Source organism: Balaenoptera acutorostrata, chromosome 15 (assembly GCF_949987535.1).
Source record: "Balaenoptera acutorostrata chromosome 15, mBalAcu1.1, whole genome shotgun sequence".
Lineage (NCBI taxonomy): Eukaryota > Metazoa > Chordata > Mammalia > Artiodactyla > Balaenopteridae > Balaenoptera > Balaenoptera acutorostrata.
The window spans coordinates 63,158,024-63,277,721 of NC_080078.1; the positions used below are offsets into that span (position 1 = coordinate 63,158,024).

Below are 119,698 nucleotides of genomic sequence, written 5' to 3' on the forward strand. Positions count from 1 at the left end.
ACCTAGAGCCCATGCTCTGCAACAAGCCATCGCGATGAGAAGTCCGCACACTGCAACAAAGAGTAGCCCCCACTTGCTGCAACTAGAGAAAGCCCACGTGCAACAGAGACCCAATGCAACCAAAAATAAATAAATAAATAAATTTATTTTTAAAAAAGAAAATACCCATTAATCCTAGTGAATGTGAAGTGGTATCTCGTGTTTTTGATTTGCATTTACCTAATAATTTGTGATGTTGAGCATCTTTTCAGTACTTATTGGCTATTTGTATGTCTTCTTTGGAGAAATGTCTATTTAGGTCCTTTACCCATTTTAAAAATTAAAAACATTTTTTTTTATTATTTTAAAATATTTATTTATTTTGGCTGCACTAGGTCTTAGTTGTGGCTTGTGTTAGGTTAGGGTTAACTCTGAACCCATGTCCCCTGTATTGGCAGGTGGATTCTTAACCACTGCTCCACGAGGGAAGCCTCTCTCTGCTCATTTTAACATCTATTTCAGTTGTGGGTTGGTTTTGATTGCTTATTTTCCTCATTGTGGATCATATTGCCTGCCACTTTATAGGCTTGATGGTCTTTGATTGAATGCCAGATGTTGTAAGTTTCACCTTGTTAAGGGCTGGATATTTTCGTAATCCTGTAAATCCTCCTGAGCTGTGTTCTGGGACAGTTAAGTTACTTGGAAACAGTTTAATCCTTTTGGGTCTTACTCATAGATTTTTTTAGGCAATTCCAGAGCAGTGCTTTTTCTAGGGCTAATTATTGGCCACTATCGAGGCAAGACCTTTCTGAGTATTCTCCCGTATATACCATGACATTCTCCCCAGTGCCATGGCTGGTGGGAATAGACACTATTCCCCACTCATGTGAGCACTAAGGACTATTCCCTTTCATTCTTCCTGTTGGTTCTTTACTTGGCCTCAGGTAGTTTCCTCGCACACTTGTGCTGATCAGTGTGCTAATGAATACCTCAGGGGACCCTATGCAGATCTCCAGGGGTTTCTCCTTGTGCAGCTCTCTCTGGCTCTCGGGTATTCTCTCTGACGAACTCTCTCTCTCTCTCGTCCCCCCTCCCCTTCTCTCCTCCTTTTTCTTTTTACCTTTTAATCACCTTTACCCATTTCTCCCACCCCCTGCACCTCTGGCAACCACCAATCTGTTCTCTGTATTTATGAGTTTGTTTTTCTTTTTTTAGATTCCACCTACAAGAGAGATCATATGGTATTTGTCTTTCTCTGACTTATTTCACTTAGCATAATGTCCTCAGTGTCCAACCATATTGTTGCAAATGGTGAGATTTCATTTTTTATGGCTGGATAATATTCCATTGTGTATATATACCACAATTTCTTCATCTCTTCATCCATCGATGGACATTTAGGTTGTTTCCATATCTTGGCTATTGTAAATAATGCTGCAGGGAACATAGGGGTGCATCTTTTTGAGTTAGTGTTTTCATTTTCTTTGGATAAATACCCAGAAGTAGAACTGCTGGATCATATGGTAGTTCTATTTTTCATTTTTTGAGGAAACCTCCATATTGTTTTCCATAGAGGCTGCACCAATTTACATTCCTACCAACAGTGCACACAGTTTCCCTCTTCTCCACATCCTCACCAATACTTCTTGTCTTTTTGATAATAGCCATTCTAACAGGTGTGAAGTGATATCTCATCGTGGTTTTTGACTTGCATTTTCCCGATGATTAATGATATTGAGCATCTTTTCATGTATCTGTTGGCCATCTGTTTGTCTTCTTTGGAAAAATGTCCATTCAGATCTTTTGGCCATTTCTGAACTCTTGTTACGTTGGTCTCCAGACTCTCAGCACCATCTCAGGGAGTGCACTCGGCTCTACTTCAGTCCCCCTCCTTATGCTGCAGCCTGAAAACTCTCTCAAGGCAGTGAGCTAGGCAGTCACAGGCCTTACCTCACTTGTTTCCCATCTGTCTGGGATTACTGTCCTTTATTGATCAATGTCCAAAGGCTTGTAAACCACTGTTTCATGTATTTTGTTTAGTTTTTCTGGTAGTTTCAGATGGGAGGATAAATCTTACCTGTTATTTCATCTTGGCTAAAAACAGAAGTCTCTGCTGCTCCCTTTTTTAACCTGTAAGATCACGGGGTCTCTGTGAAGGGCTGTGTGAGTCCTGTTACATGAATGGATCACTCACGGTAGCTGCTCAATCAGTTACTCCCTCCTCACCCACGAATGGTGAGTCTAAAGGGCCTAATTCCTAGCAATCTAAGTTTGGCAGTGACTTGGCTGCACCTTAGAACGCTCTAGGCCCAGAAACTGTGCAATTGAACCTGTGCTAGCCCAGAAGTCAGCCCCCTCTAACCCTGAGGGCCACTGCAGGGTGAAAGTGCCATCTAGGGGGTCCCACAGGAGAGCTGAATTATAACTGTAGCTCCTAGAGATGACAGTCTTAACCATCCCACTGGACATTGTGGATAGACATCCATTTTACCCCTGATGTTTGGTCCAAGCAAGTCACGGTACCATGCTCCCCCTCACCAATAACTTGATTCAAGAGCAGACATGTTACCCAGTTCTAGCCGATTAGATGCAGAACTCAGAAAGTCTAAAGTGGCTTCTGGGAAAGTTTTCTTCCATTTTAAGCAAGTCATGGGAAGACACAATCTGCCTTCTCTGGAGTTGCCATATTCCAAAGTTACCCTTGGAACTACTGCTACCATCTTGGTACCAACCCAAGAATGGAACCAACAGGAAGGATGGCAGATCAGAGAAGGAGGCCCAAGTCTTTGCAGACATCATTGAGCTGCTGAATCAAACAGCCCCAAAGCCCATCTGACCTCTGGATGTTCACGTAAGGGGAAAAAATCTCGTTTAAGTCAATTAGAGTTTCTGTTAGATGCAACCAAAAGCATTGTCACTGAGCTGGCCACCTGGAGGGCTGGAGGCTTATGGGGAGGGGGAGACACCTGAAGGGACTTTTTCCTCCTGCTAAAGAATTTCTAAGTTTTCCTTTAGGTGAGAAACTGGGGCTGAGAGCCATGAAAAGATGTGTCCAAGGCCACACAGCGGGGAATCAAGAGCATGCCGGCCTATCAGCCTTCTGGCTACTGCCTGCTCCACCCCAGCCCCTGCCCTTGAGGTCCTGAGTCAGCTCTGATGGTGGGAGCCTCAAAGTTCACTGTGAGGTGGGAGCCTCAAAGTTCACTGGCCCAAGTTAGCATTTAGTTCTCCTGCTAAGCAAGGGCAAGCGGATATCAGAGATACTTGAATTTCTGTGCTGAAATCGTGTCCTTGGAAGAAAATATCAAAGTCCCCTAAGCTGTAATCAGGGCGGTTATAGGTAACAACTAATTGCTATAGTTTCTAGACAGATTCTTTCTGATTGAAAAGAACTTGTCCAAAGTTCCTTCCCAGGACAACAGAACAGGGCAGACCTCTGAGAGCACAGGCTCGTGTCTGTCACACCAGAGCAGGAAGACCCTCCTCGCCCTGAACTCCTTCCTCCACCCTTGGAGCATGTGTAAGCCAGGCGGCCATATCTCTGTAGGAGGGACCAGGAATGGGCCCAGAGACATCACCTCAACTCCAGAGAGTGCCTGGAAAATGGCTGCCTCGGGCCATACAGAGTTCCTATCCTTAGAGATCGTCTTCCCCTTGCCCACCTGTGAGAGCCTCCTGAACCTCGAGGGTGTGAAGCTTTCATTCGTCAAAGAGTTCCTGAGCCCCCAACTGTGCCAGGTGCTATTCTAGGTGAGGGGTATTCAGCAGTGAATAAGACAAAGTCCCCATGAGTGCAGAGGAAACGGCAGATCAATAAATCAATATGCAATCTAACGTAAGGGGTTGTCAGTGCTATAACAAAATCCAAATCAGAGAACCGGGAGGAAGAGTGTCAGGGTGTTTTTCCGAAAGGGAGGTCACAGACGGCCTCCCTCAGGAGGTGAAACTGTAACAGATGAGCTGAGAAACCTTAATGAATCGAGGAGTCAGCCGTGCAGGTATCAGGAGAAGAAGGTTCCAGGTGAGGGAAGTGCACGCAAAGTTTTGAGCCAGGTTTGAAGACTAACAGGAGTTTGGTGTCACTGGAAAGCGATCTGGAGGGACAGGTGTAGGAGATGAAGTTGGAGAGGTGATAAGGTCAGATCTTGAGGGTCTTGCAGGCCACGAGGAGCACGGTGGCTTTCCCTCTTGTGTGCGACTGGAGCCGTTGGAGGGTTTGGAGCAGAGGAAAGACATGACCCGACAGAGGTTTAAAGAACCACTCTGGCTGCTGTATCCATGTGCGCTCCCTGCACACGGTAGGTGTTCACTAAATGTCAGGGGTTATTATCACTGTTTTCAGGCTCTTGAGCTCACTGAGGGCAGAAACCTGAATAGAGTCATCTTGCGCCCCCAATGCCCGGTACAGAGGACGCTAAGAGGTGTGGATAAACAAATGACTCAAGACCCGAATAAATGAGCAAGCAGGAGTGGGTTCTGAGGACGAGACTCAGGCCCCAGAAGAGCACCAAGACCCACAGTTGCCAAGGCCTCTCGCCGAGGCCAGTCACGTTATGAAGGAAGTGTGCTGTTGGCCATGCAGCAGAAAGATCAAGTGAGCACCTGTCTGGGTAAGCACCACTGTCGAAGGCCTAAGGACGTGTAGGATGCAGCTGGGCCCCAATTTGGGCTGCAGGAGCCAAAGTGCACCTGCCAAACACCAGGCGCAGGGCAGGCAAACCACATGGGGCACTGGCTTCCAGAATCGCCAGGCTGCCTCCACTTCAGGCTCACCCTGATGCCCCTGGGAGCATCTGGGACAGGTGTTTAGCACAAAAGAGAACCCCAGAGGGTGCAGCCCAGCCAGGCACTGGTGTGCCAATTTTGGGTTCTCAGTCTACTTGGGAGGTGGCAGAGATTGTTGTGGGCTAGGGCAATCATGGAGGGCTTCCTGGAAGAGCTGCAGCCTGGACAGATGGAAAAGGTTCAAACTGAAGGTACTGGAGAGCGGGAGTTGCAGACACTGACCCCTGCCTTGCCTCCAGCTGCCCCATGAGCTCTCCCACCTCTGAACCACATCTGATACCCCTCGCCACTATCCACAGGACAATGCTTTGGCTTTGCATTCAGAGGTCCTATTTCCAGAAAATGGCCTGAACCTACCCATCTAGCCTTGCCTCTTCCAAGCAGCCACACGCAGGGCACATGTTGTGCCCTAAACACATCATGCATTTTCTATCCCAGCGCCTCTGGTCACACTGTTTGCTCTGCCAGGAATTTCCTTTTTCAGGCCCACTTTCTAAACTACCGCCCATTTTTTCAAAGCCCAGCTCCAGTGTCCTGGCTTCAGAGAAGTCTCCACCCTCTGATCCCACATCATACACAGCTGGTAAGAGCTGTATGCCAAGCTGGACTTAGCTGGGTTCTGTCTCTTTGGGGTGACTGTTATGTACCAGTTAGGCCTCTTGTCCTGGTGTAATTATTAGTAGCTTCCCTTTCACTCCCAGATGTGTTCTAGCTAAAGACAAATTACATGGTCACCCTTCATTGTCCCCACACTTCTTTGCCCAACTGAAATCCTTTGGGCAGCAACCATGTTGGCAGGGCAGAGCACAATACTCTGACACATTTGGCTAAAGTCATTCATTTTACACAAGTAATTTTTGAGGTGCACGTGGGGCAAAGCAGCAGACTGAGAGGTGCCTGTCCTCCTGACACATGTTAGATGGGAGAGGAAAAGAAGAAAACGAAGATCACTTCAGAGTTACATGTGCCATGGAGGCAATCAGGAAGAGAAGGGGAGAAGCAATGCCGAGGGGCAGAGAATGACTTTAGACAGGCTGGCCAGGAAGGGCCTCGGGAGAAGCGTTTGGGGGCCAGAAAAGCAAGTGCGAAAGCCCCAAGGTCGGAATGTGCTTAGTGTGTTTAAGGAGCAGCTTAGAGGCGAGCATGGGGGAAGTGAAGGGAGATCGAGGGGAGATGTTGGCAGGGACCAGAAAATGCTGGAATCTGTCAGCCACAATAAGGAATTAGGATTTTTTTTCTGCCAATGGAGGGTTTTGGATGGGGGAGTAACATGATCTGAGGTGGGCTTTTTCCCCCCAGACTGAAAAGTTTTTATTTTTTCATCATGCAAGGGAAGACAAAGTGCCATGAATCCTCTTCTGACTGGACAAAGCCACCTCATGACTGTTTCTCTGTCTAGAAGCAGTGATGTCAGTTACAGCTATGTCATTACAACACCACCACTGGGACACAGGTCATCAAGACCATCAGAGTTACAGATTTCTTTTCAGAGGTTATCCTCACAGAATATGGTAACAATTTCTAGTCTTAAGTCCTACAAAACAACCTTATTCAAACTACTTCTAAGTTCAGGGTTATATTAACAGCCACAACAACTTAATAACAATCATGAATAGCCACATAAGTTTCCAAATGGTGTAGAAAAATTACACTGATATTCTTGGCAAATGTTCTCAGCTAAAAGCAACAAGCAGGCCTGGACAGCTCAATTTCCCCAGTGGATGGAAATGGAGAAGGGGATGCATCGGGGCTGACTTAAAAGCAGCGAAATGAGGGACTTCCCTGGTGGTCCAGTGGTTAGGACTCCACGCTTCCACGGCAGGGGGCATGGTTTCGATCCCTGGTTGGGGAACTAAGATCCTGCATCCCGCACGACCAAAACAAAACAAAACAAAACAAAAACAAACAAAGTAGCGAAATGAAAAACAGAGCATTAACTTTCTACATACCCAAAGTCACACCTGGATTGAGGGAACCTCTAAAATTGTAGTGTTCTGTTATGAGTTCTTCTAATTTAAAAAGATGTCACCAGAAAACTACTAGAGCTAATCAATGAATTTGGTAAAGTTGCAGGATACAAAATTAATACACAGAAATCTCTTGCATTCCTGTACACTAACAATGAAAGGGCAGAAAGAGAAATTAAGGAAACAATCCCATTTACCCCTGCAACAAAAAGAATAAAATACCTAGGAATAAACCTACCTAAGGAGGCAAAAGACCTGTATGCAGAAAACTATAAGACACTCTTGAAAGAAATCAAAGACAACACAAACAGATGGAAAGATATACCATATTCTTGGATTGGAAAAATCAATACTGTGAAAATGACTATACTACCCAAAGCAATCTACAGATTCATTGCAATCCCTATCAAATTACCAATGTCATCTTTCACAGAATTTGAACAAAGCCCAGAGATAGGGGCTTCCCTGGTGGCGCAGCGGTTAAGAATCTGCCTGCCGGGCTTCCCTGGTGGCGCAGTGGTTGAGAGTCTGCCTGCTAGTGCAGGGGACACGGGTTCGAGCCCTGGTCTGGGAAGATCCCACATGCCACGGAGCAGCTGGGCCCGTGAGCCACAACTACTGAGCCTGCGCGTCTGGAGCCTGTGCCCCGCAACGGGAGGGGCCGCGATAGTGAGAGGCCCGCGCACCGCGATGAAGAGCGGTCCCCGCACCGCGATGAAGAGTGGCCCCCACTTGCCGTAACCAGAGAAAGCCCTCGCACGAACCGAAGACCCAACACAGCCAAAAAATAAATAAATAAATAAAGTAGCTATAAAAGTGCCTTTGGCTAAAACAACTCAAAAAAAAAAAAAAAAAAAAAAAAAAAAAGAATCTGCCTGCCAATGCAGGGGACATGGGTTCAAGCCCTGGTCTGGGAAGATCCCACATGCCACGGAGCAACTAAGCCTGTGCGCCACAACTACTGAGCCTGTGCTCTAGAGCCCGTGTGCCACAACTACTGAGCCTGCACTCTAGAGCCCATATGCCACAACTACTGAAGCCCACGCACCTAGAGCCTGTGTTCCGCAACAAGAGAAGCCACCACAATGAGAAGCCCACGCACTGCAACAAAGAGTAGCCCCCACTAACTGCAACTAAAAGAAAGCCCGCATGCAGCAACAAGGACTGAATGCAGCCAAAAATAAAAATTAATTAATTTTTAAAAAAAAGAAAGCCCAGAGATAAACCCACACACCTATGGTCACCTAATCTATGACAAAGGAGGCAAAAATATACAATGGAAAAAAGACAGCCTCTTCAATAAGTGGTGCTGGGAAAACTGGAGAGCTACATGTAAAAAAAATGAAATTAGAACACTCCCTAACACCATACTCAAAAATAAACTCAAAATGGGTTAAAGACCTATATGTAAGACCAGACACTATAAAACTCTTAGAGGAAAACACAGGCAGAACACTCTTCAGCATAAATCACAGCAACATCTTTTTTGACCCACCTCCTAGAGTAATGAAAATTAAAACAAAAATAGGGCTTCCCTGGTGGCGCAGTGGTTGAGAATCTGCCTGCCAATGCAGGGGACACGGGTTCGAGCCCTGGTCTGGGAAGATCCCACATGCCACAGAGCAACTAGGCCTGTGAGCCACAACTACTGAGCCTGCACGACTGGAGCCTGTGCTCTGCAACAAGAGAGGCCGCAATAGTCAGAGGCCCGCACACCGCGATGAAGAGTGGCCCCCGCTTGCCACGACTAGAGAAAGCCCTCGCACAGAAACGAAGACCCAACACAGCCAAAAAATAAATAAATAAATAAATAATAAAATATGAAGAAAAAATAAAAAAAATAAACAAATGGGACCTAATGAAACTTAAAAGCTTTTGCACAGCAAAGGAAACCATAAACAAGATGAAAAGACAACCCTCAGAATAGGAGAAAATATTTGCAAACGAAGCAACTGACAAAGGATTAATCTCCAAAATATACAAGCAGCTCATGCAGCTCAACATCAAAAAAGCAAACAACCCAATCAAAAAATGGGCAGAAGACCTAACAAGAAACACATGAAAAGATGCTCAACATCACTAATTATTAGAGAAATGCAAATCAAAACTACAGTGAGGTATCACCTCACACCGGTCAGAACAGCCATCATCAAAAAATCTCCCAAAAAAAAAAAAAAAAAAATCTACAAACAGGGCTTCCCCAGTGGCGCAGTGGTAAAGAATCCACCTGCCAATGCAGGGCACACAGGTTCCAGCCCTGGTCCGGGAAGATCCCACATGCCACAGAGCAACTAAGCCCATGCTCTGCAACAAGAGAAGCCACCGCAATGAGAAGCCCGCACACCACAACGAAGAGTGGCCCCCGCTCGCTGCAACTAGAGAAAGCCTGCGCATAGCAACGAAGACCCAACACAGCCAAAAATTAATTAATTAATTAAAATTTATTTTAAAAAATCTACAAACAATAAATGCTGGAGAGGGTGTGGAGAAAAGGGAACCCTCATACACTGTTGGCAGGAATGTAAATTGATACAGCCACTATGGAAAACAGTATGGAGGTTCCTTAAAGAACTAAAAATAGAACTACCATGTGACCCAACAATCTTACTACTGGGCATATACCCAGAGAAAACCATAATTCAAAAAGACACTTGCATCCCAATGTTCACTGAAGCACTACTTACAATAGCCAGGACATGGAAGCAACCTAAATGCCAATCGACAGACGAATGGATAAAGAAGTTGTGGTACATATATACAATGGAATATTACTCAGCCATAAAAAGGAATAAAAATGGATCATTTGTAGAGTCATGGATGGACCTAGAGAGTGTCATACAAAGTAAAGTAAGTCAGAAAGGGAAAAGCAAATATCGTATAATAACACATATATGTGGAATCTAGAAAAATGGTATAGATGATCTTATCTGCAAAGCAGAAATAGACACAGACATAGAGAACAAATGTATGGATACCAAGGGGGAAAGGGGTGGGGTGGGAGGAATTGGGAGACTGAGATTGACACATATACATTATTGATACTATGTATAAAATAGACAACTGATGGGAACATACAGTATAGCACAGGGAACTCTACCTAATGCACCGTGGTAACCTAAATGGGAGGGAAGTCCAAAAGGGAGGGGATATCTGTATGTGTATGGCTGATTCATTTTGTTGTGCAGTGGAGGCTAACACAACATTGTAAAGCAACCATACTCCAATAAAAAATTAATTAAAAAAAAAATCTACACGCAGACGTAAAGAATGGACTTGAGGACATGGGGAGTGGGAATGGTAAGCTGGGACGAAGTGAGAGAGTGGCATGGACATATATATCCCACTAGATAGCCAGTGGGAAGCAGCTGCAGCACAGGGAGATCAGCTCGGTGCTTTGTGACCTCCTAGAGGGGTGGGATAGGGAGGGTGGGAGGGAGGCACAAGAGGGAGGAGATATGGGGATATATGTATATGTATAGCTGATCCACTTTGTTATAAAGCAGAAACTAACACACCATTGTAAAGCAATTATACTGCAATAAAGATGTTAAAAAAAAATCTACAAATTTCCTCAATAGGGTTGACCATCAAAATTTTTAGAAACTGGAATAATCAAATAAAAATAAATTTAAAAAAATAAAAGGAAAAAAATTTTAAAAACTTAAAAGATCAATTGGTGAATCAAAAAAGTTAGGAAGATTCGGGGGCTCCCCTCCCTGCACCTCGCAGGCCCTCCTCCATCCCTGTCTTCCCAGCTGGCTCCAACTTCTCTTGCACTCCCCTGCCGAGAGCAGCCCCCCCCCCCTTTATTTTGTGTCAAGGCCTCCCCAGGTCCTCGGGAGCAGAAGACAAGGCCTTCCATGGGAAGGGGCCTGGGTATGGTCACTCCCCCAAAATGAGATGGAGACAGCCCCAGAAAACTGTCTTAGGGGGTCTTAGGAGGGGGGCACAGCTAAGCTCCTGTACCAACAGGATCCCATGAGGGTTTGGATCCGGCGAAAGGAGAAGAAAGTAGAGTTGGAGCTAAAGTTAGTCTCCAAGAACACAGCACGAAACAAAACAGTGTGCTTTCCCTGCGGGCCCAGAGCTCCTGGTGTCTCTGCTCAGGGGCCCTGTGCTGTCCCCCCTTGCTGAGGGGAGCAGGGCACTGGAGCAGAGGGGGCAAAGAGAGCTCCGCCAAGCTACAGGACAACCCTCCCTCTCTGGAGACAATCAGAGAGGCAAATTCAACAAGAAAGCCTGTCTCCTCAGCTGTTTGTAAAAAACCCTGCTTCTTCAGTTATTTTGTTTCTGAGCTATCACTTTAGAGAAAATAAAAAGAAACGTGAGATCTCGGCAGGTGGAGAAAGGCCTCATGACCAGAAACACCCCCTCTCCAGCGCCCCCATGCTGGCAGCCTAAAAACAAGTGGAGACAGTGGAGTTGGGTTCTGTGTGAGTCCAGTGACTGGAGCTCAGGAAGGTAGGCTTCTGGAAGGGACCCCATTACTGCCCCTGCCTTAAGTGCATGCCCAGATATGCCAGTGTGGCAGAGTTCCTGGGGGTTTGGGAACTCTTGTGCATTGGCAGGTGGCCCACCTGGGTTCACAGGCAGTTCTTGAGGTCCTTATAGACCTGGGAGCAGGCAACAAGGTCGCTGGCAACGTGGGTGAAACTCACGAGAAGGGCGATGACCAGACACAGGTAGGACACAGACCGTCACAAGTCAGTAGCAGGTCGGGAGGTAGGACCAGCACAGGGGTAAGAAGAGCAGTGTGATCACAAAGAATGCATTGCCCACTGTTTCATGTCCTTGACCTCACCCCATGCCCATTCTGCTAGATGCCCAACAGTCCACTAGCCTGGCCTGTGGTCCTGAGGTCCTGGAATGTCCAAGTCTGGCTGACCAAGTGCACCCACTTCCTCTTGGGTGACAAGACTCACCATGCCACAGACAGGTGTGGGGTCAGCATAAATATGAAGCCCGGCATGCTGTGGCCTTGAAGGAGTAGGCCTCAAAGAGGCACTGGTCCTCCTAGTGATGACCTGTGGGTGCCCATGTAAAAAATGGGTGGAAGGCCATGATCAGACAGGTCCAGGCCATGAAGATGATGGTAGTACCTGTCCACAGCGCTGGGTGCTTGGGTAGACACTGTGGCATGTGACAGTCATGTGATGCATGGAGCCTACATGGAAACAGAAGAGCGTGGCCATGAAGGCCACAATCTCGGAGCTGAGTCCACTGAAGTCCAAGGGGCTCAGAGTACACGGAACAGAAAGCAGACAGCAGACTGCCATGGCTGGCCTAAGCACAGGTCCCCAGGAGGCAGAAAGGAGTCTTGCGTAGGGGCCAGGTCCCAGGGCAGGACTTAGCCAGACTGGAACCCATAGGGCCTAGGAGGGGCCTCTGTGGGCCACCTTGCTAAGCCTTGCCTGGCTCTGTGGGGCCTATCCCAGAGCAGGTAGTACTGCAGGGGGGGTTGGGCCACAGGTCCTCTTTAATAATCTGGGCAACCCTGTCGGCCTCCGCGAGGCTGTGCTGTTGAGAACCAGCTGAAGAAGCTGCGGACGGTGTCCCGGTTCCTGAGTACCAGAGTTGGAGGTTCCTGGCCCCAGTGCCAGCGAGTGCGACTTGCGATTGACACCACCCGGCCTGAGGATCTGCACTCATACTTCTTCACTATCACCTTGTTCCGGAAGTAGGGGCTGCTCCAAAAACTGAAGTTGAACTTGCAGCCCGTCCTGGCGTGCCTGTGCTCCCTCACCTCCAAATTCATCAGGTAGCAGAGCATGTCTTCGCCTCGGGGGCTGATCATGCCTGACAGCTGCGGGTGGTTCAGGAAGGCGGTGACCCAGAAGCCAGGAATATTCTGGAGGATGAAGCTCCTTCGGGCTAGGTGCAACCGGTGCATGCGCCCAAACCTGCGCTCCAGGCGCAGGTAGGCCCTGTCCGCCTGGGCACTCACGCCTCCAGCTCCCACTGGATGGCTTCCAGCGGGTCCACAACTGGGCCACCAAAGTTCAGGGGCCCCGTGCCTTGCTGCGCCTCCTCTCCCACCTCCAGCTTCTCCACCCGCACCAGCTTCTCGGCCACCTCCATCTCCTTTCCCACATGCTGCTTCCCCACCTCCCGCTCCGCCTCCTCCATGAAGATGGCGCCCTCCCCAGTCGTCACTTCCTCTGCCTTCCCGCCGGCTCCAGCCCGAGCCTCCCACCCTTCTGCGCCACAGGTTTCTGGGGCCCCGTCCCCGAAAAGACCGTTTTCTGGGCTCAGGCCAGTGGCCGCGGAGGCCGCTTCCCGGCCCTCCCGGGCAGGCAGGGCGGTCCCTGGGCGGGCTGCGGGGTCGGAATACCCGCGACCCCCAGCCTCTTGGGCCCCAGACGCGGTGACCGGGCGCGCGGCGGTTTCCAGGCCCCCCGCACCCTCGTCCGCCATCACCTGCGGGAGCCTCTGGCCTGGAGGGGCTCGGGGCGCGCGGGCGACACTGCGGGTTCAGCGAGAGGGGCGGCTGGGTGGCTGGCAGCGACCCCAGCGGGACCGCGGGTAGTAGGCAGGGAGGCCCGATTTTCTCCTACAGGGCTCGCCCCGCCCCTTGCGCCCCCACCCTTTTCCGGAGTGATTCGCAAGGGTTCCCCGGCTGTCTTGAGAATAGGCGACTGGTGGAGTGGCAGGGGGCTGCCGGTGGGGATGCGACTGCGGGCGCCCAGACAGAACTGGGAGTCGGCGGTGGAAATGGGGTGAAGTGCAGGGGTGTACCAAGCAGCGAACGGCTCTGAGCAGGCGCCCAGGATCAGGCCCAACCCCACAGCCACCACGCCAGGCAACTACTGTTCCCCCCATCTGCGGTGGACAGGTGGGAGTCGGCTGGTGCCCTCACTCGACTGTGGCTTTGGGGCAGCTTTCACAGGATAAATTACTCAGGCATATGCAGAGGACTCAAGAGGTATCCCTTGCAGAAGCTGACTAGACTGAAACTTGCATATTGTCAGGCACACGGAGGTGCTCAAAATATTTGTGGAAAAAGGAAGAAACAAGGTCTGAGTAGAAGGATGTAGGGGCAAGGGAAGGTCCCAAATGCTGCCAACCAGGAAGCAAGTGGGCCTCTGCCTGGTTTCCCTGAACGAGCTGGATCTTCCTGGGCTGACAGACTGAAGGGTGGACATGGCTTCACCTCATCCTAGGCCTAGGGGCTACCCCTTTCTCTGATCCAGACATTTCATAAATGTGAACTCTAGTCTGAAGTGCAGGGTCTGTGCACAGATAGTTAAGAGCCTGGATGGACCAGCCCCTGCAGCCCTGATCCTGCAAGTGCACCTGCACTCCTGTGATCTCAGCTCCCAAACTTGTGGCCCATGGAGGTCAATACACCCAATACCCCACCCGCTCACCTGCAAGTCCTTGCCACCTCCTCCAGAAGGCCTTCAGCTTCCTCCCATCCAATGGAAAAGATAGCTTTGAGCCCCCAGACCCACTCCTGGGTATGCATCCCCTAGAGGGCAAGGTGGATTCTCTTGGGGCCCTAGCAGGGATCCGACCCACTGGGGTGGACAGTCAAGTAAACAGAAGGCCAAAGAGATGAAGAGCCAGCCCACTGCCTTTGTACGTAAAGCACCTGTTACACACATTAACACTTAACGTCCCATAAACTCTTGGGCTGGTCTCTGGAGTGATTTGCACTGCTTGGCTATGAACACTGGCTCCAGACCACAGAAAAGCAAGCTCGGTCTGAGCCCTGGACAGGAGGATCTCAGTACAAGGGATGGGGCCCAGAATAGTGATGACTACCTTCACTGGAGACTGGCCAAGCAACATCAGGTGAAGCCATAATAGCCTTTCAAGAGTCTGTCTGAACCAAATGGGTAGGCACAAGTGTGGTCAAGGTTAGGTCCTAGCTCTGTCACTTACCAGCTGTGCACCTTGGGCAATGGATGACATTTTTTTCTTGGACAACCAGCATCCATTCCTCATCCTAACAGTACCCCAAATTTCCTTTGAGAAACTACTCCAACCCTTGTCTCAGCCTTGTCATCACTGGCCTATAGTGACTGGTTTTGGGGTGGCACAGAATGCCATCACGGCCAATGAGATAGGAGATGCTTACTGAGGCTTCCGTGAATAAAGGACTCCTCTCTCCTTTGAGAGCCCAGAAAGGGTCCCTCTCCATTTGTGGTCAGCACTGTGTGAAAATGATTGGAATTATGGCAGCATTCTTCTCCTACACAAAGGGACAAACCATTTTGAAGGGCTGGAGGATGAAGTCACAACTGCACAAGATAGGGCAAAAACAGGAATGCTAAGGCCAACCATGTTTGAGTTGCTGGATCAATATTAACCTCAAGACTGCACTCCATCCGGCATTTTCAGTGACATGAAATTTCACCATTTAAGCCAATTTGGTTTTTCTGACTCTTGCACCCAAGATTATTAAGTGGTGGCATGATGCCACTTACCTCAAAGATCTTTAATTTCAAAGTGCAAAGTTTGTAGGTGCTAATGTGAAGGGTTGTTACTGTCTGCCCTATACTCATCATCCCCTTGGATGCTAAAGATGTCTGGATTCCAATTCTTCTTCAGGCTCTCTCCTACCCCTTTCCAATCAAACAGGTTCACAACTTCCAAACACATCATTCAGAAGTTTTTAATAAACAACTTCATTATAAAAACTTTTTTTTGAAAATGTAATTCTGCAAAACATTGAAAAATCTACTTTAACAAAGATAGGCCCTGTGCATTTTCTAATGGCACTTATATTTTACAATTAAAAACCTTGTTTTATATAAAGCCAAAAATACTCCAAGAGGTTATTCACTGTGTGTACAAAGTGCTAGAAGGTTTTGTCTTGTATTTTTCTCTTTAAATAATCTGGCGTTACGAAAGAGTGGCTCCAAAGCCTTGACCACTGGGAAGGAGGGAGGGAGTTGTATGAGAAGTGGTGTTTCAGGAGTTCTAGTGCCGAATAGTAGGAGGTGGAGAGGTGCACTATGGGGAGAATCCGCTAAGGAAGTAAGCTTACATCCGAAGAAACTGAACTGGAACGCTTCTTCCAAACCCCTCCATAGAGGCACTAGATTATGATGGTGGATCCTTCTCCTGTCAGAACCAGTACACCCCTTTCCCTCGCCACAGACCCTACTCTCCAGTGGTGAGGTTACAGCCAATTCCTTCCACAGCAGGTTCAGAGTTCCAGGAGAGGCCAGGGTGGGGTCCTAGAGGAATCTGGACTTTTCTGGCCAACACCTGCCTAAGGCAAAGTTTCTTATTACATAAATATCCTTGTTAAAAAGCAAAATATTGATCCTGTACAATATAAACTGTTAAAAAAAAAATCGTGCTTAAAAACAGCTCCTAGATAAGAGAGGAGGTGGAGAGAGGGGTGGAGAAAACAGCTACCAAAAAGAAGGGGGGTAGGGACTTAAAGGGCTACTAGGGGAAAGTTTAGGGCAGTGAGAGAATTTCAACTTAGGACAATATCTACGAGCAAAAGAAGTAATCACACCTGCTTCCCAGATTTCCATTAACAAAATGCCATTGTAAAAGGGTGAGGGAAAAAAACTCAATTGTTATTCCTTTCCCTACCTCTCACCTCTCTAAGATGTGCACAGATCCTCTGAGCTGACACAACTGGGCACGCTATCCCCTGGCCCCCAGGACTGCACTCAACCCTGACCAGCTACTGTGCAGAGGGGGAGTTGCCTGCCACTGTTCAGGGCAGCTCATGCTGACAGAGGTTGGAGGTGGTGGGGGAAGGGAACATCACCCCTTTTCCTGGTCCCCGTTTGGTCTCTGCCAACATGCCATGGCTCCTGTCCTGGGCAGAAACCCCTAGGCTCTCATGGCCTCAGTAAGGGTACTGAAGTGGGTTTGGTACTGAGTAGGATAAAGCTATTCTTATCCTTTGAACAACCAGGCCAATATGGACTTTTTTTTTTCCTTTGTTTTAAATTTTGGGGAGGTTTAAGAAATGGCTGGGTGTCTATGGCCCAAAAAAAAAAAAAAAAAAGTGAAGGCAGATGTTCCTCTGCACCAGCAAAGTTCACAGTGATAGGAAAATTCCTTGTGGGTGGGAAGGGCATTGAAGGAAGAAGAAAAGAGGAACAGGACGGAAGGAAGAAGTGAGGGGAGGAGGGGCAAGGCCCCAGTTACAAGGTTTTAAATAGTTGCTTTGCCTGTCCTATGAGTTTCCCAGCATCACTAATGGGGGAGAGTATTCAAGGAAGGGACAGGAAAGAGCAGGCAAAGAGGAGGGGACTCTTCTAACAGCCCAAGACTTTATATTCTGTGGCCAGAGGCCCATTTGCCTCTGTAACCGAAAGGTGCAGGGAAGGTGGCAGGGAGGGGTGAGGGTTGCTGGGTCTAGTGATGAAGATCAGAGACGACAGGAGAATGGCAGCAGAGTCCTGTTTGGATCCTCACATACCATTTCCTGTATACGAGTCCCAATAACATGCACAGCATGCAGGAGGCGGCTGCGTACCAAGGGGACGCTTTTAAAAGTAAACCTTAATTAGTCCCTGGGACTCACTGAAACTAATTTTTAGAAGCAAATCACCTACTCTGATTCTAATCTTGCCAGACACCTTTATATCTGGTTTTGTCTTTTTTTTTAAAAAGGTATCCCAAACTAGCCTGCCTAAATTAAAACATGCTTATTCACTCCACATTGCTTCCAATCAAGGGCCAGGGAGCTACATTTTAAGGCTTTCACCTCAAAGGAAGAGTACTGGCCTGGGCTGAAGCAGAAGCCTGGGTCTTGGACCTGCTCAGTTCCTGATGATAAACCAAAGTGATTTCTAGACAGAAGGGGGCGGGGGAGGACTGGGAAGAGGCTGAGGCAGTTCCTTGGTAGTTTGTCCTGAAACCCTAGTGGAGAAGCCAGTATGAGGCACCTGCTGAGAGAAGCGCCCAGAAACTGCTGGCTGCATCTGTAGGAGTTAACAGTAAAGAGGTAGGAGTGTGTTTCTGAATCAGAGTGGAAGTGTCTCAAGAGGGCCCCACACTGGTGGTCCCTGAGCTGCCTCCCTTCCACGAGTGGGAAGAGCGAAGCCCATGCAGAACTGAGATGAAGCAGGGATGGGGTTCAGCTGGGCAAGAGCTGTGCTGTCTGTGGCAGGGAGCCCCACAAGTCAGAAGAGAAGAACTAATCATTTGTTGCAAGAAACTTGCTGAGTACTGGGGGCAAAAGTGAGAGGGGCCACAAAAGGAAGATGGAAGTTCTTTGACGGAGAGCAGAGAAGCCTAGGCACAGTGGGCCTGAGTCCACGGGACTGTAAAGTGGAAGAGAGAGGAGGAACACTGTGGAGAAGAAAAAAGTTTGGTATGGGAGGCAATGATGTACACCCAGAGATTAGGACTCAACTATCTGCCCCGTCCTAACTTTCTGAAAACTCTTCTTCCAACAATTCCACAACTTCCTGGAAAAGAGACAGGAGAGAGACAAATGAGGTCTCACCCTCTCCTTTGCTATCCACACCAGCCTAGAACCGGAGTCCCTCGTTCCAAGACTAATGATAAAAGCTCATGACATTCAGGGTGGGGATTAGAGAATTGGGGCAGGGGGTGATGGAAGTGGGCATGCCTTATCATTTCTTCCCCTCTCCAGTTCAAAAGGAGGATGAGGGGGTCATGATGTACTTGGAGAAAAACAGAATTGCAGACCTGTGAGAAAACTGCTCCAATCTTCTTGCCTGTCTCCTGTGGACTCTGCCGAGGAAGGCAGGAACAGACACAGTCATGGAAGATGGCAGAGACTGAAGCAGTCCAAAGTCAGTTTATTTCCCCACAGGGGAAAAATATGACCTCAAGTGAAGAGAAGTCAGTGAGACCCGACTCCGCCTTGTAAACAGGGCTCCAGTTAACACCAGGTACCAAATGGTTCCGAATGGTGCCAACTGGAATGGACTGGTGGGAATGGATTCACGGTGTGTAAACAATGTTCACTGCAATCATTCTAAGGCTATACAGCTCAGCAAGGGAGGTGAAATGGTGTGTCTGAGGCGACTGTGTAAACGGTACCGTTGCTGGAAAACATTGAAAATGGAGGTGCTAGGACAGGAGGGATGGAGGTGATGGGGAAGAACAGAGGCCCTCTCTCCTGCCTGTTGGTTGGAAGCAGGCGACGGACCCTCTGCAGCAGGGCCTAACCAACTGCTGGGGGGTCTGCAGGCTGGGACCAGAAGACGGGCTTCTTGGGCTATTTCTCTCGAGGTCATCCAAAGTAAAACCCTCTGTGTCTCCAAGAGACCTCTCCCTTCTCCAAAGAGAAGGAGGTTCTGATGCTTTGGAGAGGGAGAGGGCTAGGTGTGGCTCCCGATTCAGATTTAAAAAAAAAAAAAAAAAAAGTAAAAATACCTGAAGTCCTATTGTATGACATCTTTTCATGGGGTTGGGGCTCAAGGCTCCTCCTGGAACTGATCCTGGAGCCCAACCCCCAAACCAAGTGCTCCATACAGATACTGGAATTTTTTCTTTTTGAACTCAGCTCTGAAAGCTCAGCTGCCTTCATGGGGGATGCATATGGGGTAGATACTGAGACTCCCTGACAGAGCCAAGACTGAGCTGAGGTCCTCCTTGGGGCTACTGGAATGCCTGGTGGAAACGAGGCAGGGTGGTGGTGCTCAGGCCAGAGGTGAAGACAGGAGGCAAGGAGTGCAGAGGCCCAAAGTTCAGTGGTCCCCCAGCTCCCGGGGAATCTTGAGGCTGAGCTTGCAAAGTGGTGAGCAGGGGCTGCGCCTCGGCCTGGGAGTAGCCCATGACCAGGCCTCCTGTGGCCCCGGGTGGGTTACACGGGGGCAGGTTGAGAGGAAGAAAGCCCAGTAAGTGGGAGAAGTCCACATTAGCAGCGCAGAGGGCCTCAGAGAGGTTGGCGGGGCTCTTGGTGAGCAGTGCTTCATCTAGGAGGGCCGCAGCTGCCGCCGGCTGAGGTGAGGCGGGCTGGGGTTCAGCGGATGAGAGAGACAGGCTTCCAGGAAGCTCCGCCAGAAAACTATCCACCTCCACTTTGGGCAATTTGTCGGGCAAGTATGAGGTAGATCCAAGCTGGTATTTTGGAGGAAGCTGAGCTGGGGAAGAGATAGGTGAGGACTCCAGAGGGTAGCTCATACCCATGGGCAGCGTGTTGTGCACCAGGGAGTGTGGCACGCCCGCACTGGGCATGGTAGGGATGTGGGCACCATACATGCCCATGGGCAACATGCCAGGGAAGGCCTTGGCCCCCATCACGTCCCGAGAGGCCATGCACAGCACAGGGCTCAGCTCTTCCTTCACGTTGACTGTGGAGCTGCAGCTGAGTAGGCCTAACATGTCCACTGGCTCTGTCTTGATCTTGAGCAGCTCTTGCGAGTGACTCTTCTTGACATGACGTGTCAGGTGGTCTTTGCGGCCAAATCGCTGGGCACAGTACTGGCACAGGAAGTCTTTCCGGCCTGTGTGGACCACCAGGTGCCGCCGCACATCCTTACGAGTATAGAACCGCCGGTCACAGTGGTCACAGGGGTGCTTCTTCTCCTTGGCACCACCTGCTACCCGGCGTGAGTGGGCCTTCAGGTGCTCTAGCAGGGCCTGGGTACTCTCGAAGGTCTGCAGGCACACCTTGCAGCTGTGGTCACCACTGCTGGCGGCATGCATGGCCAGGTGGCGCCGGTAGCCCAGCTTCGTATTGTAATTCTTACCGCACTCAGAACAGTGGAGGGCCTCTTTGTTGGGGTCATGCGTCTGCAGATGGTTCCGCAGATGATCCTTGCGGTGAAACATCTTATCACAGTACATGCACTGGTGGGGTTTCTGGGCTGAGTGAGTGGCCATGTGCCTGGACACAGGGATGGAGGACAGGAGAAAGAAATGAGATCACAAGGGCTGGCTAGACAACTGAGTTGTCCACTAACAGGCAACTAGACACAAAAATTATGGTACAGCCATGCAATGGAATGGAATACCATGCCAACTGTATTCTATAGATATCCTTGACCACCTGCAAAATCACGTGTACTGCTATTCTTTGCAGCACTGATTTTAGTAGCAAAAAATCAGGAACAATCTAAATGTCCATCAATAGGGAACTGATTAAGTTATTCTAAGTCCATAAAATGACTCAACTTTTTTTTTTTCCGGCCATGAGGCTTGTGGGATCTTAGTTCCCTGATCAGGGATCGAACCTGGGCCCTCAGCAGTGAAAGCGCAGAGTCCTAACCACTGGACCACCAGAGAATTCCCAACTCAACTTTTTAAAATAATGGCAGCTTTATATGTACCACAGGTAACAAGCTCCTAGATACACTTAAGTCGAAAAAACCTATGAGACAGAATAGTCCCTATGAAATGGTACTATACATATGAAAAGAGGGAAGATATATGTATGTTTGCTTGTATAAGCTTAAAATATTTCTGGAAGGCTACACAAGAAACTGACAACATTGGCTACCTATAGGGAGAAGAAATGGGCAGCTTTTATGGGTGTGATGGAGAATTTTCATTATATACCTTTTGAATTTTGAATGCATTTCCTTTGCAAAAAAAAGTGTATTTACAAAAATTTAAATGACACAATAAAGGGAGAATGAAATATATCTAAACTTCCTGATCTGGAACAATATCCGAAGATATAGGGAGCCAAGTCAAAAAAGGAAGTTCAGTATAGTGTGTGTAATACAATCCCCTGTGAAAATAAAAAAGGAAGGGAATACACGTTTGAATGTCTCAACAAGGATACACAAGAAACTGCCTTTGGGGAGGAGAATAGTGGCTTCGAGTGAGACAATTCATTTTTCACTGCATGCCCACTGGTACCATTTAAACTGTTTGCCACACAAAGCAGCAACATTTAATTTTAGTATATGTACTGCCGAAGCGAGCACAGCAGCAACATTTAAAAAAATGTTTTTTTGTGATATGGCACCTCAGCGTCCCTTGGTTTGCTCCTGCTCCTTTCTGGCTGGAAAGCAGCTCAGAATCCAGGAACTGCAATCCAGAGCTCCATAGTACATTCAGAATCAACTCAGCAAGACTTGGGGGTCCCACGGTTTGCAAGCCCTGTGTGAGCTGTGTGATTAACCTTGTTCTCCCTAAGAGGCTGAAGCACAGGGCAGCCCCACCCACGAGTCAGTAAGTGGCAGCGGCTGAATTTAAACACAGACCTTCTTGAGACCCGGGTTCACTTAGGTATGCCACTGCTGTCTCTAGCACAGCACCCAGTGATTCGTATCAATCGTACCCATTACCCTCATGCTATGTGTGAGTGCTCACACCTATGAGGGTTACTATTAACCTCCTGTGACACAACTGCCATGGAAAACGTATGAGAGGGAGATGCTGAGTGATCCACAGTCTACTTCCCTCATTTTGAAGGTGAGGAAACTAAGGCCCAGAGAGGTTTAGTAATTCACCTAAAATACAGTGACTATGGGTGGAGTCAAGGCTCCTGTCTCCTGGCCCAGGACCTTTCCTGTAGCCTCCCACTGACACTCAGAATGTCACTAAGAAAGTCTAAGAGGACAGCCCCAACTGGAACCCACCTAAGAGAGAGGAGCACACAGAATCAAAGCATTCCTGAGGACCACAGAACTGTCATGAGGGCAATCCTGGCCACACGCTACCCTGTTACCTGTTTTAGTTCCTTCCTATCAACTGTTTTCCAGATAAGGAACTGAGGCTTTCTGTGGTCATCTTGTTCTTGTATTTACTCATTTACTGTCTGTCCCTGCTATTAGACAGTAAACTCAAGGAGGGCCAGCACCCCCATCTGTCTGGCTCACTATTCTGTCCGTATCACTGAACACTGTGCCTGGTATGTGGCAGGAGCTCAATAAATAATAGTCAAGAGATGAATGACTGTGCATAAGGAAGTCTACATTATTGGTAAAGGGCATGTTCATGGTCCTCTGATGGAAAGGCAAGGATAAAATCAAAATTACGTCTGAGCAGGGCCCCCTCCCTTCAAAGCTGCTCTGTCATTATCTGCTTTACACCAGGGCTTTCACATTCCATTTCACTTTAAGTAGGGGTTCTTGGGCTTAGAAGTTTCAGGCAATCTTCCAACCCAGAGGACACCAGGGACTCTACAGAGACATAAGTAATCATCTGAGTGGCATGCTAGTTCAGTAGAAGAGGCACTGCAGGACCTAAGAAGCTATAGACCTTGGGTAAGTTACTTCTCCACTCTGAGCCTGCACTTTAAAATTTACAGATTGGACCTGATGGTCTCCTTTTCCTTCTAAACTTCTAAAACTGATTCCTAATTTGGGGCTAATATTCTGACCATTACCTGACATAGGTGGGGAAAGTAGCACAGGCATACCTCGGAGATATTGCAGGTTTGGTTCCAGACCACTGCGATAAAGTGAACATCACAATAATAGGAGTCACATGAATTTTTTGGTCTCCTACTGCATATAAAAGTTATGTTTACACTATACTGTGGTCTATTAAGTGTGCAATAGCATTATGTCTAAAAAAGACAATGTATATACTTAATTAAAAAATACTTTATTGCTAAAAAATGCTAGGTATCATCTGAGCCTTCAGCAAGCTATAATCTTTTTTTGTGAGAATTACCAAAACATGACACAGAGACATGAAGTGAGCAAATGCTGTTGGAAAACTGGGCCAACTTTCTTGACTGGGAGTTGCCACAAACCTTCAATTTGTAAAAAACGCAGTATCTGAGAAGTACAATAAAGTGAAGTGCAATACAATGTGGTATACCTGTATTGAAAAAAAAAAATTCTATCTAGTTTGTTCATGGCTATCTGATATTGTACCCATCAGATTCTAGTGTTTGAATAAAAAATACCACCATTATTTTGCAGTGAGTGACCTCAAACGGTTGACGTTCAGGGTACACTTATGGGACAAATTAACCTCTACTCTTCTGCCACAGATAAAGTCCCACACTCAGTGGAGTCTCTCTGGCTTCATCCTCTGGAAACCTCAGGGCAGGAAGAGGTATGGGAGTATCACCTACCTATACAGCTTGTACTTGGAGGCAAACGCCTTGCCACAGTGCAGCTGAGGGCAGCTATACGGTTTCTGCTCTGGATGGGGGAGGCTCTGAGGCCTCAGCTTCTCCCCATTTGAGAAGGGTGTCCCCGAGATTTCACATTGGCACTTCACTTGACTCTCCGCCTCCCGGCCCCGAGGCCTGGGAACTAGTTTCCAGCCCACTTCCTCCTCCTGCTTTGCATCTTGAATCCAGGGGGGGACGCTGGTGAAAAATGTGGTCATGGCAAGGCTAATGGCGAAGGGCCATGTTATTGAGAAAGCCTCCCCATCAGCTCCACAGGGCTCTGTGCTCTGTCACAGCCTCCAACGCAGCCTTCAGAAAACAATCTCTTCACCTGAAACATCAGAACACCTGGTGTTAGGGAGCCCAATACCATGAAAACATGGGCTCTGGAGGCAGAGAGATCCCCATTCCATCCCAGCCCTTCCACTTAGAAGCCATGTGACTTTCAGCCAATTACGTACTTCCCTGATCTGTTCCCTCATTTACAAAATGGGCTTAATAATCTCCTACATCATAAGGATCTTTTGAGGATTAAATGAGATAATAAATATAAAGCATTCAGCAGAAGGCTGGGCACCTAGTAAGTGCTTAGTGATAACTATTATTACAAGTACCACCTAGGCTAATAGGAAAACAGGATAATCAGAGGAAGTAAAAGCCCTAAACTCCAGACTTTCCCTTCTAACTTCACTTTTACATCCTTTCCACTAAATTTAGGAATAGCAGCACCTCCTCCTCCTCTTCACCCTACCTCCTCCTCACTTTCTACAATTCTCCTCATAGAGGTGCTAAGGAGCAATAAAATGCCCAAAAGGCATCAGAGGAGAAAGAAGAAGCCATTACTTAGGAAATTTACACCCTGGAGAGTCAGCCCCTGCGCCAGATGTGTTTCTTAGCAGCATATCGACATCAAGAGGTTCTGTCTGAGGAAGGCAACAGCAGACTCAGCATTTCCACTAAACCAGTACTAGTCCTGTCCCGCCCTCAACCACCACTCTGGGTCTCTTGGTCTCAGGGCCCAAACCATACTTCTTTAGCAAAGCCCATCGAACACACAAGGTGTTGAGTGGTGTTGAGGGTCCCAAAGATCCTCATAGAACACGGGAATGTCTCCATTATGAGCAAGTAACACACCTGCATTAGAACTTAGACTCCATCACCAAACTCTGATTCTTTGAGAGTTCAGATCACATCTTTTTCATCTCCATACACCTAACATCTAGAAAAGGACTTTCAACTTTCTTTTAGATGAGTAAATCAGTCATTGAATGCAAGTGGATTCTTATTGGCTAACATGCTCAGGAAGTTCTGGTTTAAACTGAGTTCCAAAGTGGGGAGCCAATATCTTGAAGTCTGATGCTTTCTACTGGGTTGTGGAGTGGGGCGGGGGAGCAAAGGTGACACAACTTCTTTCCTGACTCAACTCAGAGGAAGAGAGAAAGGGCATTACCGTACTGATTCTCAAAAGGGGGACAACAGAGCCACATTCACACTCACAAGCTCATCACACAAGATTACCAACCCCAATGCAACTTGCTATAACAGGGGGATTTCCTTTGAAGAGGTCATGCCAAAATTTGGTCATGAGGCTTTTCCATGTGAAGGGAGCAAAAGGGGTATCTGGGGATTGTCCATGAGAATCTGGGGAGGGCTCCAATTGCACAAACTAGCTGTGGGCCAAAGAATGCTTGCTCAGCTCATTAGCACCTGCTGCTTACAGTGACCATTCAACCAACAGGCTGGCCGTGAACGAGATGATGGGATCAGCGGGTTTATGCCCGAGAGAGCTTTGCTCATCATTAACATAAGCTACGTCCTGTTCAGGAACCATTCCTCTTGTTGAAGAAACACTGCAATGTAATATGATAAACATCTCCCAATCACGAGTGGAGATTTGCCTAGAAAGATCTGCACAAAGGTGGCTGCATTTTGCATGAGTCACGTGTTAGCACTAAAAACTAGTCCCGCTTGAGCCTTCGAGTCATCATGGCATATTTGCCTGCTTCACGATAAACCTCAAAGGCCTCTGATGTCTGGCTTTCATTGTTTAAGTCCCCTCCTTCTTCCAAAGGGTGGAATTACCTGTTTATAATACCAGCGATTACTAGGCAGCTTGGAATTGGGTAGAGAGCGAGCACGAATTTGAACATCTAGTTTGGAGGGAATTTCCCCCACCTTCAAAGTCAAATTCTGCACCCCCCCCCTCAATATGTGAAATCATGCACCTCAGCCTCTGGAAAGTTGGGAATGGCAGCCAGAGGGAAGCAAGTCACATCACTTTGGCTGATGTGAGAGAGGAGCCTAGCCTTGGAAATTCCACGCAAACTCAGAAAGAGAACAGTACGTCCCCCACCTCCCACACGTCCACCTCATCTGTTCTCCTGAACAAGCACAAACAAGACACAGCAGTTTAGTATGCTGCTGCTGGAAGAGTGAGTAATGGGCTTCTAGGAAAGAGGTTGATGGTGGCTAAGAAGAGCTCTCAAGGTTGTACTGACAGAACCAAAGGAGGAAGGCAGCAGCCATGTGCTTGCCTTGATTTACACTTAATGGGGCTATGGCTTTAGTGTTACCTTAGGAACCCTTCTGGAAATCTAGTTTTTCTCCCTCTGTCCCTTGTCTGCAAACTCCTTTCATCCAGGAAGATTCCTGGGCCTCTCCCACATTATCCGAAGGCCTATTCCTTCAGACATCTTCCTCTGCAAAACTGTGAAAAAATTCTGCTTCTCTTTCAAAGCTGCTCTTCAGGTCTCATACTCTAACCTTAACAACTACAGAAGCTGACAGAACCTGTTCCCATAAAACAAACACAATCAATCCCTCCCAGTTACTGGTATAACTCGGTATATTTTCATCCTAAGATTCCTTCTGGCGCCTGATCTGAAGAGGGAGGTATTGTGGAAAGAACCTTGGACTTGCTATCAGAAGACTGCCACTTACTGGCTGTGAAACCATGGGCAGGTTACGTAATTTCTCTGAACCTCAGTTTCCTCAATTTCTAAAACAGACATTTGTTCTCCTTACCTATAAAATTCTCATGGAAGATTCAGTGAAACACTCTTGAAATGTCTGACATAAAACGTGTAAATACAAACAGTGCTGTCTCTGAGGTCTAAATTGTGTCTCCCTCTTTTCCGCACGGGGCCTGAATAGTACTACTTTTTTTTTTTTCTCCCTAGATGAGTCTTCTCAGGCCTCAGAGTGAGTTTCCTTCCCTTCCCAACATCTCCCCAGAATGCAGCCTTCCCCTTTTCCCTCACAATTAACCCTCAGCACATCCCCTGGAGCCAGTCCCCCTTACTTTATCTTCCTCCAGCACCATATCCTGGGCCAGAGTTCCCTCACTGTAGGAATCTCCTTTATTATTAAGGCCCCATACCCCAAATACAAATGCTTGCTAAAAACTCTGTATGGCCCTCTTTGGAAGCCTTTAAAGGAGACAAATCGCTTCCTCGTCTGTCTGTCCTCTGTTGTGTGCCATGATGCCTACTGCCCTCTGATGAAACTATAGTTTTTATGGTGTTACATCATCTCTATAGAAACTGCGTTCTTTCTCCATTATTAGCCTGTTTCCTCATCTGTAAAACTAAAAATACTTACCTCACAGGCTTGTTGTAAGGATTATTTTAGTCAGGTATGCAAAGGGCTCAGCACAGGGCTTGGCTTGCTCTAAGTACCCAACAAAAGGCAGCTATTATCTTTGCCTTTGTATTGAGTTGCATGTTCCCACCTTCTGCTGCCACAGTTGGATTCTCTCAAACCTCCCCCCAAAACTGTTGAGAAATAGCGCCCCTGCACCAAGGAAAGGGTTAATCTGTAAGTGTTCTTAACTAGAGAGACCCACAGAGGATTAACAGCTCCACTTCAGTGACTACCCTAAAATAGCTTTTATCCCTGCTGCCCAAGAGCTACTTGGGGATCTGAAGAACTCAATTCAACACCTGCCGAGGAGGAAACACACCCAGGAACTTTCCTTGCGGTGGACACAATCTTCCCTTAAGCAGAACCCAAAATAGCAACTGGGAAATTATAAATAGACTTAGAGATAAAAAACAGGTCCTGACCTGGGCATCAGAAACAAATCCAAAAGACACACTGACTGACTGGAGAACGGTGAGAAGGAAAGGGGGAAATGGGTATAGCTGCCCCCCCCAAAACACACACACAAACACACATACACTCTAGAGTGGGGGGAGAATTAAATTACAGGGAGGCTGGAGCGTCTCAATGACTTGCATCATTCCAGGAGACATCAAACAGGATTAACAGGGGCTGCTAGTTCTTCTATCGGTGTAGATGGACCCTTTTTGGAGTCCTTTTGATTCATGATTTCCTCTGATTCCCGCTGCCTCCCCCTCCTAAGGAGGCCTTGAGCAAATGGCTGCAACTCACAACAGCCCCATTTTCACAAAGAGGAAACCTGATTAGACACCCCCCCCCCAATCCCGTGGCCTCACATTGGGCGGTAGGGTTAGCAACCCCAGGCCAGACTCTTTCAGAGTCCCAGGCAGACAGGTGGGAAAACACACACGCCAGGACACAGGAACACTTGCCGGTGAAAGTACCAACTCCCCACACCCGATGTCCCCTTATCTTGCACCTTACAAGCCCCTTTCCCCCACCGAGATGGGGCCAGGACAGGATTTGCAGGGGACAGCCTGTCTCCTGGTTCGTTTGTAGACCACCATACTGCATGGGGGGAAAGGTTAAACGCCCCTGGGCTGGGAGGGCTGGGGGTAGACGGCTGCCAGACCAGGGACAGAAATTCAGGAAGAAGTCTGGAGGAGGTCTCAGGAATGGAAGGGAGGGAGGAGCAAGTTATCTCGCTCCCTAAGAGACCCCCACCCCACCCTCCGCAAAGAAAGAGAGACGGTGGGGGGTGGGGGATGGATTACACGGGCTGGAGGGTTAAAGGGGCTGAAGATAAAAGCGAATTCCCTGAATTTCAAGAGTCTCAAAATGGTACCGGGTGGAAGCTGTCTAGAGTTTGGGAGTACGATCGCCGAGGAGGGAACTATGGGTAGAAATTATTTGGGTTCCCCAGAACCAAATAATTGGGGGAAGCTTCAAAAGGGGTTATGTGGTTCTGGGAAATGAAACAGAGGAGAAAGAGCGAACTATTTGGAGCAGGAAAGAGGGTTATATGGGTCCGGGTAGGCGTGTCTGAGAGGAGAGAGCAGGTGCAGCTTATCTGCGTCCCCCAGACCCGGGTCCCTGGTAAGGTCAGCAGCGCGTTATCTGGGTCTCCAGGGAGCCTGGGGGGTCGGGAGTGGGGGACCCCCCCCCCAGAGCTGAGGCTCCACGTCTCGGAAGGGAGGGGGCCAGCGGGGTTTCTTCAGGTCCCCCAGACCCAGGTATCGGGTCCGGGGAAAGTTTTCGTCACCCTGGGGCCTCTCTGGGCCGGAATGGCGCAGAGGGGCCCTCGGGTCGGGGGTGTGGGCGACCGCGCTGAGGGGCCAGAGATGAGGGGCGCTGCCGCTCCGGGTGCCGGGCGCGCGGGCGCAGCGAGACTGCCTCCCGCCCCGCTCCCCGCCGTCCCCCGGGGCCCTCGCCCACACTCACCACGCTCCGGGCCCCGCGCTGCGGCCCGGGCCGCGCTCGGGCTCCGCCAGGCCCGCTCAGGCCCCGGTAGTGGCGGCGGTCGGGCCATTGTGCGGTGCATTGTGGGAGCCGCGCGAGCGGGCGCTCGGCCCGTGGAGGGGGCGGTGCCGCGGGCTCTCTATGGTCCCGCCTGCCCGCCGGCTAGAGCGGCCGGGGCGGCGCGCGGGCGGCGCGCGGGGGCTGACGGGAGCGGGGCGGATGCTCGCGCCCTTCCTTCCCTCCCCGCCTCCGAGCCGCGGAGCGCCCTGGCTCTGGGGCCGATATGGGAGCCGCCGCCTGGGCATCGTCGCCCCTGCCGCCGCGTGTGTCTCTCCTGCTGCTGCTTCTGCCGTTCCCGGGGCTGCCTGTGGGCTCCTGGGACCCGGCGGGTTACCTGCTCTACTGCCCATGCATGGGTAAGGCCTCCCGAGCCTTCTGTCCAAATGGGGAAACTGAGGCCCAGAGAGGAGAAGCCATTTCTCTGAGGCGCCCAGAGACGCTTTGACAGGTCCAGGAAAGGACCCCAGCGCGGGGCAGGGCCTGCTCCTTGCCTTTCTGCCCCAGTTGCAAGGGCACTGAGGGGACCTCTGTGTCCAACCTTCCGTTTGGCAGATGAGAAAACTGAGGCCGGGAGAGGTTACGATGTGTCTTGCACAAGGCCTAAGCCAGCCCCGAGTCCAGTAAATGGAGTTAGTGGGGCAGGACTTGATGTCACTGACCCAACGCTGGCTCTGGGCGATTCTTTCATTCATTCAACACATATTTATAGGGCACCTACTATGTGCCCAGCCCTGTTCTCTGCTCCAGGGATACGGTGGTGATAAGACAGAAAGCCCCATGCCCTTGTAGAGCCTTCATTTTAGTTGGTAAAGACAGCCCATAAAAGATAAATATAAAAAATAAGTAACCGCATAGTATTTATGGATGAGTGCTATGGGAAAATAAAATAGAGCAGGGTAAGGGAGAATCTAAAAGCTGGCTGAGGGGTGCAATTTAAATGGGAGTGGTGGATCGTCACTGTTAAAGTTATTTCTTCCTAAAATCCTTCACACTCCTAACCATGATGATGTGGCCCTCTGCGCATCATCTCCACCACACCCTTCTCCCCAGACCCTGCAGCTGCAGGCACAGTTATCCTTTTCCGTTCCTTACACGTATGCAGGTCCTGCAGCCTGTGCTCTTCCCTCTGCCGGGAACACCCTCCTCTTGCCTTGTGCCAGACCAACTCCTTCCCATCCTCAGGCCACAGCTTAAATGTCACCAGAAAAGACTTCACTGACCTCAACCCAAATAATCTCCTTCTCATTGTTCTCCATCACCAAACTTTTTTCACTTCTTTTTTGAACTTATCAAAATTTATCACTGTATATTTGTTTATATGTTTACTGTCCCCCTACCTGGACTGTGAATGCCTTGAAGGCAGAGACCTTGTCCTTCTTGCTCACTCCTGTGTCCTAGCACCTAGCAGAGAGCCTGACACATTGTGGCCTCTCAACAATCTTTGTGGAATGAAGGAATGGATGCCATGCTGGGGATAACAGAAAGAGTCAGACAGGGACCTTGCACCTGAGGCATTCACAGGCTGAGGAAACAGCCAAAGGCCGGGAAATGGGAAAGGACATTCTAGGAAGAGTGAAGAACCACAAGTAACTCATATCCAAGGTGGGAGGCAGAGGAGGGGAACTGAATATGGCAGAGAGGTAGTGAAAGGATCCCGGTGAGTGAGGCATTGGAGTTACCCCTTCACATGCAGATGGGAGGAAATAGAAGTAGAAGGTCACTCCTGGCTGATGGAACAGCAAGAGCAAAGGCATGGGGTGGGGATGGGAAGTGTAGGGCATGTTTGGGAAACAGCAAAGAACCTGGAGTGGCTGAGGCAGAAGAGGCAGGGCCTGAAGGGCCTTGACCGTCAGACCCAGGAGTCCAGACTTGATCCCATGCTGCCAGGTCCCCTGGCTCTCCTTGGTGTCCTGGCCCTCCACACTCCTGGCTCTGCATCCTTTCTGAGCCTTGCATGCCCCAAGCCCTCGACGCCCTAGTCCTCACTTCACCTGCAATATACCATCCAGGGCGCTTTGGGAACCAGGCTGATCATTTCTTGGGCTCCCTGGCATTTGCAAAGCTGTTGAACCGCACCCTGGCTGTACCTCCTTGGATTGAGTACCAGCATCACAAGCCTCCTTTCACCAATGTGAGTACCTCCTGCTGTTGACCCTTGTCCACCTTTCCCCAATCCTGCTCACCTCTGCTTGACCCCAAGTCTTTCTGTAGGCTTCACCTCCCACCCCTCTGAGTTTGCCCTACCCTCCCACCCAGAACTGTCTTCCCTGGCTAACTGGCTAACATTTATCCAGCACCTGTTGTCTGCCAGGCACTCTTTCTGAGCATTGCATCAGGATTAGCTCTTTTCCTTCCCATCACATCCCTATGAGGAAATGGGTTTAGAGAGGTTAGGTGACTTACCCACGCTCACACAGCTTGTGAGTAGTAGATTGGAATTCAAGCCCATGTCTCTCTGACTCCAGAGCCTGTGACCTGAACCTCCAGACTCCGTTTCCAGCCTTGTTTGGTCCCACCCATTGGTCAGAGGTGATGGTTGCTATTATCAGTTCTGAAGGAGAAACAGAGGCACAAGCTGGTTAATAACATGTCCAGGGCCACAAACTGGAGCAGTCTGGCTCCAGCACTGCCTCTCACCTCATCAAGGGGTCCCTTAGCATGGGAAGCCCAGCATCATCTAATTTCTTGCATGTTCTTTATGTTTTCCACCAGTCCTGTGTCTGTCATTGTTCACAGTGTAACTCCAGGGGCCTGGCAGTAGGAATTGAATTAATATTTAGTGAATTGACTTTGAAAGTTTTTAATAAACTTCAAAAAATTATGTTTAGTATGTACAAAACACTGTATTTCATTCTTACAGCCTAAAACGTAGGTTTTATTTTTTCCTGCACATGCCTGTATTTAGAAAGGTTAAAAGCCAGAGTACCTGAGATCATAGCCTGGCTTGGCCACTTACTAGCTGTATAGCCTGGGCAGGGTACTTGACCTCTTTGTGCCTCTGTTTCCTCATCTTTAAAATAGGCTGGTAATAATTGTTGCTACCTCCCTCAGTGAGTTAGTGATTGTGGAATGCCTCCCTCTTAGAATCAGCTGAGGCCATCAATTGAAAGTGCTTAGGATGCAGGGAGTCCTTAGTAACCGGGAGCTGTTGATGCTCTGACTTTTTGTACTCACTGTTATAGTTTAGACCTGGCCATTGGTCTCCCTCTGGTTTGCTTGCCTTCTCTTACCTTGCCTTCTCAGCTAGGAGTCTTTCAGAGTCTCCACTTCTTGCTTTCTACGGGTTACTCAACCTACCCCAGTTGGGCTACCCTTCCCCACTGGGACTGTTCTCACAGAGGCCACGAAGGACCTCAGAATTGCCAAATCCAGGAGTCATTTCTCAGTCTTTATCTCAACTGACCTCCCGGTGGCACGTGGCCCCGTGTGCCTCTCTCCTTCTTGCACTTCCTACTCCCCTGGTTTCCAAGACACAGCCTGTTCCTGCTTCAGCCCAACCTATCCACAATTTCCTCTTTGCGCTGCATCAGGGGCTCCTCTCTCCCCACCCACTGTTTAAATGTTGATGTGTCTCCTCTTTCTGTTTGCTTATTAGCTGTGTGACTTCAGATGAGTTACCTAGATTCTGTCCACCTGGGTTTCTTCATAAATAAACTGGAGATGGTTGTATTCCTACCTCTTACAATTAGATGATCAAGTCTATGAAACATGTTGAGTACAGCACCTGGCGCTAACCCAGCACTCAGTAAATATTAGTTGCTTTTATTACCATTATTTGCTTTGCTATAAGTTTCTGTTGACTCTTGGGCTTTCACTCTTCTCCACATACCTCCCAAATTTATCTATGGCCCAGACTCTCCTCTGACCACAGGCCTCGTGTTTCTAACTCCTATGCCTTTGGGTCTACTTGGATGACCCACAGATAATCTGAAGTTCACAAAGCCAGAACTTTCCCCTCAAACCTGTGTAACCACCTATATTTCCAGCCTTAGTTTATGTCACCTCCATTCACCTGGGCCAGGAACCTAGAAGTCATCCTAAATGCTTCCCTTTACTCTGTACTTCACCTCCCTTTACATTTTTTAACCTGTCCATGCTTCCCCATCTCTCAGACTTTTGGAGATGCTCAAAAATATATGTTGAAGCAAAACAAAGCATACAAAACAAAACAAAAACACATGTTGAATGAATACTTGAACAAACTAAAGGACCATTGCAGTAGCCTCCTAATTCCTCTCCTTCCTCTAATCTTACCATTAGTACATTCTCTCTTCTGCCGCCAGAGTGATCTTTCAAGAAAGCAGATCTCATATTATTTCTACTTAAAATCCTTCAGCAAGACCTTGTTGCTAATAATTAAGGTTCTCGAAGTCTGTTCACTGGAACATCAACGGCTCGTGCAGGAATGGTGCAGTGGTTAAGTCAGTTTGGGAAATTGTGTTCTCAATTCCTCATTCCCCCCAAATTTGGAGATTCAAAATGCATGTTAGCATATTAAAGGCCCTGAGAAGTCCTGTCGTAAAGAAACCTGCTAACATAGCATTTTCCAGGCCTGTTTATTTCTGGAGCCTTTTTATTGCAGAACCCTTTACCCACCTGAACTAGTGGAACACGCTTCGGAACTCTGACCTATAGGATAAAGTCTAAATTTTATTTCATGGTGTTCTAAGAAATTTTCTTAAGTCCAGAAAAATGCAGAGATTACTATAATCACCATCCATGTATCTGCCACTAGAAATGATAATCATTAACACTTTCTCATCTTTGCTTCATGTTTTCTTTTTGTTAATAAAAGAAATAAAAGTTTATAGATAAAGTCGTTAAAAGATTGTGTGTCTTGGCTCGAGGCTACTTCTAGTCCCTCCCCCACCCCCAGAGGCAACCACTATCATGGATTTAGTGTCTTTTGGTATGACTCCTTCCAAGTTTTTTCCTGTACTACTTCCACTGTGGCACTGAGCATCCTTTTATCCATCTCTTGGTACAAAGGGCAGGATTCTCTAAGGCAAATACCTAGAGGTAGAGGGCACATTATAATTCTATTAGATGCTTTTAAGGGGTTACACTCCAAAGTAGTTGTTCCAAAATGTAGACTTCTACTATCAGCCGTATCTTTTCCAGTAATTAGAGTTAAGCTTTTAAATTTTTGCTGGTCTCATGGGTAAGAAGTGGTGTCTTTTTGGCATTGTAATTTTCTTTTTCCTAATTCTCGTGAGCTTGCACATCTTTTGAGTGTGTTGGCTATTTGGGTTCCCTTTGCTGTGAGTTGCTCACTCCTATCCTTTGCCCATGTTTTCTCTTGCATCATTTGTCTTTTTTCTTATAAATCAGCAGGCATTTTTGAATATGAGGTATATTACTGTTTGTTCTTTAGTTTGCAGATGTCTTCTCCCAGCCTCCGTTCTAACTTTGGTGTCTTTTATCAAAAGTTGTTTACTGGCATGTAGTCCAAGCTGTCTGGGCCTTACAGTATACGGTTTTAATGAATGTCTTTGAAACAGCCACTAGGATACTGAGGAGGGACCCTCGCCCCCTCCTTTTCCCCACTTTTCCTGTAGCTCCATGTGTCCTACCAGAAGTACTTCAAGCTGGAGCCCCTCCAGGCCTACCATCGGGTCATCAGCCTGGAGGACTTCATGGAGAAGCTGGCACCTACTCACTGGCCCCCTGAGAAACGGGTGGCATACTGCTTTGAGGTGGCAGCCCAGCGAAGCCCTGATAAGAAGACATGCCCCATGAAGGTGGGTCCTGTGGGTCTGGGAGACCCTTTCTGCCTGTTCCAGGTCCTCTAGGCCCCTGAGACACTGTGCGATAGCAGTATGTGGGGGAAGGCACCAGAAGGGCCTAGAGTAGAAAGATGGAGATTTAAGTCCCATTTCTGGCATTTGTCAGCAGTGTCACTTTGGGCAGAGGACTTTGCTTCCTCTGAGCCTTTATTTCTACCTACAAAGTAAAGACACCAGTCCCTGCTGTGTCTTGCTCATAAAGTATCAGTGAGGGCCAGGTGTAAGAGTGCTTGTAAACTGTAAAGTGCCACATCAGTAATAATCACTAATACTCACATAGCACTTACTACACGCCAGGTACCATGTTAAGAGCTTTCCACATATTATCCCACTTAATCCTTAAACTGTTCTGTGAGGAAAGTACTATTAATACCCCATTTTATAGAGAGGACACTGAATGCAACAAAGAGAGGTTTAATATTTTGCCCAAAATCATAATAGCAAATAAGTTGTGGTAATATGGCTCCATTGTCCACCCTCCTAACTTGTATACTTTCTTGCCTCTCAGCACGTAAATGAGAAGCTGTCATATTTATCAGTAGAAGTCTGTAAATTTCTGGCACTTTGGGAATAAGACAATCCCCAACATGTGTTTCAGTGCTTATGCTAAAGTCTGAGGAGGGTGGTTGGAAATTTGAGAAAGGAGACCTTGCTTACAGCCCCAACATTGCCCTCACTTGCTCTGTGAGCTTGAGCAAGTGTCTTACCTTGTCTGGGTCCTGGTTTCCATCTTGAAAATAAGGGCATTGGATTAGCTGGGTCTTGAAGGTCTCTTGGTGCTCTTAGTCCATGGTCCCAAATCCAGGGTTGACTTCCTCCCCAGACCCCCACCAATGCTGCAGGGTCAGCGGCATATGGCACACGAGCAAGAAAGACTCCTTCAGATATTGTGGTGAACGTTGCCTGCTGAAAACCAGACTGGAGGCCGAGCTGCCCTCCTCAGCACCCAGCCCAGAAATTACGAAGTGATATTCCTACTGGCCCGTCCTATGAGAGTATTTCAGCCTGAGTCAAATCGCCCAGGGTTCCCCCATCCACAGTTCCTTGGCCCCATCCCCAACTGCCTTTCCCTCCCGCTCAGTAAGCCTTTGCCCACTCTCTTTCTCTAGGAAGGAAACCCCTTTGGCCCATTTTGGGATCAGTTTCATGTGAGTTTCAACAGGTCTGAGCTTTTTGCAGGCATTTCCTTCAGCGCCTCCTACAAAGACCAGTGGATCCAGAGGTATGTGGAGGGGGCAGCATTGCTGGGATTAGGGGAGAGGTGGGGGGCCCATGGGCATTCAGCACCTTCCTGGCCCTCTTCCCCTCTACCACACCCTGATGTATGATACCAAAGGTGCAGCTGTTCTGTCTGTTGAACTTGGGATCCTATGTGATCTGTTCCCATCTCAACGCCTGACACGGTGGGACGTTGACCTGCCACAAAGTTGAGCAAGAGTTTATCAGCCAATAAAGGATGTCATAAAAAGACTATTGTGCAGTCACATGAGTCTCGATTTCCTCCTCTAGGCGTGAGAATCACTCCCCTGTTACCTTCCTCTTCACAAGGTGAAAATTGGAAGCTGCTTCTAGAGAAAAACAGCTTCAGGTGCAGACAGAGAAATGATGTCATCCTGATAATAATTGGATGTGCTTTATTAATTGTGCTCCAGTAAGCCCAATTAAAAAAAAAAAATAGGTTAGCAGGGCATAGGCACAGGCTGTGAAATATTTATAGAGCATCTGTCACGTAAGAGACATAGTGCTCAAAGGCCAGAGGTGATGCATAAAAATGAGGAAGACCCAGTCTCAGCCTTCAGCTGGCTACAGTCTAGATATAATGATGACACTAACATAGTACATTTGCCCCGATGCTATAGTGTGGCAAGAAAGAGCGTGGGCTTAGACGTCAGACCTGGGTTAGGAACCACGAGGGGCTTATGAATTCTTGTGGGGTCCCAGCACTTGGCATTTAGTAAGGCAAAGATAGACTGATGCAGAGGAACGAGCACAGGCTCAGGATAAGACGGCCCTGAGCTCTGACCCAGCCCTACCTCTTTCTCAGATGACCCTGAGTGAGCCACTCCAGCTGTCTGGCCTGAGTTTCCTCCTTGGTTTAATGGAAGGAGCACTATGGTATCTGCCTCCAATATAAATCACATGGCACGTAGTAGAGGGCCAGTCAGTGTTACCTGTTACTATTATTCACATGCTTTATTTTATTTAAGTCTTTGAGAAATTTCATGAAATGGGTATTATGATCAATTCCCATTTGACAGGTGAAGAAACTGAGCTCAGTAAGGCTAAATAACTTGCCCAAGGTAATGCAGCTATTGACTGGGCAGCAGGGGTCTGTGTGTAAGGCTTTCATAGGTAATAAGAACTAATATTTATTTAGGGCTTACTTGTGCCAGTTGCTGTTCTAAATCTTCACTCCCTAAGTCTTCTAAGGTAATAGTTCATTTAATGCTTCCATGAGTCTGGGGGACAAGTGTTATTGTCATCTCTGCTTTACAGGTAAGGAAATTGAGACAGACAGAAGTGAAGTCACTTCCCTAAGGTCATGCAGCTTGAAGTGGCAGAGCTGGGATTTGAATCCAGGCAGCCTGACTCCAGAGCACCCATTCTTCATCACTGTGGAGAAAAGAGCTGTGCCTTTAATAGCTGCCAATTCCTATTTGGGACTTGCCTTCAGAGCTAGATCATGAGCTACTGAGGATACTCAGTCCTGGCAGAGTCTAATCCCCCTCATTGTTGATCCCGGATAGAGAATTGTTGATTCCCATTTGATCACCTGCTTGGTTCTCCCCATTCAGCTCTGAATGACCCAGAGCTATTGCCAGACGGCAGACCTGTCCTCAAAGGATGGAGATTTGCCTCTAAAATGCCAAGGGGGAAAAAAAACATGACACCAGCTCTAAAAGCAGCTCTAAGAGCAAATTCCAAAAAGCACACAGTCCTGGTTGGAAGAGAAGGGACAGGGCTGCATGGACGCATCAGTCGGACAATGTTGCTGAAACTCTTGTTCATGGCCCCATGGTCCTGCTTCAGTTCATTGAGTTGTAGGAATTGTGTAAGGGCTTGGGGAAGCTTGTGCCTTACAACCAAATTTTTGGGAAAGGAAGACTAGTGGGGAAGTTGAGGTCCCTGGAGGCAGTTGGAGAGAGTTAGGACCACCTGGGCAGCTGCCTTCCTTCCACACACATGTAAGAAGCACCACCAGAGTGTCAAGCACTGGTGTGGATGCTGGGGAGACAGGCAAGAATAAAGCAGATAAGGCCCCTGCCCTGATGGAGCTGAGTCTAACAGGGGAGACAGTGAATACATTTTTACATAAGATAGTCCCAGAAGACATAGTGCTGTGAGGGACATAAGCAGGTGATGTGTGATTGGCAGGCAAAGACCTTGTCTTTGTCAGCTTGGACTGCTATAACAAAATACCACAGACTGGGGGGCTTAAACAACAGACATTTATTTCTCATACTTTTGGAGGCTGGGATGTCTGAGATCACGGTGCCAGCGTGGTCAGGTTCTAGTAAGGACTCCTTGGCTTGCAGGTGCTGCCTCTTACTGTATCCTCACATGTTGGAGAGAGAGCAAGCTCTCTGGTCTCTTATAAGGGCACTAATCTCATCACGAGGGCTCTACCCTCATGACCATCAAAATGTAACTGCCCCCAAAAGGCCCACTTCCTAATACTATCACATTGGGAGTTGGGGCTTCAACATATGAATTGATGGGGTGGGGGGGGCACAAACATTTAGTCCATAACAGATCTGAAGGATGAGCCAGCCATGCCAAGAGCTGGAGGGAAAGGTAGTTCTTCATGGTGGGGACATTGCAAGCTCTGAGGCAGGACAAGCTTGGTGTGGTCAAGGGGCAGAAAGGCCAGAGTGGCTGGCGTGGAGCATTTCAGGAGGAGAAGGGTAGGGTGTTCCCGTCGTCCACCACGGTGTAATAAACCACTCTAACACTCAGTAGCTCAACAACAATTTAGAATGATTGCTCAGACTTCTGTGGGTCGACTGGGCTTAGCAGGGCACGTCTTTGGTTTTGCTTTTGTTTTTCCATTTTCTTTATGGAATCCCAACTGTACAAAGTTCCAATCCATGTTAAACATCTAATTTCCTAAGATGAATACTCTTTGGAATACCCACCACATTTGGTGGGGTTTTTTTGTTTTTTTAATAAGAAAATTAAATTTACTCATAATCCCATCATCCCTCCAAAAAACTGTTAGAATTTTGATATGTATACTTCCACCCTCCAAAATGGGTGTATTTTTATGTACATATACAATGTATACCTATACATATTAACTTAAAATGAAATTATTACATATAGTTTGTAATTGAGTAATTAACTATCTTTTCTGAGGAGTAATTGATTTATCAGGTTAGTAAATATCATTGGCAGGATCAGTTCTAAACATGTAAAAGCATGAGATTTCAAAAAATGGTTAACTGGTGTGTATTCCACTCCATGCCAACGGAGTGTGTTGGGCAGGGTATGTGTGTGGGGTATCCATTCATCTGTTGATGGACACTTGGGTTAGCTGGGCACTTCTTGCTTGTGGTCTCACATGGCTGCAGTCAGCTGTCGGCTGGGACTGGAGTCATCTGAAGGCTCAACTGGGCTGCATGTCCAAGAGGGCTCGCTCATGGCTGGCAGGTGGTGCTGGCTGTCATCTGGGAGCTCAGCTGGGGCAGTCGGCTGGCATGTATACTCTTGACCTCTCCGTGTGGCTTGGACTTCGGACAGCGTGGCAGCTGGGTTCTGAGAGGGTGCATCCAGGGAGTGCGTGCTCCAAGAGGCAGAAGGTGGAAGCTGCTGGCCCCCTAAAGCCCGGGCCTGGCAACCGGGACACCGTTACCTCTGCCAAATGCTATTGGGAGGGAACATAGAGCCCACCCAATGGGAGGAGACTTGAATTAACCTGCCATATAGAACAGGAGATTGGAGAAGTGGGCAGGGGTCAGACTGTGCAGGGCTTTGTAGGCCCTGGTGAAGCAGTCTGATAAGAATCCTGTGAGTGTTTGCAGGGGTGAGTTTTGAGAGTTTAAGTATTTTAAACATTTTCTTAAATAGTGGACACTTTCTTGCTGTAGAAAATTGTCCTTTTGGGGCAGGGGCATGGGTGTAGGGAGAATGGCATTAGAAAGGGTCAGCCGCTTCCCTGGCTCACTGTGTAACTGCAGATTGCTTCCCTTCTCTGGCCACAGTGCTCTATCTATAAAATGAAGGGACTGAGCAAGATCGGTCACTTTCAAACTGTTCTTTGAGTTTTAGAATTCTGGAGAAGCGCTGTAGTGCTGTGGGGGCAGCAACGGGGGCCAAGTTGGAACTGCTCGGTTCCCCTCCCCCACTGCCTTCAACCAGTAACCCTCTTGTATATCAGCTAAAAGTACTGGTGGCCGCAGGTCCGGGTGTACCAGGTTTAACTTAGCTACATGTAACAGAAAACCCCAAATAACAGCAGACTAGCAAGATAAAAGTTCATTGTTTTTTCTTAAGTAAAAAAGGACTGGGCTGTGCAACCCAGGGCTGCAGGGCAGCTCCCTTGTGTCTAGGAATTAGGCTCCCATCTCTGCTCAGCCTTCCCAGTACTGGCTTTTTTTTTTTTTTTTTGGCCACACTGCACGGCATGCGGGATCTTAGTTCCCCAACCAGGGATCAAACCCCTGCCCCCTGCAGTGGAAGCGCGGAATCCTAACCACTGGACCACCAAGGTATTCCCGCAGTACTGGCTTTTATCCTTAGTCTCACCTCATGGGCCAGGATGACTCCTGAAGCCCCAGGCGGCTGGAAGGACAAAAGGGGCAGAAGAAGGGCACATCCTCACCTTGTTAAGGAGCCTTCCTCATAGCTTGCTTACACCAGCTCATTGGCCAGTACATGTGGCCATACCTAGCTACAAGAAGTACTGAGAAATGTCTTTTTGGGGGCTTCTATGTGTCCAGCTGAAAACTGGCTTCTAGGAAAAGAGGATAAGAGTTATTTGTCCCCACTAAGTGATTTCCCACTGAGGATCTTTCCAGCTCTGCTGGTTCTGAGTCTGTGAATACCCCGATGGAGATTTAATTGAACAGACATTTATTATTTATTGCACATTCACTGTTGGAAGGCTATGAACCATCATGCTGAACCATTCTCTTGGCATGAAGGCAACAGGTATTTGAGCACGTGGCTTATCGTTCTCCCAGGCTGCAGCCTCCTTGGGAGGACATAAACAGGTGACATGTAGTTGGCAGGGCTGAGACCTGAAGGATGAGAAGAAGCCAGGCATGTAAAGAGCTGCAGGGAAAGGTAGTTCTTCATGTCAGGGACACTGAGAACTAGACTCTGCCTCGTTCATGTTCCTGCATCCTCTGCACTCAGCATAGTATCCATCCACTGGTGTATCCTGGGCACACATGCGGGTGCTGTGCATGGAGAAACCCCAGCTTGGTAGGGGGATGTCAGTAGCGTCTGTGTGGTGGTGGGTGAAGAACCCCAGAGGTTCACTGCACCCAGCAGCAGGAAAGTGTGCCTTCTTCAGCTGGGCAGTGACCAGGCTAAGGGCCTGACTTAGGGACAGCCGTCAGGGCTGTGAACAGATGGACCTGGTCAAGCTTTCTTTCCAAACAGCACTCTCCTCCCTCATTGGGAGCAAATGAGCGCATCCGTCTCGGCCTCTTGCTGCTTGTCATGTCAGAGCTGACGTTGCACTGGGACAGCTATGTGTGCTGATCCAGATCCAGGTAGAGGGGATGGATATTCCAGATTTGGAATTCACCAAAGGTCAACAGCAGGTACTTTCTAAGAGGTCAAGGAGGGAGCAGATCCTGATTTTATCCTAATGTTCCAGCCCCCTGCGAGATCACAGCTTTGCTTTCCATTTGAAACCCTTTAAGGTGGCCTATGAAAGTCGCTTAGCTGAGGGCCTGGCCCATAGTAGGTACTCAGTTACTATTTACTTCTTCCTCTAACCCCTGACAACCTGATCTGGTCTTTCTGGTGAGATCCTGAATTCTCATTCATTCACTCTAAACATATTTATTGTACCTACTATGTGTTGAGGCCTGTGCCTAGGCTGGGAATCAGAAGAATAAGCCACAGACTCAGCTTTTGAGGTGCTTATTGACTGGGTGGGGGAGCTGGGAGTGAGGTATAGTAGTTAAGAACAAAGGTTCTGGGGGAGATTGCCTGGTTTCAAATCCCTGCTCCACCAGTTCCTAGCTGTGTGACCATGAGCATGCTACTTAACCTTTCTGTGTCTCAATTTCCTCATCTGTGAAGTGAGACTAACAGTAGTACTTACCTCACAGGGCTCTTAAGAGGATCCAATGAGTTAATGTACACAAAGTAAATGGAACATTGCCTGTCACATGTATGTACATGTAAAGTCTGACAAGACGAGGATTAGATAGAGCCAAGCTGTCCATGAACACTTGCTTGTGGCTTACTTGGCACAGGCCTTGCACCAGTGTGTGTAGGAATCATGGTGAACAAGAGTGCTGGGGGCCTACCCTCACGGCAGTGGCCAGGGACGGTGGTTATTGAGCACATCAGTGTGCAGAAGGCAGCAAAGGAGAGGTGGGACAGAGCCCTCCCCTAGGAGCTGAGGCTTGGGAGCGGCAACTGGTCTTGGAACTTTGGAAGGCGTTTGTGGAGCGAGGTGTTTGGTTGGGTGTGAAGAAAGAGTGGCATGTCCATTGCAGCACTGTCGTATGGGGAAAGATTGGAAACAGCCTCACTGACCAGCAGGAGGGGACTAGATAGGTAAACTGCAGTTTATTCGTGCAAATGGAAAACTTAAAGAGACACTAACACGATCATATGATCCACGCCATCAACATGGCCAAACCTCTAAAACAGAGTTGACTTTTTTTAAATAAATTTATTTATTTTATTTATTTTTGGCTGCGTTGGGTCTTCATTGCTGCGCGCAGGCTTCCTCTAGTTGTGGCAAGTGGGGGCTACTCTTTGTCATGGTGCACGGGCTTCTCACTGCAGTGACTTCTCTTTGTTGCGGAGCACGGGGTCTAGGCACGCAAGCTTCAGTAGTTGTGGCACGCGGGCTCTAGAGTGCAGGCTCAGTAGTTGTGGCGCACGGGCTTAGTTGCTCCGCAGCATGTGGGATCTTCCCAGACCAGGGATCGAACCTGTGTCCCCTGCATTGGCAGGCAGATTCTTAACCACTGCGCTACCAGGGAAGTCCCTGAGTTGAATTTTTTAAAAGTTGAAATAGGTTACATGCAATATGATGATGATGATGGTGGTGATGGTGAGAGAATTTTCTGAGAGCTTTCTACGTGCCAAGCGCTGTGCTAAATGCTATACTTATATTAATCCATTTGATCTTCTCAACAGCCCTATGAAGTGGGAACTATTATCAGCTCTATTATACAGATAAGGAAACTGAGGCACAGAATGGTTAAGTCACCTGCCCGAGTTAGTAAGTGGCATAGTCAACATTAGAACAAGGTCACCTGGCTTGACAGTCCATGCTTTTGCCATTGCACTGTGTAAAGAGCACACAGAATAATACCTTTTAATATAAATAGTAAAGTGTAATCGTGTATAAAACCACAGTATCTTCTGGAAAGAGGAGCAAGCGGGAAAGAGATCATAGGGTAGAGCTTTTATTCAGGTGTATATTTTTTAAAATCTGAAACAAAGTAAAGTGTTAATATTTGCTAATTTGGGTCACAGCTCTGTGGACTGTTAAATTATTTTCTGTATTATCCTGTATGCTCTGAAATTTTTAATAAATTTTCCTTGAAATTTTTACTGAGATAACTGTAGGTTCACATGCACTTGTAAGAATTAATACAGAGTGATCCCATGTACCCTTTACCCAGTTTCCCCCAATGTTAACATTTTGCGAAACTATAGCACAGTATCACAACCGGATATTGACAGTGGTACAGTCCATCCATCTTATTCAGATTTCCCCAGTGTTACTTGTACTCACTTCTGTGTGTATGTATACTTAGTTCTATTCAATTTTATCACGTGTGTATGTTCGTGTATCTATCACCACAGTTAAGATATCAAACAGTTCTAACATCACAAAGGTCCTTGTGTGGCCAGTTTATAACCACACCCACCTCCCTAAACACACACACACACACACACACACACACACACACACACACACACACACACACACACACACACACACACACACACACACACACACACACACCCTAGCCCCTTGGCAACCACTAATCCCATCTCCATTACGTTTTTCTCAACTTTGTCATTTCACAAACGTTATATAAACGAAATCATACAGTATGTGACCTTTTGAGGCTGACTTTTTTCACTCAGCATAATTCCCTTGAGATCCATCCAAGTTGTTCCCTGTATCAGTAGCCGGTTCCTTATTGCAATAGTGCTCTGTGGTGTGGATGTACTGCAGTTTGTTTAACCAGTCACTTGTTAAACGACGTCTGAGTTGTTTCCAGTTTTTGACTATTATGAAAAAAGCTGCTGTGAACATTCGCGTACTGGTTCATGTGTGAATATAGGTTTCCATTTCTCTGGGATAAATGCCCAAGAGTACAGTTGCTGGGTCATATCGTAATTGCATGTCTAGTTTTACAAGAAACTGCCAGACTGTTTTCCAGAGTGCCTGTACCTATTTCATAATTTTAGGGAAAGGATTTTGGCTGGCAGAGGGAAGGCATACCAGGTAGAGGGGAGAAGTCTGCAGAGATCTGGAGTTTGAAAGTGCATTGCAAGTTTATGGAAGAGCAGGGCATTTCATGTTGCTGGAATATAGTCTGGGCTTAGCTAATGAGGGAGCACAGGTTTGCTCCTCACTCTATTCAGTCAGCAGATCTTTACTGAGCTCTTACATGTACTGTTCTAGGCACGCGGAGATACTGACTTCAGAAGCCTGAGTCCAGCAGACTTTTCTGGACTCAGGGGTAAAATAATTACAAGGTGCATTGTGAACAAGGGGGAGGGAGAGCCTTCGGCAGGGTATGTGGGGGGCATCTACAGACCTCTAGTGTTTTCCATGAGAGCAGGGACCATGCCTGTCTCATTCTCCCCTGGCCCCCAGCACATAGTAGGCAATCCGTAGATAACGTGTTAAATGTTGAGTGAATGGTCTCATCCAGCGTACACATTCCCTGGGAGTGTGACCTGTCAGCAGCTGCACTTCCCGATCCCACTGTGTGGGTAAAATGGCAAAGACTCAGTCTAGACACCCCAACCTGGAGTGAATTACCACACCACAGATTGGAAGCCAGCATGACATACAAAAGGTTGGAATGCTCTACTGTAAAGTTTTAATTGTTAAACAATCAAAGAGGGTTGTAAATTCCATGTGGCGGGACAGTATTGCGTACTGTGCCTCTTGCCACCGCCAAGGTCTCTTATCAGCCCGTTGGGGTTTCACAACCTCTCGTGCTTCTTGCATGTTGCAGGGGCCCCTCCGCAGGGTCTCTGGGGCATGGTGCAACGCCGTCCTTTCTCCCTTGGGGGTGGCGGCTGGACTCGCTATGCGCTATCTGTCTGACTTCTTCTCCTTCTGTCTCATGCCTAGATTTTCTCCAGAGGAACATGCAGTGCTTGCCCTGCCAGGGGCCCCGGCCCAGTTCCCTGTCTTGGAGGAGCATAGGCCGCTCCAGAAGTACATGGTGTGGTCAGATGAGATGGTGAGGACAGGGGAGGCCCAGATCCGTGCCCACCTCATCCGGCCCTATGTGGGCATCCACCTGCGCATTGGCTCCGACTGGGTAACTTCCCCCTTCCCCTCATGGCCGGGATGGACACATCTCTGAGCAGGGCCCATGCCTGTGGGAGTGGAACACTGAACCCATTGCACCATGTCCTAGCCAGGGCAGAGAGGTCTCACTTGGCCAAGTTCACGGGACTGTGCCCCACGATTCCACCGCAGACACGTCAGAAATGTGGCTCCGGAGCGCTTGCTTGGCAGTTTTCATTTTAACAGTTGCCATTTTTATCCTCATTTCACAGATGGATAAACTGAGGTATCAAGCTAGGCTCTGGGTCAGACAGCAAGCCAGAAAGAGCCCCACAGCCCACAGTCCTCTATCCCAGCTCAGTGTTTAGCCAGTAGACTCCTTGTTGAAAAACAAGCTCTGGAGGTTGGGTGTGGCTCCCAAGAAATGAAGATGTCATCCTCCAAATTTGGCAGCTGCTTAAATGTGCAGAAAACTCATCAGGTTATCCTCCCTGTGAAAATAACTGGAGTAATGTAGACAATCTCCTTAGTTTACATAAGAAGATATATATGTATGTATGTGAGAAATAGTCATCGTTGAAAACTTGAAAAATACTGAAAAGTATAGAAAGTAGATCAAAATTCATTCAGTGTCAATTGAGGAAGCAATCACACATTTACCCACTAGATTCCCTTCCTGCCCCCCTTCCTGCACCCTTCCACAAAGTAAAGGAGCCAGGCCCAGAGTATTTTGTCAGTGGTTTCAGATAGTTCCCATTTATGCTTCCCTAGAACATAAGAAGATATAAGATGCTTTTTTTTTATAAAGCTAGCATAATGCTAATACCAAGCTCAGATAAGGTCAACTCAGGAAAGTACAGCCCATTCTCATACAGAACATAGATGCCCAGATCCTAAATAAAATATTACCAAGTAAAATCCAGCAGCATATTAAAGAACACACAACACAAACAAGTAAAATTTATCCCAGGAATGCAGTGAAATTCACTATATTAACACCCAAAGAAGAAAAATCATATAATCATCTCAATGGAGGCCAAGAAAGCACTTGATAAAAAGTCAACAGTCATTTATGATTTAAAAAAGAAAAACAACTCTTAACCAACCAGGAATACAAGGGACCCACCTTACCTTGATAAAGGCTATCTCTCCGAAACCCACAGCAAACACGTACTTCTTGGGAGCTATCAGAAGTGTTCCCACTGAAGTCAGAAATCAGACAAGGCTGCCCATCGTCACCACCACAGTTCAGAATTCTGCCTGAAGTCCCAGATAGTGCAGTTATACCAAGAAAAAAAAATTGTGAAAAGCCAATATCCCACTACCCAGAAATAACCACCGTTAACTGTTTTGATGCATTTCCCTCTTCCCTCAATGCTTTAAAAAAAAAAAAATAGTTGGGCTCCTCCTGTACTGCTTGCCTTTTTCCCCTTCCTGGCTCTTGCTTCTGGGGTTGCGGGCGGTGGCCGTCTTTAGCTGTGTCCCCACCCGCCCCACAGAAGAATGCGTGCGCCATGCTGAAGGACGGGACCGCCGGCGCCCACTTCATGGCCTCCCCGCAGTGCGTGGGCTACAGCCGCCACACCGCCGCCCCGCTCACCATGACCATGTGCCTCCCCGACCTGAAGGAAATCAGGCGCGCCCTGAAGCTCTGGGTGACGGCGCTGAACGCCCAGTCGGTCTACATTGCCACTGACTCTGAGAGTTATGTACCTGAGATCCAGCAGCTCTTCAAAGGGAAGGTACACGTGGGGCCTGGTGGGAGGGCAGCAGGAAGGGAATCAAAGGAAGCACCAGGGTGGTCTGCCCGCTCCCACCTCATGCTTCACGTCCTCCCACCACCAGGTTTTTACTTGAACATTAGGTTCCCTTCCAGTTCCTACCCTTCTTTAAACCCCAGATCAGACACCTCCACAGGTGCTCTGCAGATTTCCCTCCACTCCTGTCGCTAATGGATCCCTACTGGGAGCTGTCACAGCACTTTATCACATCTCCTCCTGAGACACCTTCTAGAGTGTGAGACTAGTGTAGAAACAGGTCTTATTCCTTCCCAGTTGTGACTCCTTGAAAGCAGGATCCAAGGTGGACTCAGCATTCTACTCCTCAGGGTGTAGCCTGTTGCTTTGACCTCCTCCAGGGCTGAGACCCCGCCTTGCCATTCCAGTGTCTAGGACAGTGCCTGACACGTGGTAGACACTTGGTAAATGTTTGGTGAATAAGGCCATAAAGAGTGGGCCCTTGGTAGGGGTCCAGTGCAGCAGAGGGATTAAGAGCATGGACTCTGGAGCCAGAGGACTTGGGCTCTACTCACTGTGCAGCCTTGCACAAGTTACTTTACCTCTCTGTGCTTCTGTTTCCTCATCAATAAAATGGGACTGAGAGTAGTGCCTACATCTCATAGTGTAATTGTGAAGATCAAATATAAAGAAATTAAAACAGGTCCAGTAAAAAATAAGTGCTGAATAAAGTTAGCTGTCATTGATAGTAGAAGTAGGTGGTTGATGAATACAAGGAAGGCTCTTTTGTGCTTAGTAAATGATTAAAGAGGTGGCGAATAGTAGGTGTTCAGTATATGAGTAAATAATAGAACAGGCTTGTTACGTATGAGTGAAGAATAGGTAATAAGTTAGTAGGTATCGATAAAATGGCGGAGTTAATAGTGAACGTTCAATAAGACTTTTGAGTGAATGAAGGCCCTAAATGCTTGTGCAGACCTTAAAAGACAGACATCCACTTTCTAGCAGTGGGTGCCCTTGGCTTTATGTCGAGGGGCTCCCTTTCTCTCTTTTACCGGCTTGTAGAGGAAGTGCCGAGTCAGAGCATTCTGGTCCCCGCCCACCCGCTTTATAGAAGAATATCAGAGCCGGGAGACCTTGGAGCGCCTCTAACCCAACCCCTGCGTTTTATAACTAAGGAAACCAAAGTCCCATGAAGGAATAGAATTTACCCAGGAGGTCTCGGAGCTCATTTTAGTGGGCATGACACAGAGCGGGTAAGTTTCAGGGCGTGGGTGGAATTGTTCAGGGGATTTTGGCCATGGTTAAGCTGCTATTATTTTTATGCTGCCATCCAAATAGCAAGATGATGATTTTTGTTACATCAGAAATCTCTGTGTGACAGCAAAGCACTTTCAGCCCCAACTCTGCCCACACCCCCATTTGGAGAGTCCCAGGGAGTTTTTTTGTGAGTTTCTAGAGTTGGTATGTTTGTTATACCTTGAGCTTCTTGCCATTTTCTATTTCCTGTTCCTGTGCCACTGTTCTTGCCCTTTTCCACCACTCAGCCCCCTTCTCCATGGGCTCAACCCACCCTTCCTCTTGACCTAAGCCTTGCTCATCTGTTAAGCTGGGCCAGTGCTGAGCCGGTGATACTGATAAATAAGACGTGGTGCTGCCCTCCAGGGCTCACAGTCTAAACTCAGGAAAAGAGACTTGCAAAGAATTATAAGATACGCCACAAGAGAGGGCCAGGCTTGGGTGTGGAGGCTCATTCACTCACTTGTCCAGTCAACAGATGCATACTGAGGCAGACCCCAGCCAGCAGCGACAAGCAAACTGACACAGCCCCAGCCCCAGTCAGGTGCAGGAAACAGACGTTAACCAGAGAATCACTAAGGAGTGAAAGCTACAAACTGAGATGTGTACTACGAAGTAAAAGAACGTGGTTCTGTGAGAGTGTAGAGCAGAGGAGCCTGGACTAGATGGGGGAGCCAGGGAGGGCTTCCCCAAGAAGGTGTGACTTGAGCTGCAGGGTGAGAGTTAAGTAGGAGTTAACCGAGCAAAGAGACAAGCACTCCAGACAGAAGAGCATGTGCAAAGGTCCTGAGGTGGAAGGGAGACTGGTGTAGTGGCTGGAGCTCAAGGTGGAGAGGTAGCTGAACAGGCCTTATAGGCCACATTCAAGATTTGTCATCTTTATCTGAAGAGCAGTAGGACACCAGTTAAGGGTGCTCAGCTTGGGGTAGAGGGAGGAGTAGGAGGGTAGGGGAATCTGAAAAAGTTTCCTTTGGCTACTTTCCTTTGGTGAGTAGACCTGGAGGAGAAAAGATTATGGTGACTGGCCAGGGAGTAGTAATCCATCAAGAGAAGGGTTCACCTCTGGGGAATACCTCGGGGATAGATTGGACAGGACTTAAGTCTTGGAGGCATCCAGGCAGCAGAACCAAGTGGGTGGGGTGCGCTTTGGTCAGATCGTGGTGTGGTGGGAGAAGCCAAGCCCCTCAGGTGACCTTGAGCTGAACCTTGAGAGTATGGTCAGGACTGTGATGGATGGGAAAAGGCATTCCCGACAGAGGGAACCAACAAGCAAAGGCAGAGTGTGAATGAGTGGTGTGTCTGGAGCTGAGGGGCTAAGGCAGCTGCTGGGCAGCACTTCTCTCAGGTGCCCCGACCCTACATTTTAATCCTCTGTATGCCTCCTTGTCTGTCTGTGACTTCAGCACAGGGAAAGAAGGTGGCCGGTGGCTGCAGGCCTTGGCTGAGCTGGCCACTTAGGCCTGCACCCTGGCTAAAACACCCTGCCCTTCCTCCTGCAGGTGAAGGTGGTGAGTCTGAATCCTGAGGTGGCCCAGATCGACCTGTACATCCTCGGCCAAGCTGACCACTTTATTGGCAACTGTGTCTCCTCCTTCACTGCCTTTGTGAAGCGGGAACGGGACCTCCAGGGGAGGCAGTCCTCCTTCTTCGGCATGGACAGTCCCCCTCAGCTGCGGGATGAGTTCTGATCCAACCTGGAGCATACCGCCTGTCTGAGTTGTTCCCTCCAGCCAGGCCTGGCAGCCAGAGGTGCTCCCAGGATTGATCCCCAAGGATCAGAGAACAGAAAAAAATACCAGGGACTTCCTGGAGTAGGAGGAAGACAGTCCATCTCCCAGGGCACGGGACTTCCAAGCTTCTAGTAGCCAGACCATCTCCCTTTCTCATGTGCTCCCTGCTGCTTCTCCTGGGAATTTCTCACACCTGCAAAGCAGTCCAACCTCTGTCTTTTGGTCTGCCCTGCTCTGAGCAGCCTGGGATGCTGAACTCTATTCGGAGATATTTTTTTATATATATATAGAGAGATTTTTATAGTTTTGATACAAGGTCATGACTCCCCTAGAACTCTCCCTCATTTTAAAAAATCAGTGAAGTTCATTAACATAGGTACCTGAAGTGACCTTAACAGAATGTGGATAAGGCCAGGGGTGGGTGGGTGTATTGATCGCTTTTCCAGATGACCCCCAAAGTGGCCCTCAGACTCATCCCCACTGCCTGGCCAGAGCCATTGTCAGCCCCCCTTTCCTAGGCCATCGCCAGGGTTTGGGGCACAAACACTCTTCTCCATTGTACACAGTATGCAAATAGAAGTTATCAATCACAGTGCTGTCAGTACCCCGAAGACGGCTAAGTGCGGCTCCCCCAGCACATTCCCGGCAAGGAGCACCTGCCATCAAGCCAGGCCATCATGGTATTGCTCTCAAAGTCTCTTGGTAGTTGGTGGCCTGCCACAAACCTGGCACCATCAGGGTTTCATAACACCTCACCAGGGCCAGGACTTGCTGCCTGGCAGGATCCTTCTGAAGTTTCCTCTTCTGATCTCATGTCCCAAGGGACCTGGTTGTAGAATTTTGCCATTAAGCTGCTATCCAAGGCCTGTCCTCCCAGCCTTCCTCCTGCAGCTGGAACCCTCAGACTATATTCTCACAAGGGAGTGTTCACTAAGCCTCTGACCAGATCAAAGATGCTCAGTACCCAAGAGCCATTGGATTCCCAGGTTTTTTTGCCCATCTCATCCAGTATGATCTCAGCCAAGCCCATGAGGCTTAAGGTGTTACAGTCATAAGTTTCTTTGTCTCTCAGATGCTGTAGTTGTAAAAATCCATGACTCCTGAGAGTCTGATTTTTTGGCCTTGTGGTTCTAAAATTCATGTCTAACACCTGCCGATTACTTCCCCGCCATCTGGCCTCCCTCAGAAGGCCACAGTCAACCCTGGTAAGGTAGAGGAGACTGATGAGAGCCAGGCCCAGAGCTTCATGCAGCGGTGTCCCTTGGGTAACCTTTGGGAAGAGATGCTTTGTTTTCATGGCAGACTGAATCAGAGGCTGCAGGGCAACAAGGATCTCAAACACCAAAGGTGGCATTCGCTGCTTAGAGCTGCCGCCCAACTCTTAGTAGGAGAAACTATACAGAAAGGGCATTTGAATTTTCCGTCTCGGGGAAATGTTTTAAATCCTGGGTGGACTCTGAGAGATGGTTTATCTGTTCAGACTTGTTCACGAGCCTCATTGTGGGACGTGGGAGCCGCTGCCTCCATCCGGCGGTTGGGGGCGTGTGGCTTTCTGCCTGATGTCATTTGCTGCCCCACACTAGGCACACGCCTTAGAGTCTGGGGCGCTAATGGGCCGGCCAAATCCTCATGTCTCTGGAGGTCAGGGCGCTGGAGTTGTAGTCAGATTCAGTGTGTTTTGTAGGCGAGTACTTTATTCCTTTGACCCAGTTTCCTCACCTATAAAATGGTGATAAAACTGACAGGGTTGTTGAACAGCCCCAATCAGATAAAGCATGTATAAGAGCCCGTTGTAAACTTGAAAGAGACAAGGGCAAATACATGGCTGTTGATAATTTGACTGCCTCTCGTTGCATGCCTCCTTTGTGCCAGGCACTGTGCTTGCTAAGTGCTTTGTGGACATTCTCTGGTTTAGCCCCCACCTCAGCCCTGGGAAGCAGGAACTTCTGCGCAGGGCAGAATTTTTTTTTCAGAATTTTTTTTTTTTTAATTATTTTTGGCTACGTTGGGTCTTCGTTGCTGCGTGTGGGCTTTCTCTAGTTGCGGCGAGTGGGAGTTTCTCTTCGTTGCGGTGTGCAGGCTTCTACTTGCGGTGGCTTCTCTTGTTGAGGAGCACAGGCTCTAGGTGCGTGGGCTTCAGTAGTTGCAGCACGTGGGCTCAGTAGTTGCAGCGAGTGGGCTCTAGGGTGCGCGGGCTTCAATAGTTGTGGCGCCAGGGCTCAGTAGTTGTGGCTCGCAGGCTGTAGAGCGCAGGCTCAGTAGTCGTGGCACATGGGCTTAGTTGCTCCGCGGCATGTGGGATCTTCCTGGACCAGGGCTCGAACCCGTGTTCCCTGCATTGTCAGGCGGATTCTTAACCACTGCGCCACCAGGGAAGCCCTGATTTACATTTTTGAAGGGCCTCTCTGGCTGCCACATGGAGAAGAGATGGGAAGGAGGCAGGGTAGCAGCAGGGAGACCAATGTGGGGCTGTCACAAGGATGCAGGCGAGAGAGACGATGGGGCTTAGGCAAAGGTCATTGCCTTGAAGGTGGTGGGAAGTGGTCAGATTCTGCATGTATAAAATCATTTTAAAATGTCAGTCTTTTTTAAAGATATAAGTCTTTGCATAGTTTTAATCATGCAGTAGTTACAATTTAATGTCCTGTTTTTCACTTAATAGTATATCATGTTTTCCATGTTGGTACATGGCCTGAATAAATGTTTTTAATGATATAAAATTCCACTGAGGGGTGTCCCATAGCTTATTGTTGTCCTATTATGAGAACTTAGTATGTTCCCAATTTTTCACTGCTATTATTTGGAAAATATTTTTATTTGTAAGTCTTTTTCTATATCTAAAATTTTCATTAAGATATATTCCCAGGGCTTCCCTGGTGGCGCAGTGGTTGAGAATCTGCCTGCTAATGCAGGGGACACGGGTTCGAGCCCTGGTCTGGGAAGATCCCACATGCCACGGAGCAACTGGGCCCGTGAGCCACAGCTACTGAGCCTGCGCGTCTGGAGCCTGTGCCCCGCAACGGGAGGGGCCGCGATAGTGAAAGGCCCGCGCACCGCGATGAAGAGCGGTCCCCGCACCGCGATGAAGAGTGGCCCCCACTTGCCGTAACCAGAGAAAGCCCTCGCACGAACCGAAGACCCAACACAGCCAAAAATAAATAAATAAATAAATAAAGTAGCTATAAAATTAAAAAAAAAAAAAAGGGGAATACTTTATAAAAAAAAAAAAAAAAGATATATTCCCAGAAGTGGATTTGTTAGATCAGGACTTAAAAGTAAAAACTTTTTTTTGGAAAAAATTCAAATATACATAAAAATTGTGAGTAATAAAATGAACTCTCAGTTTCAACAATCCTCAGCGTTTCACCAGCCTTGTTTCATTTACTGTCTCATTCCCAAGTCCATGTGCTGGAGACTTTTCAAGAAAATCTGAATGTTTCAAAGGAAGAGCCTGTAGGGTTTGCTGACACACTGAAGTGGGGTTAGGAGAGGAGAGGGAAGTCCAGAATGCTCTGAGGTTTAGGCCCAAGCAGAGGGGAGGAGGAGCTGTCCCTGACTGCAGAGTGACCTTGATGCGGGCCACTCACCTCTCCACCTCACCTGCAAGTTCCAGGTGTTAATAATGGTGGTCTCTGGAGGTTCCTTGGAGTGCTGGTTGATATGTCAGATTCCGGGCACCCACCCAGGCCTGAGGAATCAGTGTCTGGTGTGCAGTGCCCAAGAATCTGCATCTTAAGAAGCACCTACAAGCGATTGTGATGCCCAGTAGCCCAAGACCTACTTAAATTGTGGTCCTTGGACCAGCAACATCGACATCATCTGGGTCAACTTGCTAGAAATGCAGGCTCCTAGGCCCCACCCCAGACCTGCTGAATCAGAGTCTCTGCGGATGCAGCCCAGGAATCTTTTAACAAGCTCTCCAGCAGCTAAAGTTTGAGCACCACTGATAACAAGGTTGTGGGGATGGCGCCCTGTGGTCAGCCAGCAAGCACTTAACGGAGGGAGTGCCTCCCTGGCACTCCTCGAAGTTTCCACCAAGCGTGGTCAGCGGCGTGGCTGTGCGAGGTGCCCAGTAGTGCTCAATTCGTGTTGTAACATTGACTTTTTTCTCTTTTTTGTGCACTGGGGGAAACATACAGCTAGATAGTCAAGCCCTTCAGTTAATGGATCTCATTGTTTTAGGATGGGGCCAAACTTACCTAAGCAAAACGATGGGAATTACATTTTTTAAAAAGTAACTACCAGGAGAGGTGGGTTGTGGATGAGGCAGAAATGGAGAAACTGGTGTTCAAAGGAACCAAAGCTGGGGAAATGCTGTCCTTATAGATCCTCCAAAAGTATGGAAGGGAGTGGACAGGAAGGGGGCAAGGAAGGTGAGACGGGATAGAGGAGGGAAGAAAGCTGAGCTCTCATGTCCACATTCTGTTCACTTCAAGGAAGCTTAATGGTAATAATAGCAGTGATAATAATCTTTCCCTGGCCTGAAAATAAAGATCCCTTGCTTCAATTTTCTCTTTATCCTTAGTGGGGTTGACAGAAAAAACCCATAGCCTGAAGGCAAATCCTGCTCTCTGGATTATGTTGTCAGGATTAATTCAAATTCTTACTTGAAACCTGGTTTATTTCAGGATTGGGAACTTTCCCTTGAAATAACATCTTTAAGGACGAGCAGGTTTGGTTTGTTTTTACAGCTAATCCGTTATGGATCATCAGCCCAGGATGCCAAGCCCAACCAGGTAAAGAGTGGGAAGGGAAGGAACAAAAGGCATTTCCCAGAAACTACCTCCTTCCCCACAAGCAGTGACTCAGCAGAAGTGGGGACTGATGCCCACCCAAGGGGCAGAGGGAAGCCTGGGAGGACACCCCATCCCTCTTTAAAGATCCACCTCTAAAAAAAACTGGTTGGGACTTCCCTGGTGGCACAGTGGTTAAGAATCCTCCTGCCAATGCAGGGAACATGGGTTTGAGCCCTGGTCCGGGAAGATCCTACATGCCAAGGAGCAACTAAGCCCGTGCGCCACAACTACTGAGCCTGTGCTCTAGAGCCCGCGAGCCACAACTACTGAGCCCACGTGCCACAACTACTGAAGCCGGCGCGCCTAGAACCCGTGCTGCGCAACAAGAGAAGCCACCGCAGTAAGCCCACACACCGCAACAAAGAGTAGCCCCCGCTCGCCGCAACTAGAGAAAGTCTGCGCACATGAAGACCCAACGCAGCCAAAAATAAATAAATAAATAAATTTGTTAAAACAAAACAAAACTGGTGATACATCCATTCTCTGTAGCGTGGGGGCTATTTCCCTTCTCTTAACAGTGTACAAGATGGTTTAGGAGGCCCAGGGCACTAGCAGAAGGAGAGAATTGTCTCTTCAGCGTTTTCTCAGCCCTGCTAGCAATGCCGAAGAGAAAGTCTCAGTTTGGTGCCAGCAGGTCATTAAGTCCTCTACCACCTGCTAATCCATCCTGGTAACAGAGAGAGCAGACCTGGAGTCAGAGTTAGCTATCTAGAATTTAGTAACACTGTTTTGCTTTCACTATATTTATTTTTTGGATACTTCGTATGTTTTCAATTACAGACGTGATTTAAAGTTTCCTTTTAAGTACTTTAGGTTACAAAAAGTGATTTGATTTAGAGAAAATATTAAGTAAATGATATGGTGTGAATTATGAAGATGAAGTTTAGGAGACCCTCACTCAGCCTTATCTTTATGCCAGGCCCCGCAGACCCTCAGAATAAGACCCATGGGGCTGTCGGGAGAGGGGCATTTAACCTTTGTGAGACATTTAAGTTTGATGTTTTCGGCCATCAAGAACAAAGCCACGGGCTTCCCTGGTGGCGCAGTGGTTGAGAATCTGCCTGCCAATGCAGGGGACACGGGTTCGAGCCCTGGTCTGGGAAGATCCCACATGCCGCGGAGCGGCTGGGCCCGTGAGCCACAATTGCTGAGCCTGCGCGTCTGGAGCCTGTGCTGCGCAGCGAGAGAGGCCGCGACAGTGAGAGGCCCGCGCACCGCAATGAAGAGTGGCCCCCGCTTGCCACAACTAGAGAAAGCCCTCGCACAGAAATGAAGACCCAACACAGCCAATAAATAAATAAATAGATAGATAGATAGATAGAATAAATAAATAAATAAAATTAAAAAAAAAAAAAAAAAGAACAAAGCCACAATGAAAAACATGGAACAGGTGCCATTTCCCATATGTGCAAATACATCAGTAGGATAGGTTTCTGACAGTGGCATTGGTGAGTCAAAAGGGTGTGTACATTTGTCACTTCGATTGGCATGGCCACACTGCCCTCCAAAGAGCTTGTGCCAATTCACCCTCCCTGGCATAATGCCTGTTCTCTACACTGTCTGGTTTCATTGGTTTTTCATGTGGCTTAGGGAGAAGCCACTTATCTTGGGTCTAGACACTTTGATTTCTGTCCTGGTGCTGCATTGTGCTGGCTCTACACAGTCGAGGAGATTTGAGTTTGAATCCCAACTCAGCCACTAACTGATGTGTGACTCAATCAAGTTATTAGCCTATCTGAGCCTCAGTTTTGTTTTTTTTTTTGTTTTTTTGTTTTTTTTTTTTGAGCCTCAGTTTTTGCATCTGTCAAATGGAAATAATGTCTTCAGTTGAGTCTATCTTACTTTAAAGTCAGGTCCCAAAGTATAAAGACAAAATTTACTCTCTTTCTGCCCTAATTTGTTAAACCCATATGTGATATAACTTCATCCTACTTTTAGGGTCATTGTGAGAATTTAAGGAGCTACTGTTGCCATAGTACCTGGCACATCATAGACGCTTGATGATAACAGTGTTATTATTTCATGAAATTGCAAAAGCATCTTTCTGAGGCTCAGTTTCTTCATCCATGAACAGCTGGCATGGGGCTGCCAGAGAGATTCCAAAGTGCATGAAAATGTTTTGCAACTATCACAAGGGCCCCAGATATAGGGGTTAAGATTTACTGGGGCTACAGCAGCCCTGCCAGGCGCCGCCTGCTGTAAACTTCCTTTACTTCTCTCCTTGGCATTTCAGTGCTGTGTTAGCTCACAGGGAGACCATCTTCTCCCAGCCATTGCCAGTGAGCGAACAGGAGCTGAGCACTCAGCCCACTTGGGAGATGGGCTGGCGGGAAAGAACCGCTCCTGCCTCTGGGGGATTAAGCTTCTGAGGAGTAGGCCAGTGGTATACAAGGGGAGAGTACAGAGAACTGTCTCTTTGTGGCAGGAAAGTCCCCAGCCCTCTCTGAACTCTTGTTTCCACTTCAACTAGAAAATGAGGGCTTTGGATTGGGTAATTCTATAGAAAAGGCACTAGGTTTGGAGTCCCAAGACTTGGGTGCACAGCCTACCTTAACGTTAATCTAGTGTGTAATCACTGGGACTCAGTGTCCTCATCTGTAAAATGGGAATACAAATTAAACCATTGAACCATTATGAATTGAGTCCCTCCTGTCATGGAGCTTGCTTTCTAGTGGGGGAGAAACAGCTAAGGAAAAAATATATACAGTGTGAGGAGATGATGAAGACCATGAAGGAGAATGAAATAGGGTAAAGGGAAGGAGAGTGGCTGAGGTGGTCAGGGAAGGCCTCTGTGTCCAGGTGGCCTTTGAGCGGAAACCTGCAGGAGGTGAGTGAGTGTGTGGATACCTGGGAAGAGCATTCCAGGCAGAAGGAACAGCAAATGCAGAAGGCCTGGAGTGGGGGTTAGCCTGGCATGTTTGAGGGACAGGGAGGAGGGGAAGGGGGTGAGGTATGAGGGGGGCATGGGCCAGATCAGAGTGGACCTCACTTCTGGTTTTTATGTGAGTGAGGTGAGAAGCCACTGGGAGATCTTGAGCAGGGGAGCGACATGATCTGACCTATATCTCGGGATTGTAGTTACCTATTGCTATATAACAAGTAATCCAAAATGTAGTCTCTCTTTTTTTAATAAACTTATTTATTTATTCATTTATTTAATTTTTGGCTGCATTGGGTCTTCACTGCTGCACGCGAGTTTTCTCTAGTTGCTGAGAGCGGGGGCTACTCTTTGTTGTGGTGTGCCGGCTTCTCATTGTGGTGGCTTCTCTTGTTGCGGAGCATGGGCTCTAGGTGCGTGGGCTTCAGTAGTTGTGGCACACGGGCTTCAGTAGTTGTGGCTCGCGGGCTCTACAGTGCAGGCTCAGTAGTTGTGGCACACGGGCTTAGTTGCTCTGCGACATGTGGGATCTTCCTGGACCAGGGCTCGAACCCGTGTCCCCTGCATTGGCAGGCAGATTCTTAACCACTGCGCCACCAAGGAAGCCTCCAAAATGTAGTCTCTTAAAGCAACAATAATCATATATTCTCTCTCACAGCTTCTGTGTGGGTCAGCAATTTGGGAGCAACTTGGCTGAGCCGTTCTGGTCTCTCATGAGGTTGCAGTGAGATATCGGCCAGGGCTGCACTCATCTGAAGGCTTGACTGTGGCTGGAGGCTCCATCTCCAAGGTGGCCCACTTATGTGGCTGGCGAGTTGGGGTTGGCTGTTGGTGGGAGGCCTCAGCTCCTCTCCACAGGCTTGTTTTGGTGTCCTCAGAGCATTGTTGCTGGCTTCCCTCAGAGTGAGTGACTCAAGAGACCAAGACACAAGCTGCAGTGTCTTTTATGACCCAGCTTCAGAAGTCATACACTGTCGCTTCTGCCATGTTTATTTGTCCCACTGGCCAGCCCTATTCAATGTGAGAGGGGACTACACAAGGGCATAAGTACAAGGCAGTGAGGATCTCTGTGAGCCAGCTTGAGACTGACTACCACAAGTTTTATTTTGTTTTATTTTAATTAACATACGGTAAAATGTACTTCTTTTTGGTTTATAGTTCTACGAATTTTAACACGTGTAGATTTGCGTAACCACCACCACAAACAGGATGCAGAACAGTTCCATCACCTTTCAAAAAACCCTCCTGTTTCCCTTTGTAGTGACACGCTCTTCCCACCCTTAACCTGTGGTAACCGCTAATCTATCACTATAGTTTTGTCTTTGAGAATGTCATAAAAGGAGCTGTACAGTAGTACATCAACCTCTGAAACTGGCTTCTTTCACTCAGAATAATGCCACTGAGACTCATCTAGGTTGCTGCAAGTATTAATAGCTCATTTCTTTGTATTGCTGAGCTGCATTGCTTTGTATGGATATACCACAGTTTGTTTATTGATTTATCCATTGATGGGGTTATTTCCAGTTGGGAAGTGTGGATTATGAATAGAGCTGCTATAAACGTTCATGCACTGTACTCTTTCTCCCATCCTTCTGCTTCTCTGATGACCTTTTGATATTGTACCACAGGTTTCATGGACCCTGTTTATTTTTTTTCTGTTGTTCACATTGGGTAATTTCAACTGCTGTGCTTTCAAGTCCACAGATATTTTTTTTTCCTGTGCCATCTCTATTCTGCTGTTTAGCCCATCCATTGAGTTTTTAATTTCAGTTGTTGTACGTTTCAGTTCTAAAATTTCCATTTGAGATAGTCTATTATGAAAAAGCTAGAGAAAGCCCAGAATCTTCATCCTTACTACATGGAGTGTTTTTTTTTAATTGTGGTAAAGCATACATAAGATTTACCACTTTAACCACGTTTAAGTATAGTTCAGGGACGTTAAGTATACTCACATTGTTGTGCAACCATCACCACTTACCCATCTCCAGAACTTTTTCTTCTTTCCAAACTAAAACCATACCCATTAAATACTCCCCATTCTCTCCTTGGAGTTTTTTTTTTTTTTTTTTTTTTTCCCTTGGAGTATTTTTGTAACAGCTGCTTTAAGGTCTTTTTCAGATCATTCCAACATCTTGGTGTTGGCATCTTTTCATTGACTTTTCCCATGTGAGTTGAGACTTTCCTGCTTCTTTGTATTGCAGGTAAATTGTCTTGGACATTTTGAATATTATGTTATGAGCAATGGGTCTCACTTAAATCTCATGGAGATATCGATATTTTTGTCTTAGCAGGCAGTTGGCAAAGTGGGTTCAGCTCCACCTGCCTTCTGTGGGTTTGGCTCCAGTGCCAATCCTGTTTTCAAACCCTCAGCAGTGCCATGTGCATCTGCTCTGTTTGCGTGCCACTCATGGGCCAGTCTGGAGCTCAGGCCTCTCATGATTCAATTCTCAAAGTCTGTAGTAAGCTGTTTAGGTGAGGTCCACTGATATGCCGCTAGCAGGTGAGCCCAGAAGCCCATAGATAACTTTACAGGGCCACTTTCCCAAACTCCTCCCTCAGTGCTGTCTCCCTGGGACTTTATTTACCCGACCCTGATGTGCATTTCCCACAACTGAAAGTCAGTAGGGGTTCATCCCAACATCTCAGGACCACAGATCCTCCAGTTAGAGAGGAAGTTTCCCTTTCCTCATAGTTTCAGGCTCCTGGAGGCACCTGCCACCATCTCCGCCCCCATGGATGGCCTGGGGACTAGGACACAAGAAAACGGAGAAAAGAAAGGAAGTAGGAATCCCCCCCTAGCCCAGTCTTTCTGAGTGTTAGGAGACCTCTTTCCTGTTTCTGGAGCTAGAACTAGAGGATTTCTTCTGACACTCTCTCTGTCATGCTGATGTCCACTTCTAGGTTTGGAACTGCATTGAGAGAGCCCAAGGAATACAGAGGGGGGAAAAAAGTGTAAACTCACTGCCAGTTTGGTGGTACTTTGATTGCTGGTCTTCCCCAATCTGCCTGCTACTGCTGACTTTTCTGAGCCCTCAAGAGCTGCTCAATGCCTTCTGTCCAGGGTTTGGAGCTGCATTCAGCAGCAGAGGCAGGGTGGAGACGGTTTCTCCAGCTCACTGGAAGTAAGCAGTACCTCAGGTTTTGCGCCCATCCTCCTGGCTGTCGAGTGGACCATGGACTGACGGGGGGGCCAGGTTGGAAGCAAGGAGGCGTGTGAGGATGTTTGGGGAAGCTTCACAGAGATGGCCCCTGGGTTGAGTCTCAAAGATACGTGGCTGTTTTCAGAAGGGTGGGTTGGGGGCGGAGCATTCAGGCCAGAGGGATCAGCCTGAGCGATATCTTGGGAGCAGACTGGGCAGTCCAGGGTGAGGATGCCAGGCTGGGGCAAGATGAAGGGTGGGCACCCTCAGCAAGAAGGCCAGGGACTAGGCTGAGACTACATGTTGGGAGGTGAGTGGTTGATTTCTGATTTCTATGGGTTGAAGAAAAAGGCCAGGTAATGTTTTCCACTGGTGTGCAAGGAGGGGAATCCCCCACCCCCAGACCTGAGATAGGATGTGGGGACGCTCGTGGGAGACTGAGGGCTTGGCAGGGAAAGGTGGCATCAAGGCTGAAAAGGCCCAGTTCCTGTGGAGAAAGAAGGGCATGATTTTACAGCTGCTGAAAGGGAATGCCATATTGCTGCAGCCTTTCTTGGGTCAGATGATCTATAAGAGGAGCCAAGAAGATATCTGCTTCTGTATCCCAGATAATAAATCTAATGCTTCCCAAGGGCTTTCTATAAGTTAGCTGGGGGAGATGGGAGAGGATGGGGGACCAGGTGTTTAGAGGTAGGAGTGACAGAGCTTTTGCTATATTCTTTTTCTTATTTTTAAAAATTTCAAACCTCTTGTACTAGTTATCTGTTGGTGTGAAAAAATGACCCTAAAACTCAGCAGCTGAAAACAACAAACATTTATTACCTCACCCAGTTTCTGAGCGTAAGGAATCTGGAATCAGCTTAGCTGAGTGGTTCTGCCTCAGGGTCTCTCATGAAGTTATAGTCAAGATGTCAGCCTGGGCTGTAGTCAGCTGAAGTCTTGACTAGGGCTGAAGGGTCTCCTTCCAAGATGGTGCACTCACATGGCTATTGGCAGGAGGCCTCAGTTCCTCACTGACTATTGGCAGGAAGCCTCAATTATTCCCCACGTAGGCATTTCCATAGGGCTGCTCTTGATGTGGCAGCTGTTTTCCCCAGATCCAAGAGATCAAGATGGAAGCTTCAGTGCCTTTTAAAAACTAACCTCAGGGCTTCCCTGGTGGTGCAGTGGTTGAGAATCTGCCTGCCAATGCAGGGGACACGGGTTCGAGCCCTGGTCTGGGAAGATCCCACATGCCGCGGAGCAACTGGGCCCGTGAGCCACAACTACTGAGCCTGCGCGTCTGGAGCCTGTGCTCCGCAACAAGAGAGGCCGCGATGGTGAGAGGCCCGCGCCCCGCGATGAAGAGTGGCCCCCACTTGCCGCAACTAGAGAAAGCCCTCGCACAGAAACGAAGACCCAACACAGCCAAAAATAAATAATAAATAAATAAATTTATTTTAAAAAAAACAAAAAAAAACTAACCTCAGAAGTGACACACCAACATTTCTGCCATATCCTATTCTAACCCTATTCTAACCATACAAGCCATTGTCGGTTCAGGGCGGGAAGGGACTATACAAGGATTTGAATACAGTGGGTGTCATTGAGAGCCATCTTACACGCTGCCTACCACAGTATGTGAATAGATCACCAATTCAAATTCTTTTGTACATTTAAAGAGATCACTGAGATATATTATTAATAGAAAAAAAGCAAGTTGCCTTTTCATATAATTGCACTTAATAAAGAAACACAAAATGTACATATTCCTATTATATATATATATGTAAATGTATAGAAAAAGGTCTGGAAGGATACATTTGACACTGTTAACAGTGTTATGGAAGGGAGACGGAATGAAATGTTGTGAAAGAGAGCTTACCATTTTTACACTATATTTTTCTTTATAGTTTGAATCATTTGTTGGGTTTGCTGTTCAAATTTTCTGTTGCTGTGTAGCAAAGCACCCCAAATTTAGTGGTGTAAAATAATAATCCTTTTATTCTGCTCACAGATCCTATGGGTTGGGAATGTGGACAGGGCATAGCAGAACTGGTTTGTCTCTGCTCCAAGGAGTCTAAGGGCCTAAGTTGGGGGATGAAAACAGCTGGGAGTGACTACATTTGTGGTGCCTGGGCTTGGATGGCTGGGATGTTGGCTTCAGGTAGGACCACTGACTGGAACACCTACAAATGGGCCCTCGCTGTGGCTTGGTCTTTCTCATAGCATGGAAGCTGTGTCCCAGGAGGAATATCTCTTGGAGAGAGGATATTCCAAGAGAACCAGGCAAAGCTGCATGTCTTTTTATGACCCAGTCTCAGAAGTCACAAAGCATCACTTTGCCACACTCTGTTGGTTAAATCATCCACAAGCCTACTCAGATTCAAGGAAAGAGGACATAGATTCTCCCTCTCGACGGGAGGAATGTTAAAGAAACTGAAGCAATTTTTTTAAACTGCCACAATTAGTTATATGATTTTAAAATCTATTTTAGAGCTTCCCTGGTGGTGCAGTGGTTAAGAATCTGCCTGCCAATGCAGAGGACATGGGTTCGAGCCCTGGTCCGGGAAGATCCCACATGCTGCGGAGCAACTAAACCCGTGTGCCACAACTACTGAGCCTGCGCTCTAGAGCTCACAAGCCACAACTACTGAGCCCAAGTGCCACAGCTACTGAAACCTGCATGTCTAGAGCCCGTGCTTCGCAACGAGAGAAGCCACCTCAATGAGAAGCCCGGGCGCCACAACGAAGAGTAGACCCTGCTCACCACAACTAGAGAAAGCCCACACACAGCAACGAAGACCCAACGCAGCCAAAAATAAAATAAATTAAAAAAAAAATTTTAAATCTATTTTAAATAGAGAATGGAAAATAAAACATTGAGGATGCCTTTCCTGAGATAGTGGGTTGGGACCACCTAGGCACATGCTCACAGCTGCTGCATCCCAGAGTCCTAGGTCCTTATGTCCTTGAGCCCAAACATCTCAGTGAAACTGAGATAACTTGCTGTTACAATTTTTAATTCTTTCTTTTTTCTTTTTTTTTCTTTTCAGTATCTGGAACCAAGCCCTTTATGTAAATATTTATGTCTGGATTTGTTTGTTCCCCATGCCTTGTTCCAAAAAGGATTTGAGGAAGCTTACTAGAATTGATATAGCATAATCATATGATTAAAATATATAAATAGATCAAGAAACCAAGGTGAAGGGAAGGAAAGTTTGAAACAGTAAATTGAGACCAAGGGGGAAGTTAGTTCTTAACAATATATGCTGCAAAGTCTTAAGTAAATATTTGGCATTGCAGGGCTGGAGGGGATTTTATACATTATCTGATCTAGTTCCCCAACTACCTCTTGAAATCCCTTTCCAACACCCATACCAAACAGCCAGCTAGCCTCAGTTTGCACATCTCCAGTGATGGGAAGCTCATTACACTGCAAGGAAATTACAGCTATCAGAGAGTGTGGACCCAGGAGTACAAACTCACATGCTTCCAAGGGCCAGGCAGGCAATAAAAATAAATGAGGTAGGGCTTCCCTGGTGGCGCAGTGGTTGAGAATCTGCCTGCCAATGCAGGGGACACGGGTTTGAGCCCTGGTCTGGGAAGATCCCACATGCCGCAGAGCAACTGGGCCCGTGAGCCACAATTACTGAGCCTGCGCGTCTGGAGCCTGTGCTCCGCAACAAGAGAGGCCACGACAGTGAGAGGCCCGCGCACCGCGATGAAGAGTGGCCCCCGCTTGCCGCAACTGGAGAAAGCCCTCGCACAGAAACGAAGACCCAACACAGCCATAAATAAATAAACAAATAAATAAAATTAAAAAAAAAAAAAAAAGAAGATAGGTTTTAAAAAAATAAAAAATAAAAAAAAAAATAAATGAGGTAGGTCTGCAGGTGACTGGGAAGTATATGGCAAAGTGGAATGCACACATCCTGTTTAAGGGGGACAGTTGCTACTCCTCCCAGCCAATTATTGCCATGTGGGAACCCAGGCCAAGTGTGGCCAAGTCTTTGTATATTTCTTTCTTTTTTTTTTTTTTTGGCCGCCCTGCATGTCTTGTGGGATCTTAGTTCCCCGACCAGGGATTGAACCTGAGCCACGGCAGTGAGAGCGCGGAGTCCTAACCACTGGACCGCCAGGGAATTCCCTGGATATTTCAAGAGAAGCTGAAAATCCCAACTGATATGAGAAATCTCCTAGTCTTTAAATGTCGGCAGTTAATTCTCTATTTTTTAAAACATGGAGCAGGCCAGATAAAACACAACTACAGGCAGATGCTCCCACAGTTCATCAGTTTGTGGGCCCAGAGACACCAAAGTCATGGGCTTTGAAACTGGATTACAACAGACTGATTCTGGCTCTGCCACTTACTGGGTAATGGTTTGAAGCCTCAGTTCTCATCTGTAAAATGGAGATAATAATAGTTCCCACCTCTTAAAGCCATAGATATGTGAAGAGAAAGATAGACTGTAAAGTATTTACCACAGTGCCTGGCATAAGGAAACACCCAATAAATGCAGAGCTATAAATAAATAAAGAATTTATAAATAATAAATAATAAACAAATATTTCTAAATGAATATGCAGTGCTAAATAAATGCAATAAATAACTAAACTATTATGAGGGCCTCTCTCAGGCTTCCATGCGCTGTTCCCAGCTGTGCCTATGAAGGTAATTTTTTGTTTGTTTGTTTTATAAATTTATTTATTTATTTTATTTATTTGGCTGCGTTGGGTCTTCGTTGCTGCGCGCAGGCTTTCTCTGGTTGCGGCGAGCAGGGGCTACTCTTCATTGCAGTGCACAGGCTTCTCACTGCAGTGGCTTCTCTTGTTGCAGAGCACAGGCTCTAGGCTCACGGGCTTCAGTAGTTATAGCACGTGGGCTCAGTAGTTGTGGCTCACAGGCTCTAGAGCGCAGGCTCAGTAGCTGTGGTGCACGGGCTTAGTTGTTCCGTGGCATGTGGGATCTTCCCGGACCAAGGTTCGAACCCGTGTCCCCTGCATTGGCAGGCGGATTCTTAACCACTGCGCCACCAGGGAAGTCCCTATGAAGGTAATTTTTGATAAGGGTGGTTGAGGTAACTTCCAAGGTTTTCAAGGGGGACTTTGGTTTTAATTGTTAGATGCGCAGTTCACAGTTTCCTCTTAGGTGCCAGCACAAACAGCATTTTCCTTCGTGCAAGGTTGAGACAAAACCCAGCTGAAAGAGGAAGTTTGCAGGATCCTATTTTGGGGCGGGGTCGAGGGTGATGAACAGATATGAAGAGAGATCTGTCATATGTGCATGGGAAGAGGGGTCCGGGGGAGAGGGCATTCCAGGGGGGAAGGACCTCTGGAAGAAAGGCACAGAGAGGCCGGTGGGTTTATGGAACCTAGCCAGAGAAACATGGGAAATACGGCCAACAATGAGGTTGTCAGGGTTGGTGGGAGGAGCCTCGGAGCTACGTGCCTGGGGGAAGGGGAGCCACTAGAGAGTTACGGGCAGGGCAGATCTGCAGATGTAGGGACAGGGATAACCGAAAATCATCACTGTTTGCTAGTCAGTGATGTGCTGATTGTGCTTTCCCAGGCCTCATCTCAAATCAGTATGAGTTTGTGTCTCCTCTCCACAAATCTGGGAGTTGCCGGGGAGGAGGAAAATAGGCTATTTTTCAGTCTTGCTGCCATAGAGACATCCCCAATATTTGCAGAGAACTTGAGAGAAGTGCAGGGATGAGCTGGGGCCACCTGGCTGTAGGCAGAGGATAGAGTGTGGGCTCTGCGTTCATGTGACAAAAATGTAACCTTGGCCAGTTTTCCTACCTGTAAGGTGGGGACGATAATAGTACCTTCATAATAGGGGACTGTAAGGATTGATGTACTTGACTCATTGTAAATGCTCCATAAATGTCCTTTCAGCTCTCCTGTGGCCTTCCCCATGGTCTCCTTACCTTAGGCCACCACTTTGTACCTGTGGATTATCTGTCTCCCTCCTTAACCTATGTGCTCCCTCTCTTTTCATCCCCTGATCCCACTTTCCTTACTGGTCAAGAATGTGCCTTTGAATTTCTTTACTTCTGATTCTCCTCGGGAAAAGCCAGAAGATCACATGTAGCTGATAAATGGCAGAGTTGGGTCTTGCATTCAGGTCTGACTGACTCTCAGGTTCCTGAACTTTGATATCACACCATGCTCCTTGGGCTCGATACTCATCACTGGCTGTGAGCAATCAAGTGTCTTGTTCAAGGTCTCATGACCGTCAGTGGCAGAGCTGAGATCCAAACCCAGATCTGCCTGGCTCCAAACCTGGTGATTCCCCCTTACCCCCACTCCCCAATCCTCATATGGAGTCTTCAGTTGCCCTTTAGAATAATCACCCTGCTTCTCCCATAGGGCCATTAAGTAATGAAGCATTTCACTATAGCACTTCATTATCAACTCTCCCACAGGAATTCTATAAGGTCATACAGCAGGAGTCATGCCCAATTTGTAGATGAAGAAACTGGGGCTCAGAGAGGGAAAGCAAGTTATCCAAGGTCACACAGAATTGATATAGCCAAGATTCCCCCTGCTTCCAGAATCCTAGCTCAGTGCAAATGCTACATCTTAGCCATCCTCAGGTGTCTTGTTGCTCCTAAAGAGATGCCCTGCCCACAATCTTTCACTAAATGATTTTCTAATGGGTTGGCCACCCCTGTGTCGGATGCCATCTTTGTGCAGAGCCTGAATCTGGTTGTTCCCAGGGCACCAGAGATAGCCTTGCTGCTCATGGGAGGGAAAGGGAAGCGATAGACCTTCATGACCATACAAGTGGTGGCCACCCCAGGAGCTGTAATCATCAGGACCAGGATGGTGGGTTGCCAATGATATCCTTTAAGACTGCAACAGCTACTTAGTTTGTTTATTTTTTAAGACTTTTTTTTTTTAGAGCAGGCTTTTAGGTTCACAGCAAAGTTGTCTCCTGTCCCCATCAACATCCCTCACCAGAGTGGTACATTTGTTACAACTGATGAACTACATGGACACATCATTATTGCCCAAAGCCCATAGTTTACAGTAGGGTTCTCTCTTGTTGTACATTCTATGGTTTTGGACAATGTATAATGACATATATCTGCCATTATAGTGTCATAATAGAGTATGTTCACTTCTTTAAAAATACTCTGTGCTCTACGTATTCATCCCTCCCCACTAACCTCTGGCAGCCACTGATCTTTTTACTGTCTCCATACTTTTGCCTTTTCCAGAATGTCACATAGTTAGAATCATACATTATGTAGCCTTTTCAGATTGGCTTATTTCACCTAGTAATACACATTTAAGTTTCCTCCATGTCTTTTCATGGCTTGATAGCGCACTTCTTTTTCTTTTTTAAAAAAATATTTATTTAGGGACTTGCCTGGTGGCGCAGTCGTTAAGAATCTGCCTGCCAATGCAGGGGACATGAGTTTGAGCCCTGGTCCGGGAAGATCCCACATGCCACAGAGCAACTAAGCCCGTGCACCACAACTACTGAGCCTGCGCTCTAGAGCCCATGAGCCACAACTACTGAGCCAGTGCAACACAACTACTGAAACCCACGCACCTAGAGCCCATGCTCCACAACAAGAGAAGCCACCGCAATGAGAAGCCCGTGCATCGCAACAAAGAGTAGACCCTGCTCGCCGCAACTAGAGAAAGCCCGCGCACAGCAACAAAGACCCAATGCAGCCAAAAATAAATAAATAAATAAATTTATTTTTAAAAATATATATTTATTTATTTGGCTGCATGGGGTCTTAGTTGAAGCAGGCAGGATCGTTTGTTGCGGTGCACAGGCTCAGTAGCTGCGGCGTGCAGGCTCTTTAGTTGTGGCATGCAGGCTCCAGAGTGCACGGGCTTAGTTGCTCCATGACATGTGGGATCTTAGTTCTCTGACCAGGGATCGAACTCGCATCCCCTGCATTGGTAGGCAGATTCTTAACCATTGGACCACCAGGGAAGTCCCGAGCATTTCTTTTTAGCGCTGAATAATATTCCATTGTCTGGATATTCCACAGTTTATTTATTCATTCACCTACTGAAGGACATTTTGGTGGCTTCCAAGTTTGGGCAATTATTAATAAAGCTGCTTTAAACATCCGTGTGCAGGTTTTTGTGTGGACATAATTTTTCGGCTCCTTTGGATAAATACCAAGGAGCACGATTGCTGGATCGTATGGTAAGAGTATGTTTAGTTTTGTAAAAAACTGCCAAACTGTCTTCCTAAGTGGCTGTATCATTCATTTTGCATTCCCACCAGCAATGAATGAGAGCTCCCACTGATTCCTGTCTTCACCAGCATTTGGTGTTGTCAGTGTTCTGGATTTTGGCCATTCTAATAAGTGTGTAATGGCAGCTACTTAGTTTTCACAATAAATATAATTCCTGCTTACTACATAAAATTTAGAAAATATGAAAAGGTGTTAAGAAGAAAATAAGAATCAACTATAATGCCAATACCCAAAGGTAATGACCATTGTAAATATTTGATGGGTATCCCTCCGGCTTTTTCTATGCCTACACACACACACACACACACACACACACACACACACGTATTTCTAAACCAAATGTGTGATCAGATAGAGTAGCATACCTGTAGCAGATACTGTTGGTCTTCTACTTAATACACACACCCTTCTCCCTTGTTCACAGAACTTCAGTTTTGTTTTGTTTTGTTTTTAAAGGCTCTGGGTTTTGTTTTTTTTTAATTTATTTATTTATTTTATTTTTGGCTGCACTGGGTCTCCGCTGCTGCACCCGGGCTTTCTCTAGTTGAGGCGAGCGGAGGCCACTCCCTGCTGCGGTGCATGGGCCTCTCATTGCGGTGGCCTCCCCTGTTGCGGAGCGCCGGCTCCAGAGCGCAGGCTCCAGAGCACAGGCTCAGCAGCTGTGGCGCAGCGACTCAGCTGTTCCGCGGCATGTGGGATCTTCCCGGACCAGGACTCGAACCCACGTCCCCTGCATTGGCAGGCAAACTCCCAAGCACTGCGCCACCAGGGAAGCCCCAGTTTTGTTTGTAGGTAGTGATGGAGTTGCCTTAATCTCAGAGAAGGTTCAGCCTGTCCAGGGAGGGGAATCATGACTGATCTGGGCCACTCATGCTCATCTTATCCCCCTTCTAGCTTGTATTGCTGCACCGTCTAATTTGGTTACAATTGCCTGCATGTGGCTTTTAAAATTCAAATTAATTTATTAACTTATTAAATTTTTAAAATAAAATCTAGCACGTAGTTCCTCAGCTGCACTAGCCACGTTTCAAGTCCTCAAAAGCCACACGTGACTGTGGCTACAGTATTGGACAGCACAGACAGAGAACATTTCCATCACTGCAGAAGGTTTTATTGGACACAGCTGGAAGTGTGCGCGTGGCCCACTTCTGGCCAGGAAACATGGGTGGTGAGTTTGCTGCCTCACCCCGCCTGGATGGAAAGACAGAGCCTCATTGGGATGAAGCCTCTGCCCCTGCTTCTTCTCACGCAAGACGCTGGCGTAAGCGTGCGATGCCTGGAGCAGTCATCTTGCAACAAGGTGACAAGTGCAAGGACAAGAAAACAACTTGCGTGGGAGGGTGGAGAAGGATGAAAAGAGCCAAAGGCCACTTTGTTTTTTCTTTTTTTAAAAAATTGTGGTTAAAATATACATAACATAAAATTTACCATCTTAACCCTTTTAAATATACAGTTCAGTAGTGTTAAGTACATTCATGTTATTGTGCAGCCAGTCTACAGAACTCTTCATCTTGCGAAACTGAAACTCTGTGCCCATCAAACAACTCCCCATTCTCCCCTCTCACCAGCCCCTGACAACCACCATTCTATGATTTTTGACTACTTTATGTAAGTGGAATCGTACAGTACTTATCTTTTTGCACTGGCTTACTTCACTTAGCATAATGTTCTCAAAGTTCATCCGTGTTGTAGCATGTATCAGAATTTCCTTCCTTTTTAAGGCTAAATAATATTATTATATTATATTATATGTTATTTATTTATTTATTTACTTATTTACTATTTTTGGCTGCGTTGGGTCTTTGTTGCCGCGCGTGGGCTTTCTCTAGTTGTGGTGAGAGGGGGCTACTCTTCCTTGCATTACGTGGACTTCTCATTGTGGTGGCTTCTCTTGTTGCGGAGCACGGGCTCTAGGCATGGGCATCAGTGGTTGTGGCACGTGGGCTCAGGAGTTGTGGCGGACGGGCTTAGTTGCTCCATGGCATGTGGGATCTTCCTGGACCAGGGCTCACACCTGTGTCCCCTGCATTGGCAGGCGGACTCCCAACCACTGCGCCACCAGGGAAGCCCCTCTATTGTATGTTTATACTGTATTTTGTTTATCCATTCATCCATCCATGGACACCTGGGGTGCTTCCACCTTTTGGCTATCGTGAATAATGCTGCTATATACGTGGGTGTACAAATACCTCTTTGTGACCCTGCTTTCAGTTCTTTTGGGTAAGTATCCAAAAATGAAATGCTGGATCATATGTTAATTCTATTTTTAATTTTTTGAGGAACCCAATACTGTTTTCCAGAAAGGCTGCACAATTTTACATTTCCACCAACAATGCATAACGATTCTAATTTCTCCACATCTTGACCAACACTTGTTATATTCTTTAATTTGTGGTCTTGATTTGCATTTTACTAATGATTAGTGACACTGAGCATCTTTTCACGTGTCTGTTGGTCATTCGTATACCTTCTTTGAGGAAATGTCTATTCAAGTCCTTTGCCCGATTTTTAAAAAATACATATTATTATTTTTTTATTATTATTTATTTTTTACTATGTTGGGTCTTCATTGCTGCATGCAGGCTTTCTCTAGGTGTGGTGAGCAGGGGCTACTCTTCGTTTTGGTGTGCGGGCTTCTCATTGCAGTGGCTTCTCTTGTTGCAGAGCACAGGCTCTAGGCACACGGACTTCAGTAGTTGCAGCACGTGGGCTCAGTAGTTGCGGCACACGGGCTCCAGAGTGAAGGCTCAGTAGTAGAGCGCATGGGCTTCGTTGCTCTGTGGCAATGGGATCTTCCCAGACCAGGGATTGAACCTGTGTCCCCTGCATTGGCAGGCGGATTCTTAACCACTGTGCCACCAGGGAAGTCCCTGCTCAATTTTTAATTGGGTTATTTGTCATTTATTGTTGAGTTGTAGGAGTTCTTTATATGTTCTGGACATTAACCCCTTATCAGATATATGACTTGCAAATATTTTCTGTAAGTTTTCTTTTTCGTTCTGTTGATTGCCTAAGAGACTGTTTCTTGATGACCACCATGGAGCATTAAAAGTTTTCCTAATGTATATAGATATTCTACTTTTCCCCTCATTATATTTTCTGGAGCGTTCCCATATATCATTCGATGCTCTTCAAAAAACATTTTCAATGGCAACATAATATTCCCTCTTATTGACATATCTTAGTTTATCTATCCATTCCCCTAATGTTGGATATAATAGTCCCCTGTTGTAAGTGAAGCTGGGATGAACATCTTTAGGAGCATCTCTCATTATTTTCTCAGAATTGATTCCTAGAAGTGGTATGGGCTGACTCACATGGCTCTTAGTCATCATGTTAATTTTCCTTACAATTTGTGCCAATTTCATCCCATCAGCAGTGGGATGAAAGTGCTCTTCTCTCCTTTCTTGCCAACACTGAGTATTATGCTTTAAAAATCTGCCAATTTGAAAGGTGAATGGTGATAATATATGTTTTTAAATACACGTGTTGTGTGCTGCCATGTGCCAGCCACTGTGCTAAACACAGAAGACAGATACAAGACAAAACCCCATCCTGGGACGTCGATTCTAGTACTGGTTCTGTCATCAGGCTTCTACGACCTCCTTCTGGCTCTGAGATTTTAATCATCATTGTTGTTTCTTCATCCCCCACCATTTATGGTGCTTTACAATTGGGAAAGCAGTTTCCCACCCATTCTCTGGGGGAATTCTCACAGCAACCCTGCAGGAGGCAAGTAGGGAAATGAGATCCAGAAAACTGAACTAGGTTCACTGAGGTTGTCCAGCCAGTTAAGTGCCTGAGGAGGAAGCAATTAGCAGCCAACGTCTGTCTGGCTTTCTTCAGAAAACATCAAGATGTGAATTTAGAAGGCACTAGCTTGGTTCTTGGCCCTTAGAGCCTCTCTCAGATCCCAGCATCTCATCCATACTGAACCTGGGCACTCAGCCAAGCGAGGACCATCAAGTGTGTCTCAGGTGCTTGGCCTCAGTCCAAACCCAGCATCTCGTTTCTTCCTGAAACGGGCTCTGGGATGCCACCTCCTTGCATTGTAATAAATCATTCACTTTGCAGTCTCTCTTTTTTTTTTTTCCACTGAGATATACTTAACATAACATTATATGAATTTCAGATGTGCAATGTAATGATTCTATATTTATATATATTACAAAATGATCACCACAATAAGTCCAGTTAACATCTGTCACCATGTATAGTTACAAAATTTTTTTTCTTGTCATGAGTACTTTCAAGATCCACTCTCCTAGCCACTTTCCAATATGCAACACAGAATTAGTAACTATAGTCGCCATGCTCTACATTACATCACCATGACTTATTCATTTTATAATTAGAAATTTGTACCTTTTAACTCCCTTCACCCATTTCATCCACCTCCCCACCCCCTGCCTCAGGCAGCCACCAATCCTTTCTCTATATCCAGAGCTTGGTTCTTGTTTTGTTTTGCTGTTTGTTTGTTTGTTTTAGAATCCACATATAAGTGAGGTTATATGGTATTTGTCTTTTTCTGTCTGACTCATTTCACTTACCTTTGCTGTCTTTTTACACGACCCCTTTCCAAGCCTCTTCCCCAATAGGTATTAAATTTCCAAGCCCAAACTCTCCTAAACAGTAGGACTCTTTACACTGCAACTATTGTTTTCCTGGAGGACACCATGGTCCTCACCCAATAAAAGAGGGAAAGAGATTCACCATTTTTGGAGCACCTACTAAGTGCCAAGCACTGTCCCACTCTATATCTCCATTAATCCTCACAATAAACCTGAGCAGTAGCATTAATAGCCCCATTTCGCAGATGAGGAAACTGAGTCCCAGAGAGATAATGTGACTTGCACTGGGTCACTCAGCTATCTGGTGAGGGGCGGAGCTGGGATGCAAACCCAAAATCATCTGGACCCCACAGTCATGCTTGTCATTTTTCATATCCCAGAGCTGTGCTGTCCAATACGGTAGCCACTGGCCACTCGTGGCCATGTAACCTTAAATGAATTCAAATTGAATAAACAAAATTCAATTCCTTGGTAGTACCAGCCACATCTCAAGTGCTCAATAGCCCTACATGGCTGATGGCTACTGTATTGGACACCATCAAATATAGAATATTTCCATCACTGTGGAAAGATCTGTTGGATAGCGCTGCTCTAGAATGTCAGAGAAGAAAGGAAATTTGGTGATTTTACTCTTGCATGGGGAGCCAGCCATCTGCCGTTTGTCAACCCTGTAGGGAGTCCATGGGAAGTTATCTTCCCTGGGTGAGATCAAAATAAAATTATCCATGGGTTTCTGGGCTGCGTTTTGTCTTTCTCCTGGTTTGGGAGGAGACTGCAAGCTGGCTCCACTCTGTCCCACCCATGATAGGTGCCAGCAGATTCCTTTCCTCACTCCCCTTCTGCCCCAAACCCCCAGGTATCCAGTGCTCTCCTCTGTCACGGGGTATTCACGATGCTTCTGGCCATTAAAATGGATGCCCTCACAGGATAAGTCAGATGGGGACTGAGCAAAATTTCATGACACAGTGGGCTTCATTCCAGCTGGGTGGCCACTGGGTGACATGGTTGCTGCTGAGGAGAGGTGTCCTCACTGAGTGACAATGAGGAGGAGGAGGATGGATGGAGCTCCTTGGCAAAGGGATGTCTGGCTATAATGGGATTTTTTTTCTTGCCTAACAACAGAACCCCTTTTTTTTACGTTCAAGGAATTCTCACTTTGTAAATGAAGGCAGGGTCTTCTCCCACCATAGAGGCCAAAAAGCCAGGTGTTTGCCTTTATAGCTTCCACTGCAGGTATGAGATGGACATGTGAGTCAGACTCGACCAATCAGAGCTTGGGTTACAAAGAAGCTGGGACTGCAGGGAATCCTCATGGGGAGGGTGGGTGAGAATGATGCTGAGACAGTGCTCATGGTCAGATGTCTGTGGTGAAAACTGGGCATCCGATGTCCTCACCAGACTAGCTCAGTAGTACGTGGTCTCACGTGACCTGGTCTTGTCATTCCTGGTCACTTCTAGAAATTTCCTGATGATTTTTGAACTTCTCATTTAGTAAACTGTTTCTGCTATCATCAGCCAGAGTTGGTTACTGTTGCTTATAATGAACCGACACAATGGCGCTCACTGGAATTAGATCAGATCGTTTATAGGCTGGAGTTTGCTATGGGGGAAGGGGTCTCTGCTGTGGTTCACATGATCTCTCCATATCAGGACCCCTTGTCCCAGCCCCACTGGCCTCTTTCCCCGCTGTTGCATTCTCACCATATCTCTTCTCACTCAAATTAGCAAATCTCCAGAATTGGAGGTTGGAAGCCCTGCTCTGACTTGTTGAGACTTCCTCCATGTCCTGAGTCCCCTCTCCAGGATTCTGGAACTCAGAAAGTCCTTTCCCTATCTTTCTCCTGAAACAACTCTTCCTTGAGAAATAAATGTTTCAATGTCTAAGTTGGGTGGAAAATGGAAACATACTGGTAATATATCAAAGTGTTACCCTCCCATACTAGGGTGACCAACCATCCTGGTTTGCCCAGCTAAGGTTTTCTTGGGAGATGGGACTTCTGACTGATTCGAAAACAGGGAAAGTTCTGTGCAAACAAAGACGAATTGATCGCCCTACACTTCTACTAAATCTACACTACTACTACTAATCTACACAGTTTTATACAGCTTACTAAGGACAGAATCAAGACCAGACTCTCATCACCAGTGCCTTATAAAAGTTTTTTTCTTCCCGATAAGTGAAAAAAATTTCAACGTTATTTCAATTTTCGTTTCCTTTAATATGAGTGAGTAGAGCATCTTTTCATATGTTTAAAAGCCATGTTTTCTATACCCTTTATCTGAACTAGCTGTTTATACCCCTTTATGTACCTGTTTTTTAAAATTTAAAGTAATAAAGACATCTAGTTAAACATGGTGTATCGATTGGCCTGGAATACATGACATGTATTTATTTTTTTCTCCTTGAATCCTGCTTATATGACAGTAAGAAATAAAAAATGTATCAGCCCATAATGTGGATAGAACAGGGGGGAGACATTAGCAGTGCAGAGATTTCAGCAAACTTTTGGCAGACAGAGACAGATGGGTAAGTAGTAACTGACTTAACAGGAGGAGGAAGTTTTGACCAATGTCTGCAGAGAGGAATACTGATGACTGAAAGGTGAGCCCAGAATCCTTCCATAGAAGAAATGGATGCTAAGGTTGAGGAAATCTCCCAGAGAGTAGAACAAAAAAGCCGAAAAGAGGGAAAATAAGAGAAAAACAATGAGAAAATTAGAAGCTCAGTCCATTAAATACAACTTCTAAGAGAAGTTCAAGACAGAAGGATTTGTTGATCATTTAGAAAAAAAATAAGAATAGCTACAAAGAAAACTAAGGAAAATGGAAAAAAAAATCGAGGTAATTATCAATCTCAAAAAATACCAAAAGGTGTGGAAGAAACAAAACATAAACACACATTATTTGGTTCAGTAGAAACAGAATTTGTAGTTATTATAGGGTAAACATGATTCATTGACTTAACTGTATAGAATAATGCTGAGTAGGAAAGTAGGGTGGGTTAACAGGTGAAGGGAAGTAAATGAGGACCCAAGGGATGATTCAAAGTCAGGTATCTTAGTTGGGGCCAGCTAACTGCTGTAACAAAAAGCCTCCTCGTCTCAATAGCAAAGTCCAGTAAAAGTTTATTTTCTTGTCCAGTTTGGACAGCTGTCCTCTAAGGGGTGTCTAATTGATCCAGATTCCTTCCATCTTGCAACTCAGCCATCTCCTAGGGCCTTGGAGTCCTTCACTTCAAGGCAAAGTCCTTTAAAGTCCTTCACATTAAAGCAGAGACAGTATGAACAATTATATGAGAAGTTTTTATGGGCTAGGCCTGAGAATGGCACATATTCAGAACTTGGTCTGAACCACAGGTTGTGTGTTCAGGAGCCAGAAAAAAAATATGTGGGGTAGTAAGTAGCAATATCTACCACACTAGGCAAAAGTAGGGGCTGGGGGGTGGGGAAGAGCATCCCAGGTATTCATTCATTCATTCAACACATATTTATTGAGCACCAACTATGGACCAAGAGTGGCAGATGTAACCATGAATAAAGGGATCCTGCTCTCAGGAGCTTCTGCATAGTGGGTAACTGCAGGTCAAGTTCTTGGGGGGAGCGGGTATGAAACCTGGCCTTCCAGGCTAATGGGGGTGGAACAGAGTTTTATTGATTTTGTAGAAAGTAGTAAGGGCTTTGGGTTTGACTTTAAAAGCAGTGGGAGTCCATTAAATGGTGTTAAGCAGAATGTGACACGATCTGTTTTATGTTTTAAAATGATCATTTTGGCCACCTTGTGGAAAATAGATTGACAGGTCAGGGCTGGACAAAAGAGTAGAAGCAGAGCCCAGAGATGGCAGGCAGGCTAGAGATGAGGGGGACTCCGCCTGGCCTGATGTGGTGGCCCTGGAGATGAAGAAAGGTGGATAGGAGAAATATTTGAGGAGTACTCTAAGGGACATGGTGACTGATTGGATGTGGGGGCCGGGGGCGGGGAGTGAAAGAGAGGGAAGGGGCAGGAATGATTCCTAAATTTTTGGTTGAGTGACCGAGTGGGCCCTAAATGGGAGCTATCTCAATAGCAATTTGAGATGTGAAAGCGCTTTAGGAAAGGTCAAATAGCGCAACTAAGCCAGTGGGTTCCATCTTACAGATGGGGAAACTGAGGGACGAGATACTAGCAGGTGGTTGTCAGGCCATGTCGCGCTCGTCTCATAACCCCTTAGATGGGTGAAAGAACAGAAGGCTGTTGGATACCTACTAAGCGCCAATACCTGGCCCGGCCCCTCCCCGCCTGGCTCTCCCGGCTCTCCATGTCCACCGCTCGTGTCTCAATAAAGTTATTGAAATTGACACTGGTTGCTAAGGAAGTAGGTCGCCGAGCCGGGTTGCTAAGGAAGTGAGCGGCCTCGGTCTCTCCCCATCCGGGGCAGCGGGGAATGGCTGAGCCCACGGTTCGCAGCCGCCCCCGCCGCCGCTGCCGCCGCCGCCAGCTTTCGGCTCGGGCTGCAGGTGAGTCGGCGACGATGCGAACGACCGCCGGGCAGGGCAGATCCTTCCGCCGCCTGGGATCTTCCCGAAGGCCCGGGGCAGCACCACCGACTGGCTTTGCTGCTCCGGGAGCGGGAGCATCTTCTGCCCTGCCTCCTGGGCATCTTCAGGCAGTCCGGGCGACCTCGCCCCTCCTCCCCCGGGCGGGGGTGCGGCCCGACCCCCAGACCCGGCCGCGAGGGCTCAGAGTCTGGGACCCAGCTCAGGAGGGAGGCGGGGAAGCGAAAGCTTGGGGTCCAAACCTCGGCGCTGCCCCTGGCTCGCTGTGTGACCTTGGACAAGTCCCTTCCCCTCTTGGCTTCAGTTGACCTGTTTGCCCAATGGGGTCCTAACACTTGCTGCTCAGAGTGGTTAAGATTATGAGGCGTGTATGTTGAAAGTGCCCTAAATGGGGAGGAGAAGGACCGAGAGTCCAACTTTAAGTCCGAGTGTCTGAATTTGAGACTGTGCATCTCCACTTAGTAACTGTGTGGCCTTGGGCAAGTTAATCTCCTTGAGCCTTCTTTTCTTTATCTGTAAAATGCGTTAATGAACCACTGTGGGAATCCAGTAAGATGGGTATGTCAAGTAGCTTGGCACATAGTAAGTGCGCAACAAGCTATTATGAGGCATGAGGGGTGGTTTGGGTAAGGCTTCCTGGAGGGGTTGACTTTGAGACAGGTAGGATTTAGGTGTGTAGTTCACCAGCTCATATGGATATTCCTCCCCCTGTTGACATCCCCCCCACCCTCAGTTTTACTTCTCCATTCTGCTCAGAGAAAGGGAGGTGGTGTGGACTTCTGCAAAGTAGTCCTGGTTGGGGAAACCCTGGGGTCATGTCCTCGTAGTTGTTTGAGGTTATGGTTTTATTTTCTACTTAGGCCTTGTTGACCCTTCCAGAAGACAAAGATGTCTTCATATCTTTATGTCTTTTGAGAAGTGCTTGAAACAGTAATAGCTATTTACAAGTCTGGTTGGCCCTTGAACAACACAGGTTTGAACTGTGTGGATGTGGATTTTTTTTCAATGAAGGTATGTACTTCACCTTTATATATAAGGGACTTGAGCATCCGTGGATTTTGGTATCCAAAGGGACTCCTGGAATCCCCTACAAATACTGAGGGTCAACTGTATATGATTAAGAAGCACTTTTCAGGTATATTATCTCATTTAATCTTCACATAGACTTTGCCAGGTAGGTGGTGATGTCATCCCCATTTCGAAGATGAGGAAACTGAGGCTAAGAAAAGTGAATGACTTGCCTAAGAATTTTATACCTATTAAGTGATGGAGCTGGACACATTGCCAGGTAAATCCTGTATTTTCTTCCCTATACCCTGATATCTCTGATTTCTCAGCAGTAGCTGTTACAAAGCCACAAGGGTCTTCTTTTGTTCCTTCTGACTGCTTTGGCTAGAGGCTTTTCTTCCACTGGCAAGGAAACAAGATCTTACATAAAGCTCCATTTAAATAGATACCATCCAAAGTGTGGACCTCAAAACAAAGTTGGAATGTTTAAGAGGGGCTTTTCTGTCCCCATGCCCCCTCCTCTCTAAAGTGAGAGGAGTAGGCTGGTAGGCCCTTTCGGTGCTATTGTACAATTCTGATTGCATGCTAGTGGTTTAAAAGCATGGAATCAGGCTGCCTGGGTTCAAATCTTGACTGCCACTTCCAAGCTGCATGCCACTGAGCAATTTACTTTACCTCTTTGTGCTATAGTTTCATCATTTGTAAAAGGGAGCTAATAATAGTATCCACTATATATGGCTGTTATGAGGATTTATTTGCACCTAATACATGTAAAGTGCCTGGCATGTTTGGTAAACATTAACTATTGTTATTTGGGCTTAACATAGCACCTGTATTATACTTTATATTCTATTTATGGTTGGTGAATGAATAAATTAAAGCATGTGCTGACGATACCAGGTCTGTCAACCTCACAGGGTCATTGCATGCATAAAACAGTAGCTGTCATAGTATTATATAAATGTCAGTATTACAGGGTTGCCCCAGGAACCTGTAATCCCATGCCAGAATGGGTTGCAAAGAAAAATGAAAACTGATGATAGGATGCCAGGTTTGGTAGTCCGACCCCCAGTTCAGTAAATGTTTACTAAATCCCTTTATGCCAAGCACAGTGGAGCATGTGGAGATCAGCCCCAACTCCACATTCTTCAAGGACCTCAGAGCTTAATTTGCATATTACTAACATTTGAAATGAATTTGATGTCTTTAAATGAATCCATATCTTGTGTTTGCCCCTCCTCAGAGTAAAGCTTCGGATTCACATCTCTTGTGTCCTTACGCTTCTGTTGGGTGCCTGGGCTAGAAGCCTTGGCTTGCTCTCTAAGCCCTTTTATCCACTGATTTATGGGTCCCTGAGAAAGAGCCTTCTTTTGTGCTGGCTAATAATACAGTGCTCTCTTTATGGTGCCTAATGGTTTACAAAAATGCTAAACGTGTCTTCACTCAGTCTATCGGTAACCCTGCAAGGAAGGGAAGGTGCAGATTGAGATTCCCATTTTACAGTCAAGGGACCTGAGGTAAGAGAAGCCAGGCTGCTAGTAGGTGTCCCATTTCACACTGGCCTCCAGGCGTTCTGACTCCAAGTTCAGTGCTCTTACCTCTATTGCCTCAGTTTCATTCATTCAGCATTTGCTGAACACCTGGTGTGTGTCAGGCCCAGTTCTAGCCTGGGGATGTGATGGTAGAGAGGTAGGTGAGGTCCTTGCTCTCATGCAGCTTCCATTCTAGTGGCAGCAGCAGAAAAATAGACCAATAAATGAACAAGGTCACTTGGATGGAAATAAGTACTGTGCAAACAATAAAACAGTGATGTCATGGAGAGTGACTTCTCCATGGGGATGCTGGCAATTGATTGGGTGGTCTGAGAAGGCCACTCTGAGGGGGTGACATTTTTGCTGAGACTTGCTGCCAGAAAGGGGCCAAACATTTGAGAATATGGCAGAAGGAACAGCAAAGGTAAAGGCTGTGAGGTGGGAATAAGCTTGGTAAGTTCTGGGAACTGAAAGAAGGCTCAGAGCAGCTGGAGCAGGTGGGCTGGGGTGGGGGGAGGGGAGAATGGTGAGATGGCCAAGGCGGGGCTGGGCTGGGAGTGAGGCCTCAGGTCATCTAGGGCCTGTGGGCTAGAGTGAGGAGGTGGGACTTTATTCCAAAAGCAATGGGAAGGCACTGAAGGCTTTAAGAAGGGGAGTGATGTGATCTGTTTTTTGTTTTTTAAAAAAATCACTTTGGCCCCTGTGGCCAGTGAATTTTAAGGGTGTAAGAATGGCAGCCAGGAGAGTAGTTAGGAGGCCGGGTGAGAGGTGGTGGTGGCTTTCTAGGGTGGTGACAGTGGAGATGGTACAAGAGGATGGATTGGGGATGTGTCATGGAGGTGAAACCAGCAGGATGGTGGTTGAGGGGAAGAGCTAGAGGAATCAGAGATGACTCTTGGGTTTTGGGCCTGAGCAATTAGGTAGGTGTTGGTGGTGCCACCTGCCTCTAAAATGATGAGAGAACTTTTTGGTAAGGTGCCCTGTGTGGAAGAATTAGCTCTGGTTCCCTGTGAACCCTTGGAGGAGAGGCACAAGGTGTAAACATCATACTTATAGCCTCTGGGGAGGAGATCCCTGCTTATACTGCAGGAAGATAGCCAGGTACATCTTTTTGAAGCCTCCACCTTGGACATCCGGAAGCCCTGCTTTTCTCGAAGTCTGGCTCTTTGCCAGCTTGTGGAGTGGCAGGTGTGGGCTTTGCCAGGGCAGTGCCCATCTGTCTCATGCTGTTGGCATTGCTGTCCTGACTTGAGATCTTGGCTGATGAAGGCTGGGAGGAGGCTGGCCATCTCTGTGAGAGAGAATGGAATCACTCTTGAAGCTTAGTGCCTCAAATGGCCACACTCTCCCTGCCAAAGTGGTTCTTTCTTGGCCATCGAATGACATTTCTAAAGTTTCAGAGCTTTTCATTTGGGAATCCCTGGAGAAGCTGTTGTGTTCTTGCTAGAATTCTAGCAAGGGAATTCGAGCCTTCTTTTAACGTATGCTAATAATTGCCCCTGTAAATTTAGGTTTCACAATGTTGTAAATTCAACATCGCGAATAGTAAGACTGATAGTCCTACCACCTCTGCTTGTGTAGCTTTCTTTGCAGTTTAGAATGCTCTTTCCTGTGCATTCTCGTGTACTAATGTTCAGTCAGTTGAGATCACATGGCATATGTATTATCCCCAGTTTACAGATGAAGCATTTAGCTACTGAGGGGTCATTCATTTAGGTCAGTAATATGAAGCACCCGATAGGTGCTGGGTTCGGTAGATCCTTGCCACTCAAAGTGTGTTCTGCATGACTGAGGCACCCATGTGCCCTGAGAGCTTGTTAGAAATGCAGAGTCTAAGTCTAGATATAATAAGCCAGTCTGCATTTTACCAAGACCCCTGGGTGTTTCCTGAGTACATTAAAGCTTGAGATGTACTCCTTTGGTAATAAGTAGCAAAACTAGGACTTGCCAAAGATAATGATAATAAAAGTACAGGCTTACCTTTTTTTTCACTGTGCTTCACAAGTACTCCATTTTGTTTACAATTTGAAGGTTTATGGCAACCCTGTGTTGTCAGATGATGCATTTTTTAGCAATAAAGTATTTTTTAATTAGTGTACATTAATGTACATTGTTTCTTTAAACATAATACTCTTGCACACTCAGTAGACTACAGTATAGTGTAAACATTACTTATATATGCGCTGGGAAACCAAAAAATTTGTGTGACCTGCTTTATTGCAAGATTTGCTTTATTATGGTGGTCTGGAACCAAACCTGCAGTATCTCCGAGGTCTACCTGTAATAGGAATAGCTAACATTTATTGAACCAAGTGCTGTTTTCAGCACTTTACACATGTTGTCTCATTTAGTCCTCACAGCAACCCTGTAACATGAGGACTGTTATGAATCCCATTTTCCAGAAGAGGAAAGTAGAGGCACAGAAAAGTCAAATAACTTACCCAGGTCTGCTGATTCCAAGTCCATTGCTCTTCCTACCACTCACTTGTTCATCTGTTTTTCAGGTGGGCAGTACATCCCTGACGTCTTGTCAAAAGCCTTTCTTTCTCTTCTGTATCTGGGTAACTAACTTTAAAGGCCGATGAAAGAAACTGACTTCATAGAATGTTTGAAGAAATCAGGGGAAAATCCCTTGAGGTATTTTAACATAACTATGGGTGTCAATTACTTCACTGATAGGCAACAAACAGATAATCTGATTTGTGAGATAGGCTACCTCTCATCCTTCTTAGCTCTAACTCAGGGCTGAAACATGAAGCAGGTAGGAACTGAGAGCTTGTGTTCTGAGTCATTCGGCCCTGAACTGTTTCTTGATTCTGGTGATTAACATCTGCACCGGTGAGGAGAGGGTGGCTAAAGCCCTATGCCACCTGCTGACTAATTGCAAAAGATTCAGTTTTTTTTTTTTCTTTCCTTAATGTAATGTTTTTATTGAAGGATAAGATACAGGCAGAAAAATTAGACGATTGTAACTGTATAGTTTGTTGAATTTTCATAAAATGAACTCACCCATGATACCACCACCCAGATCAAGATATAGAACATTACCAGCACTCCAGAAGCCTTCCTCACCTCCCTCCAGAAGGGTGACCACTACCCTACCTTCTGTCACCAAAGAATATTTTTACCCATTTTTTTTATCTGTAAAAGATTCAATTTTGTCGAGCCTCAGTTTTCCCTGTCTGCCATGTGGGCTCATTATTTTCCCTTCAACATCCCTTATCTCTGCAGTCTTAGAAAGATTTCTTGGTCAAGGCCTGTGTCACCACAGGAAATTCTGGTGTGAAAAGGCAGTGGGATCTGGGTGGAGGCATGAATTTTAATAGCAATTCTGCCACTTGCTGTGTGACCCGAGGCAAGTAACTCAGCCTCTCTGGCCCTCAGTGTCTGTATAGGCAAAATAAGGACGTGAGATAATCTTCCAAGGCTCTTCCAGCGCTGCCTGAAAGACAGCTTTGAGTTGGGTAATATTTTCCTCTTCCTTGGTGACTTCATGCAGGGCTTTCTCCCAGACCTTCCAGGGTGGGGCTTTTAGAGCTGTTTCTTGGCAGTCAGAGAGCATTACAATCAGCTCATCTTATCAGCATCACACATCTGCATTGCAGCTTGGGATGTTCTTGTTTAAGGCTTCAGTTAATCTTGGTGACACTTTGTGTCTCCTCACTTTGTCACACTGATAGCAGACACTGAGCTCTTCACACACAGGCAGATCTATCTTTAGTATGCTGATTTATTTAAATCATAGTTTGCATTAGAGAGCACCAGTGATAATTGTGGTGGGTGTGGTTTTATTTTTAAGTTTTTGGCAAGATATTTGCAGCAGTTGCATTTTGTCATATTTGAACATAGTGTATAAATGGAAGTGAGTCCAAGTGAAGTAAAGATTGTAATAGACTACTGGGAGCTGAGACTGGCCATGCTGTTACCCACTCTGGGGTCCTTAACATCCGTTTCAGCAGTGGTTTCAGGAAGGGCTTGCTTTGGGGCTTTTGTGTGTGACATAAATTACACAGAAACTAAAGCTCATAGTACTGTCTCCAACAGCTTAGGGGACTGCAGTAATCATTACTTTATAACACATTTCAATAACCTAAGCAAAGAAATCTAGCTAGTAAATCATAAAAGATTCCATCCAGGTAAGACAAAATGTCAGCTCAAGTTACTTAAGATAACAGCAAGAAGATAGTTCTTGGTGGAAATAGTTAGTGGTTTTGCACTGTCTGCAATAGCAGGTCAGATTCTAGCCTAAGAAATATATGGTATTTTTCCCTCCTTACTTCTTCAATTGCCAGCATTTTTTAATAGAATTTTTTTTAATTATAAAAATAATTTCCATTGAGGAAAACCCTGAAAAGATTAAATAAGATTCACTCAGAAATAACTACTGTTAAAACATCTTACTGTCCAAAGGAAAATATATTCCTAAATGTATTTTATCTCATGAATGTGCAGTTCTTACCTGTTTCCCCAGTCATTGTCATTTAGGCTGGTTTCAATACTTAAATGCTATAAATAATACTACAGAGAACATCTTGAAGATTATCTTTGCATAAACTTTTATCTACATTTCTGATGATTTCTTTAAACTAGATCCTTTCATTGTTAAAAAATTTTAATTATAAAGGCAGCCTCCTTAAATAATGTTTTTAACAAGGTAGTGTCTAAATAAAGTTGAAAAGGCAGACATTAGTGCAGTTTGGTGGAGAGGGATTGCCTGTGCAAAGGGTATCCTGACTCAGTTTCAGCTTACTTGTCCACTTGCACAGCTATCTATTTAGGTAGTTGCTCTCAAAGTGTATTTCCCATTTTGCATTTGGAAATGTTCACGTAACATTTCATAACCATTTTTCCATGTTTAGTAATTATGAGCTAGTAAACGTTCCCTAGCATTGGGCATTGACGTTGTTTCTGGCTTTTTATAATCACATATAGTGCTGTAGTGAATATCTTTGCTTCCCTCTCAGCCTCATAAGAGAACAATTCTAAATAAATTAGTTTGGGGAAAGTTAGAACTTTAAAAAGTTGAAAAGGAGAACTGTACATTTTCCTTCTTAAAATTTGATTAGGACCCTAAAAATATCTTCAAAAAAAGAAAAAGCTTTATTGAGGTATAATTCACAAGCCATAAGGTGTCTTTTCATAGTTTTTGTCGCCTTCTTTGCTGCTTCTTCTTAATCTGTTTTTCTTTTTGATACAGAATTCCCTATGAGTAGGACCCAGAACCTGAGCCTTTAATATTTAAACCCTTCATTCTGTAAACAGACTGTTGGCTGGTGACATTAACCAGTAATATTGTATGTACATGATCAGTTTTGTGCACTGAATGAGCTGTGAGAGCATGTCATTATGGAACTGGACAGTGAACTGTGACAGTTCTGGTGGACTTTAGGCAGGGGATTTTTTTTAATGTATTTAACTCGTTATATTACTGAAACAAATTCTGTGATTTATGGGACATTCTGCTTGATCAACTTTGGGAACTGTTTACGATAAAGGTAGCATATGTGGGCAGCTTCTCCAACATTAATGTACACACCAATCACCAGGGATCTTGATAACGGGACTCTGATTTGGGGACATGGATGGCCTTAGATTCTGGAGCTAAACCAGGTGGAACAGGAGAAGATTTTAGCTGACACTCAGACACAACATCCTAAATTATGTTGAACGACACGGTGAGAGTTATTCCCTTCGAAACTCTTTTGGTTCTTTTGACTATGTCAAGGAGAGTATTTGTTTGGTTCCAGTCTTTCTTAACACGTGCTAAACTGGCTGTCTTACTTTCTTTTTTTTTTTTAATACATCTTTTTTGGAGTATAACTGCTTCACAATACTGTGTTAGTTTCTGTTATACAACAAAGTGAATCAGCCATATGCATACATATATCCCCATATCCCCTCCCTCTTGAGCCTTCCTCCCACCCTCCCTATCTCACCCTTCTACTGGCTTTCTAACCAAGAGAGATCAGGCCTCTGGCCTTAGGTAAGCTACAGTATCTAGTTCGAATTGAGTAACATTGTTGTTTGTCTTTATTTTCACAGTTACCTTCTATTTACAACAAGTGATACTGGTTTTCCATTCATGGTAGTCATACGAAGTTCTGTTAAAAAGAAATTTGGGAGTTCCCTGGTGGCCTACTGGTTAGGATTCTGGGCTTTCACTGCTGTGGCCTGGCTTCAGTCCCTGGTCAGGGAACTGAGATCCTGCAAGCCATGCAGCATGACCAAAAAAATAAATTAAAAAAAAAAAAAAAGTGTTAAAGTAGATTTAAAGCAAAATTTTAACTAAATAATGGTACAGGTGGTGTATGGATATGGCAAAAATTGTGAAGAGACAATCAGATGACTGACATTTAGGACACGCTGGTGTGGAAAAACACCATGAACTTTGGAGCCCGGTAGCCCTGGTTTCTGCTTACTTTGCTGCTGATTAACTCAGTCTGCCATGTTGCTTCTCTCTCCAAGTCTCAGGTTTTTTTCTCCTGTAAATTGGCTCAGGGCAGAAGCACCTCCTGTGGGCCAGGCCTTGTCATGCTTGTCCTCCTCTAATCCTCACACAGCCCCAAGGAGCAGGGCATTCGTGGTAGTCCCATTTTGCAGAGGAGGATATAGGCTTAGCTGGTTGAAGGAACTTGCATGGAGTCCCAGAGCTGGGAATGGTTGGGCTGGGTTTCATTCCCAGGTGTGTCTGAATCTCTTTTTTGTTATTCCAGGCCACCTCCCTCTTTTAAATATAGAATTTGCTGTGGCTCTCTACCCAGCTGCATGGCAGTCTGATTAAAAGGACAAGTCATTGAGTACACCTGTGATCAACCACAGCGATATTCACAATAGATGAGAGGTGCAAGTAGCCCAGATGCCTGTGGACAGATCAATGGATAAAGATAATGTGGTATATACACACAATAGGTTGTTATTTAGCCTTATAAAAAAAGAGATCTTGCCACATGCTACAACATGGATGAACCCTGAGGCAGAATGGTGGTTTCCAGGGGTCGGGGAGACAGGGAAATGGGAAGTTGCTATTTGATAGGTATAGAGTTTCAGTTTAGCAAGATGAAAAAGTTCTAGAGATCTGTTACACAACAATGTGAATATCGTTATCATTACTGAACTGTACGCTTAGAAACGGTTAAGAGGGTACATTTTATATTATGTGGGGTTTTTTTTAACCACAATTAAAATTTTCTTAACAGTTAAAAGGCATTGGTCAGAGGGCAATCTTTTTTTTTTCCCCCCCCATCTTGGAAACTCTCAAGCATACATAAAAATAGAATAGTGTAATGAACCATGGACCCATTACCCGGCTCCAGCAGTTATCAGCACATGGCAGTTTTGTTTCACTTATAACCTCTTATTCACCTCACCCCACCTCACCTCTGATTATTTTGGTCCCAGACAGCATATAACTTTATATGATAGTGGGAAGCAGCCGCATAGCACAGGTTGATCAGCTCTGTGCTTCGTGACCACCTAGAGGGGTGGGATGGGGAGGGTGGGATGGAGATGCAAGAGGGAGGGGATATGGGGATATATGTATGCATATAGCTGATTCACTTTGTTATACAGCAGAAACTAATACAACAATGTAAAGCAATTATACTCCAATAAAGATGTTAAAAAAAACTTTATATGAAAATGCTTTTGTGTGTGTCTCTAAGAGTAAGAACCTTCTTTAAAAAATACCATTTTCACGCCTAAAAATGTAACAATAATTCCTTAACATTCCTTAACATCATCGTTCCTTAACATTCCTGAATGTTCAAATTTCCTTGATGGTCTCATACATTTTTAACAATCGGTTTGTTTGAATCAAGATCCAAAAAAGGGCCCTACTCAAGGGCCAAATGTTGTATTTGGTTGATTAAGTCTCTGACATCAGAGTGTAAATGTTTAGCAGAGAAACAGTTTTGTTTCTTTCCCGGATCAGTACATGGAATGAGAAGTTCCTGACAGGCAGGCTCTTCCAGCTTCATAGGTTCGTGGTGGTTCAGAGCACGAGCCCCGGATATTGGGGTTGTGTGGGCAGTCGGTGCACTGTTGGTGGAAGGATAAATGGTACAGCCTGGGAAGTGGGTAGGATGGTGCCCTCTGTCAAAAAGGAACATGTGTAGTGTTTACACATCCAGGAATAGCTCCTACGAAGAGCCCTCATGTGTAGCTAAAGGTATATGTTCAGGATATTCACTGCAGGATTGTTTGCACTAGCAAAGACCAGAAACTATCGGAGGTTCCCTCAGCAGGGGACTAATCAAATACATTATAAGAGAACTGTACCATGGCATTTAGACAGCTACTTAAAAGGTGGGGTTGGGGGTGGGGGTGTGGGGGGCCCCCAAGATCTATAAAGTAAGATAGAGAATGGTGATACTATACTTAAACTTGAGTTTAAAAACAAAAAAAGGTAGGGAAGCAATATAGATACATTAATGCTTGCATATGCTTCGAGTATCTCCCCAGGGGTAGGGGGAAGATTTACCTGTTCACTGTGTGTACAGCTTGAATTGTTTTATTAATCTATTCATATATTAATACACATGTGTATACGCATGTGTGTGTGTTTGTGTGTTTAAAATAAGTTTAAATTAGGGTTTTTCAATAAGACAAACCTGGTTTTGAATCCTGACTGTTCCATTTAATTGCTGTGTGACCTTGAGCCAGTTAATTTCTCTGAGCCTCCCATCCTTATTTTTTTTTTTAATTGTATTTATTTATTTATGGCTGTGTTGGGTCTTCGTTTCTGTGCGAGGGCTTTCTCTAGTTGTGGCAAGTGGGGGCCAGTCTTCATCGCGGTGCGCGGGCCTCTCACTATCGCGGCCTCTCTTGTTGCGGAGCACAGGCTCCAGATGCGCAGGCTCAGCAATTGTGGCTCATGGGCCCAGTTGCTCCGCGGCATGTGGGGTCTTCCCAGACCAGGGCTCGAACCCGTGTCCCCTGCATTGGCAGGCAGATTCTCAACCACTGCGCCACCAGGGAAGCCCCCTTATTTTTAAAATAGGGCTAATACCTATTCCTCATAAGGTGATTTTGAGGATTAGAAGAGGAATATACATTAAGTTCCTAATGTACTATGAGTTGTGACTATTGAGTACAACAAAGCCCCAGACCCACATTGATTCTGAATTAGCGTCCGCTAGACTTGAATATATATATATTTTTAAAATAAATTTATTTATTTTTTTAATCTATTTTTGGCTGGGTTGGGTCTTCGTTGCGGTGCACGGGCTTTCCCTAGTTGCTGAGAGCGGGGGCTACTCTCCGTTGCAGTGCGCCGGCTTCTCATTGTGGTGGCTTCTCTTGTTGCGGCGCTCTGGCTCTAGGCGTGTGGGCTTCAGTAGTTGTGGCACCTGGGCTCAGTAGCTGTGGCTCTTGGGCTCAATAGTTGTGGCTCACGGGCTCTGGAGCGCAGGCTCAGTAGCTGTGGCACATGGGCTTAGTTGCTCAGCAGCATGTGGGATCTTCCTGGATCAGGGCTCGAACCTGTGTCCCCTGCATTGGCAGGCAGATTCTTAACCACTGAGCCACCAGGGAGCCCTGAATATATTTTTTATGAATGTATGTTATGAATGTTTCACAAAATAGGATTTCTTTGCCTCTTTTTCCCCCTTAATCAGTTAAATGCTTTCTTTGTTAGCCTGTTGGGGTCATCAAGTGACAGGGAGTGCTGGGTGCCAGTTTGAATTCAGAGCAGGCATTTAGTTGTTCATGTTTCTTATCCGTGACCTTTCTAGGTTTCTTTCCAGATAAGTAGCCTGTCTTCCTAAGACGTGTAAGCTGAAACCAAGTTACTAGACTTTTTTCCCCCAAAGAAAAAATAGCTTTATTGCCATCCCCCTGCTTGATTGTAAGAAACAAAATACATGCACCTGTCAAGAAGGCCAGAGAAAGCAAAAACAATCACTTGCAAGCTCACCCCCCAGAGATCAATATTGCTTGCCTTTCTTGAGTGTTTATTACACATCTTGCACTAGGCTGACCATTTAACATTTATTAGCTTATTTAATAATCCTTAGAACAGTTCTTTATGGTAGATGTTGTTATTAATCCCATTTTGTAGAAGAAACTATGACTTAATGTAACTTTCTCAAGGTTTTATAGCTAAGTGGCAGAGCAGAAATTCAAATGCTGACCCATTGAATACTAAAGTTCATGCTTTGAATCATGACTTTACACTGTCTCATTCACAACTTTCTCTGCACTTGTGCATGTACACATGTAAACATAAATCCCATCATAGTAAGTCTTCTGTGTGGTAGCCTGCTTTTTTTATATAAATTTATTTATTTTATTTTATTTTATTTTATTTTATTTATTTTTGGCTGCATTGGGTCTTCGTTGCTGCGTGCGGGCTTTCTCTACTTGCGGCGAGTGGGGGCTACTCTTCCTTGTGGTGCACAGCCTTCTCATTGCGGTGGATTCTCTTGTTGTGAAACATGGGCTCTAGGTGCACGGGCTTCAGTAGTTGTGGCTCGTGGGCTCCAGAGCCCAGGCTCAGTAGTTGTGGCGCACGGGCTTAGCTGCTCCACGGCATGTGGGATCTTCCCGAACCAGGGCTCAAACCCGTGTCCCCTGCATCGGCAGGAGGATTCTTAACCACTGCACCACCAGGGAAGCCCTATATTGCCATTCTTAATGACTGCATAATTTCCCATTGTAGAGATGTGTCATAATCTAACCAATCCCTTATCAATGAGTATTTAAGTGGTTAGAGATGCTGCTGAGATAAACATAAAGGTGTACATAGATCTTGCACATGTATTCAGTTATTCACTGAAGGCCTTAAAATAGTTCCAAGAAATGGAGTTGCTGTTTCAAGGGAGTATTATATTTTGAGTATTGCATTTCAGTGTTTTGATATTGATTGCTCAGATGCCCTCAAATAATATGTGCCAGTTTGAGATTCTGTGGCTCTCATATGTACTGAAAGAGACAGTTTGAAAGTGTTTAGACAGTTCACACAACTGTTTGGCTTACAAAAAAAAGATGACCTTGTGTTTATAAACAGTGCCTGTTATTACACTATATTACACTAAAATAAATATATTTTATTTTATTTTATTTATTTTTTGATGTGGACTATTTTTAAAGTGTTGATTGAATTTGTTACAGTATTGCTTCTGTTTTATGTTTTGGCTTTTTGGCCGCGAGGCATGTAGGATCTTAGCTCCCCAACCAGGGATCGAACCCGCACCCTCTACAATGGAAGGCGAAGTCTAAACCACTGGACCGCCAGGGAAGTCCCCAGAATATATTTTATTAGTCTGTTATTTTGACATCTTTGCTCTGAATGCCTTTTATGGCTGAGGCTACGTGACATGCTACATTGACATTAGAAAGTTAAGGATTTCCATTGCTGTAGACCTCATAGAAGCTCTTTTATGAAGCTTTACCATGAAGTTGAGACAAGTAGTTTTACTACTAGGGCCCTTTGTTCATCGTTAAAACATTTTATTACATTATATTCATGGTGGATAGATGAAAAGAGAAAATGAGTTTTAACACCTGGATATAGTTAATTTTACAGATTTTTTCCATCTTTTTTCTCCCCTAATTTGATTTTTCTGACTAGGTAATATATTTACATGATTCAGGAGGTATAAAAGGATATACACTGCAAAGCCTCCCTTATACTCTTGGCCTTCAGCCACCCAGCTCTTTTCCCTACAGGCAACCAGTGTTGTTATCTGGCTCTTGCATATCCCTTCAGATATATTTTATGTACATAGAAGCAAATATAGGACTAGTCCCTCAACATATATTCCATGTCCTTTTAAAAGTTCTCCAGACAGGGATATTATTTTTTCAACTGGAGATGAATAATCTTGTTCTGAAAATTGTGTAATTCACATTTTGATAACTGGCCGTCATGGGAACCAAAGACCCAGAGTTGGACTTGCTCTCTTGGTGTTGGTTCAGGGTTTGCAAACAAGGAGTCCTGATACTTCAAAACAGTTAGCAAGGGGCTTCCCTGGTGGCGCAGTGGTTGAGAATCTGCCTGCCAATGCAGGGGACACGGGTTCGAGCCCTGGTCGGGGAAGATCCCACATGCCGCGGAGCAACTAGGCCCGTGAGCCACAATTACTGAGCCTGCGCGTCTGGAGCCTGTGCTCCGCAACAAGAGAGGCTGCGATAGTGAGAGGCCCGCGCACCGCGATGAAAAGTGGCCCCCACTTGCCGCAACTAGAGAAAACCCTCGCACAGAAATGAAGACCCGACACAACCATAAATAAATAAATAAATAAATAATTTTTTAAAAAAACCAAAAAACAATTAGCAACAGTTGAGAAGCAAGTAGTGTTGATGGTGATGAGTTGGATACAGAGTAGAAACAGCTGCTTCCCCTGAGAGAAACCTGCACAGGGACTTGGTTTGGGCTGGTTAATAGGGAGTCCCTTTTATCTTCTTGCCTGAGTGTGGCAGTGCTTTCCTGATGGCCCCTGTGATCCATAGTTTGGGCTGCCTTTCAGACACTCTGAGTCCTTGAACTCTAGGCCAGACAGTTGGCAGGTGGTTGCTCGGTCAGATCTTAGACGGCATTGCATTGGAGTGCATTGATTAAAGATGCATTAGTGTGCACTTTGTGTGCCTGCAGATTGCTCCTCCTTGCAGGGATGTTTCTGGTGAATTGCCAGACCTTTATTTTTTCCCATTTGAAGATACCACATGCTTGTTACAGAAAATTCGAAAAATATAGAAATGCCGAAGGAGCAGGGGAAATCACCTATATGTAGTCCCATCACACAAAGTGGACCACTATTAATGTTATGATGTGTGTCTTATTTTTATACAATTGTGATCGCATGCATTCAATTTTGTAAACTGCTTTTTCATTTATTCTAAGCATATTCCATGTCATTACAGAGCCTTGGTAAATGTCATTTTAAAAGACGGACTAGGACTTCCCTGGTGGTCCAGTGGTTAAGACTCCACGTTCCCAATGCAGCGGGCCCGGGTTTGATCCCTGGTCAGGGAACTAGATCCCACGTGCATGCCGCAACAAAGATCCCTCGTGCCACAACTAAGACCCAGCACAGCCAAATAAATAAATAAATACATAAATATTAAAAAGAAAAAAAAAAGGTGGACTAGCATGGCAGGCCTTTCTCAATTAGATCATGTATACATGAGTTTGGTCATGGGCAGGGATGCCTACAGGAGCCAGGCAGGCAGTATAAATGAGCAGAGCATGCTAGGTGTGAGACAGTAGGGAGTGTGGGCTGGGGAGGATTGGGTGGCCGGGCCCATTAGAGGGGCAGCCATCACTCAGTTCCCATTGCTGCCACTTGGGGCCTGGGCTGTCAGATATTCCCATTATTCCAGAGAAGCAGAAAATCTGGTTTTTTTGTTTCAATGTGAAATTGCTGGTTTTCTTTTTTCTTTTCTTTTTTGAGAAATCTTAAACATTCAGAGAAAAATATAGGAAACAGAATTGATAGTCATTAAACATTTTCTCTTATTTGCTTCAAGTCTCATTCCCTGTTTCTCTCTTTTTTTAGGAGAAATGATAAAATATTACAGATAAAATTGAAAAATTCTTCACATTTCTTGTCCCATTCTCTACATTTCACCCTGCCCAATTTGGGCAGCCACTATCATAAATTGTTGTATATCCTTCTACCCATTTTGGGGAATACTTATGTATACATAAATGCAAATCCATGAGCACCATATTGTTTTCTAAGTTTTTAGTCATAATTGTCACTCTGCAGCTTGCTTTTCCACTCAACCTATTTATTTATCCATGTAAATATATATAACTCTAATTCAGGTTTGGCACACTTTTTTGGTGAAAGATCAGGTGGTAAATATTTTATGTTCTGTGGGCCATACTGTCTGCTGCAGCTACTCAGCTGTGCTATTTTATAGCTAAAGCAGGCATAGATGATATGTAAACAAAGGGGTATGGTTGTGTTCCAATAAAACTTTATTTACAAAAACAGGCTATGGACTGGATTTGGCCTGTGGGCTGTCATTTGCTGACCCCTGCTCTAATTTATTCCTTTGAACTACTGAATAGTATACTATCTGTAATATGAATATACCATATTTTATTTTTCAATTCCTCTATAAATGGATGGTTAGGTTGTTTCCAGTTTTCTACTATTTTAACAGTGCTGCAGGAAGCATCCTTGTCTGTTTCCTTGTGCACAGGTGCAAAGGTTTTTCACCAGGACATACACAAATATAGACGTGGAATTGCTGGGAGGTTTTTTGTTTTTAACAACACTGCTCTCTCTCTTTTTTAAAATTTATTTATTTATTTTTGGCTGCGTTGCATCTTCGTTGCTGCATGCGGGCTTTCTCTAGTTGAGGCGAGCGGGGGCAGGTAGAATGTGACCAGTCTGTGACCTCTATCCTAGAATCTCTATAGGAAGCCAGTAGTTACTAAGCATCCAATCTGCACCTGGTTCTAGAATTTGAGGTGGATTCCATGACAGCTAGCAAAGGTGAGAGTGCGTGAATCCAAACATGTAAGATTCTTTTTTTTTTAAATTAATTTATTTATTTATTTATTTTTGGCTGTGTTGGGTCTTTGTTGCTACGCGCAGGCCTTCTCCAGTTGCAGCGAGTGGGGGCTGCTCTTCACTGCAGTGCGCGGGCTTCTCGTTGCGGTGGCCTCTCCCGTTGCGGAGTAGGGGCTCTAGGTGCGTGGGCTCAGTAGTTGTGGCTCACGGGCTTAGTTGCTCCGTGGCACGTTGCTTCCCAGACCAGGGCTCAAACCTGTGTCCGCTGCGTTGGCAGGCGGATTCTTAACCACTGCGCCACCAGGCAAGTCCTCAAAGATTCTGGAAGAGAGTGGCTGCCATGAGAAATGTGCAACTGATTTCCTCAGCGGACAAAAGAGATGAAGTTAGGGAAAGACTCAGTTTTTCTCGTGTAGTAGCCATTCAAATGGTGGTTGTTAACATCGGGATGACAAGTTCTAGCAGAAAAAGTATTCAGGACAAAAATGCTGAACTGCTGACCTGTGGTTCCTTCTTTCCTGGCAATGCTGTGAGTTCCTTTAAAGATTTATCACTGTAATTAGACTGACCAGAAGAAGGAGAAGGAAGGTAATAAAGTAAAGAAAGAGAATCAGGGCATCCTTCCAAGAAAACCCTCTCCTTTGAGGAGGACCCACAGCGAGATTTTAAGCCCTGGTGGCAGGAAATTAAATTAGTCCATCTTCCTGAAATAATATGTCAGTAGTACATGACTAGCTCAGCCGAGCTCTGTGAGTTCAGAAAAGAAATGTTGTTCTGTGTTCCAAATCAAGGAGATTTAATTAAGGGGACTCGGGCTTTGGGTATTACTTCTTTTTAAAAGATTTTTAAGATTATTGTAGGTCATTATCATTCCTTTGTTTTTATTGTTTTGGAGAGCTTAAAAATATATGCGGCTGTAACAGAAGCATCTGAACGTCAAGATCTGTAAGAAAGCCTGCCGCAGGCTTTTCTTATTAAACAGGCTTGAGGCCACATTGTTTTGATAGGTAAAAGCTGGACAGCTCGGCCTCTTCCCGGGTATGTAATGTAAAAGAATTGATCCTCTCCAGTGACCCGTTCCCCACCCACCCCTTTCTGTTTCTTACTCCTTCAAGACTCAGGTCTTGTCTAACTATCCCCTGCTCTGCTGCTGCCTCCCCAAAGGAGGCTCAGGGGGCTGGGTTCGGGCCTGGCACCTAGACAGCTTTTGCAGGCCTCTGCTGAAATGGAGGGAGAGACACAGGCAAGGGATCGGCCACAGCTGTAGCTTGGGGGGCCATTCCCCCGGAAGAGAAAAGGAGACGCAGTAAACAGACTGGCCATTCTGACATCTGGTTCGAAACATCTGGCAAAATTCTAGTAGCATCTGGAAGGTGATCAATGAAGGGCTGCCTTTTACATAGTTTTCTTTAAATGGCTTGAGATTTACTTCTAATTGAATACTGATTAGGTATTTGGATCTCAATTTCAGCTGATTTTTTTTTTTAAGGATGATGACTACAAATTGAATAAGAGAAAATGTTAGAGATGTTTAATGCATAAAATTAGGGCTCACTAGTAATCTCTGAAATGACCCTGTGACAAGGGTTTTGAATGAAACTGTATTAGTTAATTTTCGTCCAGCTTTATATTAGTTCACAAAGTACTTCCACCTTTGTAAGTGGCTTTTAGTCTCACAAGCATCCAAAACGAAGGAGAATTACCCCTATTTTACAGATTTTATAGAAAATGGGTGAAGAGAGGGTAAGAGGTCTTCTGGTTCTGCATTCTAGACAACATTATTTTATTAATATAACAACTAGAAGAAGTATGAAAAATAACTTGTCATGTTTCCATGCGCTTAGCGGCAGAACAATGTTTTTATGAAAGACCAACGGAGGAACATATTGACTCTGTGTTTATTAACTTGCAGCATATATACCTAGAGTGGCCCATCCCTGCTTCACATTTTCCCACCTTTTGTTGGCAAAGAATAGGTCATTCTCACAACTAAAAAGGATCCTGTTATTACTGTTCAAGTATCTACTAAAATTACAAATGCATATATCCTGTGATCCAGCAATTGCGCTTCTAGAAATTTATCCTTACAGATAGATTTTCCCACACATGAAAGGGTGTGGTCCTTGGTTTTTCACAGTAAAATATCAGAAACAGCTTAAGTGCTAGAGTAGTGGTTAAATAAATAATGATGCTTCCATACAGAGGGATATTTTGCTGCTGTCATAAAGAATAAGGCAGCTCTGCATTTACTGAGGGGAACAAACTCCAAGATAGGTTGTTTAATGAAAAAAAAGCAAGATGCAGGACACTGCATATTACTGTGTATAACATACTACACTTGTGTAAAAAGGGAAAGGTTAAGTATGTATTAATACATATTTGCTTGTTATACATAAACTAGTTCAGGAGGATAAAAATCTAATAACACTCACCTTGTAAGCAGGGAACTGGGTGGCTGGAGAACAGGTAAAGGAGAGAGATCTGTCACCAAAGGGCCTTCTGAGTCAAGAACCATGTGAATTACCTGTTCTTTAAAAACCCTTGCACTGAGGTTTTCGGGAGTTTAAGGTCCTTGTACATACCTCTTTGCTCTGATCTGCTTGCTCCCTACCCCTTCCCAAAGGACCCATTTAATCATACTTTCTTCTGTTCCCTGAGTTTTTCAGCACCAAATGAAGTTCTGTTTTTGGTTTTATTTAAACATTTCTTAACATCTATTTTCTTATTTGCATTCAAATTGTATTAAATTTATTGATTGGATAAGTGCTTTCTTTGTAATGTATTACCCCACATCCTTGTTTATTTGAATACATTTTGCACAAGCCATAGTTGATGATTTTAGAATGGAAAAGTATTATCAGTACAAGATAGGAAATTCAAACAGTACAATTGTACTGTGAAAAGTCGTTTTTCTCTCTCTAGACCTCTGAGTGTCGAAGTCGTTTTTCTCTCTCTAGACCTCTGAGTGTCATCGGGGCCCATAGTTCCCCTGCGGCGGCTGCCACTGTTACCACTTTTACATGTATACTTACATTGTAGCATGCGTGTGTAAACTGTACTATACACGTTGTTCCTCATCTGCGTTTTTCACTTAACAACATATCTTGTTTTAGGATTGCGTTTAGGTTAGCACATTCTTTTTAGTAACTGCCTAGGATTCCAGGATTTGTATATATTAAATATATTAAATTTATTTAATCAGTCCCCTCTTGATGGGAATTGGGGTTGCCTGCAATCTGTTGCTACCACAAATGATGCCACAACACAGATATCCTTCTATCTGTAGGATAAATTCTTAGAAATACAGCTGCTAGATCAAAAGGGACGTGCATTTTAAATTTAGATAGATAGTTCCAAATGGCTCTGTGCAGAGGTTGTAGTAGTTCCACAGCATGTAAGATTACCCAGGCTTTTATAAAGTTTCCAGCTGCCTCAGCCTGTAATATAAGATAAAATATCAGTTGAAGGGAGGACAAGCTAATTAACACTATAGGTGGACTAGTGCTTTTATTTTTCCCACTGCAGCTGGTTAAGATCCCGTGAGGAAATATCCAATGTAGTGAAGTTATTAAGTGCGGCTGTCAGAAGGTTGGCAAGATGGAGGTGACCTGGGTGTGTCATCTGCTTTTCAGCAGCCCCCAGTGACAACTGTACTGTCCTTGCTTACTTTTGTTTTGTTTTTCCTAGGACCCTAGCATCGTGAGACTTATTTTGGATTCATAGCCCTTAAGATCGACCCGGTCAGAGCTCATCATGTCAAAGTTGAAAAGCTCAGAGTCAGTCCGGGTGGTGGTTCGCTGTCGGCCCATGAATGGCAAGGAAAAGGCTGCTTCGTACGACAAGGTGGTGGATGTGGACGTGAAGCTGGGGCAGGTGTCGGTGAAGAACCCCAAGGGAGTGGCCCATGAAATGCCCAAGACCTTCACCTTTGATGCCGTCTATGACTGGAACGCCAAGCAGTTTGAACTCTACGACGAGACGTTCCGACCACTGGTGGACTCCGTCCTGCAGGGTTTCAATGGGACGATTTTTGCTTATGGACAGACCGGGACTGGGAAAACCTACACGATGGAAGGAGTCCGGGGCGACCCTGAAAAAAGAGGGGTCATCCCTAACTCGTTTGATCACATCTTCACCCATATCTCTCGATCCCAGAATCAACAGTACCTGGTCAGGGCTTCTTACTTAGAGATCTACCAGGAGGAGATCCGAGATCTGCTCTCAAAGGATCAGACCAAAAGGCTCGAGCTCAAGGAGAGGCCGGACACTGGAGTGTACGTGAAAGACCTGTCTTCCTTCGTCACCAAGAGCGTGAAGGAAATAGAGCATGTGATGAATGTGGGGAACCAGAACCGTTCTGTCGGTGCTACCAACATGAACGAGCACAGTTCCCGTTCGCATGCAATTTTTGTCATCACCATTGAGTGCAGTGAGGTGGGCCTCGATGGCGAAAACCATATCCGGGTAGGGAAATTGAACCTTGTAGATCTTGCTGGCAGCGAACGGCAGGCCAAGACCGGTGCGCAAGGGGAAAGATTGAAGGAAGCAACCAAGATCAACCTGTCCCTTTCAGCCTTGGGTAACGTCATCTCTGCCCTGGTGGACGGCAAAAGCACTCACATTCCATATCGGGACTCAAAGCTTACCAGGCTCCTCCAAGATTCTCTCGGTGGCAACGCTAAAACTGTGATGGTGGCCAACGTGGGGCCTGCCTCGTACAACGTAGAAGAGACTCTAACCACTCTGAGATACGCCAACCGTGCCAAGAACATTAAGAACAAGCCAAGGGTTAATGAGGACCCTAAGGATGCCCTCCTTCGAGAATTCCAGGAAGAGATTGCTCGGCTCAAGGCCCAGCTAGAAAAACGGTCCATTGGCAGAAGGAAGAGGCGAGAGAAGAGGAGGGAAGGTGGTGGCGGTGGTGGGGGTGGGGAAGAGGAGGAGGAGGAGGGAGAAGAGGGTGAGGAAGAAGGGGATGATAAGGATGATTACTGGCGGGAACAGCAAGAAAAACTGGAGATCGAGAAGCGGGCCATCGTAGAGGACCACAGCTTGGTTGCAGAGGAGAAGATGAGGCTGCTGAAGGAGAAGGAGAAAAAGATGGAGGATCTGCGGCGGGAAAAGGATGCTGCCGAGATGCTGGGCGCCAAAATCAAGGTACTGTACCCTGCTTTAGGCGTGGTCTTTTTTCTTTCAAATCTTTTTGTTTTATCAAAAAAATGATATGAAAGATGGTGTCTCTTTAGGGTTTGTGATACCCAGTGTCCAAGGAACATTCGTTGAATTGAATTGGATGAAGAAAAACAATTTTTCTTTGACAGCAATAAGACTAACACCCATGTACCCCCTCCCCCGCCCCGGCCCAGTATAAGAAATAGAACAGCATCCATAGCTTTACAAGCTCTTTGTGTCCCCGCCCGCTCAGAGGTGACTGTTATCTTGGATTTGGTGTTTATTCTTTCCTTGCTTTTCTTTATAGTTTTCCCAAATGTGTATATATATCTCTACATAAAAGATAGTTTTAGTTTCACATAATTTTTATCTTTTATATAAATGGAATCCCACTACTGTGATCTACTTTTATTTGCTAAATGTTATGTTAATGAGAGTTACCCATATTGATGCCTGAAGGTGTGATTCATTCATTATAATTGTTCTGAGAATTCCATGGTATCCCATTCTCCTGATAGTGTGGGTTGTTTCTGTTTCTTTCTTTTTTTTTTTTTTTGCCCTGAATTCCTTGTACTTGGTTCCAGGAGAACACGTGTGCGCGAGAGTTTCTTGCCTGACACCATCAGGACTTAGGGTGCGTGTAGCTTCAACTTCACTAGACAATGACATGTCACTTTCTAACGTGGCCCTGTGAATTGAAGCTTCCACCAGAAGGGTATGGGTCCTGGTTGTTCCTCATCCTTACCAACACTTGTGATTAGCAGACTTGACTTTCTGTATATCTGGTAGATATACACTGAGATCTCCTTGTGGTGTTAATATGCTGTGTCTCTGATTAAGCAAGATACAGAACAGTTCCGTCACCACCCCCCGCCCAGAGGCTCCCTTGCAGTCAACCACTGTGTGGCAATGGCTGAATTGTATTCTAGAGCGTGGAGGCGCCCCTTGTGTCGAGTGTTCTTTCTGTCCACAGTGTACAATTCCATCAGGTGCCTGGACTCTGGGCTGCCATAGGGCTTTAATGGCAGAAGAGAGCGCAGAGCTAGCTCTGGAAATCTGAGGAAGACCACTGCTTGACCACAACCCAAAATTCCTTTGAAGTTCTATCTTACGGAATTTGTGCAAACTTTAATTTCTACTCTAAAATGTATCTATGTTTATTAATTTTAAAATGACAAGTGATCTCTTTCTTGCTTCCCCTTCCCCTGCCATATGAAGCTGTACTTTATCTGTGGCATCATAGTAGCCCTTTCACAGAGCTGGGTCCTATTTTACTTCAGAGGCAGGGGTCCTTTCCAAGACTGTCAAGACCTGGTGTGAAAGTGGAGTCACATACAACACAATTAGGAGGTAACTGTGTTCCAGGGAGGGGCTTACTATGGGATTCCATTATGTCACTTCACCCCTCCTCACTCCTGCACTTGTGTAACTGGGTGTGCCCATGTTTGATTTCCATGCTGTTTTTTAAGATCACATCTGTTATTCAAGCCCAGGAACCACCTAGACCCTTTAAACAACCTGGGATATTTGGGCAACTCTCAGAAGCCAAGTGTGGCAAGACTCAGCATCACCTCAAGGTCACTGTACCTCTTACAAGTTTTATTTATGGGAGAATGACATTACATCTGTCTTTCTCCATCCCTGGATGCTGTAAAATCACAGGACAAAAGAATTTTAGAGCCAGAAGGGTGTGTGTGGTGAGGGGAGGGTTAGTAATCAGTCCAGCCCCTTCGTTTTGAGAGAAGAGGAAAATTTCAAGCGCTCCCTGAAACATGGCAGCAGGGGTATAAGTTTCTTAAAAGCAAGGTTGTGGGGTTTTTGGAGTCCATGCTTTTCAGGTGCAAATCCTTCCCCTGGCTTCAGCCACCATGTAAATGCTGAAATCTTGCAGTCTATATAGTCAGCCCAGAGCTGTCTCCTAATATCCCAGCCCGATAGCCTCTGCCTACTGGACGTTTCCATGGAGATGCCCACGGCCACCCAGAGCCTGCGCCTGCCTGCCTTTTCTCAGTTGAGCCGGACTCCAAAGAGTTACCATTGCTGCCTGCTGCTCCCTCCCCCTTAAGCCTCTGAATGCTGCCCCTCTTGGACCCATCCACTCTGCTCTCCCCAGCCACTACTGCCCTAGCCCAGGCCTGGACCCTTAAAACGGCGTCCTGTCTGCTCTCCTTCCACCCAGCCTGCCCTTTTCCAGGTATTCTTCCTGTCGCAGGGGAGTTTTGTTTCTAAAACACAAATATGATTTTGTACCCTAACGCTCAAAGGACACATCAGTGGTTCCTGCGGTTCTCAGGGTCAAGCTTAGTCTCCCTTAGCGGGACTTGGAGGTTTTTGAGTTGACCCCTGATTGCTTTGCCAACTTCATGTATCACCACTCCTTACCCTACCCTCTGAAAAAAATTTTTTTTCTTAGCTAATTCCTTGAGACAGGAAGCTTTCCCTGACTCCCTCCAAAAGCCAGAACTCTCTCCCTCCAGTGTGCCTCTCCCCTTATTACTCGGTCTTTTCCTCCTGATGGGATCTGACTGCATAGGGTAAGAGGCCGCTTACTTGTCTGTGCCCTCAGTGGACTCTCAGCTTTGTGATTTGTATTTACAGCTGCATCCTCAGTACCTAGCACATAGGAGGTGCTTCATAGGTTCTTAGTGGGGTCAAATACTTTGTACAAACAAACCAAAAAAGTGTTTTTTAAAAAGAAAGCTGAAATTCATGTATGTCTGGGGAAGCTGTATCTTCAATGTTTCCAAGATAAAGCCCCCAGTGAAGCCCGCCTCAGCCCCACCCGTGATGGGAAGGGTACAGCTGAGCACACCATATTTTCCCCCAGAGTTCATCCCCTTGGGCTCAGTCCTGAGCTCTTTATCTTTCATGGGCTTCCTTGTGAGGGGCTGTGTTCTGAGGGAGACCACTCATCAGATGGATTCTACTTTTTCCTCACAAAGGCCATGGAGAGTAAGCTGCTTGTTGGAGGAAAAAATATAGTAGATCATACAAACGAACAGCAGAAAATCCTGGAGCAGAAACGGCAGGAAATTGCAGAGCAGGTAACTTTTCATTCCTTTTTGGAGAGAATGAGGTGGGGTGAGGTGTGTTAATGCGACGGAGCCAATATCTCTTGTATTAGACTCTTCAAAGGGAACGGGACTGAAGTGTGTCACCCCTTCCTGGCGGGAGACCCTGATCTGGAGCACCCAGCCCCATGTTCTTGTCTAGACCTTGTCTCTAGGCACACTGATCAATATTGTGATGTTGCTCAGAAACGTCGAGAAAGAGAAATCCAGCAACAGATGGAAAGCCGCGACGAGGAGACCTTGGAACTGAAAGAGACGTACAGCTCGTTGCAGCAAGAGGTGGACATCAAGACCAAGAAACTCAAAAAGGTATGAAAGGAGCGAGGCCAGGCAGAGGTGCCTTGAGGCTTGGGGCAGAGGGAGAACTCTGTTGTCTAGACGGCTGCCCCCGTCACCTGCCTCTCCTGTTGGTTCCAGCTCTTCTCCAAGCTTCAGGCAGTGAAGGCAGAGATCCATGACCTCCAAGAAGAGCACATCAAGGAGCGGCAGGAGCTGGAACAGACACAGAATGAGCTCACCAGGGAGCTGAAGCTCAAGTAAGCTCTGGGCCTTCCCGGGCTCCCCTAGCACTTGCTGGGTGGCTGTTTGTTCACTAAGAAATACACCCCTGAGGACAGGGCCCTACTTCTCTCCACCCCATCTCCTGCCACCTTGTCTGTCTTCTGTTTATTCCAAAGAAAGTTATTTTCTGTCTCTGGGTCCCATCTGTTAACTGAACATCTTCACCAGATGATCTCCAAGTTCCTTTCCACTCTACCTTCCTGCCTTTAAAGAAGGCTTCTATTGGGCTTCCCTGGTGGCGCAGTGGTTAAGAGTCCGCCTGCCAGTGTGGGGGACATGGGTTCGAGCCCTGGTCTGGGAAGATCCCACATGCCGCGGAGCAACTAAGCCCGTGTGCCACAACTACTGAGCCTGCGCTTCTGGAGCCTGTGCTCCGCAAGGGGAAAGGCCGTGACAGTGAGAGGCCCGCGCACTGTGATGAAGAGTGGCCCCCACTCGCCACAACTGGAGAAAGCCCTCGCACAGAAACGAAGACCCAACACAGCCAAAAATAAATAATAAATAAATAAATAAATAAATTTATTTTTTTAAAAAGGCTTCTATTGATAAAAGGGAATCTTTTATTAACTAGAATTTTCTGAATGGTATAATGAATAGCCAAATACCCATCACCCAGATTCCATGATAAACAATCTTTTGTCCTCTATCTTTCATAAAAATATTTTAAAGCAAATCTTACCTCATGTTATCTCATTCCTATATACCTACATACGTGACCACAGTGCTTTTCTTTTTCTTTTTTTTTTTTTTTTAATTTATTTATGTATTTATTTATTTTTGGCTGTGTTGGGTCTTCGTTTCTGTGCGTGGGCTTTCTCTAGTTGCGGCGAGCAGGGGCCACTCTTCATCACAGTGCGCGGGCCTCTCACTGTCGGGGCCTCTCTTGTTGCGGAGCACAAGCTCCAGACGCGCAGGCTCAGCAGTTGTGGCTCACGGGCCCAGCTGCTCCACGGCATGTGGGATCCTCCCAGACCAGGGCTCGAACCCGTGTCCCCTGCATTGGCAGGCAGATTCTCAGTCACTGCGCCACCAGGGAAGCCCCACAGTGCTTTTCTTAAAAAAAGCTTTATTGAGGTATAATTCACATACCATACAATTCACCTGTTTAAAGTATACAAGTCATTTGTTTTTCCGGCCGTGCTGCATGGCTTGCGGGATCTCAGTTTCCTGACTAGGGATTGAACCTGGGCCACGGCACTGAAAGCCCGAGATCCTAACCACTAAGCCACCAGGGAACCCCCCTACAAGTCATTTAAAAAAAATACATTTACAGGGTTGTAAAGTCATCACCACAATCTAATTTTAGAACATCTGTGTGTGCCCTCGGCCCCCACCCAAAGAAACCCTGTACCAATTATCAGTCACTCCTCATTACCGCCTCCCCCAGCCTAATAACTACTGGTCTACTTTCTGTCTCCATAAATTTGCCTATTCTCGACCTTTCATATAAATGGAATTATACAATATGTGGTCTTTTGTGACTGGTTTCTTTCAATTAACATGCTTTCAGGGGTCATCCATGTTGTAGCATGTTAGCACTTCATTCTTTTTAATGGCTGAACAATATGGTATTGTATGGATATTCCACATTTTTTCCATTCATTAGTTGATGGACATTTGGGTGGTTTCTACCTTTTAGTTGTAATGAATAATGCTGCTATGAACATTTGTGTACAAATTTTATTGTGGACTTAGGTTTTCAATTCTCTTAGGTTATCCAAGAGTCTTACAGTTTTAGGTCTTACATTTAGGTCTGTGATCCATTTTTAGTTAATTTCTTGTATAGTCTGAGGTATGGTTCCAAATGCATTCTTTTGTATGTGGATATCCAGTTGTTCCAGCACCATTTGTTGCAAAGGCTCTTCTCTCATTGTCTTTGCACCCTTGTTGAAAGTCAGTTGACCATAAATGTAAGGGTTTATTTCTGAATTCTCAGTATTGTTCGATTGAGCTGTATGTCTGTCCTTATGCCAGTACCGCACTGTCTTGATTACTGTAGCTTTGTAGTAAGTTTTGAAATAAGGAAATGTGAGTCTTCCAACTTTGTTGTTCTTTTTCAAGATTCTTTGTGGCTATTCAGGGTCCCTTACATTTCCATATAAACTTTAAGATTGGCTTTTCAATTTCTGCAAAAAAAGCCAGCTGAGATTTTGATAGGGACTGTGTTGACCATATAGATCAATTTGGAGAGTATTGTCATCTTAACAGTATTAAGTATTCTGATCCATGAACATGGGATGTCTTTACATTTATGTAAATCTTCTTTCATTTCTGTCAAGAATGTTTATAGTTTTCAGTGCAGTCTTTGCACCTCTTTTGTTAGATTTATACCTAAGTATTTTATTTTTTTGATGCTATTGTGTATGGAATTGTTTTCTTAATTTCATTTTCAGAATGTTTATTGCTAGTGTAGTGTAGAAGAAATAAAATAGATTTTTGCGTACGTAATGGTATCTTTCCACCTAACAAAATTAACATTGTTTCTCTCGTACCCTGTCCATATTCAGATTTTCTTGGTTTATTAATATTAAGATCTACATAAGAACCATATATTGCATTTGGTTATTATGTCTCTTAAGCTTATTTTAATCTGGAGCAATCCTTTTCCCTGTTAAAAACTGTTTTTCATAGTTGACTTGTTGAAAAGGCTAGGGCAGATAGCCTAAAGAAACATCCCACGTTCTGGATTTGTCAGTCTGCTTCTTCACAGTGCCGTTTAACTTGTGGCTCTATCTCCCTTACTTCTCTTTAACTGAAAGTGAGCGCTCAACCTTGGCTGTGCACCGAAATCACCTGAGGAGTTTTTAAAAATAGTGATGCTTGTGTCCCCGCTAAGAGATTCTAATTTCATTGGTCTAGGGCAGTGGTCCTTAAACTTTCAGCAGGCACCAGATCATCTGAAGGGCTTGTTAAATGCAGATTGCTGGGCCCCACACCCAGAGAATCTGATTCAGTATGTCTGGGGTGGGACCTGAGCATTTGCGTTCACAACAAGTACCAGCTGTTGCTCCTGCTGGTTTGGTGAACACACTTTGAGAACCGTTGATCTCTCATGAGATTTGGCTAAAATATTGTAACTGCTATTGACGTGCAGCCTGGCTTGAGAACCACTGAGCTAATGGTTTCAGCCAGCAGTGATCTTTGTCTGGCTGCATTATTTCATTAGGGGTTTTGCAAAATGATGTTTTTTTAATATCGGTCCTTCCACCACATTTGCTCGAAGTTTTCTTTAAAGAGGAACTTTCCAGGGGACTTCCCTGGTGGTCCAGTGGTTAAGACTACACGTTTCCACTCCAGGAGACACAGGTTCAATCCCTGGTCGGGGAACTAAGATCCTACATGCCGCGAGGCGTGGCCAAAAAAAAAAAGAGGAACTTTTCAAAGAGATTCTTTTAATGATTAAGTTTTAAATTTGGAAAGGAGCCCTTAAAATTAAATGTATGTGTCAGTCCTCTTTCTAGGCATGTACACCTAGAAAAAAGGTCAGAACAAAATATGCCAAAATAATAAGAGTATCTCTGGGTGGTGAAATTGTGTGTAATTGTATTTCTTACATTTTCTAATGTATAAATAGGACCTTTAAAATCAGAAAGAAAAAAATACATATATATGTTATAAAAAATAGTTTCTTAAATATCAAATAAAGAGAAAATTTCTTCTCTCCAAAATATTTTTGTCTTTAAGGAAGCCATTTTCATTGCTATGTCTCTTATTAATATCTTTTTAAAAAATTATTATTATTATTATATATATATTTTTGGCTGTGTTGGGTGTTTGTTGCTGCACTCGGGCTTTCTCTAGTTGCGGGGAGCGGGGCCTAGTCTTCGGTGTGGTGCATGAGCTTCTCATCGCGGTGGCTTCTCTTGTTGCAGAGCACGGGCTCTAGGTGTGCGGGCTTCAGTAGTTGTGGCGCACGGGCTCAGTAGTTGTGGCTTGCAGGCTCTAGAGCGTAGGCTCAGTAGTTGTGGTGCACGGGCTTAGTTGCTCTGCAGCATGTGGGATCTTCCTGGACCAGGGCTCGAACCAGTTTCCCCTGCATTGGCAGTCGGATTCTTAACCACTGAGCCACCAGGGAAGTCCCTCTAATTAATATCTTTTGAATAAACAGCGAGTCAGCCTGTTTCTCATAGCACCCTACACCTCTGTGGTGTTTGTTTTGTGTCCCTCCCACGTTAACACCCCTTTGGCATTGTTCTGTCCTGAGGTTTTGAAAGAGTGAACACAGAGAGGGGGCAGGAGATTGTCATCACCATGGAGAGACACAACCCAGTGGGTTCCAGTTTCATTGTTTGCCATGTTCCCTGGGTGCTTCTTAGGCAGAGACTCTTCTCAGGAATGGTCTCCATTCTCAGGGGTCTAAGGGACTGAAATCCATCTTGTTCTGCTCTTTGTTCTGGTGATTAGAATGTGGAGTTCTCCACCTTGGGCAACAATGCATAGGATTGGAGGAAGGCAGTTTAATTTCTAATCTGTTTTCAGCATTTTGGAAGTTAACGAGCTGGCTTAGCAGTACCAGTGGCCCTCCCAAAATACTTCACTTAGCACGTGTTCACTCCAGCATAGCCCAGGCATTGCCTTCCTCTTTAGTCCTTTCACCTCCTCAAGCTGCTACTCCTTGGGCATAAGTGAGCTTTCCATATTCCTAGGACAGACCTGTCAGCATACCTAAGAGTGTTTGTCTATCTCAGGCAGAACCAAGTGTCATTCATGTCTGTACCCCAGCTCTTTGTATGATGCTAGGCCCACAGTGCCTGCTCAGCAAATGTTTGCTGAGTGACTTGACCCTTACCTATTACTTACTTCACGTGGGACCAGATAGCCAACACCCCGTTCGTATTCTTTCTCCATCTATTCACCCGTGTATGTGTGCTCTTACAGGCATCTTATTATAGAAAACTTCATCCCTCTGGAAGAAAAAAGTAAAATTATGAATAGATCCTTCTTTGATGAAGAGGAAGATCATTGGAAATTACATCCTATAACCAGACTGGAGTAAGTCACAAATGACTTCAAGTAGACTTTAAGGTGGGGAGGAGGGAAAGAATGTTGATAAGCTGGGCTTGGCCAGAGAGGTATGGTAAGAACACAGTTTGATCCATTTAAACTTGGAACCAATTGCAGGTCTTTGTGGCTGCCATAAGTCCATGAGGTAAAAGTTTGGTAATGAGCATGGTATTAGGAATTGGGAGACTTTATCACAGTGAACTAATGACCTTTCCCAAGTTCCTGCTTTTCAGCTCCCCCAGCTGTCAAGTGAAACGTGCTGGGCCAAGGGAGGGGCGGTACATAGGTGTTCTCTTACGTGTCAGTCTGGCAATGTGGAGAAGGATTCTCAGTCTGCATCTGGATTCCGCTGGAAAGATGGGAGATGTCTGCCAAGGCTGTGGGGGTGGAGAGTGTCTACAGCTAGGCTTCGTGCCTGCTGTCTAAGAAGTGGAGAATGACTCAGGGCCCTTCCAGGTTAAGAGATGCGTGATGCTCACACTTGAATCAGAAAGCCACTCCAGCAGAAAATAGAAGCAGCTCCTGCCCCGTTTACGTGTCAGCCATCAGTCCGGGGAGTTTCTTGCTTCAGGTTCTAGCTAAAGAAGGCTCAGTTTTCTGTTCCACAGTACCGATCCTGGGGCTGTGGAACACGCGCCAGCCAGGGCTTTGACCACCACAGTCCCTTTCCAGGAATCAACAGATGATGAAGCGGCCAGTATCAGCTGTGGGATACAAGAGACCATTGAGCCAGCACGCAAGAATGTCCATGATGATTCGTCCAGAGGCTCGATATAGGGTGAGAAGATTGTACTCGCGTTTCTCTCTCCTCTCTCTTAGAAGAGATTAGATTTATGTAAACCCTTCGGCACCGGTCTGCGAAGTCACAGTTTGTATCCTCTTTCCAGAGGGACCTGAGGACAGTTATATTAATAATAACAATTATAACAAATAATAGATAAATATAATTAATAAATAACAAATGATAGTAAATAAAAAGGTAAATGAGAATGAGATTTAGCAAATCAGGAGGGAAGGAGGAGAGTCCAAACATACTGTCCATGTAGCCAATAATGAGCTTCAGAATGGCCTCACGGGGAGTTGGGAAAGAAAGTAGACGTCTAGTAACAGGAGATGGAAATGCGTTAAAGAGCTGACGGTCCTTCCATTTAACATAATGTATGTGAGTCAAGTAGTTATTTGAAGTGACATAATTGATGACTATTTAATGACCCAAACCTATTTTACAATAAAAATACTGTACAGGCTTCTGTTGATAAGCACTTGCTGTGTGCCAGGCGCTGTACTCAGCACTTTGCTGCTTTCTCTGATTGAGCCCTCTCACCTACTCTGTTCAGTCAGTCCTGTGGCTTAAAGGTCAGGTAGCTGGTAAGTGGATGAATCAGGAGACACGTGTGTTTTTAAGTTATAGAGCAATTGGTACTGGAAGTGTATATATGAATTAAAAAATCTGGTGCGAAGTAGATCAAAATGTGAACTGGTTGTCGCTAGTTAATGGAAGTGAACTCATTTTAAAATTTCTTGTTTTTGCTTATCTGTATTTTCTAACTATCAATGGGGAACTGGTATGACTTTGTTTTATTTATCTATTTAGGCCGCACTACGTGGCTTATGGGATCGTAGTTCCCCGACCAGGGATCGAACCTGGACCACAGCAATGAAAGCACCACGTCCTAACCACTGGACTGCCAGGGAATTCCCTGTATTACAATGAAAGATTTCCACTTAAAAATTTTTAAATGTTTTTGAATCTCCCTTAGCAGCCAGAGCAAAACAGATTAGGATTAGTTAGCTCCTCAGGCACTGTTCTTCCTGGCATTGAGTTATTTTACATAAAGAAAACAAAAGCAAAAAAGATGTATTAGGTGTGGCTTTATGTAGTGGAAGATGAGTGACGTGTCACACAGAATCCTCAGAAACTTTTTTCTAGCAGTTTCAGAGAGTGCATACCTTGCCGGTTATTTCATGTCTTAAGCCAAAAACATGATTTTAAAGCCTACAAATCAAATATGTGGGTTTCCAGGGGGCTTACCTTGATCTAAAGGTAGAATTTAAAGCAGTGGCTCTCAGATGATTTTTAGCAATGGACCGGCCCCATTAAGAGACATGTTACGCCGTATCTCAACGTATCAAATCGATCAGTGGAGCCAGGCCATTCTTTCCCCCACCTTCTCCCAGCTGGGGCCCCTCGTGCCCCCTCTGGGGCCCTGGGGCTTGACCTCCACTGCGTGGGAGGAGCTAGAGGGGAAGATGTGGAACCATGGGTGTTCTTCCCTCTTCACACTCAACTTGGTATTTAGGAGCTAGGTAAAGGCCCACCGCCGGATATCAAGTGAGGGAATCCATCTCCAAGGCCAGTTATGAGGCAGGGCCCAGCCTGATTTTTAAAATGTGGTAATAAGCACGTATACTGCCACACACACACCCTCCACATATATACACCATACCTGCCTCCTTCCCTCTGCAACCAAAAAGTTCATCAAAGCTGCCGTAGGTGGGGAGATTATTGGTGACTACTGTTTTCTTCTGCGTATCTTTTTGTATTTTCACGTTGTCTACAATAAATGGGTTTTACTTAATTTATTCTTTTCCCCTGATTATTCCCCTTAGGATAGAATACATGTTCACTGTTGTTGTTGGTGTTTTTTTTTAAAAAAAAGGAAAATAGAGAAAAGCATAGAGAAGAAAATAAAAAATCATCTGTAATTGCACCAGGAAAAAGGTTATAAAACTACATCACTTCTTCCAGGCAGGCCCTTGGTCGGCTTTGAGTAGCATGAAATTTGCGGTTCTGTTCTTGGGTTTAGATTGCTTGAACTCTCTTTGTGTGATTGGAGGCCATCCTAGCTGGTCTTGGCTCTGCTTCTGCAGGCAGAAAACATCGTGCTGCTGGAGTTGGACATGCCCAGCCGGACCACCAGAGACTACGAGGGGCCCGCCATTGCCCCCAAAGTCCAGGCTGCATTGGATGCGGCTCTGCAGGATGAAGATGAGATACAGGTGGATGCATCATCCTTTGATAGCACTGCAAATAAGAAACCCAAGGCCAGGTGAGTGGCTTTTGGTGACCTATGTTTGAACAGAACATGTTTGAACAAGGACAAATGAGGGGAGAGGGTGGCAAAAGTGCTTGTTTATCATGGAAGTAAGTGGCAGAGCCAGAGTTAACCTAGGTCTATCTGAATCCACAACCCAGGCTCTGAGCCTCAGTTTAAATGACCAAGGATTTAATTTGGTGCTAAATTAGAAATTCTATCTTGTTAAATTCTGGATTTGAAGTTTAAGGAAAATAATTGAGTGGAAGACCGAAAAAGGAGTGAATTCTACTTGCAAACTTAGTATTTTTTACCAGTTTGGAGAAGACAGTCAAAATATGATTTTAATGGAATAACAATTGCTGAGAATCAGAGTCCCTCCCCTGAGATCTCACTCCTCCGTTGGCAGGTTGTGTTGGCCATTGAAGAGGGGCAGGCTGTGCCAGTCTCTGGTGGTTTTACAATTGAAAGTCCCCTGAGGCAAGGCCACCCTGAGATGTAATGGCATTTGATGGGAAAGGAATCTGATCTGTGTCAGAGACGGGATGTGTAATGTACATATGTGCTTGACTTTTGCAGGCCTAAAAGTGGAAGGAAGTCGGGATCCTCCTCCTCTTCCTCAGGAACCCCCGCATCTCAGCTTTATCCACAGTCTCGGGGGCTGGTTCCAAAGTAAACCCACTTCCTCCTCTCCCAGGGTATAAACAGCGTTTGCCTTCTGAGAGAAGAGACAAGCAAAAACCTGCAGAGAGGACTCGAGCCCAAACTCAGAACCATTCCCCTGGGGAGAAGCGATGGCCTCTTTGCAGATTAACCAACTTAATCTGGTTGAAACATGCTGGTCATAATCTGGCACTCAGCTCCTCTGGGAACCGTCCTTTAATTAGCATCTCAGAAATGCATGGGTAAGGTAAAGTGCGATAGCCGAAGTGGAAAGCAAGAGAATGACCAGTGACCTTGCTTCCCTTCTCCCTTGCCTCCTTCTCCTCTCCCTTCCCTTGCCCTCCCACCCTCTCCCCTCTCCTTTCTAGCCTGTTCTTTACACTGGGCTCCCTTCTTGTTGAACAGTAGGGCAGAATCAGGAGTCACCTCTGCAGGGCCAAGTCTTTGGAGGCTCAGGATAAAATGATACTGAGGTTGGAAAGCGAAAGCCCTAGAACTTGAACAGGTGCTTGTTTTTGTAGGTAGAAATGAGAAATCTCATTTGGAGCCAAGCCTCCGAGGGGCACGGTCCATGCCCCTCAGTAGGAAGTGGATCTCCCTTTGGGATCTGCTGAAGGAGCAAATGTTTACCAAGGAAGCTACCGACTTCTGCTCCAGAAGGATTCAATGTCAGAGGCAATAGAAATAACATTCCCTTTGCCTCCTTGGAGAGTTTAGGGAAACAGCTTCTTTAAAACCTCAAAACCATGACCATCTTGTCAAAGACGTAAATCTGTAAGTTGATGCCATGTCCATACACCGTGTCACTTTACTCTTCATTTGTCACCATTTTCCCCATGCACGCATACTCTGAGCGTCCCTGCCTGGGCCCATCCTCTGCCTCCAGAGCATGCTCTGCAGTGGGCCTGTTTTGTGGGAGAAGGGAGGCTGGCTCTGCCTTCTCTGATGGGACGAGAGCTGGGGGGACGAGACACATAGTGGCACTTTTGCATCCCCCGTTTTGTTCTATATTTGCATAGAGAGCATTGGGGTGACTAGGCAGGTCAAGAGTCAAGAGGCTTGGTGCATTGGCAAGGGAAGACATAACAGATGGAAGCAGAGGAATCTTGCCTGCCTTCAGCAGAAAACTCACCTAATCCTAGAACTGTGGCTCTTCTCAGGCAGAGCCAAAGGTGGTGGCGAGGTGTGGCTGTGCGATCAAATAGGCTCAGAGGAGAGAGTTAGGAATTTCCGTTTACATATACTAGTTTGGTTTGTAAGTTTTAGTTCTTTGTATTATTGAAATTCAAAGCTTCATTTTACATTGGTCATTAGGTGAATGTTACTCATTTCCCCTTAAGAGAAGCTCATAAATGTGTGCAGGTGTGCAAGCACAAGGGTGCCTGTGTTCTTCCAGTGTGTCCGTGTGTGTTTGTAAGAGAGAGACCAAGAACTTGCCCGACTTTAGAAATATGCTACCGTGCAGTTGTTGCCTTTGTCTGTATTAAAGGCCCGTTGAATGATTAATCCAGGCTGGAAGCTCCCACGTGGGTGTCTGAGTCTACGAGCCAAGCCTGAGGGGACAATATGCGTCCCCAGTCAGCCACACCAGCGCACCTTGCTGGCACGGTGCCTCGGGAAGGTGGCGACTCAGGTGGGCCTTGAGTTATACTTTAACTCAGCTGCTCAGTTCCCAGGGCACATTTCTGGATCAGAACCCGTGGGAAAGAGGAGGTACCAAGTGCAATGTCTTAGTGCTCTACAAATGGAGCTCTTTCGTCTGACAGCTTGTCTCTTTTTATAACCATTCTTTCTGAACCCAGGGCCCTTTTCAGCAATTCCCAGAGCATAATGGAGGCATCCCTCATCTTTCTCGGGATCGAACTCTGCTTCTTTATTATTTACTAAGAATTCACCTGTTTGAACAGGAACCATATAATGAGGTGGGTAGCCTAAGATGGTGACCTGCCGGTTACACCTGTCTCTTGCACCACATTTCCTCGAAGCTAGTCTGAATTCTCTAGGCTGAACATATCCATCTGGCAAATCTGAGAACTGAAAATTGCAGATAACACTGTAGCTGAATACTGATGTCTCCAGGTGGCTATTCTGACCACAGGTGGTTGAGTGACCATAGAACTTTTCTAAGAAGGCAAAAGAAGAAAGCCAAGTTGACAGGCAGGATTATGAAAACAGGCTTGCCTTGTACTTGGCTGTGTTCATCTGGTGGTCTGTGAAACGAAGTAGAAGAACACCTGGGTGGAGGTGAAGCCGTCCCGTCCCGGAGCAGTCTCCGGTGCTTTTCTTCTCTCAAAATTGATCCAAGAAATATTCGAATAGAGTAGACAGTAGAATGTCGTGCTGCCACCGGAAAGCTGCTGCTTTGGGCTCTGAATTGAGCCAAATGTGTGGACCTACCAAGTCGACTGAGGGACCTGGTTTTCATGTCTGTAGTCATGCTAGAATGTTCCAAGCCATCTGAGGGCCTTCAAGTCAGCAGCAGCTAATGAAGTCTGGCAGCAAGTCTAACAGGATCTAAGAGGCTCATCTGAGAGAAGGAGTTTGACGGAGTGTGCAACCCCCTTCAGCGAGATCCCCTTTTGCTCTGATTGGTAGGAATGTATCTGGCTTCAGATTTCAAATCCCATGTCTCCCAGGCCCCTGAATTCAGAACCCAAGGCCACAAATCATAGGCATGAAGCACTTTCTTAAGACTCTGCCCTAATATTGGATTGTCCTCCGTCGAATGCCTGCATGCTGCTTGAATCTCACCACCCGCACCTCCACGACCAAGGGCGTCAGAGAGTTCTGCAGCTCAGGCGTGGGCCATGCCCCACTTCTGTCTGACTCTTGTTAAGTCCTCCTTCACTGAATGTAGAATCGTTGCCAGGTTTCTGAGAAGCGTCGATTCCCTGTTAACGTGGGATATCAGTTCTGCCTCACATTTCCCACTTGAGGTCAGGCTCACTGCAAACAACGCCTTGGGCCATCTCAGCGCCATCAGTGGACGAAAAGGGGGCTGTTAATATTCTCTAAAAGCCATAATCGGAATGCTCAAAGGGACCTGGATAAGAAGAGTGGGCCTGGCTATTGTCTGTCCTGCAAGGTTTTGTCTTGTGCTGTTCAGAAATCTGCCCCCCTTCTCCCCACCCTTGTTTCTTGAATGAAATGCTTTTGAGGTTAATTATGAAAGGAGTGATCCTGGGGCAGGCAGGAGGCAGTGGGCTTTATGGCTCCTTGGAGTTACTATTGATCTTGACCTTCTCTTTGGCTACCTTTAGACAAAGAATATGCCAATACTTGGGGCTCTAATTTTACAACTGATATTTATTTGTATCATCTCTTTGTCTAGGAATGTAAAAGTGATTCTAAACTAAGATGTGTAATAAAAATCAATCAGATTTATTGTACTTACAAAAAGGTGTCCTCATAAATGACTAACGTTTTTGAAAATGACTTGCCTGTGGCTGACACACTGCCAATTTCTTTAAACATTTGAATTTTTCTAGTGAAAGGAGGGTGGGAATGGAAAATGAAGATTGAGTTGGAATGTTGGCATTTTAAAAATATAGCAATGAGGTAAAGGGACATGAAATGAAGAAAGAGTGACGAGTGCTTCTCGTGTTTTTCCATGAAGGTTCCTGAGACAGGCATGAAATTTCTTTTAATTTCTGTGTTTTGTTTTTTATGTTTCTTTAAATTTATTACATATTATACTTTAAAATATATATATATTTTTAACAGATTATTATTTTTTAATTAATTAATTAATTAATTTTTGGCTGTGTTGGGTCTTCATTTCTGTGCGAGGGCTTTCTCTAGTTGCGGCAAGCGGGGGCCACTCTTCATGGCGGGGCACGGGCCTCTCACTATCGCGGCCTCTCTTGTTGCGGAGCACAAGCTCCAGACGCGCAGGCTCAGCAATCGTGGCTCACGGGCCCAGTTGCTCCGCGGCATGTGGGATCTTCCCAGACCAGGGCTCGAACCCGTGTCCCCTGCATTGGCAGGCAGATTCTCAACCACTGCGCCACCAGGGAAGCTCCCTATATCTTTTTTTAACACAGAAATATTTCATGTCATTTACCCTCAAGAGAAAAAGTACCAGAAGTGGGCCACTTGTTGGTCTTATGGTTTCTCATATGCTCAGGCCTGCTGGCGTGTCCCCCTGGGGGTCATGTACCCTGTCTGAGGAGTGGGGACTCAGTAGAAGGAGCTCAGACCGTGGACTCCGAGCGGGGCTTGAATCCTGGTTGTGCCTCTGCTTACTAGCTGTGTGACTATGAGGAATTTAGTTTACCTCTCTGAACCTTGGGGTCCTTGTCTGTAAAATAGGGCCAGTAATCCCCACCTGGCAGGGCCATTGTGGAGGATTAGCATTACATTTAAAGCAACAAGTACTCAAGTATGTGGATGAGAGCAGACATTTTAAAATGTGGTTATTAGGAATTCCCTGGTGGTCCAGTGATTAGGACTCCATGCTTTCACTGCCGTGGTCCGGGTTCAATCCCTGGTCGGGGAACTAAGAGCCCACAAGCCACGCGGTATGGCCAAAAAATAATAAAAATAATAAAATATGGTTATTGCTGTGACAGGACCCTGTGTTCAGAAGACACCATGAACAATTTGTATCCTAAGAAACTAGAAGCTAGTACTGGGTATATTATGTTTAGAAAACCCTAGGCCTCTATAGAAAATCTGCTAATCACTTAACAAATACATGTTGAGTACCTACTATGTGCCATGCTGTTCTGGGCACTGGATATAGAGATGTGAACAACGTGGTCCCTGCCTGCATGGAGCTTGTGCTTTAATGGGGAGGGAGGCAGGGTAAATGGTAACCTAATGCACACAAAAGAATAATTACAAATCATGACAAATGCCGTGAAGTGATATTATAAGACATTATGAGAGAGTAATAGGGGCCTAATTTAGATTGGGCGAGTAAAGAAGGGAAGGGCTTTCTGGAGTAATGGCATAAAGTGAGATTTAGAGGACAAGGAGTTATCTGGACAAGAAAGTAAGGAAGGGAATTTGTTTAAAGAGGGAACAACGTTTGTGAAGGCCTCGTGTAACAGACAAGTAGAATTTCACAGGAAGTTATCTGCAGTCCTTTTTTACCCTCACTAGGGGGAAGCATGGAGAACTACTATAGAATAGAATTTAGTAGAGGACTTTAAAAATATATATACCAACAAGAAATGTAAAGAGCACAGAGAAGACGGTGGCCTATGTGATTAGGCAAATGATTCTTAACTCTTCATAAGATGGCCTCAAACTATGTGTAATATCCCTATAGCCCCCTTTCTTTCCAAAATGAGTTAGATTAGTTTAGCTTGTATAATTATTGGTTGAGAACAGATCAAAACTCATTAGCCAGAAAGCAAGGGTTCAGAGTGTGATTTGAAGAATTATGAGTGTGTTCTTGAAAGTGGCAGAAATCTGGGTGGGTCAGGGTCTAAATATCAGGGGAGGTACAGGGCAGGGTTGCCGGGCAACTTGGAAATTCCTGCTGAATCACCAAATTGTCTTCTCATCTTCCGGGTTGTTTAAAAAAAAAAAAAAATCAAGAAACTACTCAAACCTTGTGTGATGTAGTAAGAAATATGTAGGGTCTTTATCCCCCCAAAACTTCTACAACTCTTGAAATTTCCTGAGTGATAAGAGTACCTTTTGGTATTCCTAACAAGCCCCTTTCAACCATACCTGAGCTTATGCTAATAAAGTGACCCATGGATAGCTTCAGGATGGAGGCTGGTTGCCAGAGGAACCTGATCTCCAGGGAGGGGAGAGGAACTGTAGATTGAGTTAATCACCAATAGTCAATGATTCAATCAATTGTGCCTACCTAATGGAACCTCCATAAAAGCCCCTAAACGATGGGGGTTTGGAGCGCTTCCAGGTTGGCGAACGCACGAAGATGCTGGGAGGATGGCATGCCCGAAAAGGGCACAGAGGCTCCGTGTTCTTCCCCCAACCTTGCACTATGCATTTCTTCCATTTGGATGTTCCTGAGTTGCATCCTTTATAGTAAACCGGTAATAGTAGCTACAGTGCTTTCCTGAGTTCTGTGAGCCATTCATTCTAGTAATTATTTAACCTGAGGACAGGACTGTGGAAACCCTCAACAGTTACAGCTGGTTGGTCAGAGATACAGGTGGCAACCTGGGACTTTGGACTAGCATCTGAAGTGGGGGCAGTCTTGTGGGACCGAGTCCTTAAATACTGGGAGTTAGTGTCAGTACTGAATTGAATTGTAGGACACCCACTTGGTGTCTGGAGAATCAGAGACTTAATTATCGGGTGGAGGGAGAAAACCCATACATTTCATCATCAGAAGTACTGTGAATAAAAACAGTTGACCTTGCAAACTGTTTTGAACTTCACACTGGTGTTTTGTCTCGGGGCGCGTGATTTTGGCAGGTCCTTTTGTACTAGAGTTGCCATCTGATTGAATTTTACCCTGAGAATCTGGTCTCCAAGGACTATGCAGTGGTCACATC

The 119,698-nt window shown here is 45.9% G+C and overlaps 4 protein-coding genes across 7 annotated transcripts; 2 read left to right on the top strand and 2 right to left on the bottom strand.

Moving 5' to 3' along the window:
• Positions 1 to 9,213: 9,213 nt before the first annotated feature.
• LOC103018653 (putative testis-specific Y-encoded-like protein 3) lies at positions 9,214 to 13,247 on the bottom strand. The gene is given in 4 exon segments (XM_028169358.2): positions 9,214 to 12,186; positions 12,189 to 12,251; positions 12,253 to 12,677; positions 12,680 to 13,247. Coding segments are annotated over 4 exon segments (1,062 nt in total). The 5' UTR covers positions 13,146 to 13,247; the 3' UTR covers positions 9,214 to 12,078.
• Positions 13,248 to 15,292: 2,045 nt separating this feature from the next.
• PLAGL2 (PLAG1 like zinc finger 2) lies at positions 15,293 to 29,402 on the bottom strand. 2 transcript variants are annotated; one of them, XM_057530016.1, is made up of 3 exons: positions 29,269 to 29,402; positions 23,665 to 24,037; positions 15,294 to 20,514 (listed from the first exon to the last, which is right to left on the bottom strand). In XM_057530016.1, exons 2-3 carry the CDS (start codon positions 23,922 to 23,924, stop codon positions 19,284 to 19,286), a joined length of 1,491 nt encoding a protein of 496 aa, XP_057385999.1. In that variant the 5' UTR covers positions 23,925 to 24,037; positions 29,269 to 29,402; the 3' UTR covers positions 15,294 to 19,283. The 2 variants fall into 2 exon arrangements, with proteins under 2 accessions (XP_057386000.1, XP_057385999.1); XM_057530017.1 differs by lacking the exon at positions 23,665 to 24,037 and having other exon boundaries at positions 15,293 to 20,514; positions 29,269 to 29,376.
• An 85-nt stretch (positions 29,403 to 29,487) lies between these two features.
• POFUT1 (protein O-fucosyltransferase 1) lies at positions 29,488 to 53,414 on the top strand. 2 transcript variants are annotated; one of them, XM_007193298.3, is made up of 7 exons: positions 29,488 to 29,702; positions 31,356 to 31,477; positions 34,905 to 35,087; positions 36,242 to 36,354; positions 45,652 to 45,844; positions 47,313 to 47,555; positions 50,348 to 53,414. In XM_007193298.3, exons 1-7 carry the CDS (start codon positions 29,570 to 29,572, stop codon positions 50,534 to 50,536), a joined length of 1,176 nt encoding a protein of 391 aa, XP_007193360.1. In that variant the 5' UTR covers positions 29,488 to 29,569; the 3' UTR covers positions 50,537 to 53,414. The 2 variants fall into 2 exon arrangements, with proteins under 2 accessions (XP_007193360.1, XP_057385295.1); XM_057529312.1 differs by having other exon boundaries at positions 45,652 to 45,763.
• A 25,131-nt stretch (positions 53,415 to 78,545) lies between these two features.
• On the top strand, positions 78,546 to 116,841 carry KIF3B (kinesin family member 3B). Of its 2 annotated transcripts, XM_057529534.1 has the most exons (10): positions 78,573 to 78,669; positions 79,873 to 79,996; positions 99,401 to 100,870; positions 103,828 to 103,929; positions 104,143 to 104,265; positions 104,374 to 104,492; positions 109,396 to 109,509; positions 110,194 to 110,299; positions 112,393 to 112,571; positions 113,136 to 116,841. In XM_057529534.1, exons 3-10 carry the CDS (start codon positions 99,467 to 99,469, stop codon positions 113,230 to 113,232), a joined length of 2,244 nt encoding a protein of 747 aa, XP_057385517.1. In that variant the 5' UTR covers positions 78,573 to 78,669; positions 79,873 to 79,996; positions 99,401 to 99,466; the 3' UTR covers positions 113,233 to 116,841. The 2 variants fall into 2 exon arrangements, with proteins under 2 accessions (XP_007193359.2, XP_057385517.1); XM_007193297.3 differs by lacking the exon at positions 79,873 to 79,996 and having other exon boundaries at positions 78,546 to 78,669.
• The last annotated feature ends 2,857 nt before the right edge of the window (positions 116,842 to 119,698 follow it).

What these genes read in the sequence shown, in the direction of transcription:
- PLAGL2 (XM_057530016.1), bottom strand. Translation starts at nt 23,924, where the DNA reads ATGACCACATTTTTCACCAGCGTCCCCCCCTGGATTCAAGATGCAAAG. An exon ending in TCCAAGTACAAGCTGTATAG is followed by an intron (nt 20,515 to 23,664) that starts GTAGGTGATACT and finishes CCCTGTGTCCAG; the next exon opens with GCACATGGCCACTCACTCAG.
- POFUT1 (XM_007193298.3), top strand. Translation starts at nt 29,570, where the DNA reads ATGGGAGCCGCCGCCTGGGCATCGTCGCCCCTGCCGCCGCGTGTGTCT. An exon ending in ACAAGCCTCCTTTCACCAAT is followed by an intron (nt 31,478 to 34,904) that starts GTGAGTACCTCC and finishes CTTTTCCTGTAG; the next exon opens with CTCCATGTGTCCTACCAGAA. An exon ending in AAAGACCAGTGGATCCAGAG is followed by an intron (nt 36,355 to 45,651) that starts GTATGTGGAGGG and finishes TCTCATGCCTAG; the next exon opens with ATTTTCTCCAGAGGAACATG.
- KIF3B (XM_007193297.3), top strand. Translation starts at nt 99,467, where the DNA reads ATGTCAAAGTTGAAAAGCTCAGAGTCAGTCCGGGTGGTGGTTCGCTGT. An exon ending in AGACCAAGAAACTCAAAAAG is followed by an intron (nt 104,266 to 104,373) that starts GTATGAAAGGAG and finishes TGTTGGTTCCAG; the next exon opens with CTCTTCTCCAAGCTTCAGGC. An exon ending in GTCCAGAGGCTCGATATAGG is followed by an intron (nt 110,300 to 112,392) that starts GTGAGAAGATTG and finishes CTGCTTCTGCAG; the next exon opens with GCAGAAAACATCGTGCTGCT.